The sequence below is a fragment of the Pan troglodytes genome, chromosome 6 (assembly GCF_028858775.2).
Source record: "Pan troglodytes isolate AG18354 chromosome 6, NHGRI_mPanTro3-v2.0_pri, whole genome shotgun sequence".
NCBI classification, from domain to species: domain Eukaryota; kingdom Metazoa; phylum Chordata; class Mammalia; order Primates; family Hominidae; genus Pan; species Pan troglodytes.
In genome coordinates, this window is record NC_072404.2 from 112,714,026 (window position 1) to 112,858,204 (window position 144,179).

The window sequence follows — 144,179 nt, forward strand, 5'->3', positions numbered from 1 at the left end:
TATCTCTATAAACATGGAAATATCTACAACGCCATCTGTATAAACATGGAAATATCTACACCGCTATCTGTATAAACATGTAAATATCTACATCGCTATCTGTACAAACCTGGAAATATCTCCACCGCTATCTGCATAAACATGGAAATATCTACAAAGCTATCTGTGTAAACATGCAAATATCTACACAGCTATCTGTATAAACATGGAAATATCTACACCGATATCTGTGTAAAGATGGAAATATCCACACCGCAGTCTGTGCAAAGATGGAAATATCTACACAGCTATCTGTAAAAACATGGAAATAACTACATCGCTATCTGTATAAACATGTAAATATCTCCACCGCTATCTGTATATACTTGGAAATATATACAATGCTATCTGTGTAAACATGCAAATATCTGCACAGCTATCTGTGTAAAGATGGAAATATGTACACCGCTCTCTGTGTAAAGATGGAAATATCTACAACGCAATCTGTGCAAAGATGGAAATATCTACAACGCTATCTCTGTAAACATGGAAATATCTGCACCGCTATCGGTATAAATGTGGCAATACCCACACCGCTATCTGTATAAACATGGAAAACCTACACCGCTATTTGTATAAACATGGAAATATGAACACCGTTATCTGTATAAACATAGAAATTTCAACATCGCTATCTGTATAAACATGGAAATATCTACATCGCTATCTGTATAAAAATGGAAATATCTACACCGCCATTTGTAAAAACATGGAAATATCTATACAGTCATCTGTATAAACATGGAAATATCTTCACCTCCATGAGTATAAAGATGGAAATATCTACAATGCCATCTGTATACACATGGAAATATCTACAGAGCCGTCAGTATAAACATGGAAATATCTATACCGCCATCTCTATAAACCTAAAAATACCTACACAGCTATCTGTATAAAAATGGAAATATCTACACAGCTATCTGTATAAACATGGAAATATCTACACCGCTATCTGTATAAACATGGAATTATATACATTGCTATCTGCATAAACAAGGAAATATCTCCACTGCTATCTGTATAAACATGGAAATATCTACAATGCTATCTGTGTAAACATGCAAATATCTACACAGCTATCTGTAAACATGGAAATGTCTACACCCCTATCTGTGTAAAGATGGAAATATCTACACCCCAATCTGTGCAAAGATGGAAATATGTACACCGCTATCTGTGTAAGCATGGAAATATGTAAACCGCTGTCTGTATGAACATGGAAAATCTACACCGCTATCTGTATAAACAGGGAAATATCTACACGGCCATCTGCATAAACTTGGAAATATCTACACCGCTATCTGTATAAATATGGAAATATCTACATCACAACCTCTATAAACATGGAAATATCTACACCACTATCTGTATAAACATGGAAATATCTACACCGCTATGTCTATAAACATGGAAATATCTATACCGCAATCTGTATAAACATGGAAATATCTACACCGCTATCTGTAAACATGGAAATATCTACATCGCTATCTGTATAAACATGGAAATATCTCCACCACTCTCTGTATAATCATGGAAATATCTATACCGCTATCTTTATAAACATGGAAATATCTCCACTGCCATCTGTATAAACATGGAAAAATCTACACAGCCGTCTCTATATATATGGAAATATCTACACCGCCACCTGTAAACATGGAAATATCTCCACCGCTATCTGTATAAACATGGAAATATCTACACCGCTATCTGTATAAACATGGAAATATCTACACCGCTATCTGTATAAAGATGGAAATATCAACACCGTTATCTGTGTAAACATGGAAATATCTACATTGCCATTTGCATAAAAATCTAAATATATACATAGCCATCTCTATAAACATGGAAATACCTACACCGCCATCAGTATGAACATGGAAATATAAACACCGCCATATGTATAATCATGGAAATATCTACACTGCTATCTGTATTAAAATGGAAATATGGACACGGCCATCTGTAAAAACATGGAAAGAACTACACAGTCATCTGTATACACATGGAAATATCTACAGAGACATCAGTATACACATGGAAATATCTACACCGCCATCTCTATAAACATGGAAATACCTACACAGTCATCTGTATACACATGGAAATATCTACAGAGACATCAGTATACACATGGAAATATCTACACCGCCATCTCTATAAACATGGAAATACCTGCAGAGCTATGAGTATAAACATGTAAATGTCTACACCGCTATCTCTATAAACATGGAGATATCTACACCGCTATATGTATAAACATGGAAATATCTACATTGCTATCTGAATAAACATGGAAATATCTCCACGGCTATCTGTATAAACATGGAAATACCTACAACGCTATCTGTGTAAACATGCAAATATATACAAAGGTATCTGTAAACATGGAAATATCTACACCGCTATCTGTGTAAAGATTCGACTATCTACACCGCAATCTGTGCAAAGATGGAAATATCTACACCGCTATCTGTGTAAACATGGAAATATCTGCACCGCTATCTGTATAAACATGGAAAATCTACACTGCTATCTGTATAAACATGGAAATATCTACACGGCCATCTGCATAAACATGGAAATATCTACACCGCTATCTGTATTAATATGGAAATAACTACATAGCTATCTCTATAAACATGGAAATATCTACACCACTGTCTGTATAAACATAGAAATATCTACACCGCTCTCTGTATAAACATGGAAATATCCACACCGCCATCTGTATAAACATGGAAATATCTACAATGCTATCTGTGTAAACTTGCAACTAACTACACAGCTGTGTGTGTAAAGATGGAAATATCTAAACCGCTATCTGTGTTAAGATAGAAATACCTACACGGCAATCTGTGCAAAGATGGAAATATCTACACCGCTATCTCTGTTAACATGGAATTATCTACACCGCTATCGTATAAACACGGAAATATCTACACCGCCATCTGTATAAACAATGAGATATCTACAACGCTATCTGTGTAAACATGCAAATATCTACACAGCTATCAGTAAACATGGAAATGGCTACACCGCTATCTGTGTAAAGATGGAAATATCTACACTGCAATCTGTGCAAAGATGGAAATATCTACACCGCTATCTGTGTAAACATGGAAATATCTACTCCGCTGTCTGTATAAACATGGAAAATCTACACCGCTATCTGTATAAACAGGGAAATATCTACACAGCCATCTGCATAAACTTGGAAATATCTACACCGCTATCTGTATAAATATGGAAATATCTACATTGCTATCTCTATAAACATAGAAATATCTACACCACTATCTGTATAAACATGGAAATATCTACACCGCTATGTCTATAAACATGGAAATATCTACACAGTCATCTGTATAAACATAAAAATATCTCCACAGCTATCAGTATGAACATGGAAATATCTCCACCGATATCTGTATAAACATGGAAATATCAACAGCACTATCTGTATAAACACAGAAATATCTACAGCGCTATCTGTATAAATATGGAAATATCTACATCGCTATCTCTATAAACATGGAAATATTTCCAGCGCTATCTGTATATATATGGAAATATCTACATCGCTATCTCTATAAACATGGAAATATTTCCACCGCTATCTGTATAAACATGGAAATATCTACACCGTTATCTGTATAAGCCTGGAAATAACTACACCGCTATCTCAACAAACATGGAAATATCTACACCGCCGTCTGCATAAACATCTAAATATCTACAAAGCCATCTGTATAAACACGGAAATACCTACACCGCCCTCTGAATAAACATGGAAATATCCACACCACTATCTGTATAAACATGGAAATATCTACACCGCAATCTCTATAAACACAGAAATATCTACACCGCCATCTGTATAAACATGGAAATATCTACAGTGCCATCTGTATACACATGGAAATATCTACAGAGCCATCTGTATAACCATGGAAATATCTACTCCGCTATCTGTATAAACATGGAAATATCTACATCGCTATCTGTATTAACATGGAAATATCTCCACCGCTATCTGTATAAACATGGAAATATCTACACTGCCATCTGTATAAACATGGAAATATTTACACAGCCATCTCTTTATACATGGGAATATCTACACCGCAATCTGTATAAACATGGAAATATCTATATCGGTATCGGTATAAACATGGAAATATCTACAACGCTATCTGCATGAACATGGAAAGATCTACACCGCCATCTGTATATACATGGAAATATCTACACCACCATCTGTATAAACATGGAAATATCTACACTGCTATCTGTATAAATAAGGAAATATCTACAACTCTGTCTCTATAAACATGGAAATATCTACAACACTATCTGTTTAAACATGGAAATATCTACACCACTATGGAAATATCTACACCGCCATCTGTATAAACATGGAAATATCTACACAGTCATCTGTATAAACATGGAAATAGCTATACCATCATCTGTATAAACATGGAAATAACTTCACCGCCATCTGTGTAAACATGGAAATATCTACACAGCCATCTCTATAAACATGGAAATATCTACACCACCATCTGTATAAACATGGAAATATCTACACCGCCATCTGTATAAATATGGAAATACCTTCACAGATATCTTTAAAAACATGGAAATATCTACACAGCCATCTGTATAAACATGGAAATATCTACACCGCTATGTCTATAAACATGGAAATATCTACAAGGTCATCTGTATAAACATAAAAATATCTCCACAGCTATCTGTATAAACATGGAAATATCTCCACCACTATCTGTATAAACATGGAAATATCAACAGCACTATCTGTATAAACACGGAAATATCTACAGCGCTATCCCTATAAATATGGAAATATCTACATCGCTATCTCTATAAACATGGAAATATTTCCACCGCTATCTGTATAAATATGGAAATATCTACACCGTTTTCTGTATAAACCTGGAAATATCTACACCGCTATCTCAACAAACATGGAAATAACTACACCGCCGTCTGCATAAACATCTAAATATCTACAAAGCCATCTGTATAACCATGGAAATACCTACACCGCCCTCTGAATAAACATGGAAATATCAACATTGCCATCAGTATAGTCATGGAAATATCTACACCGCTATCTGTATAAACATGGAACTCCCTACACCGCTATCTGTATAAACATGGAAATATCTACACTGCCATCTGTATAAACATGGAAATATCTGCACAGCCATCTCTATATCCATGGAAATATCTACACCGCCATTTGAATAAACATGGAAATATCTCCACCGCTATCTTTATAAACATGGAAATATCCACACCACAATCTGTATAAACATGGAAATATCTACACCGCAATCTCTATAAACACAGAAATATCTACACCGCCATTTGTATAAACATGGAAATATCTACAGTGCCATGTGCATACACGTGGAAATATCTACAGAGCCATCTGTATAACCATGGAAATATCTACTCCGCTATCTGTATAAACATGGAAATATGTACATCGCTATCTGTATTAACATGGAAATATCTCCACCGCTATCTGTATAAACATGGAAATATCTACACTGCCATCTGTATAAACATGGAAACATCTACACAGCCATCCTTTATACATGGAAATATCTACACCGCAATCTGTATAAACATGGAAAAATCTACAGCGCTATCTGTAAAAACATGGAAATATCTCCACCGCTATCTGTATAAACATGGAAATATCTACACCGCTATCTGTATAAACATGGAATTATCTACAGCGCTATCTCTATAAACATGGAAATATCTACACGGTCATCTGCATAAACATCTAAATATCTACACGGCCATCTGTATAAACATGGAAATACCTACAACGGTATGTATATAAACATGGAAATATCAACACCGCCTTCTGTATAATCATGGAAATATCCACACCGCTATCTGTATAAAAATGGAAATATCTACACCGCCATCTGTAAAAACATGGAAACATCTACATAGTCATCTCTAGAAACATGGAAATATCTACACCTCCATCAGTGTAAACATGGAAATCTCTACAATGCCACCTGTATAAATATGGAAATATCTACAGAGCCATCAGTATAAACATGGAAATATCTACACCGCCATCTCTGTAAACATGGAAATAATTACACAGCTATCTTTATAAAGCTGGAAATATCTACACTGCTATCAGTATAAACATGGAAATATCTACACAGCTATCTGTATAAACATGGAAATATCTACATCGCTATCTGCATAAATATGGAAATATCTCCACCGCTATCTGTATAAAATTGGAAATATCTGCAACGCTATCTGTGAAAACATGAAAATATCTACACAGCTATCTGTAAACATTGAAATATCTACACCGCCATCTGTTTAAACATAGAAATATCAACACTGCCGTCTGCATCAACATGCAATTATATACAACACTATCTGTATTAACTTGGAAATATCTACACCGCCATCTCTATAAACGTGGAAATATCTCCACTGCTAGCTGAATAAACAAGGAAATATCTACACCGCTATCTGTGTAAAGTTGGAAATATCTACACTGCTATCTTTGTAAACATGGAAATATCTACCCCGCTATCTGTATAAACATGGAAATATCTCCACCGCTATCTGTATAAACATGGAAATATCCACACTGCCATCTGTATAAACATGGAAACATCTACACAGCCATCTCTTTATACATGGAAATATCTACACCGCAATCTGTATAAACATGGAAAAATCTACAGCGCTATCTGTAAAAACATGGAAATATCTCCACCGCTATCTGTATAAACATGGAAATATCTACACCGCTATCTGTAAAATCATGGAAATATCAACACCGCTATCTGTATAAACATGGAATTATCTACAGCGCTATCTCTATAAACATGGAAATATCTACACGGTCATCTGCATAAACATCTAAATATCTACACGGCCATCTGTATAAACATGGAAATACCTACAACGCTATGTATATAAACATGGAAATATCAACACCGCCTTCTGTATAATCATGGAAATATCCACACCGCTATCTGTATAAAAATGGAAATATCTACACCGCCATCTGTAAAAACATGGAAACATCTACCTAGTCATCTCTAGAAACATGGAAGTATCTACACCTCCATCAGTGTAAACATGGAAATCTCTACAATGCCACCTGTATAAACATGGAAATATCTACAGAGCCATCAGTATAAACATGGAAATATCTACACCGCCATCTCTGTAAACATGGAAATAATTACACAGCTATCTTTATAAAGCTGGAAATATCTACACTGCTATCAGCATAAACATGGAAATATCTACACAGCTATCTGTATAAACATGGAAATATCTACATCGCTATCTGCATAAATATGGAAATATCTCCAACGCAATCTGTATAAAATTGGAAATATCTGCAACGCTATCTGTGAAAACATGAAAATATCTACACAGCTATCTCTAAACATGGAAATATCTTCACCGCCATCTGTTTAAACATAGAAATATCAACACTGCCGTCTGCATCAACATGCAATTATATACAACACTATCTGTATTAACTTGGAAATATCTACACCGCCATCTGTATAAACGTGGAAATATCTACACTGCTACCTGAATAAACAAGGAAATATCTACACCGCTATCTGTGTAAAGTTGGAAATATCTACACCGCTATCTTTGTAAACATGGAAATATCTACCCCGCTATGTGTATAAACATGGAAATATCGACACCGCTATCTGTATAAACATGGAAATATCTACAATGCTATCTGTGTAAACATGGAAATATCTACACCTCTATATGTATAAAGATGAAAATAACTACCCCGCTATCTGTATAAACATGGAAATATCTTCACCGCTATCTGTATAAATATGGAAGTATATTCACAGTCCTCTGTATAAACATGGAAATATCTACACCGCCATCTTTATAAACATGGAATTACCTTCACCACTAACCCTGTAAACATGGAAATATCAACACCGTTCTCTGTATAAACATGGAAATATCTACACCGCTATCTGTATAAACATGGAAATAACTGCACCGCTATCATTATAAACATGGAAATAAATACACCGCTACCTCTATAAACATGGAAATATCTACACCACCATCTCTATAAACATGGAAATATCTACACCGCCATCTGCATAGACATGGAAATATATAAACTGCCATGTGTGTAAACATGGAAATATCTACACAGGTATCTCTATAAACATGGAAATATCTACAAAGCCATCTGTATAAACATGGAAATATCTACACCGCTTTCTGAATAAACATGGAAATATCTACTCCGCCATCTGCATAAACATAGAAATATCTACACCCCCATCTGTATAAGCATGGAAATATCTACACCGCCATCTATAAAAAGATGGAAACATCTACACCGCCATCTGTATAAACATGGAAATATCTCCACCGCTATCTGTATAAACATGGAAATATCTCTACCGCTACCTGTATAAACATGGAAATTTCTACAACGCTCTCTGTATAAACATGGAAATATCTACACCGCTAACTTTATTAACATGGAAATATCTACACCGCTATCTGTATAAACATGGAAATATCTGTATCTGTATCGGTATAAACATGGAAATATCTCCACAGCTATCTGTATAAACATGGAAATATCTACACAGCCATCTGTATAAACATGGAAATATCTACACTGCTATCTGAATATACATGGAAATATCTACAATGACACCTGAATAAACATGGAAATATCTACACTGCCATCTGTTTAAACAGGGAAATATCTACACTGCCATCTCTATGAACATGGAAATATCTACACCGCCATCTGTATGAACATGGAAATATCTACACCGCCATCTCTATAAACATGGAAATAACTACACCGCCATCTGTATGAAGTTGGAAATATCTACTACGCCGTCTGTATAAACATGGAATTCTCTACACCGCTATCTTTGTAAACATGGAAATATCTACACAGCCGTCTGTAGAAACATGCAAATATCTACACCGTTATCTGTATAAATATGGAAATATCTACACCGCTTTCTCTAGAAACATGGAAATATCTACTCCGCTATCTGTATAAACATGGAAATATCTACTCTGCTATCCCTGTAAATATTGAAATATCTACACTGCCTTCTGTATAAACATGGAAATATCTTCACAGTCATCTGTATAAATATGTAAATATCTACACCACCATCTGTATAAACATGGAAATATGTACATTGCTATCTGTATAAACATGGAAATATATACACAGCCATCTGTATAAATGCAGCAATATCTACACCGCTATCTATATAAACATGGAAATATCTACACCGCTATCTATATAAACATGGAAATTTCCACACCGCCATCTCTATAAACAAGGAAATATCTACACTGCCATCTGTATAAACATGGAAATATGTACACAGCCATCTGTATAAACATAGCTATATCTACACTGCTATCTGTATAAGCATAGAAATACCTACACCGCTACCTGTAAACATGGAAATATCTACACCACTATCCCTGTAAACATGGAAATATCTACACCGTTGTCTCTATAAACATGGAAATACCTACACCGATAACTTTATAAACATGGAAATACCTACACCGCTATCACTATAAACATGAAAATAACTACACCGCTATCTCTATAAACATGGAAATATCTACACCGCCATCTCTATTAACATGGAAAGGCATACACGGCCATCTGCATAAACATGTAAATATTTACACTGCCATGTGAATAAACATGGAAATATCTACACTTCTATCTGTATAAACATGGAAATATCGACACCGCTATCTGTATAAACATGGAAATATCTACAATGCTATCTCTGTAAACATGTAAATATCTACACCGTTATATGTATAAAGATGGAAATATCTACCCCGCTATCTGTATAAAAATGGAAATATCTCCACAGCTATCTGTATAAACATGGAAATAGATTCACAGTCATCTGTATAAAAATGGAAATATCTACACCACCTTCTGTCTAAACATGGAAATATCTACAGTGCCATCTGTAAAAACATCAAATATATTCACAGCCATCTGTATTAACGTAGAAATATTTACACCGCTATCTCTATAGACATGGAAATAACTACAATGCTATCTGTATAAACATGGAAATATCTACAACACTATCCCTGTAAACATGGAAATATCAACACCGTTATCTGTATAAAAATGGAAATATTTACACCGCTATCTTTATAAACATGGAAATATCTTCACTGCTATCTCTATAAACATAGAAATACCTACACCGCTATCTCTATAAACATGGAAATATCTACACCGCCATCTCTATAAACATGGAAATATCTACACCATCATCTGCATAAACGTGGAAATATATACACCGCCATGTGCATAAACATGGAAATATCTACACAGCTATCTCTATAAACATGGAAATATCTACACAGCCATCTGTATAAACATGGAAATATCTACAACACCATCTGAATAAACATGGAAATATCTACACCGCCATCTGCATAAGCATGGAAATATCTACACTGCCATCTATATAAAGATGGAAATATCTACAGCACTATCTCTATAAACATTGAAATATCTACATGGCTATCTGTATAAACATGTATATACCTCCACCGCTATCTGTATAAACATGGAAATATCTACACCGCTGTCTGTATAGATCTGGAAATAAATACACCACTATCTCTATAAACATGGAAATATCTACACCACCATATGCATAAACATCTAAATAACTACACCGCCATCTGTATAAACATGGAAATACCTACACCACCATCTGTATAAACACGGAAATATCAACACCGCCATCTGTATAATCATGGAAATATCCATACCGCTATCTTTATAAAAATGGAGATATCTACAACGCCATCTGTAAAAACATGGAAATACCTACTAAGTCATCTGTATAAACATGGAAATATCTACACCTCCACCACTATAAACATGGAAATATCTACACCATCATCTCTATAAACATGGAAATAACTACACAGCTATCTGTAAACATGGAAATGTGTACACCGCTATCTGTGTAAAGATGGAAATATCTACACCGCAATCAGCATAAACATCTAAATATCTACACCGCCATCTGTATAAACATGGAATTACCTACACCGCCAACTGTAGAAACATGGAAATATCAACACCGCCATCTGTATAATCATGGAAATATCCACACAGCTACCTGAATAAAAATGGAAATATCTACACCGCCATTTGTAAAAACATGGAAATATCTACATAGTCATCTCTAGAAACATGGAAATATCTACACCTCCATCAGTACAAACATGGAAATACCTACAATGCCATCTGTATAAACATGGAAATATCTACAGAGCCATCAGTATAAACATGGAAATATGTACACCACCATCTCTGTAAACATGGAAATAATTACACAGCTATCTTTATAAACATGGGAATATCTACACCGCTATCAGTATATACCTGGAAATTTCTACACAGCTATCTGTATAAACATGGAAATATCTACATCCCTATCTGTATAAACATGGAAATATCTCCACCGCTATCTGTATAAACATGGAAATATCTACATCGCTATCTGTATAAACATGGAAATATCTACACCGCTATCTGTATAAACATGGAAATAACTACACTACCATCTGTATAAACATGGAAATATCTACACAGCCATCTCTATATACACGGAAATATCTACACCGCCATCTGTATAAACATGGAAATATCTCCATCGCTATCTATATAAACACGGAAATATCTCCACGGCTATCTGTATAAACATGGAAATACTTACAGCACTATCTGTATAAATATGGAAATATCTAGATCATTATCTCTATAAACATGGAAATATCTACACCGCTATCTGTATAAAGATGGAAATATGTATACCAGTATCTCTAGAAACATGGAAATATCTTCACCGCCATCTGTATAATGATGGAAATATCTACACCGCTATCTGTATAAACATGGAAATATCTACATCGCTATCTGTATAAACATGGAAATATCTACAATGCTATTTGTGTAAACATGCAAAAATCTACACAGCTATCTGTGTAAAGATGGAAATATCTACACCGCTATCTGTGTAAAGATGGAAATAACTACCCCGCAATGTGTGCAAAGATGCAAATATCTACACCGCTATCTCTGTAAACATGGAAATATCTACAGCGCTATCTGTATACACATGTAAATATCTATACCGCCATCTCTATAAACAAGGAAATAACTGTACTGCCATCTGTATAAACATGGAAATATCTACACCGCCATCTGTATAAACATGGAAATATCTCCACCGCTATCTGTATAAACATGGAAATATCTGCACCGGTATCTGTAAAAACATGGAAATAACAACACCGCTATCTGTATAAACATGGAAATATGTACAGCGCTATCTGTATAAACATGGAAATATCTACACTGCTATCTGTGTAAACATGGAAATATCTACATTGCTATCTGCATAAACATGGAAATATCTACACCGCCATCTGCATAAACATGGAAATATCTACACCGCTATCTGTATAAACATGGAAATATCTACACCGCTATCTCTATAAACATGGAAATATCTACAATGCAATCTGTATAAACATGGAAATATCTACACCACTATCTGTATAAACATGCAAATATCTATATCGCTATCTGTATAAACATGGAAATACCTACACCGCTATCTGTATAAACGTGGAAATATCTACATCGGTATCTGTGTAAACATGCAAATATCTACACAGCTATCTGCGTAAACATGGAAATATCTACACCGATATCTGTGTAAAGATGGGAATATCTACACCGCAATCTGTGCGAAGATGGAAATATCTACACCGCTATCTGTACAAATATGGAAATATCTACATCGCAGTCTCTATAAACATGGAAATATCTACACAACCATCAGTATAAACATGGAAATATCTACACCGCCATCTCTATAAACATGGAAATATCTACAACGCCATCTGTAGAAACATGGAAATATCAACACCGCTATCTGTATAAACTTGGAAATATCTACATCGCTATCTGTATAAACATAGAAATATCTTCACCGCTATCTGTATAAACATGGATATATCTACAATGCTATCTATGTAAACATAGAAATATCTACACCGATATGTGTAAGTTGGAAATATCTACACCGCAATCTGTGCAAAGATGGAAATACCTACACCGCTATCTGTATAATTATGGAAATATCTACATCACTATCTCTATAAACATGGAAATATCTACACCACTATCTGTATAAACACGGAAATATCTACACCACTATCTCTAGAAACTTGGAAATATCTACACCGCCATCTATATAAACTTGGAAATAACTACATCGCCAACTGTATAAACATGGAAATATCTTCACCGCTATCTGTATAAACATGGAAATATGTACATCACTATCTGTATAAACATGGAAATATCTACACCGCTATCTGTATAAACATGGAAATATCTACACTACCTTCTGTATAAACATGGAAATATCTACACAGCCATCTCTATATACATGGAAATATCTACACCGCCAACTGCATAAACATGGAAATATCTACACCGCTATCTGTACAAACATGGAAATATCTACATCGCTATCTGTATAAACATGGAAATATCTGCACCGATATCTGTATAACCAGGGAAATATCTACACTGCCACCTGTACAAACATGGAAATATCTACAAAGCCATCTCTATATACATGGAAATATCTACACTGCCATCTGTATAAACATGGGAATATCTCCACCGCTATCTGTATAAACATGGAAATATCTCCACAGATATCTGTATAAACATGGAACTATCCCCACCGCTATCTGTATAAACATGGAAATATCTACATCACTATCTCTATAAACGTGGAAATATCTACACCACTATCTGTATAAACAGGGAAATATCTACACCGCCATTTGCATAAACATCTAAATATCTACACCGCCATCTGTATAAACATGGAAATATCTACAGTGCCATCTGTATACACCTGGAAATATCAACAGAGCCATCTGTATAACCATGGAAATATCTACTCCGCTATCTGTATAAACATGGAAATATCTACATCGCTATCTGTATTAACATGGAAATATCTGCACCGCTATCTGTATAAACATGGAAATATGTACATTGCTATCTGTATAAACATGGAAATATCTCCAGCGCTATCTGTATAAACATGGAAATATATAAAATGCTACCTGTGTAAACATGCAAATATCTACAAAGCTATCTGTGTAAAGATGGAAATATCTACACCGCAATCGGTGCAAATATGGAAATAATTACACCGCTATGTCTATGAACATGGAAATATCTACACCGCTATCTGTATAAACATGGAAATATCTACACTGCCATCTATATAAACATGGAAATATCTACACAGTCATCTCTATATACATGGAAATATCTACACCGCCATCTGTATGAACATGGAAATATCTCCACCGCTATCTGTATAAACATGGAAATATCTCCACCGCTATCTGTATAAACATGGAAATATCTACACCGCTATGTGTAAAAACATGGAAATAACAACACCGCTATCTGTATAAACATGGAAATATCTACAGCGCTATCTGTATAAACATGGAAATATCTACACCGCTATCTGTATAAACATTGAAATATCTACACGGACATCTGCATAAACATGGAAATATCTACACCGCTATCTGTATAAATATGGAAATATCTACATCGCAATCTCTGTAAACCTGGAAATATCTACACCACTATCTGTATAAACATGGAAATATCTACACCGCTATCTCTATAAACATGGAAATATCTACAACGCAATCTGTATAAACATGGAAATATCTACACCAGTATCTGTATAAACATGCAAATTCTACATCGCTATCTGTATAAACATAGAAATATCTCCACCGCTATCTGTATAAACATGGAAATATCTACACAGCTATCTGTGTAAACATGCAAATATCTACACAGCTACCTACGTAAACATAGAAATATCTACACCGATATGTGTGTTAAGTTGGAAATATCTACAGCACAATCTGTACAAAGATGGAAATATCTAGACCGCTATCTGTACAATTATGGAAATATCTACATCACTATCTCTATAAACATGGAAATATCTACCCCACTATCTGTATAAACATGGAAATATCTACATCACTATCTCTAGAAACATGGAAATATCTACACCGCCATCTATATAAACTTGGAAATATCTACATCACCATCTGTAGAAACATGGAAATATCTACATCGCTCTCTGTATAAACATGGAAATATCTCCACCGCTATCTGTATAAATATGGAAGTATATTCACAGTCCTCTGTATAAACATGGAAATATCTACACCACCATCTGTATAAACATGGAAATATCTACACTGCCTTCTTTATAGACATGGAAATATGGACACAGCCCTCTGTATAAACGTGGCACTATCTACACCGCTGTCTGTATAAACATGGAAATATCTTCACCACTAACCCTGTAAACATGGAAATATCAACACCGTTCTCTGTATAAACATGGAAATATCTACACCGCTATCTGTATAAACATGGAAATAACTGCACCGCTATCATTATAAACATGGAAATACCTACACCGCTACCTCTATAAACATGGAAATATCTACACCACCATCTCTATAAACACGGAAATATCTACACCGCCATCTGCATAAACATGGAAATATATAAACCGCCATGGGTGTAAACATGGAAATATCTACACAGGTATCTCTATAAACATGGAAATATCTACAAAGCCATCTGTATAAACATGGAAATATCTATACCGCTTTCTGAATAAACATGGAAATATCTACTCCGCCATCTGCATAAACATAGAAATATCTACACCCCCATCTGTATAAGCATGGAAATATCTACACCGCCATCTATAAAAAGATGCAAATATCTACACCGCCATCTGTATAAACATGGAAATATCTCCACCGCTATCTGTATAAACATGGAAATATCTCTACCGCTACCTGTATAAACATGGAAATTTCTACAACGCTCTCTGTATAAACATGGAAATATCTACACCGCTAACTTTATTAACATGGAAATATCTACACTGCTATCTGTATAAACATGGAAATAACTGTATCTGTATCGGTATAAACATGGAAATATCTCCACAGCTATCTGTATAAACATGGAAATATCTACACAGCCATCTGTATAAACATGGAAATATCTACACTGCTATCTGAATATACATGGAAATATCTACAATGACACCTGAATAAACATGGAAATATCTACACTGAAATCTGTTTAAACAGGGAAATATCTACACTGCCATCTCTATGAACATGGAAATATCTACACCGCCATCTGTATGAACATGGAAATATCTACACCGCCATCTCTATAAACATGGAAATAACTACACCGCCATCTGTATGAAGTTGGAAATATCTACTACGCCGTCTGTATAAACATGGAATTCTCTACACCGCTATCTTTGTAAACATGGAAATATCTACACAGCCGTCTGTAGAAACATGCAAATATCTACACCGTTATCTGTATAAATATGGAAATATCTACACCGCTTTCTCTAGAAACATGGAAATATCTACTCCGCTATCTGTATAAACATGGAAATATCTACTCTGTTATCCCTGTAAATATTGAAATATCTACACTGCCTTCTGTATAAACATGGAAATATCTTCACAGTCATCTGTATAAATATGTAAATATCTACACCACCATCTGTATAAACATGGAAATATGTACATTGCTATCTGTATAAACATGGAAATATATACACAGCCATCTGTATAAATGCAGCAATATCTACACCGCTATCTATATAAACATGGAAATATCTACACCGCTATCTATATAAACATGGAAATTTCCACACCGCCATCTCTATAAACAAGGAAATATCTACACTGCCATCTGTATAAACATGGAAATATGTACACAGCCATCTGTATAAACATAGCTATATCTACACTGCTATCTGTATAAGCATAGAAATACCTACACCGCTACCTGTAAACATGGAAATATCTACACCACTATCCCTGTAAACATGGAAATATCTACACCGTTGTCTGTATAAACATGGAAATACCTACACCGATAACTTTATAAACATGGAAATACCTACACCGCTATCACTATAAACATGAAAATAACTACACCGCTATCTCTATAAACATGGAAATATCTACACCGCCATCTCTATTAACATGGAAAGGCATACACGGCCATCTGCATAAACATGTAAATATCTACACTGCCATGTGAATAAACATGGAAATATCTACACTTCTATCTGTATAAACATGGAAATATCGACACCGCTATCTGTATAAACATGGAAATATCTACAATGCTATCTCTGTAAACATGTAAATATCTACACCGTTATATGTATAAAGATGGAAATATCTACCCCGCTATCTGTATAAAAATGGAAATATCTCCACAGCTATCTGTATAGACATGGAAATAGATTCACAGTCATCTGTATAAAAATGGAAATATCTACACCACCTTCTGTCTAAACATGGAAATATCTACAGTGCCATCTGTATAAACATCAAATATATTCACAGCCATCTGTATTAACGTAGCAATATTTACACCGCTATCTCTATAGACATGGAAATACCTACAATGCTATCTGTATAAACATGGAAATATCTACAACACTATCCCTGTAAACATGGAAATATCAACACCGTTATCTGTATAAAAATGGAAATATTTACACCGCTATCTTTATAAACATGGAAATATCTTCACTGCTATCTCTATAAACATAGAAATACCTAAACCGCTATCTCTATAAACATGGAAATATCTACACCGCCATCTCTATAAACATGGAAATATCTACACCATCATCTGCATAAACGTGGAAATATGTACACCGCCATGTGCATAAACATGGAAATATCTACACAGCTATCTCTATAAACATGGAAATATCTACACAGCCATCTGTATAAACATGGAAATATCTACACCACCATCTGAATAAACATGGAAATAACTACACCGCCATCTGCATAAACATGGAAATATCTACACTGCCATCTATATAAAGATGGAAATATCTACAGCGCTATCTGTATAAACATTGAAATATCTACATGGCTATCTGTATAAACATGTATATACCTCCACCGCTATCTGTATAAACATGGAAATATCTACACCGCTGTCTGTATAGACCTGGAAATAAATACACCACTATCTCTATAAACATGGAAATATCTACACCACCATATGCATAAACATCTAAGTATCTACACCGCCATCAGTATAAACATGGAAATACCTACACCGCCATCTGTATAAACACGGAAATATCGACACCGCCATCTGTATAATCATGGAAATATCCATACCGCTATCTTTATAAAAATGGAGATATCTACAACGCCATCTGTAAAAACATGGAAATACCTACAAAGTCATCTGTATAAACATGGAAATATCTACACCTCCACCACTATAAACATGGAAATATCTACACCATCATCTCTATAAACATGGAAATAACTACACAGCTATCTGTAAACATGGAAATGTGTACACCGCTATCTGTGTAAAGATGGAAATATCTACACCGCAATCAGCATAAACATCTAAATATCTACACCGCCATCTGTATAAACATGGAATTACCTACACCGCCAACTGTAGAAACATGGAAATATCAACACCGCCATCTGTATAATCATGGAAATATCCACACAGCTACCTGAATAAAAATGGAAATATCTACACCGCCATCTGTAAAAACATGGAAATATCTACATAGTCATCTCTAGAAACATGGAAATATCTACACCTCCATCAGTATAAACATGGAAATACCTACAATGCCATCTGTATAAACATGGAAATATCTACAGAGCCATCAGTATAAACATGGAAATATGTACACCACCATCTCTGTAAACATGGAAATAATTACACAGCTATCTTTATAAACATGGAAATATCTACACCGCTATCAGTATATACCTGGAAATTTCTACACAGCTATCTGTATAAACATGGAAATATCTACATCCCTATCTGTATAAACATGGAAATATCTCCACCGCTATCTGTATAAACATGGAAATATCTACATCGCTATCTGTATAAACATGGAAATATCTACACCGTTATCTGTATAAATATGGAAATATCTACACTACCATCTGTATAAACATGGAAATATCTACACAGCCATCTCTATATACACGGAAATATCTACACCGCCATCTGTATAAACATGGAAATATCTCCATCGCTATCTGTATAAACACGGAAATATCTCCACGGCTATCTGTATAAACATGGAAATATCTACAGCACTATCTGTATAAATATGGAAATATCTAGATCATTATCTCTATAAACATGGAAATATCTACACCGCTATCTGTATAAAGATGGAAATATGTATACCACTATCTCTAGAAACATGGAAATATCTTCACCGCCATCTGTATAATGATGGAAATATCTACACCGCTATCTGTATAAACATGGAAATATCTACATCGCTATCTGTATAAACATGGAAATATGTACAATGCTATCTGTGTAAACATGCAAATATCTACACAGCTATCTGTGTAAAGATGGAAATAACTACCCCGCAATGTGTGCAAAGATGCAAATATCTACACCGCTATCTCTGTAAACATGGAAATATCTACAGCGCTATCTGTATACACATGTAAATATCTATACCGCCATCTCTATAAACAAGGAAATAACTGTACTGCCATCTGTATAAACATGGAAATATCTACACCGCCATCTGTATAAACATGGAAATATCTCCACCGCTATCTGTATAAACATGGAAATATCTACACCGGTATCTGTAAAAACATGGAAATAACAACACCGCTATCTGTATAAACATGGAAATATGTACAGCGCTATCTGTATAAACATGGAAATATCTACACTGCTATCTGTGTAAACATGGAAATATCTACATTGCTATCTGCATAAACATGGAAATATCTACACCGCCATCTGCATAAACATGGAAATATCTACACCGCTATCTGTATAAACATGGAAATATCTACACCGCTATCTCTATAAACATGGAAATATCTACAATGCAATCTGTATAAACATGGAAATATCTACACCACTATCTGTATAAACATGCAAATATCTATATCGCTATCTGTATAAACATGGAAATACCTACACCGCTATCTGTATAAACGTGGAAATATCTACATCGGTATCTGTGTAAACATGCAAATATCTACACAGCTATCTGCGTAAACATGGAAATATCTACACCGATATCTGTGTAAAGATGGGAATATCTACACCGCAATCTGTGCGAAGATGGAAATATCTACACCGCTATCTGTACAAATATGGAAATATCTACATCGCAGTCTCTATAAACATGGAAATATCTACACAACCATCAGTATAAACATGGAAATATCTACACCGCCATCTCTATAAACATGGAAATATCTACAACGCCATCTGTAGAAACATGGAAATATCAACACCGCTATCTGTATAAACTTGGAAATATCTACATCGCTATCTGTATAAACATAGAAATATCTTCACCGCTATCTGTATAAACATGGATATATCTACAATGCTATCTATGTAAACATAGAAATATCTACACCGATATGTGTAAGTTGGAAATATCTACACCGCAATCTGTGCAAAGATGGAAATACCTACACCGCTATCTGTATAATTATGGAAATATCTACATCACTATCTCTATAAACATGGAAATATCTACACCACTATCTGTATAAACACGGAAATATCTACACCACTATCTCTAGAAACTTGGAAATATCTACACCGCCATCTATATAAACTTGGAAATAACTACATCGCCAACTGTATAAACATGGAAATATCTTCACCGCTATCTGTATAAACATGGAAATATGTACATCACTATCTGTATAAACATGGAAATATCTACACCGCTATCTGTATAAACATGGAAATATCTACACTACCTTCTGTATAAACATGGAAATATCTACACAGCCATCTCTATATACATGGAAATATCTACACCGCCAACTGCATAAACATGGAAATATCTACACCGCTATCTGTACAAACATGGAAATATCTACATCGCTATCTGTATAAACATGGAAATATCTGCACCGATATCTGTATAACCAGGGAAATATCTACACTGCCACCTGTACAAACATGGAAATATCTACAAAGCCATCTCTATATACATGGAAATATCTACACTGCCATCTGTATAAACATGGGAATATCTCCACCGCTATCTGTATAAACATGGAAATATCTCCACAGATATCTGTATAAACATGGAACTATCCCCACCGCTATCTGTATAAACATGGAAATATCTACATCACTATCTCTATAAACGTGGAAATATCTACACCACTATCTGTATAAACAGGGAAATATCTACACCGCCATTTGCATAAACATCTAAATATCTACACCGCCATCTGTATAAACATGGAAATATCTACAGTGCCATCTGTATACACCTGGAAATATCAACAGAGCCATCTGTATAACCATGGAAATATCTACTCCGCTATCTGTATAAACATGGAAATATCTACATCGCTATCTGTATTAACATGGAAATATCTGCACCGCTATCTGTATAAACATGGAAATATGTACATTGCTATCTGTATAAACATGGAAATATCTCCAGCGCTATCTGTATAAACATGGAAATATATAAAATGCTACCTGTGTAAACATGCAAATATCTACAAAGCTATCTGTGTAAAGATGGAAATATCTACACCGCAATCGGTGCAAATATGGAAATAATTACACCGCTATGTCTATGAACATGGAAATATCTACACCGCTATCTGTATAAACATGGAAATATCTACACTGCCATCTATATAAACATGGAAATATCTACACAGTCATCTCTATATACATGGAAATATCTACACCGCCATCTGTATGAACATGGAAATATCTCCACCGCTATCTGTATAAACATGGAAATATCTCCACCGCTATCTGTATAAACATGGAAATATCTACACCGCTATGTGTAAAAACATGGAAATAACAACACCGCTATCTGTATAAACATGGAAATATCTACAGCGCTATCTGTATAAACATGGAAATATCTACACCGCTATCTGTATAAACATTGAAATATCTACACTTACATCTGCATAAACATGGAAATATCTACACCGCTATCTGTATAAATATGGAAATATCTACATCGCAATCTCTGTAAACCTGGAAATATCTACACCACTATCTGTATAAACATGGAAATATCTACACCGCTATCTCTATAAACATGGAAATATCTACAACGCAATCTGTATAAACATGGAAATATCTACACCAGTATCTGTATAAACATGCAAATTCTACATCGCTATCTGTATAAACATAGAAATATCTCCACCGCTATCTGTATAAACATGGAAATATCTACACAGCTATCTGTGTAAACATGCAAATATCTACACAGCTACCTACGTAAACATAGAAATATCTACACCGATATGTGTGTTAAGTTGGAAATATCTACAGCACAATCTGTACAAAGATGGAAATATCTAGACCGCTATCTGTACAATTATGGAAATATCTACATCACTATCTCTATAAACATGGAAATATCTACCCCACTATCTGTATAAACATGGAAATATCTACATCACTATCTCTAGAAACATGGAAATATCTACACCGCCATCTATATAAACTTGGAAATATCTACATCACCATCTGTAGAAACATGGAAATATCTACATCGCTCTCTGTATAAACATGGAAATATCTCCACCGCTATCTGTATAAATATGGAAGTATATTCACAGTCCTCTGTATAAACATGGAAATATCTACACCACCATCTGTATAAACATGGAAATATCTACACTGCCTTCTTTATAGACATGGAAATATGGACACAGCCCTCTGTATAAACGTGGCACTATCTACACCGCTGTCTGTATAAACATGGAAATATCTTCACCACTAACCCTGTAAACATGGAAATATCAACACCGTTCTCTGTATAAACATGGAAATATCTACACCGCTATCTGTATAAACATGGAAATAACTGCACCGCTATCATTATAAACATGGAAATACCTACACCGCTACCTCTATAAACATGGAAATATCTACACCACCATCTCTATAAACACGGAAATATCTACACCGCCATCTGCATAAACATGGAAATATATAAACCGCCATGGGTGTAAACATGGAAATATCTACACAGGTATCTCTATAAACATGGAAATATCTACAAAGCCATCTGTATAAACATGGAAATATCTATACCGCTTTCTGAATAAACATGGAAATATCTACTCCGCCATCTGCATAAACATAGAAATATCTACACCCCCATCTGTATAAGCATGGAAATATCTACACCGCCATCTATAAAAAGATGCAAATATCTACACCGCCATCTGTATAAACATGGAAATATCTCCACCGCTATCTGTATAAACATGGAAATATCTCTACCGCTACCTGTATAAACATGGAAATTTCTACAACGCTCTCTGTATAAACATGGAAATATCTACACCGCTAACTTTATTAACATGGAAATATCTACACTGCTATCTGTATAAACATGGAAATAACTGTATCTGTATCGGTATAAACATGGAAATATCTCCACAGCTATCTGTATAAACATGGAAATATCTACACAGCCATCTGTATAAACATGGAAATATCTACACTGCTATCTGAATATACATGGAAATATCTACAATGACACCTGAATAAACATGGAAATATCTACACTGAAATCTGTTTAAACAGGGAAATATCTACACTGCCATCTCTATGAACATGGAAATATCTACACCGCCATCTGTATGAACATGGAAATATCTACACCGCCATCTCTATAAACATGGAAATAACTACACCGCCATCTGTATGAAGTTGGAAATATCTACTACGCCGTCTGTATAAACATGGAATTCTCTACACCGCTATCTTTGTAAACATGGAAATATCTACACAGCCGTCTGTAGAAACATGCAAATATCTACACCGTTATCTGTATAAATATGGAAATATCTACACCGCTTTCTCTAGAAACATGGAAATATCTACTCCGCTATCTGTATAAACATGGAAATATCTACTCTGTTATCCCTGTAAATATTGAAATATCTACACTGCCTTCTGTATAAACATGGAAATATCTTCACAGTCATCTGTATAAATATGTAAATATCTACACCACCATCTGTATAAACATGGAAATATGTACATTGCTATCTGTATAAACATGGAAATATATACACAGCCATCTGTATAAATGCAGCAATATCTACACCGCTATCTATATAAACATGGAAATATCTACACCGCTATCTATATAAACATGGAAATTTCCACACCGCCATCTCTATAAACAAGGAAATATCTACACTGCCATCTGTATAAACATGGAAATATGTACACAGCCATCTGTATAAACATAGCTATATCTACACTGCTATCTGTATAAGCATAGAAATACCTACACCGCTACCTGTAAACATGGAAATATCTACACCACTATCCCTGTAAACATGGAAATATCTACACCGTTGTCTGTATAAACATGGAAATACCTACACCGATAACTTTATAAACATGGAAATACCTACACCGCTATCACTATAAACATGAAAATAACTACACCGCTATCTCTATAAACATGGAAATATCTACACCGCCATCTCTATTAACATGGAAAGGCATACACGGCCATCTGCATAAACATGTAAATATCTACACTGCCATGTGAATAAACATGGAAATATCTACACTTCTATCTGTATAAACATGGAAATATCGACACCGCTATCTGTATAAACATGGAAATATCTACAATGCTATCTCTGTAAACATGTAAATATCTACACCGTTATATGTATAAAGATGGAAATATCTACCCCGCTATCTGTATAAAAATGGAAATATCTCCACAGCTATCTGTATAGACATGGAAATAGATTCACAGTCATCTGTATAAAAATGGAAATATCTACACCACCTTCTGTCTAAACATGGAAATATCTACAGTGCCATCTGTATAAACATCAAATATATTCACAGCCATCTGTATTAACGTAGCAATATTTACACCGCTATCTCTATAGACATGGAAATACCTACAATGCTATCTGTATAAACATGGAAATATCTACAACACTATCCCTGTAAACATGGAAATATCAACACCGTTATCTGTATAAAAATGGAAATATTTACACCGCTATCTTTATAAACATGGAAATATCTTCACTGCTATCTCTATAAACATAGAAATACCTAAACCGCTATCTCTATAAACATGGAAATATCTACACCGCCATCTCTATAAACATGGAAATATCTACACCATCATCTGCATAAACGTGGAAATATGTACACCGCCATGTGCATAAACATGGAAATATCTACACAGCTATCTCTATAAACATGGAAATATCTACACAGCCATCTGTATAAACATGGAAATATCTACACCACCATCTGAATAAACATGGAAATAACTACACCGCCATCTGCATAAACATGGAAATATCTACACTGCCATCTATATAAAGATGGAAATATCTACAGCGCTATCTGTATAAACATTGAAATATCTACATGGCTATCTGTATAAACATGTATATACCTCCACCGCTATCTGTATAAACATGGAAATATCTACACCGCTGTCTGTATCGACCTGGAAATAAATACACCACTATCTCTATAAACATGGAAATATCTACACCACCATATGCATAAACATCTAAGTATCTACACCGCCATCAGTATAAACATGGAAATACCTACACCGCCATCTGTATAAACACGGAAATATCGACACCGCCATCTGTATAATCATGGAAATATCCATACCGCTATCTTTATAAAAATGGAGATATCTACAACGCCATCTGTAAAAACATGGAAATACCTACAAAGTCATCTGTATAAACATGGAAATATCTACACCTCCACCACTATAAACATGGAAATATCTACACCATCATCTCTATAAACATGGAAATAACTACACAGCTATCTGTAAACATGGAAATGTGTACACCGCTATCTGTGTAAAGATGGAAATATCTACACCGCAATCAGCATAAACATCTAAATATCTACACCGCCATCTGTATAAACATGGAATTACCTACACCGCCAACTGTAGAAACATGGAAATATCAACACCGCCATCTGTATAATCATGGAAATATCCACACAGCTACCTGAATAAAAATGGAAATATCTACACCGCCATCTGTAAAAACATGGAAATATCTACATAGTCATCTCTAGAAACATGGAAATATCTACACCTCCATCAGTATAAACATGGAAATACCTACAATGCCATCTGTATAAACATGGAAATATCTACAGAGCCATCAGTATAAACATGGAAATATGTACACCACCATCTCTGTAAACATGGAAATAATTACACAGCTATCTTTATAAACATGGAAATATCTACACCGCTATCAGTATATACCTGGAAATTTCTACACAGCTATCTGTATAAACATGGAAATATCTACATCCCTATCTGTATAAACATGGAAATACCTCCACCGCTATCTGTATAAACATGGAAATATCTACATCGCTATCTGTATAAACATGGAAATATCTACACCGTTATCTGTATAAATATGGAAATATCTACACTACCATCTGTATAAACATGGAAATATCTACACAGCCATCTCTATATACACGGAAATATCTACACCGCCATCTGTATAAACATGGAAATATCTCCATCGCTATCTGTATAAACACGGAAATATCTCCACGGCTATCTGTATAAACATGGAAATATCTACAGCACTATCTGTATAAATATGGAAATATCTAGATCATTATCTCTATAAACATGGAAATATCTACACCGCTATCTGTATAAAGATGGAAATATGTATACCACTATCTCTAGAAACATGGAAATATCTTCACCGCCATCTGTATAATGATGGAAATATCTACACCGCTATCTGTATAAACATGGAAATATCTACATCGCTATCTGTATAAACATGGAAATATGTACAATGCTATCTGTGTAAACATGCAAATATCTACACAGCTATCTGTGTAAAGATGGAAATATCTACACTGCTATCTGTGTAAAGATGGAAATAACTACCCCGCAATGTGTGCAAAGATGCAAATATCTACACCGCTATCTCTGTAAACATGGAAATATCTACAGCGCTATCTGTATACACATGTAAATATCTATACCGCCATCTCTATAAACAAGGAAATAACTGTACTGCCATCTGTATAAACATGGAAATATCTACACCGCCATCTGTATAAACATGGAAATATCTACACCGATATCTGTATAAATATGGAAATATCCACACCGCTATCTTTATAAACATGGAAGTATCTACAGCGCTATCTGTATAAACATGGAAAATCTACACCGCTATCTGTATATACATGGTAATATCTACACGGCCATCGGCATAAACATGGCAATATCTACACCGCTATCTGTATAAATATGGAAATATCTACATCGCTATCTCTATAAACATGGAAATATCCACACCACTCTCTGTATAAACATGGAAATATCTACACCGCAATCTCTATAAACACAGAAATATCTACACCGCCATCTTTATAAAAATGGAAATATCTACACCGTTATCTGTATAAACATGGAAATATCTACATCGCTATGTGTATAAACATGGAAATATCTCCTCCGCTATCTGTATAAACATGGAAATATATACAAAGCTATCTGTGTAAACATGCAAATATCTACACAGCTATCTGTGTAAAGATGGAAATATCTACACAGTAATCTTGGCAAAGATGGAAATATCTACACCGATATCTCTGTAAACATGGAAATATCTACACCGCTATCTGTAAAAACATGGAAATATCTAAACCGCCATCTGTATAAACTTGGAAATAACTACACCGCCATCTGTATAAACATGGAAATATCTACACCGTCATCTGAATAAACATGGAAATATCTAAACCGCTATCTGTACAAATATGGAAATATCTACACCGCTATCTGTATAAACCTGGAAATATCTACACCGCAATCTTTATAAACATGGAATTACCTACCCCGCTATCTGTATAAAAATGGAAAAATCTACACTGCGATCTGTATAAACATGGAAATATCTAAACAGCCATCTCTATATACATGGAAATATCTACACCGCCATCTGTTTAAACATGGAAATATCTCCACCGCTCTCTGCATAAACATGGAAATATCTCCACTGCTATCTGTATAAATATGGAAATATCTACACCGCTATTTGTAGAAACATAGAAATATCAACACCGTTGTCTGCATAAACATGGAAATATCTACTGCGCTATCTGTATAAACATGGAAATATCCACACCACTATCTGAATAAACCTGGATATATCTACACGGCCTTCTGCATAAACATGGAAATATCTACACTGCTATCGGTACAAATATGGAAATATCTACATCGCAGTCTCTATAAACATGGAAATATCTACACAACCATCAGTATAAACATGAAAATATCTACACCGCCATCTCTATAAACATGGAAATATCTACAACGCCATCTGTAGAAACATGGAAATATCAACACCGCTATCTGTATAAACTTGGAAATATCTACATCGCTATCTGTATAAACATAGAAATATCTTCACCGCTATCTGTATAAACATGGATATATCTACAATGCTATCTATGTAAACATAGAAATATCTACACCGATATGTGTAAGTTGGAAATATCTACACCGCAATCTGTGCAAAGATGGAAATACCTACACCGCTATCTGTATAATTATGGAAATATCTACATCACTATCTCTATAAACATGGAAATATCTACACCACTATCTGTATAAACACGGAAATATCTACACCACTATCTCTAGAAACTTGGAAATATCTACACCGCCATCTATATAAACTGGGAAATAACTACATCGCCAACTGTATAAACATGGAAATATCTTCACCGCTATCTGTATAAACATGGAAATATGTACATCACTATCTGTATAAACATGGAAATATCTACACCGCTATCTGTATAAACATGGAAATATCTACACTACCTTCTGTATAAACATGGAAATATCTACACAGCCATCTCTATATACATGGAAATATCTACACAGCCAACTGCATAAACATGGAAAATCTACACCGCTATCTGTACAAACATGGAAATATCTACATCGCTATCTGTATAAACATGGAAATATCTGCACCGATATCTTTATAACCAGGGAAATATCTACACTGCCACCTGTACAAACATGGAAATATCTACAAAGCCATCTCTATATACATGGAAATATCTACACTGCCATCTGTATAAACATGGGAATATCTCCACCGCTATCTGTATAAACATGGAAATATCTCCACAGATATCTGTATAAACATGGAACTATCCCCACCGCTATCTGTATAAACATGGAAATATCTACATCACTATCTCTATAAACGTGGAAATATCTACACCACTATCTGTATAAACAGGGAAATATCTACACCGCCATTTACATAAACATCTAAATATCTACACCGCCATCTGTATAAACATGGAAATATCTACAGTGCCATCTGTATACACCTGGAAATATCTACAGAGCCATCTGTATAACCATGGAAATATCTACTCCGCTATCTGTATAAACATGGAAATATCTACATCGCTATCTGTATTAACATGGAAATATCTGCACCGCTATCTGTATAAACATGGAAATATGTACATTGCTATCTGTATAAACATGGAAATATCTCCAGCGCTATCTGTATAAACATGGAAATATATAAAATGCTACCTGTGTAAACATGCAAATATCTACAAAGCTATCTGTGTAAAGATGGAAATATCTACACCGCAATCGGTGCAAATATGGAAATAATTACACCGCTATGTCTGTAAACATGGAAATATCTACACCGCTATCTGTATAAACATGGAAATATCTACACTGCCATCTATATAAACATGGAAATATCTACACAGTCATCTCTATATACATGGAAATATCTACACCGCCATCTGTATGAACATGGAAATATCTCCACCGCTATCTGTATAAACATGGAAATATCTCCACCGCTATCTGTATAAACATGGAAATATCTACACCGCTATGTGTAAAAACATGGAAATAACAACACCGCTATCTGTATAAACATGGAAATATCTACAGCGCTATCTGTATAAACATGGAAATATCTACACCGCTATCTGTATAAACATTGAAATATCTACACGGACATCTGCATAAACATGGAAATATCTACACCGCTATCTGTATAAATATGGAAATATCTACATCGCAATCTCTGTAAACCTGGAAATATCTACACCACTATCTCTATAAACATGGAAATATCTACACCGCTATCTCTATAAACATGGAAATATCTACAACGCAATCTGTATAAACATGGAAATATCTACACCACTATCGGTATAAACATGCAAATTCTACATCGCTATCTGTATAAACATAGAAATATCTCCACCGCTATCTGTATAAACATGGAAATATCTACACAGCTATCTGTGTAAACATGCAAATATCTACACAGCTACCTACGTAAACATAGAAATATCTACACCGATATGTGTGTTAAGTTGGAAATATCTACAGCACAATCTGTACAAAGATGGAAATATCTAGACCGCTATCTGTACAATTATGGAAATATCTACATCACTATCTCTATAAACATGGAAATATCTACCCCACTATCTGTATAAACATGGAAATATCTACATCACTATCTCTAGAAACATGGAAATATCTACACCGCCATCTATATAAACTTGGAAATAACTACATCACCATCTGTAGAAACATGGAAATATCTACATCGCTCTCTGTATAAACATGGAAATATCTCCACCGCTATCTGTATAAATATGGAAATATATTCACAGTCCTCTGTATAAACATGGAAATATCTACACCACCATCTGTATAAACATGGAAATATCTACACTGCCTTCTTTATAGACATGGAAATATGTACACAGCCCTCTGTATAAACGTGGCACTATCTACACCGCTGTCTGTATAAACATGGAAATATCTTCACCACTAACCCTGTAAACATGGAAATATCAACACCGTTCTCTGTATAAACATGGAAATATCTACACCGCTATCTGTATAAACATGGAAATAACTGCACCGCTATCATTATAAACATGGAAATACCTACACCGCTACCTCTATGAACATGGAAATATCTACACCACCATCTCTATAAACACGGAAATATCTACACCGCCATCTGCATAAACATGGAAATTTATAAACCGCCATGTGTGTAAACATGGAAATATCTACACAGGTATCTCTATAAACATGGAAATATCTACAAAGCCATCTGTATAAACATGGAAATATCGACACCGCTTTCTGAATAAACATGGAAATATCTACTCCGCCATCTGCATAAACATAGAAATATCTACACCCCCATCTGTATAAGCATGGAAATATCTACACCGCCATCTATAAAAAGATGCAAATATCTACACCGCCATCTGTATAAACATGGAAATATCTCCACCGCTATCTGTATAAACATGGAAACATCTCTACCGCTACCTGTATAAACATGGAAATTTCTACAACGCTCTCTGTATAAACATGGAAATATCTACACCGCTAACTTTATTAACATGGAAATATCTACACTGCTATCTGTATAAACATGGAAATATCTGTATCTGTATCGGTATAAACATGGAAATATCTCCACAGCTATCTGTATAAACATGGAAATATCTACACAGCCATCTGTATAAACATGGAAATATCTACACTGCTATCTGAATATACATGGAAATATCTACAATGACACCTGAATAAACATGGAAATATCTACACTGAAATCTGTTTAAACAGGGAAATATCTACACTGCCATCTCTATGAACATGGAAATATCTACACCGCCATCTGTATGAACATGGAAATATCTACACCGCCATCTCTATAAACATGGAAATAACTACACCGCCATCTGTATGAAGTTGGAAATATCTACTACGCCGTCTGTATAAACATGGAATTCTCTACACCGCTATCTTTGTAAACATGGAAATATCTACACAGCCGTCTGTAGAAACATGCAAATATCTACACCGTTATCTGTATAAATATGGAAATATCTACACCGCTTTCTCTAGAAACATGGAAATATCTACTCCGCTATCTGTATAAACATGGAAATATCTACTCTGCTATCCCTGTAAATATTGAAATATCTACACTGCCTTCTGTATAAACATGGAAATATCTTCACAGTCATCTGTATAAATATGTAAATATCTACACCACCATCTGTATAAACTTGGAAATATGTACATTGCTATCTGTATAAACATGGAAATATATACACAGCCATCTGTATAAATGCAGCAATATCTACACCGCTATCTATATAAACATGGAAATATCTACACCGCTATCTATATAAACATGGAAATTTCCACACCGCCATCTCTATAAACAAGGAAATATCTACACTGCCATCTGTATAAACATGGAAATATGTACACAGCCATCTGTATAAACATAGCTATATCTACACTGCTATCTGTATAAGCATAGAAATACCTACACCGCTACCTGTAAACATGGAAATATCTACACCACTATCCCTGTAAACATGGAAATATCTACACCGTTGTCTGTATAAACATGGAAATACCTACACCGATAACTTTATAAACATGGAAATACCTACACCGCTATCACTATAAACATGAAAATAACTACACCGCTATCTCTATAAACATGGAAATATCTACACCGCCATCTCTATTAACATGGAAAGGCATACACGGCCATCTGCATAAACATGTAAATATCTACACTGCCATGTGAATAAACATGGAAATATCTACACTTCTATCTGTATAAACATGGAAATATCGACACCGCTATCTGTATAAACATGGAAATATCTACAATGCTATCTCTGTAAACATGTAAATATCTACACCGTTATATGTATAAAGATGGAAATATCTACCCCGCTATCTGTATAAAAATGGAAATATCTCCACAGCTATCTGTATAGACATGGAAATAGATTCACAGTCATCTGTATAAAAATGGAAATATCTACACCACCTTCTGTCTAAACATGGAAATATCTACAGTGCCATCTGTATAAACATCAAATATATTCACAGCCATCTGTATTAACGTAGCAATATTTACACCGCTATCTCTATAGACATGGAAATACCTACAATGCTATCTGTATAAACATGGAAATATCTACAACACTATCCCTGTAAACATGGAAATATCAACACCGTTATCTGTATAAAAATGGAAATATTTACACCGCTATCTTTATAAACATGGAAATATCTTCACTGCTATCTCTATAAACATAGAAATACCTAAACCGCTATCTCTATAAACATGGAAATATCTACACCGCCATCTCTATAAACATGGAAATATCTACACCATCATCTGCATAAACGTGGAAATATGTACACCGCCATGTGCATAAACATGGAAATATCTACACAGCTATCTCTATAAACATGGAAATATCTACACAGCCATCTGTATAAACATGGAAATATCTACACCACCATCTGAATAAACATGGAAATAACTACACCGCCATCTGCATAAACATGGAAATATCTACACTGCCATCTATATAAAGATGGAAATATCTACAGCGCTATCTGTATAAACATTGAAATATCTACATGGCTATCTGTATAAACATGTATATACCTCCACCGCTATCTGTATAAACATGGAAATATCTACACCGCTGTCTGTATCGACCTGGAAATAAATACACCACTATCTCTATAAACATGGAAATATCTACACCACCATATGCATAAACATCTAAGTATCTACACCGCCATCAGTATAAACATGGAAATACCTACACCGCCATCTGTATAAACACGGAAATATCGACACCGCCATCTGTATAATCATGGAAATATCCATACCGCTATCTTTATAAAAATGGAGATATCTACAACGCCATCTGTAAAAACATGGAAATACCTACAAAGTCATCTGTATAAACATGGAAATATCTACACCTCCACCACTATAAACATGGAAATATCTACACCATCATCTCTATAAACATGGAAATAACTACACAGCTATCTGTAAACATGGAAATGTGTACACCGCTATCTGTGTAAAGATGGAAATATCTACACCGCAATCAGCATAAACATCTAAATATCTACACCGCCATCTGTATAAACATGGAATTACCTACACCGCCAACTGTAGAAACATGGAAATATCAACACCGCCATCTGTATAATCATGGAAATATCCACACAGCTACCTGAATAAAAATGGAAATATCTACACCGCCATCTGTAAAAACATGGAAATATCTACATAGTCATCTCTAGAAACATGGAAATATCTACACCTCCATCAGTATAAACATGGAAATACCTACAATGCCATCTGTATAAACATGGAAATATCTACAGAGCCATCAGTATAAACATGGAAATATGTACACCACCATCTCTGTAAACATGGAAATAATTACACAGCTATCTTTATAAACATGGAAATATCTACACCGCTATCAGTATATACCTGGAAATTTCTACACAGCTATCTGTATAAACATGGAAATATCTACATCCCTATCTGTATAAACATGGAAATATCTCCACCGCTATCTGTATAAACATGGAAATATCTACATCGCTATCTGTATAAACATGGAAATATCTACACCGTTATCTGTATAAATATGGAAATATCTACACTACCATCTGTATAAACATGGAAATATCTACACAGCCATCTCTATATACACGGAAATATCTACACCGCCATCTGTATAAACATGGAAATATCTCCATCGCTATCTGTATAAACACGGAAATATCTCCACGGCTATCTGTATAAACATGGAAATATCTACAGCACTATCTGTATAAATATGGAAATATCTAGATCATTATCTCTATAAACATGGAAATATCTACACCGCTATCTGTATAAAGATGGAAATATGTATACCACTATCTCTAGAAACATGGAAATATCTTCACCGCCATCTGTATAATGATGGAAATATCTACACCGCTATCTGTATAAACATGGAAATATCTACATCGCTATCTGTATAAACATGGAAATATGTACAATGCTATCTGTGTAAACATGCAAATATCTACACAGCTATCTGTGTAAAGATGGAAATAACTACCCCGCAATGTGTGCAAAGATGCAAATATCTACACCGCTATCTCTGTAAACATGGAAATATCTACAGCGCTATCTGTATACACATGTAAATATCTATACCGCCATCTCTATAAACAAGGAAATAACTGTACTGCCATCTGTATAAACATGGAAATATCTACACCGCCATCTGTATAAACATGGAAATATCTACACCGATATCTGTATAAATATGGAAATATCTACACCGCTATCTTTATAAACATGGAAGTATCTACAGCGCTATCTGTATAAACATGGAAAATCTACACCGCTATCTGTATATACATGGTAATATCTACACGGCCATCTGCATAAACATGGCAATATCTACACCGCTATCTGTATAAATATGGAAATATCTACATCGCTATCTCTATAAACATGGAAATATCCACACCACTCTCTGTATAAACATGGAAATATCTACACCGCAATCTCTATAAACACAGAAATATCTACACCGCCATCTTTATAAAAATGGAAATATCTACACCGTTATCTGTATAAACATGGAAATATCTACATCGCTATGTGTATAAACATGGAAATATCTCCTCCGCTATCTGTATAAACATGGAAATATATACAAAGCTATCTGTGTAAACATGCAAATATCTACACAGCTATCTGTGTAAAGATGGAAATATCTACACAGTAATCTTGGCAAAGATGGAAATATCTACACCGATATCTCTGTAAACATGGAAATATCTACACAGCCATCTGTATAAACATGGAAATATCTACACTGCTATCTGAATATACATGGAAATATCTACAATGACACCTGAATAAACATGGAAATATCTACACTGAAATCTGTTTAAACAGGGAAATATCTACACTGCCATCTCTATGAACATGGAAATATCTACACCGCCATCTGTATGAACATGGAAATATCTACACCGCCATCTCTATAAACATGGAAATAACTACACCGCCATCTGTATGAAGTTGGAAATATCTACTACGCCGTCTGTATAAACATGGAATTCTCTACACCGCTATCTTTGTAAACATGGAAATATCTACACAGCCGTCTGTAGAAACATGCAAATATCTACACCGTTATCTGTATAAATATGGAAATATCTACACCGCTTTCTCTAGAAACATGGAAATATCTACTCCGCTATCTGTATAAACATGGAAATATCTACTCTGCTATCCCTGTAAATATTGAAATATCTACACTGCCTTCTGTATAAACATGGAAATATCTTCACAGTCATCTGTATAAATATGTAAATATCTACACCACCATCTGTATAAACTTGGAAATATGTACATTGCTATCTGTATAAACATGGAAATATATACACAGCCATCTGTATAAATGCAGCAATATCTACACCGCTATCTATATAAACATGGAAATATCTACACCGCTATCTATATAAACATGGAAATTTCCACACCGCCATCTCTATAAACAAGGAAATATCTACACTGCCATCTGTATAAACATGGAAATATGTACACAGCCATCTGTATAAACATAGCTATATCTACACTGCTATCTGTATAAGCATAGAAATACCTACACCGCTACCTGTAAACATGGAAATATCTACACCACTATCCCTGTAAACATGGAAATATCTACACCGTTGTCTGTATAAACATGGAAATACCTACACCGATAACTTTATAAACATGGAAATACCTACACCGCTATCACTATAAACATGAAAATAACTACACCGCTATCTCTATAAACATGGAAATATCTACACCGCCATCTCTATTAACATGGAAAGGCATACACGGCCATCTGCATAAACATGTAAATATCTACACTGCCATGTGAATAAACATGGAAATATCTACACTTCTATCTGTATAAACATGGAAATATCGACACCGCTATCTGTATAAACATGGAAATATCTACAATGCTATCTCTGTAAACATGTAAATATCTACACCGTTATATGTATAAAGATGGAAATATCTACCCCGCTATCTGTATAAAAATGGAAATATCTCCACAGCTATCTGTATAAACATGGAAATAGATTCACAGTCATCTGTATAAAAATGGAAATATCTACACCACCTTCTGTCTAAACATGGAAATATCTACAGTGCCATCTGTATAAACATCAAATATATTCACAGCCATCTGTATTAACGTAGCAATATTTACACCGCTATCTCTATAGACATGGAAATACCTACAATGCTATCTGTATAAACATGGAAATATCTACAACACTATCCCTGTAAACATGGAAATATCAACACCGTTATCTGTATAAAAATGGAAATATTTACACCGCTATCTTTATAAACATGGAAATATCTTCACTGCTATCTCTATAAACATAGAAATACCTAAACCGCTATCTCTATAAACACGGAAATATCTACACCGCCATCTCTATAAACATGGAAATATCTACACCATCATCTGCATAAACGTGGAAATATGTACACCGCCATGTGCATAAACATGGAAATATCTACACAGCTATCTCTATAAACATGGAAATATCTACACAGCCATCTGTATAAACATGGAAATATCTACACCACCATCTGAATAAACATGGAAATAACTACACCGCCATCTGCATAAACATGGAAATATCTACACTGCCATCTATATAAAGATGGAAATATCTACAGCGCTATCTGTATAAACATTGAAATATCTACATGGCTATCTGTATAAACATGTATATACCTCCACCGCTATCTGTATAAACATGGAAATATCTACACCGCTGTCTGTATAGACCTGGAAATAAATACACCACTATCTCTATAAACATGGAAATATCTACACCACCATATGCATAAACATCTAAGTATCTACACCGCCATCAGTATAAACATGGAAATACATACACCGCCATCTGTATAAACACGGAAATATCGACACCGCCATCTGTATAATCATGGAAATATCCATACCGCTATCTTTATAAAAATGGAGATATCTACAACGCCATCTGTAAAAACATGGAAATACCTACAAAGTCATCTGTATAAACATGGAAATATCTACACCTCCACCACTATAAACATGGAAATATCTACACCATCATCTCTATAAACATGGAAATAACTACACAGCTATCTGTAAACATGGAAATGTGTACACCGCTATCTGTGTAAAGATGGAAATATCTACACCGCAATCAGCATAAACATCTAAATATCTACACCGCCATCTGTATAAACATGGAATTACCTACACCGCCAACTGTAGAAACATGGAAATATCAACACCGCCATCTGTATAATCATGGAAATATCCACACAGCTACCTGAATAAAAATGGAAATATCTACACCGCCATCTGTAAAAACATGGAAATATCTACATAGTCATCTCTAGAAACATGGAAATATCTACACCTCCATCAGTATAAACATGGAAATACCTACAATGCCATCTGTATAAACATGGAAATATCTACAGAGCCATCAGTATAAACATGGAAATATGTACACCACCATCTCTGTAAACATGGAAATAATTACACAGCTATCTTTATAAACATGGAAATATCTACACCGCTATCAGTATATACCTGGAAATTTCTACACAGCTATCTGTATAAACATGGAAATATCTACATCCCTATCTGTATAAACATGGAAATACCTCCACCGCTATCTGTATAAACATGGAAATATCTACATCGCTATCTGTATAAACATGGAAATATCTACACCGTTATCTGTATAAATATGGAAATATCTACACTACCATCTGTATAAACATGGAAATATCTACACAGCCATCTCTATATACACGGAAATATCTACACCACCATCTGTATAAACATGGAAATATCTCCATCGCTATCTGTATAAACACGGAAATATCTCCACGGCTATCTGTATAAACATGGAAATATCTACAGCACTATCTGTATAAATATGGAAATATCTAGATCATTATCTCTATAAACATGGAAATATCTACACCGCTATCTGTATAAAGATGGAAATATGTATACCACTATCTCTAGAAACATGGAAATATCTTCACCGCCATCTGTATAATGATGGAAATATCTACACCGCTATCTGTATAAACATGGAAATATCTACATCGCTATCTGTATAAACATGGAAATATGTACAATGCTATCTGTGTAAACATGCAAATATCTACACAGCTATCTGTGTAAAGATGGAAATATCTACACTGCTATCTGTGTAAAGATGGAAATAACTACCCCGCAATGTGTGCAAAGATGCAAATATCTACACCGCTATCTCTGTAAACATGGAAATATCTACAGCGCTATCTGTATACACATGTAAATATCTATACCGCCATCTCTATAAACAAGGAAATAACTGTACTGCCATCTGTATAAACATGGAAATATCTACACCGCCATCTGTATAAACATGGAAATATCTACACCGATATCTGTATAAATATGGAAATATCCACACCGCTATCTTTATAAACATGGAAGTATCTACAGCGCTATCTGTATAAACATGGAAAATCTACACCGCTATCTGTATATACATGGTAATATCTACACGGCCATCGGCATAAACATGGCAATATCTACACCGCTATCTGTATAAATATGGAAATATCTACATCGCTATCTCTATAAACATGGAAATATCCACACCACTCTCTGTATAAACATGGAAATATCTACACCGCAATCTCTATAAACACAGAAATATCTACACCGCCATCTTTATAAAAATGGAAATATCTACACCGTTATCTGTATAAACATGGAAATATCTACATCGCTATGTGTATAAACATGGAAATATCTCCTCCGCTATCTGTATAAACATGGAAATATATACAAAGCTATCTGTGTAAACATGCAAATATCTACACAGCTATCTGTGTAAAGATGGAAATATCTACACAGTAATCTTGGCAAAGATGGAAATATCTACACCGATATCTCTGTAAACATGGAAATATCTACACCGCTATCTGTAAAAACATGGAAATATCTAAACCGCCATCTGTATAAACTTGGAAATAACTACACCGCCATCTGTATAAACATGGAAATATCTACACCGTCATCTGAATAAACATGGAAATATCTAAACCGCTATCTGTACAAATATGGAAATATCTACACCGCTATCTGTATAAACCTGGAAATATCTACACCGCAATCTTTATAAACATGGAATTACCTACCCCGCTATCTGTATAAAAATGGAAAAATCTACACTGCGATCTGTATAAACATGGAAATATCTAAACAGCCATCTCTATATACATGGAAATATCTACACCGCCATCTGTTTAAACATGGAAATATCTCCACCGCTCTCTGCATAAACATGGAAATATCTCCACTGCTATCTGTATAAATATGGAAATATCTACACCGCTATTTGTAGAAACATAGAAATATCAACACCGTTGTCTGCATAAACATGGAAATATCTACTGCGCTATCTGTATAAACATGGAAATATCCACACCACTATCTGAATAAACCTGGATATATCTACACGGCCTTCTGCATAAACATGGAAATATCTACACTGCTATCGGTACAAATATGGAAATATCTACATCGCAATCTCTATTAAGATGGAAATATCGACACCACTATCAGTATAAACATGGAAATATATACACCGCTATGTCTATAAACATGGAAATATCTACGCCATCTGTATAAACATGGAAATATCAACACCGCTATCTGTATAAACATGGAAATATCTACATCGCTATCTGTATAAACATAGAAATATCTCCACCACTATCTGTATAAACATGGAAATATTTACACCGCTATCTGTGTAAACATGCAAATATCTACATAGCTATCTATGTAAACAAGGAAATATCTACACCGATATGTGTGTAAAGGTGGAAATATCTACACCGCAATCTGTGCAAAGATGGAAATATCTACACCGCTATCTGTATAAATATGGAAATATCTACATCACTATCTCTATAAACATGGAAATATCTACACCACTATCTGTATAAACATGGAAATATCTACACCACTATCTGTATAAACATGGAAATATCTACACCGCCATTTGCATAAACATCTAAATATCTACAGCGCCATCTGTATAAACATGGAAATAAATGCACCGCCATCTGTATAAACATGGAAATATCAACACCGCCATTTGTATAATGATGGAATTAGCCACACCGCTATCTGTATAAAAATGGAAATATCTACAGTGCCATCTGTAAAAACATGGAAATATCTACACAGTCATCTGTATAAACATGGAAATACCTACACATCCATCAGTGTATTCATTTAAATATATACAATGCCTTCTGTATACACACGGAAATATCTACAGAGCCATCAGTATAAACATTGAAATATCTCCACCGCCATCTCTATAAACATGGAAATACCTACACAGCTATCTGTATAAACATGGAAATATCTGCACCGCTATCTGTATAAACATGGAAATATCTACACCGCTATCTGTATAAACATGGAAATATCTACATTGCTATCTGCATAAACATGGAAATATCTCCACTGCTATCTGTGTAAACATGGAAATATCTACAACGATATCTGTGTAAACAGGCAAATATATACACACCTATCTGTAAACATGGAAATGTCTACACGGCTATCTGTGTAAAGATGGAAATATATTCACCGCAATCTCCATAAAGATCTAAATATCGACACTGCCATTTGTATAAACATGGAAATACCTACACCGCCATCTGTAGAAACATGGAAATATCAACACCACCATCTGTATAATCATGGAAATATCCACACCGCTATCTGAGTAAAAATGGAAATATCTACACCGCCATCTGTAAAAACATGGAAATATCTACAAAGTCATCTGCATAAACATGGAAATATCTACACGTCCATCAGTATAAACATGGAAATGTCTACAATGCCATCTGTGTACACATGGAAATATCAACAGAGCTACCTGTATAAACATGGAAATAACTACTCCGCTATCTGTATAAACATGGAAATATCTACAACGCTATCTGTATTAACATGGAAATATCTACACGTCCATCAGTATAAACATGGAAATGTCTACAATGCCATCTGTGTACACATGGAAATATCAACAGAGCTACCTGTATAAACATGGAAATAACTACTCCGCTATCTGTATAAACATGGAAATATCTACATCTCTATCTGTATTAACATGGAAATATCTCCACCGCTATCTGTATAATCATGGAAATATCTACAATGCTATCTGTGTAAACATGCAAATGTCTACACAGCTATCTGTGTAAAGTTGGAAATATCTACACTGCAATCGGTGCAAAGATGGAAATATCTTCACCGCTATCTCTGTAAACATGGACATATCTACACCGCTATCTGTATAAGCATGGAAATATCTACACCGCCATCTGTATAAACATGGAAATAACTACACCGCCATCTGTATAAACATGGAAATATCTGCACCGTCATCTATATAAACATGGAAATATCTACACTGCTATCTGTACAAATATGGAAATATCTACACCGCAATCTGTATAAACATTGAAAATCTACACCACTATCTGTAGAAACATGGAAATATCTACACGGCCATCTGCATAAACATGGAAATATCTACACCGATATCTGTATAAATATGGAAATATCTACATCGCTATCTCTATAAACATGGAAATATTCACACCACTATCTGTATAAACATGGAAATAACTACACCGCTATCTCTTTAAACGTAGAAATATCTACACCGCCATCTGCATAAACACGGAAACATCTACACCGCTATCTGTATAAACATGGAAATATGTACATCGCTATCTGTATAAACATGGAAATATCTACACCGCTATCTGTATAAACATGAAAATATCTACACGGCCGTCTGCATAAACATGAAAATATCTACACTGCTATCGGTACAAATATGGAAATATCTACATCGAAATCTCTATAAACATGGAAATATCTACACCAATATCAGAATAATCATGGAAATATATACACCGCTGTCTCTATAAACATGGAAATATCTACAACGCCATCTGTATAAACATGGAAATATCAACACCGCTATCTGTATAAACATGGAAATATCTACATCGCTATCTGTATAAACATAGAAATATCTCCACCGCTATCTGTATAAACATGGAATTATCTACACCGCTATCTGTGTAAACATGCAAATATCTACATAGCTATCTATGTAAACAAGGAAATATCTACACCGATATGTGTGTAAAGATGGAAATATCTACACCGCAATCTGTGCAAAGATGGAAATATCTACACCGCTATCTGTATAAATATGGAAATATCTACATCACTATCTATATAAACATGGAAATATCTACACCACAATCTATATAAACATGGAAATATCTACACCACTATCTCTAGAATCATGGAAATATCTACACCACCATCTGTATAAACTTGGAAGTAACTACATCGCCGTCTGTATAAAGATGGAAATATCTTCACCGCTATCTGTATAAACATGGAAATATCTACATCGCTATCTTTATAAACATGGAAATATCTACACTGCTATCTGTATAAACATGGAAATATCTACACTACCATCTGTATAAACATGGAAATATCTACACAGCCATCTCTATATACATGGAAATATCTACACCACTATCTGTATAAACATGGAAATATCTACATTGCTATCTGCATAAACATGGAAATATCTACAACTTTATCTACGTAAACATGCAAATGTCTACACAGCTATCTGTAAACATGGAAATGTTTACACGGCTATCTGTGTAAAGATGGAAATATGTACACCGCAATCTGCATAAAGATCTAAATATCGATACTGCCATTTGTATAAACAGGGAAATACCTACACCGCCATCTGTAGAAAGATGGAAATATCAACACCACCATCTGTATAATCATGGAAATATCCACACCGCTATCTGAATAAAAATGGAAATATCTACACCGCCATCTGTAAAAATATGGAAATATCTACAAAGTCATCTGCATAAACATGGAAATACCTACACCTCCATCAGTATAAACATGGAAATGTCTACAATGCCATCTGTGTTAACATGGAAATATCTACAGAGCCATCTGTAAAACATGGAAATAACTACTCCGCTATCTGTATAAACATGGAAATATCTACCTCGCTATCTGTATTAACATGGAAATATCTCCACCGCTATCTGTATAAACGTAAATATCTACAATGCTATCTGTGTAAACATGGAAATATCTACACAGCAATCTGTGTAAAGTTGGATATATCTGCACTGCAATCGGTGCAAAGATGGAAATATCTACACAGCTATCTCTGTAAACATGGAAATAACTACACCGCTATCTGTATAAGCATGGAAATATCTACACCGCCATCTGTATAAACATGGAAATAACTATACCGCCATCAGTATAAACATGGAAATATCTGCAACGCCATCTGTATAAACATGGAAATATCTACACTGCTATCTGTACAAATATGGAAATATCTACACCGCTGTCTGTATAAACATGGAAAATCTACACCACTATCTGTAGAAACAGGGAAATATCTACACGGCCATCTGCATAAACATGGAAATATCTACACCGATATCTGTATAAATATGGAAATATCTACATCGCTGTCACTATAAACATGGAAATATCCACACCACTATCTGTATAAACATGGAAATAACTACACCGCTATCTCTTTAAACATAGAAATATCTACACCGCCATCTGTATTAACATGGAAATATCTACACCGCTATCTGTATAAACATGGAAATATATACATCGCTATCTGTATAAACATGGAAATATCTCCAGCGCTATCTGTATAAACATGGAAATAAACAAAATTCTACCTGTGTAAACATGCAAATATCTACAAAGCTATCGGTGTAAAGATGGAAATATCTACACCGCAATCGGTGCAAATATGGAAATATTTACACCGCTATCTCTGTAAACATGGAAATATCTACAACGCTATCTGTATAAACATGGAAATATCTACACCGCCATCTTTATAAACTTGGAAATATCTACACCGCTATCTGTACAAATATGGAAATATCTACAACGCTATCTGTATAAATATGGAAATATCTACACCGCTATCTGTATAAACATGGAACTACCTACAACGCTATCTGTATAAACATGGAAATATCTACACTGCCATCTGTATAAACATGGAAATACCTTCACAGACATCTTTATATACATGGAAATATCTACACCGCCATCTGTATAAACATGGAAATATCTCCACCGCTATCTGTATAAACATGGAAATATCTACACCGGTATCTGTAAAAACATGGAAATAACAACACCGCTATCTGTATAAACATGGAAATATCTACAGCGCTATCTGTATAAACATGGAAATATCTACACCGCTATCTGTGTAAACATGGAAATATCTACACTGCTATCTGCATAAACATGGAAATATCTACACCGCCATCTGTATATACATGGAAATATCTATGCCACCCTCTGTATAAGCATGGAAATATCTACACCGCTATCTGTATAAATAAGGAAATATCTACACTGCTGTCTCTATAAACATGGAAATATCTACACCACTATCTGTATGAACATGGAATTATCTACACCGCTATCTCTATAAACCTGGAAATATCTACACTGCCATCTGTATAAACATGGAAATATCGACACAGTCATCTGTATAAACATGGAAATATCTACACCATCATCTGTATAAACATGGAAATAACTTCACTGCCATCTGTATAAACATGGAAATATCTACACAGCCATCCCTATAAACATGGAAATATCTACACCGCTATCAGTATAAACATGGAAATATCTACTAAGCTATCTCTATAAACATGGAAATATCTACACAGCCATCTGTATGAACATGGAAATATCTTCACAGTCATCTGTATAAACATGGAAATATCTACACCACCATAGGTATAAACATGGAAACATCTACACTGCCATCTGTATAAAGATGGAAATATCTGCCTAGAAATCGGTATAAAAGTGGAAATATCTACACCATTATCTGTATAAACATGGAAATACCTACAACGCTATCTGCATAAACATGGAAATATCCACACCACTATCCCTGTAAACATGGAAATATCAACACGGTTATCTGTATACACATCGAAATATCTACACCGCTATCTGTATAAACATGGAAATATCTACACCGCTATCTCTATAAACATGGAAATAGCTACACCGCTATCTGTATAAACGTGGAAATATCTACACCGCCATCTCTATTAACATGGAAATGTCTACACCGCTATCTATGTAAACATGGAAATATCTATACCTCTATCTGTATAAATATGGCAATATCGACTCCGCTATCTGTATAAACATGGAAATATCTACTATGCTATTTGTGTAAACATGGAAATATCTACACCGCTATCTGAATAAACATGGAAATATCCACACAGCCATCTGAATAAACTTGGAAATATCTACACAGCTATTTGTATTAACATGGAAATATCTAAAGCGACATCTCTACAAACATGGAAATATCTACACCGCCATCTGTATAAACATGGACATATCTACACTCCCATCTGTATAAAGATGGAATTATTTACACCGTCATCTGTATAAACATGGAAATATCTACACCGCTATCTTATAAATATGGAAATATCTACACCGCTCTCGCTATTAACATGGAAATATCTACAAAGCCGTCTGTACAAACATGGAATTCACTACACCGCCATCTGTATAAACATGGAAATATCTTCACTGCCATCTGTATAAACATGGAAATATCTACACCACCATCTGTATCAACATGCAAATATCTACACCGCAATCTGTATAAATATGGACATATCTACACCGCTATCTCTAGAAACATCATAATATATACACCGCTATCTGTATAAACATGGAAATATCTACACTGCTATCTCTATAAACATTGAAATACCTACACCGCCATCTGTATAAACATGGAAATATCTTCACAATCATCAGTATAAACATGGAAATATCAACACCAACATCTGTATAAATATGGAAATATCTACACTGCCATCTGTGTAAAGATGGAAATATAGACACCGCTATATGTGTAAACTTGGAGATATCTACACTGCTATCTGAATAAACATGGAAATATCTACAATGCTATCTGTGTAAACATGGAAATATCTACACCGCCAGCTGGATGAACATGGAAATATCTACACCGCTATCTCTGTAAACATGGAAATATCTACACTGCCATCTGTATATACTTCGAGATATCTACACCGCTATCTGTATAAACACGGAAATATCTCCACTGCTCTCTGTATAAACATGGAAATATCTTCACAGTCGTCTTTATAAACATGGAAATATCTACACCACCATCGGTATAAACATGGAAATATCTACACTGCCTTCTGTATAAACATGGAAATATGTACAAAGCAATCTGTATAAACGTAGCAATATCTACACCACTATCTGTATAAACATGGAAATACCTACACCACTATCCCTGTAAACATGGAAATATCAACACCTTTATCTGTATAAACATGGAAATATCTACAATGATATCTGTATAAATATGGAAATAACTACACCGCTATATCTATAAACATGGAAAAACATACACTGCTATATCTATCAACATGGAAATATCTACACTGCCATCTCTATAAACATGGAAATCTCTACAATGCTATCTGAATAAGAATGGAAATATCTACACCGCTATCTGTATGAACATGGAAATATCTACACTGCTATCTGTATGAACATGGTAATATCTACCTCACTATCTGTATAAACATGGAAATATCTACACCGCTGTCTGTATAAACATGGAAATAACTCCACCGCTACCTGTATAAACATCGAAATATCTACACCGCTATCGGTATAATCATCGAAATATCTCCACCGCTATCTGTATAAACATTGAAATATTTACAATGCTATATGAAAATATGAAAACAACTATCTGTGTAAAGATGGAAATATATACACCACTATCTGTGTAAAGATAGAAATATCTTCACCGCAATCTGTGCAAAGATGGAAATATCTACACAGTTATCTCTGAAAACATGGAAATATCAACACTGCTATCTGTATAATATGGAAATATCTACACCGCCATCTGTGTAAACATGGAAATAACTACATCGCCATCTGTATAAACATGGAAATATCTACACTGCTATCTGTATAAACATGGAAATATCTGCACTGCTATCTGTATAAAAATGGAAATATCTACACCGCTATCTGTGTAAACATGGAAATATATACACCGCTATCTGTATAAACATGGAAATATCTACACCGCTATGTGTATAAACGTGGAAATATCTACACTGCCATCTGTGTAAACATGGAAATAGCTACACTGCAATCTCTGTATACATGGAAATATCTATACGGCCATCTGTATAAACATGGAATGATCTCCAGAGCTATCTCTATAAACATGGAAATATCTACACCACTATCTGTATAAACATGGAAATAACAACACCAATATCTGTATAAACATGGAAATATCTACAGCGCTATCTTTATAAACATTGAAATATCTACATCGCTATCTGTATAAACATGGAAATATCTCCACCGCTATCTGTAGAAACATGGAAATATCTACACCGCTATCTGTATAAACCTGGAAATAAGTACAAAGCTATCTCTATAAACATGGAAATATCTACACTGCCATCTGCATAAACATCTAAATATCTACACCGCCATCTGTAAACATGGAAATAACTACACCGCCATCTCTATGACCATGGAAATAGCAACGACGCCATCTATATAATTATGGAAATATCCACACCGATATCTGTATAAAAATGGAAATATCTACACCGCCATCTGTAAAAACATGGAAATATCTAGACAGTCATCTGTATAAACTTGGAAATATCTTCACCTCCATCATTATAAACATGGAAATACCTACACCGCCATCTCTATAAACATGGAATTACCTACACAGCTCTCTGTATAAACCTGGAAATATCTACACCGCTATCCCTATAAACATGGAAATATCTATACCGCTATCTGTATAAACATGGAAATATCTACATCGCTATCTGCATAAACATGGAAATATCTCCACCGCTATCTGTATAAACATGGAAATATCTACAACGCAATCTGTGTAAACATGCAAATATCTACACAGCTATCTGTAAACATGGAAATATCTACACCGCAATGTGAGCAAAGATGGAAATATCTACACCGCTATCTGTGTAAACATGGAAATATCTATGCCGCTATCTGTATGAATATGGAAATAGCTACAACACCATCTGTATAAACATGGAAATAACTACACCGCCATCTGTATAAACATGGAAATATCTACACCACAATCTGTATAAACATGGAAATAACTCCACCGCTATCTGTACAAATATGGAAATATCTACACTGCTATCTGTATAAACATGAAAATATCTACACCGCAATCTGTATAAACATGGAAATACCTACACTGCTATCTGTATAAACATGGAAATATCTACAACGCCATCAGTATAAACATGGGAATATCTACACCGCCATCTGTATGAACATGGAAATATCTGCACTGCTATCTGTATAAAAATGGAAATATCTACACGGCTATCTGTATAAACATGGAAATATCTACACCGCTATCTGTATAAACATGGAAATATCTACTCCGCTATCTGTTTAAACATTGAAATATCTACACTGCCATCTGTATAAATATGGAAATAAATAAACAGCCATCTCTATATACATGGAAATATCTATACCGTCATCTGTATAAACATGGAAATATCTCCACCGCTATCTGTATAAACATGGAAATATCAACCCCGCTATCTGTATAAACATGGAAATATCTACAGCGCTATCTGTATAAACATTCAAATATCTACATCGCTATCTATATAAACATGGAAATATCTCCACGGCTATCTGTATAAACATGGAGGTACCTACACCGCTATCTCTATAGAGCTGGAAATAGCTACATCACTATCACTATAAACATGGAAATATCTACAGCGCCATCTGAATAAACATCTAAATATCTACACCGCCATCTGTATAAACATGGAAATACCTACACCACCATCTGTATAAACATGGAAATATCAACACCGCCATCTGTATAATCATGGATATATCCATACCGCTATGTTTATAATAATGGAAATATCTACACCGCCATGTGTAAAAACATGGAAATACCTAAAAAGTCATCTGTATAAACATGGAAATATCTACACCTCCCTCACTATAAACATGGAAATATCTGCACCACCGTCTCTATAAACATGGAAATACCTACACAGCTATCTGTATAAACATGGAAATAACTACACCGCTATCTGTATAAACATGGAAATATCTACACCGCTATCTGTATAAACATGGAAATATCTACACCGCCATCATTATAAACATGGAAATATCTCCACTGCTATCTGTATAAACATGGAAATATCAACACCGCCATCAGTATAATCATGGAAATATAAAAACCGCTATCTGTATAAAAATGAAAATATCTACACAGCCATCTGTAAAAACATGGAAATATCTGCACAGTCATCTTTATAAATATGGAAATATCTACACCTCCATCACTATAAATATTCAAATATCTACAATGCCATCTGTATACACCTGGAAATAACTATAGAGCCATGAGTATAAACATGGAAATATCTACACCGCCATTTCTATAAACATGGAAATACTTACACAGCTATCTGTATAAACATGGAAATATCTACACTGCTATCTGTATAAACATGGAAATATCTACACCGCTATCTGTATAAACATGGAAATATCTACAACGCAATCTGTGTAAACATGCAAATATCTACACAGCTATCTGTAAACATGGAAATATCTACACCGCAATGTAAGCAAAGATGGAAATATCTACACCGCTATCTGTGTAAACATGGCAATATCTACACCGCTATCGGTATAAATACGGAAAATCTACACCGCCATCTGTATAAACATGGAAATATCTACACGGCCATTTCCATAAACATGGAAATATCTACACCGCTATTTGTATAAATATGGAAATATCTACATTGCTATCTCTATAAACATGAAAATATCTACACCACTATCTGTGTAAACATGGAAATATCTACACCGCCATCTCTATAAACATAGAAATATCTACACCGCCATCTGAATAAACATGGAAATAACAACACCGCTATCTATATAAACATGGAAATATCTACATCGCTATCTTTATAAACATGGAAATATCTCCACCGCTATCTGTATAAACATGGAAATATCTTCAATGCTATCTGTGTAAACATGCAAATATCTACACAGCTATCTGTCCAAACATGGAAATATCTACACCGCAATCGGTGCAAAGATGGAAATATCTACACCACTATCTCTGTAAGCATGGAAATATCTACGCCGCTATCTGTATGAATATGGAAATACCTACACCATCATCTGTATAAACATGGAAATAACTACACGGCCATCTGTATACACATGGAAATATCTACACCGCCATCTGTATAAACATGGAAATAACTGCACCGCTATCTTTACAAATCTGGAAATATCTACACCGCTTTCTGTATAAACATGAAAATATCTACACCGCAATCTGTATAAACATGGAAATACCTACACCGCTATCTGAATAAACATGGAAATATCTACACCGCTATCTGTGAAAAGATGGAAATATCTACACCGCTGTCTGTATAAACATGGAAATACCTACACCGCTATCTGCATAAAGATGAAAATACCTACACCGCTATCTGTACAAATATGGAAATATCTACACCGCTATCTGTACAAACATGGAAATATCTACACTGCTTTCTGTATAAACATGGAAAAAAACAACACTGCTATCTGTATAAACATGGAAATAACTACACTGCCATCTGTATAAACATGGAAATATCTACACAGCCATCTCTATATACATGGAAATATCTACACCGCTATCTGTATAAACATGGTAATATCTACACCGCTATCTGTATAAACATGGAAAATCTACACCGCTATCTGTATAAACATGGAAATATCTACACTGCCATTTGTATAAACATGGAAATATCTACACAGCCATCTCTATATACATGGAAATATCTATAACGCCATCTGTATAAACATGGAAATATCTCCATCACTATCTGTGTAAACATGGAAATATCCACACTACCATCTGTATAAACATGGAAATATCCACACCACTATCTGTATAAACATGGAAATATCTACATCACTATCTGTATAAACATGGAAATATCTCCACCGCTATCTGTATAAACATGGAAATATCTACAATGCTACCTGTGTAAACATGCAAATCTCTAAACAGCTATCAGTGTAAACATGGAAATATCTATACCGATATCTGTGTAAAGATGGAAATATCTACACCGCAATCTGTGCAAAGATGGAAATATCTACACCGCTATCTGTATAAATATGGAAAAATCTACATCGCTATCTCTATAAACATGGAAATATCTTCACCGCGATCTGTATAAACGTGGAAATATCTTCACCGCTATCTTTATAAACATGGAAATATCTACACCGCCATCTGTATAAACATGGAAATATCTACACCGCTATCTGTATAAACATGGAAATATCTACATCGCTATCTGTATAAACATGAAAATATCTCCACCGCTATCTGTATAAACATGAAAATATCTACAATGCTATCTGTGTAAACATGCAAATATGTACACAGCTATCTGTGTAAATATGGAAATATCTACACAGCTATCTTTGTAAAGATGGAAATATCGACACCGCAATCTGTGCAAATGGAAGTATCTACACCGCTATTTGTGTAAACATGGAAATATCTAAACCGCTATCTGTACAACCGTGGAAACGTCTACACCGCCATATGTATAAACATGGAAATAACTACAATGCCATCTGTATAAACATGGAAATATCTACACCGCCATCTGTATAAACATGGCAATATGTGCACTGCTATCTGTATAAACATGGAACTATCTACACTGCCATCCGTATAAACATGGAAATAAATACACAGCCATCTCTATATACATGGAAATATCTATACCGCCATCTGTATAAACATGGAAATATCTCCACCGCTATCTGTATAAACATGGAAATATCAACACCGCTATCTCTATAAAGTTGGAAATATCTACAGTGCTATCTGTATAAACATTAAAATATCTACATCGCTATCTGTATAAACATGGAAATATCTCCACCGCTATCTGTATAAACATGGCAGTATCTACACCGCTATCTGTATAGATCTGGAAATAAATACATCACTATCTCTATAAACATGGAAATATCTACACCGCCATCTACATAAACATCTAAATATATACACCGCCATCTGTATAAACATGGAAATACCTACACCGCCATCTGTATAAACACGGAAATATCAACACCGCCATCTGTATAATCATGAAAATATCCATACCGCTATCTTTATAAAAATGGAACTATCTACACCGCCATCTGTGAAAACATGGAAATACATACAAATTCATCTGTGTAAACATGGAAATATCTACACCTCCATCACTATAAACATGGAAATATCTACACCACCATCTCTATAAACATGGAAATACCTACACACCTATCTGTATAAACATGGAAATATCTACACCGCTATCTGTATCAACATGGAAATATCTACACCGCTATCTGCATAAACACGGAAATATCCACATCGCTATCTGCAAAAACCTGGAAATATCTCCACTGATATCTGTATAAACAAGTAAATATATACAACGCAATCTGTGTAAACATGCAAATATCTACGCAGCTATCTGTAAACATGGAAATATCTACACCGCTGTGTAAACATGGAAATATCTACATCTCCATCAGTATAAACATGGAAATATCTACACCGCTATCTGTATAAACATGGAAATATCTACATCGCTATCTGTATAGACATGGAAATATCTCCACCGCTATCTGTATAAACAGGGAAATATCTACAATGCTATCTGTGTAAACATGCAAATATCTACACAGTATCTGTGTAAAGATGGAAATATCTACACCGCTATCTGTATAAAGATGGAAATATCTACACCGCAATCTGTGCAAAGATGGAAATATCTACACCGCTATCTGTATAAATATGGAAATATCTACATCGCTATCTCCATAAAGATGGAAATATCTTCACCGCTGTCTGTATAAATATGGAAATATATACATCGCTATCTCCATAAACATGGAAATATCTACACCGCTATCTGTAAAAACGTGGAAATATCTTCACCGCTATCTGTATAAACTTGGAAATATCTACACCGCCATCTGTATAAACATGGAAATATCTACACCGCTATCTGTATAAACATGGAAATATCTACATCGCTATGTGCAAAAACATGAAAATATCTCCACCGCTATCTGTATAAACATGGAAATATCTACAATGCTATCTGTGTAAACATGCAAATATCTACACCGCAATCTGTGTAAAGATGGAAATATCTACACCGCTATCTCTGTAAACATGGAAATATCTACACCGCTATCTGTATAACCATGGAGAGTTCTACACCGCCATATGTATAAACATGGTAATAACTACAACGCCATCTGTATAAACATGGAAATATCTACACCGCCATCTGTATAAACATGGCAATATGTGCACTGCTATCTGTATAAAAATGGAAATATCTACACCGCTATTTGTATAAACATGGAAATAACTCCACCGCTATCTGCATAACCATGGAAATATCTTCACCGCTATGTGTATGAACATGGAAATAACTCCACCGCTATCGGTAAAAACATGGAAATATCTACATCGCTATCTGTAAAAACATGGAAATATCAACACCGCTATCTATATTAAGATGGAAATATCTACAGTGCTATGTGTATAAACATGGAAATATCTACATCGCTATCTGTATAAACATGGAGATATCTCCACCGCTATCTGTATAAACATGTAAATATCTACACCGCGATCTGTATAAACCTGGAAATAACTACACCGCTATCTCTATGAACATGGAAATATCTACACCGCCATCTGCATAAACATCTAAATATCTACACCGCCGTCTGTGTAAACATGGAAATAACTACACCGCCATCTGTATAAACATGGAAATATCAACACCGCCATCTGTATAATCCTGGAATTATCCACACCAGTATCTGTATAAACATGGAAATATTTACACCGGCATCTATAAAAACCTGGAAATATCTACACAGTCATCTGTATGAACATGGAAATATCTACACATCCATCAGTATAAACATGAAAATATCTAAAATGCCATCTGTATAAACATGGAAATATCTACAGAGCCATCAGTAAAAACATGGAAATATCTACACCGCCATCTGTATAAGCATGGAGATAATTACACAGCTATCTGTATAAACATGGAAATATCTTCAGAGCTATCTGTATCAACATGGAAATATCTATATCGCTATCTACATAAACATGGAAAAATCTCCACCACTATCTGTATAAACATGGAAATATCTACAATGCTATCTGTGTAAACATGCAAGTATCTACACAGCTATCTGTGTAAAGATGGAAATATCTACACCGCTATCTGTGTAAAGATGGAAATATCTAAACCGCAATCTGTGCAAAGATGGAAATATCTACACCGCAATCTCTGTAATCATGGAATTATCTACACCGTTATCTGTATTAACATGTAAATATCTACACTGCCATGTGTATAAACATGGAAATAACTACACCGCCATCTGTATAACCATGGAAATATCTACACCATCATCTGCATAAACATGGGAATATCTACACCAATATCTGTATAAATATGAAAATATTTACGCCGCAATCTTTATAAACATGGAAATATCTACACCGCTATCTGTATAAACATGGAAATATGTACACCGCTATCTGTATAAACATGGAAATATCTACACTGCCATATGTATAAACATGGAAATATCTACGCAGCCATCTCTATATACATGGAAATATGTACGCCGCCATCTGTTTAAACATGGAAATATATCCACTGATATCTGTATAAACCTGGAAATATCAACACCGCTATCTGAATAAACATGGAAATATCTACACTGCTATCTGTATAAACATGGAAATATCAACACCGCTATCTTCATAAATATGGAAATATTTACAGTGTTATCTGTATAAACATGGAAATATCTACATCGCAATCTTTATAAACATGGAAGTATCTCCACCGCTATCTGTGCAAACATGGAAATATCTACACCGCTATCTGTGCAAACATGGAAATACCTACACAGCTATCTGTATAAACATGGAAATATCTACACCGCTATCTGTATAAACATGGAACTACCTACACCGCTATCTGTATAAACATGGAAATATCTACACTGCCGTCTGTATAAACATGGAAATATCTACACAGCCATCTGTATATACATGGAAATATCTCCACCGCTATCTGTATAAAAATGGAAATATATCCACCGCTATCTGTATAAACATGGAAATATCTCCACCGCTATCTGTAAAAACATGGAAGTATCAACACCGCTATCTGTGTAAACAGGGAAATATCTACACCTACATCAGTATAAACATGGAAATATCTGCAATGCCATCTGTATAAACATGGAAATACCGACAGAGCCATCAGTATAAACACGGAAATATGTACACCGCCATCACTGAAAACATGGAAATAATTACACAGCTATCTGTTTAAACATGGAAATATCTATACCACTATCTGTATATACATGCAAGTATCTACACAGCTATCTGCATAAACATGGAAACATCTACATCGCTATCAGCATAAACATGGAAATATCTCCACGGCCATCTGTACAGAATTGGAAATATCTTCAAGGCTCTCTGTGTAAACATGCAAATATCTACAACGCTATCTGTGTAAACATGCAAATATCTACACAGCTATCTGTGTAAACCTGGGAATATCTACACCAATATCTGTGTAAAGATGGAAATATCTACACCGCAATTTGGACAAAGATGGAAATATCTACACCGCTATATGTATAAATATGGAAATATCTTCATCACTATCTCTATAAACATGGAAATATCTACATCACTATCTGTATAAACATGGAAATATCTACACCACTATCTCTAGAAACATGGAAATATCTACACCACCGTCTGTATAAACATGGAAATATGTACACGCCTCTCTATATAAACATGGAAATATCTACATCGCTATCTGTATAAACATGGAAATATCTCCACGGCTATCTGTATAAACATGGAGATATCTACATCGCAATCTGTATAAACATGGAAATATCTACACCTCTATCTGTATAAACATGGAAATATCTACACTATCATCAGTATGAACATGGAAATATCTACACATCCATCTCCATATACATGGAAATACCTACACCGCCATCTATATAAAATCGGAAATATCTCCACCGCTATCTATATAAACACGGAAATATCTCCACCGCTATCTGTATAAACATGGAAATATCTACACTGCTATCTGTATAAGCATGGAAATATCTAAATCACTATCTCTATAAACATGGAAATAGCTACACCGCTATCTGTATAAACATGGAAATAGGTACACCATTATATCTAGAAACATGGAAATATCGACACCGCCATCTGTATAAAAATGGAAATATGTACACCGCTATCTGCATAAACATGGAAATATCTACATCGCTATCTGCATAAACACGGAAATATCTCCACCGCTATCTGTATAAATACGGAAATATCTACAATGCTATCTGTGTAAACATGCAAATATATACACAGCTATCTGTGTAAAGATGGAAATATCTACACCGCTATCTCTGTAAACATGGAAATATCTACACCGCTATCTGCATACACATGTAAATATCTATACCGCCATCTGTATAAACAAGGAAATAACTACACCACCATCTGTATAAACATGGAAATATCTGCACCGCCATCTGTATAAACATGGAAATATCTACACCGATATCTGTATAAATATGGAAATATCTACACAGCTATCTTTATAAATATGAAAGTATCTACACCGATATCTATATAAACATGGAAAATCTACACCGCTATCTGTATAAACATGGAAATGTCTACACGGCCATCTGCATAAACATGGAAATATCTGCACCGCTGTCTGTATAAATATGGAAATATCTACATCGCTATCTCTATAAACATGGAAATATCCACACCACTATCAGTATAAACATGGAAATATCTACACCGCAATCTCTATAAACATAGAAATATCTACACTGCCATCTGTATAAACATTGAAATATCTACACCGCTATCTGTATAAACATGGAAATATCTATATCGCTATGTGTATAAACATGGAAATATCTCCACCGATATCTGTATAAACATGGAAATATATACAACGCTATTTGTGTAAAGATGGGTATATCTACACCGCGATCGTTGCAAAGATGGAAATATCTACACCGCTATCTCTGTAAACATCAAAATATCTACACCGCTATCTGTATAAACTAGGAAATAACTACACCGCCATCTGTATAAACATGGAAATTTCTACACCGCCATCTGTATAAACACGGAAATACCTACACCGCTATCTGTATAAACATGGAAATACCTACACCGCCATCTGTATAACCATGGAAATATCTACACTGCCATCTGTATCAATACGGAAAAATCTAGAAAGCCATCTCTACATACATGGAAATATCTACACCGTCATCTGTATGAACATGGAAATGTCTCCACCGCTATGTGTATAAACATGGAAATATCTCCACCGCTACCTGTATAAACATGGAAATATCTACACCGCTATTTGTTGAAACATGGAAATATCAACAACGCTATCTGTTTAAACATGGAAATATCTACAGCAATATCTGTATAAACATGGAAATATCTACACCGCAATCTCTATAAACATAGAAATATCTACAACGCCATCTGTATAAACATGGAAATCTCTACACCGCTATCTGTATATACATGGAAATATCTATATCGCTATGTGTATAAACATGGAAATATCTCCACCAGTATCTGTATAAACATGGAAATATCTACACCGCAATCAGAAAAATCATGAAAATATCAACACCGCTATCTGTATAAACAGGGAAATATCTACAGCGCTATCTCTATAAACATGGAAATAACTACACCGCCATCTGTATACACATGGAAATATCTACAAAGCCATCTGTATAAACATGGAAATATCTACACCGCCATCTCTATAAACATGAAAATATCTACACCGCCATCTCCATAAACTTGGAACTATCTGCAACGACATCTGCATAAACATGGAAATATCTAAACTTCCATCTGTATAAACATGGAAATATCTACACAGACATCTCTATAAACATGGAAATATCTACACCGCTATCTGTATAAACATGGAAGCATCCACACCGCTATCGGTATAAACATGGAAATAACTACATCTCCATCTGTAAAAACATGGAAATATCTACACAGTCATCTGAGTAAATATGGAAATATCTACTCTGCTATCTCTATAAACATGGAAATACCTACACCGCTATCGTTATTCACATGGAAATATCTCCACCGATATCTGTTTAAACATGGAAATATCTGCACCGCTATCCATATAAACTTGGAAATATCTGCACCACTATCTGAATATACATGGAAATATCTCCACCGCCATCTGTATAAACATGGAAATATCTACACCGCTCTCTGTATAAACTTGGAACTAACTACATCACTTTCTGTATAAACATGGAAATACCTACACAGTCAACTGTATAAACATGGAAATATCTACACCACCTTCTGTATAACCATGGAAATATCTACACCGCCATCTGTATAAACATGGAAATATCTACACAGCCATCTCTATAAACATGGAAACATCTACATGGCTATCTGTATAAACATGGAAATATCTAGACGGCCATCTGTAAAAACTTCAAAATATCTACACAGTCATCTGTATAAACATGGAAATATCTACACCTCCATCTATATAAACTTGGAAATATCTACATCGCTATCTGTATAAACATGTAAATATCTACACCGACATCTGTATCAACATGGAAATATCTCCACCGCTCTCTGTATAAACATGGAAATATCAACACCGCTATCTGTATAAACAAGGAAATATCTACAACACTATCAGTATAAACATGGAAATATCTACACAGCTATCTGTATAAACATGGAAATAACTACTCCGCTGTCTGTATAAACATGGAAATATCTACATCGCTATCTGTATAAACATGGAAATATTTCCACTGCTATCTGTATAAACATGGAAATATCTACACTGCTATCTGTGTAAACATGAAAATATCTACACAGCTATCTGTGTAAAGATGGAAATATCTACAACGCAATCGTTGCAAAGATGGAAATATCTACACCGCTATCTCTGTAAACATGGAAATATCTACACCGCTATCTGTCTAATCATGGAAATATCTACACTGCCATCTGTATAAACATGGAAATATCTACACCGCCTTCTGTATAAACATGGAAATATCTAAACCGCTATCTGTACAAATATGGAAATATCTACAACGCTATCTGTATAAACATGGAAATATCTACACCGCTATCTGTATAAACATGGAACTAACTACTCCACTATCTGTATAAATATGGAAATATCTACAAAGCCATCTGTATATACATAGAAATATCCAGACCGCCATCTGTATAAACATGGAAATGTCTCCACCGCTATGTGTATAAACAAGGAAATATCTCCACCGCTATCTGTATAAACATGGAAATATCTACACCGCTATGTGAAGAAACATGGACATATCAACACCGCTATCTGTATAAACATGGAAATATCTACAGGGCTATCTTTATAAACATGGAAATATCTACACCGCTATCTGTATAAACATGGAAATATCTACACGGCAATCTGCATGAACATGGAAATATCTTCACCGTTATCTCTATAAACATGGAAATATCTACAACGCCATCTGTATAAACATGGAAATATCTACACCTCTATCTGTATAAACATGGAAATATCTACACCACTATCTGTATAAACATGGAAATATCTCCACCGCTATCTGTATAAACATGGAAATATCTACAAAGCTATCTGTGTAAACATGCAAATATCTACACAGCTATCTGTGTAAACATGCAAATATCTACACTGATATGTGTGTAAAGATGGAAATATCTACACCGCTATCTGTATAAACATGGAAATATCTCCACAGCTATCTCTATAAAGATGGAATTATCTCCACCGTTATCTGTATAAATATGGAAATATCTACATCACTATCTCTATAAACATGGAAACATCTACTCCGCTATCGGTATAAACATGGAAATATCTACACCACTATCTCTAGAAACATGGACATATCTACACAGGTCTCTGTATAAAAATGGAAATATCTACACCGTTATCTGTGTAAACGTGGAAATATTTACATCGCTATCTGTATAAACAGGGAAATATCTCCACCGCTCTGTGCATAAACACGGAAATATCCACAATGTTATCTGTGTAAACATGCAAATATCTACACAGCTATCTGTGTAAAGATGGAAATATCTACACCGCTATCTGTGTAAAGTTGGAAATATCTACACCGCAATCTGTGCAAAGATGGAAATATCTACACCGCAATCTCTGTACACATGGAAATGTCTACACCGCTATCTGTATAAACATGTAAATACCTATACTGCCATCTGTATAAACATGGAAATAACTACACCGCCTTCTGTATAAACATGGAAACATCTACACCGCCATATGTATAAACATGGAAATATCTAAACAGATATCTGTATAAATATGGAAATGTCTACACCGCTATCTTTATAAACATGGAAGTATCTACACCGCTATCTGTATAAACATGGAAATATCTACACCGCTATCGATATAAACATGGAAGTATCTACAATGCCATATGTATAAACATGGAAATATCTACACAGCCATCACTATATACTTGGAAATATCTACACCACTATCTGTATAAACATGGAAATATCTCCACCGCTATCTGTATAAACATGGAAATATCAACACCGCTATCAGTATAAACAAGGAAATATCTAAACCACTATCTGTGTAAAGATGGAAATATGTACACAGCAATCTGTGCAAAGATGGAAATATCAACACCGCTATCTGTATAAACATGGAAATATATACACCGCCATCTCTATAAACATGGAAATATCTACACCACCATCTGTATAAACATGGCAATATCTACACCGCTATCTGTATAAAAATGGAAATGTCTACATCTCCATCTCTATAAACTTGGACATATCTACACCGCTATCTGTATAAACATGGAAATATCTACACCGCCATCTGTATAAACCTGGAAATATCTCCAACGCTATCTGTATAAACATGGAAATATCTCCACCGCTATCTGTATAAACATGGAAATATCTACACCGCTATCTGTATAAACATGGAAATATCAACACCGCTATCTGTATAAACATGGAAATACGTAGAGCGCTATCTGTATAAACATGGAAATATCTACATCACTATCTGTATAAACATGGAAATATCTCCACCGCTCTCTGTATAAACATCAAAATATCAACACCGCTATCTGTATAAACATGGAAATATCAACACCGCTATCTGTATAAACATGGAAAAATCTACAATGCTAACTCTCTAAGCATGGAAATATCTACACAGCTATCTTTGTAAACATGGAAATATCTACACCGCTATCTGTGTAAAGATGGAAACATCTACACCGCAATGAGTGCAAAGATGGAAATATCTACAGCGCTGTTTCTGTAAACATGGAAATATCTACACCGCCATCTGTGTTAACCTGGAAATATCTAAAGAGCCATCTGTATAAACATGGAAATATCTACACCGCTATCTCTATAAACATGGAAAGAGCTACACCGCTGTCTCTATAAACATGGAAATATCTACACCGCCATCTCTATAAACATGAAAATATCTACACCGCCATCTATATAAATGTGGAAAAATCTCCACAGTCATCTGTATAAACATGGAAATATCTACACTGCTTTCTGTGTAAATATGGAAATATCTACACCGCTATCTCTATAAACATGGAAATATCTACACCGCCATCTATATAAATGTGGAAAAATCTCCACAGTCATCTGTATAAACATGGAAATATCTACACTGCTTTCTGTGTAAATATGGAAATATCTACCGCTATCTCTATAAGCATGGAAATATTGAAATCGCCATCTGCATAAACATGGAAATATCTACACAGTCATCTGTATAAACAAGGAAATATCTACACAACCATCTCTATAAACATGGAAATATCTACACTGCCATCTGTATACACATGGAAATATCTTAACATCCATCTGTATAAACATGGAAATATCTGCACCGATATCTCTATAAACATGGAAATACCTGCACGGCTCTCTCTATAAACATGGAAATATCTACACCGCCATCTGTATAAACATGAAAATATCTACACCGCTATCTCCATAAAGATGGAAATATCTACTCCGCCATCTGTATAAACTTGGAAATAACAACAACGCTATATGTATAAATATGGAAATAACTACACCTCTATCTCTATACACATGGAAATATCTACACTGCTATCTGTATAAACATGGAAATATCTACACCGCCATCTGTATTAACATGGAAATATCTACACAGTCCTCTGTATAAACACGAAAAAATATCTATGCTGCCATCTGTATACACATGGAAGTATCTACACAGCCATCTGTATAAACATGGAAATATCTACACCGCTATCTCTATAAACATGGAAATACCTGCACCGCTATCTGTATAAACATGGAAATATCTCTACCGCTATCTGTATAAACATGCAAATATGTACACCGCTATCTGTATAAACTTGGAAATATCTACATCGCTATCTGTATAAACATGGAAGTATCTACACCGCTATCTCTATGAAGATAGAAATATCTACACCGCTATCTCTATAAACATGGAATTATCTAAACAGCTATCTCTATAAACATAGATGTATCTACACAGCAATCTGTAAAACATGGAAATATCTACACCGCCATCTGCATAAACATAGAAATATCTACACCGCCATCTGTATAAACCTGGAAATATCTACACCACCATCTGTATAAACATAGATGTATCTACACTACCATCTGTAGAAAGATGGAAATATCTACACCGCTATCTGTATAAACATGGAAATATCTACACCGCTATCTGTATAAATATGGAAATTTCTACAGCGCTATCTGTATAAACACGGAAATATCTACACGGCTATCTCTATAATCATGCAAATACCTACACAGCCATCTGTATAAACATGGAAATACCTGTACAGTCATCTGTATAAAGATGGAAATATCTACACCACCATCTGTATAAACATGGAAATATCTATAATGCGATCTGTATAAACATGGAAATATGTACACATCCGTCTCTGTAAATATAGAAATATCAACACTGCCATCTGTATAAACATGGAAATAGGAACACCGTTAAATGTATAAACTTGGAAATATCTACATCGCCATCTGTAAAAACCTGGAAATATCTACACAGTCATCTGTATAAACATGGAAATACCTACACCTCCATCTGTATAAACATGGAAATACCTACACTGTCTTCTGCATACACATGGAAATATCTACAGAGCCATGTGCATAAACATGGAAATATCTACACCGCTATCTCTATAAACATGGAAATAACTACACCGCTACCTCCATAAACATGGAAATATCTACACCGCTATCTGTAGAAACATGGAAATATCTGCACCGCTATCTGTGTAACATTGGAAATAGCTACAACGGTATCTGTGTAAACATGGAAATATCTACAATGGTATCTGTATAAACATGGAAATATGTCCACCACTATCTATATAAACATGGAAATATCTACACCGCTATCTGTGTAAACATGGAAATATCCACCCCGCTGTCTGTATTTACATGGAAATATCTACACCGCCATCTGTATATACATGTAAATATCTACATCGCCATTTGTATAAACTTGGAAATATCCACACCGCTATCTTTATAAATAAGAAATAACTACACCACTATCTCTATAAACATGGAAATATCTACACCGCTATCTGTATAAATATGGAAATACCTACACTGCCATCTCTATAGACATGGAAATATCTACACCGCCATCTGTATAAACATGGAAATACCTACAACGCTATCTGTATAAATATGGAAATGTCTAAATCACTATCTCTATAAACATGGAAATATCTACACTGCTATCTGTATAAACATGGAAATATCTATACAGTCATCTGTATAAACATGGAAATATCTACATCACCATCTCTAAAAACATGGAAATACCTACACTGCCATCTGTATACACATGGAAATATCTACAAAGCCATCTGTATAAACATGGAAATATCTACACCGCTGTCTCTATAAACATGGAAATATCTACACCGCCATCTCTATAAACATGAAAATATCTACACCGCCATCTCCATAAACTTGGAACTATCTGCAACGACATCTGCATAAACATGGAAATATCTAAACTTCCATCTGTATAAACATGGAAATATCTACAAAGCCATCTCTATAAACATGGAAATATCTACACCGCTATCTGTATAAACATGGAAGCATCCACACCGCTATCGGTATAAACATGGAAATAACTACATCTCCATCTGTAAAAACATGGAAATATCTACACAGTCATCTGAGTAAATATGGAAATATCTACTCTGCTATCTCTATAAACATGGAAATACCTACACCGCTATCGTTATTCACATGGAAATATCTCCACCGCTATCTGTTTAAACATGGAAATATCTGCACCGCTATCCATATAAACTTGGAAATATCTGCACCACTATCTGAATATACATGGAAATATCTCCACCGCCATCTGTATAAACATGGAAATATCTACACCGCTCTCTGTATAAACTTGGAACTAACTACATCACTTTCTCTATGAACATGGAAATACCTACACAGTCATCTGTATAAACATGGAAATATCTATGCCACCTTCTGTATAACCATGGAAATATCTACACCGCCATCAGTATAAACATGGAAATATCTACACAGCCATCCCTATAAACATGGAAACATCTACATGGCTATCTGTATAAACATGGAAATATCTAGACGGCCATCTGTAAAAACTTCAAAATATCTACACAGTCATCTGCATAAACATGGAAATATCTACACCTCCATCTGTAAAAACTTGGAAATATCTACATCGCTATCTGTTTAAACATGGAAATATCTACACCGCCATCTGTATCAACATGGAAATATCTCCACCGCTATCTGTATAAACATGGAAACATCTCCACCGCTCTCTGTATAAACATGGAAATATCAACACCGCTATCTGTGTAAACAAGGAAATATCTACAATGCTATAAGTATAAACATGGAAATATCTACACAGCTATCTGTATAAGCATGGAAATATCTACATCGCTATCTGCATAAACATGGAAATATTTCCACCGCTATCTGTATAAAATTGGAAATATCTACAACGCTATCTGTGTAAACATGCAAATATCTACACAGCTATCTGTAAACATGGAAATATCTACACCGCTATATGTGTAAAGATGGAAATATCTACAACGCTATCTCTATAAACATGGAAATATCTACATTGCTATCTGCATAAACATGGAAATATCTCCACCGCTATCTGTATAAACATGGAAAATCTCCACCGCTATCTGTATAAATATGGAAATATCTCCACGGCCATGTTCATAAATATGGAAATATTTACACCGCTCTCTTTATAAATATGGAAATATCTACATCGCAATCTCTATAAACATGGAAATATCTACACCAGTATCTGTATAAACATGGAAATATCTACACCGCAATCTCTATAAACATGGAAATATCTACAACGCCATCTGTATAAACATGGAAATATCTACACCGCTATCTGTATAAACATGGAAATATACACATCGCTATCTGTATAAACATGGAAATATCTCCACCGCTATCTGTAGAAACATGGAATTATCTACAACGCTATCTGTGTAAACATGCAAATATATACACAGCTATCTGGGTAAACATGGAAATATCTACACCGATATCTGTGTAAAGATGTTATTATCTACATTGCAATCCGGGCAAAGATGGAAATATCTACATCGCTATATGTATAAATATGGAAATATCTACATCACTATCTCTATAAACATGGAAATAAATACACACCTATCTGTATAAACTTGGAAATATCTACACCACTATCTCTAGAAACATAGAAATATCTACACCGCCGTCTGTATAAACGTGGAAATATGTACACCACTATCAGTATAAACATGGAAATATCTACATCGCTATCTGTATGAACATGGAAATATCTCCACCGCTATCTGTATAAACATGGAAATATCTACATCACTATCTGTACAAACATGGAAATGCCTTCAAAGCTATCTGTATAAACATGGAAATACCTACACTACCATCTGTATAAACATGGAAATATCTACACAGCCATCTCTATATACCTGGCAATATCTACACCGCCATCTGTATAAACATGGAAATATATCCACCGTTATCTGTATAAACACGGAAATATCTCCACCGCTATCTATATAATCATGGAAATATCTACACCGCTATCTGTATAAATATGGAAATATCTACATCACTATGTCCATAAACATGGAAATATCTACACCGATATCTGTATAAACATGGAAATATCTACACCACTATCTCTAGAAACATGGAAATATCTACACCGCCATCAGTATAAACTTGGAAATATCTACATCACTATCTGTATAAACATGGAAATATCTCCACCGCTATCTGTATAAACTTGGAAATATCTACAATGCTATCTGTGTAAACATGCAAATATGTGCACAGCTTTCTCTGTAAAGATGGAAATATCTACATGGCAATCTGTGTAAAGATGGTAATATCTACATCGCTATCTCTGTAAACATGGAAATATCTACACCGCTATCTGTATATACATGTAAATAACTACACTGCGATCTGTATAAACATGGAAATAACTACATCGCCATCTTTATAAACCTCGAAATATCTACACCGCTATCTGTATAAATATGGAAATATCTCCACTTCTATCTGTATAATCATGGAAATGTCTCCATCACTATCTGTATAAACATGGAAATAGCTACACCGCTATCTGTATAAACATCGAAATATCAACACCGTTATCTGTATAAACATGGAAATGTCTACAGCGCTATCTGTATAAACATGCAAATATCTACATCGCTATCTGTACAAACCTGGAAATATCTACATCGCTATCTGTAAAAACATGGAAATATCTCCAGCGCTATCTTTATAAACATGGAAATATCTGCACCGCTATCTGTATAAACATGCAAATATCAACACTGCTATCTGTATAAACATGGAAATATCTACGGCGCTATCTCTATAAAAATGGAAATATCTACACCGCCATCTGTAAAAACATGGAAATATCTACACAATCATCTGTAGAAAGAAGGAAATATCTACACCTCCATTAGTATAAACCTGGAAATATCAACAATGCCATCTCTATGAACATAGAAATATCTACAGAGCCATCAGTATAAACATGGAAATATCTACACCGCCATCTCTATAAAGATGGAAACAATTACACTGCTATCTGTGGAAACATGGAAATTTCTACACCGCTATATGTATAAACATGGAAAATCTACACCGCTATCTGTATAAACATGGAAATATCTTCACGGCCATCTGCATAAACATGCAAATATCTAGACTGCTATCTGTATAAATATGGAAAAATCTATATCGATATCTCTAAAAACATGGAAATATCTACACCAGTATCTGTATAAACATGGAAATATCTGCACCGCTATCTCTATAAACATGGAAATATCTACAACGCCATCTGTATAAACATGGAAATATCTACATCGCTATCTGTATAAACCTGGAAATATCTCCACCGCTATCTGTATAAACATGGAAATATCTACAACGCTATCTGTGTAAACATGCAAATATATACACAGATATCTGTGTAAACATGGAAGTATCTACACCGATATCTGTGTAAAGATGGAAATATCTACACCGCAGTCTGTGCAAGGACGGAAATATCTACACCGCTCTCTGTATAAATATGGAAATATCAACATCACTATCTCTACAAACATGGAAATTTCTACACCACTATCTGTATAAACATGTAAATATCTACAAAGCTATCTCTAGAAACATGGAAATATCTACACCGCAATCTGTATAAACTTGGAAATATATACACGGCTATTTGTATAAACATGGAAATATCTACATCACTCTCTGTATAAACATGGAAATATCTCCACCGCAATCTGTATAAACTTGGAAATATATACAATGCTATCTGTGTCAACATGCAAATATCTGCACAGCTATCTGTGTAAAGATGGAAATATCTACACCGCTATCTGTGTAGAGATGGAAATATCTACACTGCAATCTGTGCAAAGATGGAAATATCTACACCGCTATCTCTGTAAACATGGAAATATCTACACCGTTATCAGTATAAAAATGTAAATATCTACACTGCGATCTGTATAAACATGGAAATAACTACACCGCCATCTGTATAAACATGGAAATATCTACACGGCCATCTGTGTTAACATGGAAATATCTACACCGCTATTTGTCTAAATATGGAAATACCTACACCGCTATCTGTATAAACATGGAAAATCTACACCGCTATCTGTATAAAAATGGAAATATCTACACTGTTATCTTTATAAACATGGAAATATCAACACCGCTATCGGTATAAACATGGAAATATCTACATCGCTATCTGTATAAACATGGAAATATCTACATCGCTATCAGTATAAACATGGAAATACCTCCACAGCTATCTGTATACACATGGGAGTATCAACAATGCTATCTGTGTAAACATGCAAATATCTACACAGCTATCTGTGTAAAGATGGAAATATCTACACCGCAATTGGTGCAAAGATGGAAATATCTACACTGCTATCACTGAAAACATGGAAATATCTACACCGCTATCTGTATAAACATGGAAATATCTACATCGCTATCTGTATAAACATGGAAATACCTACACTGCCATCTGTATAAACATGGAAATATCTACACAGCCATCTCTATATACCTGGAAATATCTACACCCCCATCTATATAAACATGGAAATATCTCCACCACTATCTGTATAAACATGGAAATATCTCCATCGCTATCTGTATAAACATGGAAATATCTACACCGCTATCTGTATAAACCTGGAAATATCAACATCGCTATCTGTATAAAATGGAAATAACTACAGCGCTATCTGTATAAACATGGAAATAACTCCCCCGCAATCTGTATAAACATCGAAATATCAACTCCGCCATCTGTATAATCATGGAAATATCCACACCGCTATCTGTATAAAAATGGAAATATCTACAGCGCCATCTGTAAAAACTAGGAAAAATCTACAGTCATCTGTATAAACATGGAAATATGTACACCTCCATCAGTATAGACATGGAAATATCTACACCTCCGTCAGAATAAACATGGAAATATCTACAATGCCATCTGTATATACATGGAAATATCTACAGAGCCATCAGTATAAACATGGAAATATCTACACCGCCATCTCTATAAACATGGAAATACCTACACAGCTATCTGTATAAACATGGAAATATCTACACCGCTATCTGTATAAACATGGAAATATCTACATCGCTATCTGAATAAACATGGAAATATTTACAACGCAATCTGTGTAAAAATGCAAATACCTACACAGCTATCTGTAAACATGGAAATATCTACACCGCTATCTGTGTGAAGATGGAAATATCTACACCGCAATCTGTGCAAAGATGGAAACATCTACAACGCTATCTGTGTAAACATGGAAATATCTACACCACTATCTGTAAAAACATGGAAATATCTCCACCACTATCTTTATAAACTCGGAAATAACTACACCGCTATCTGTATAAACCTGGAAATAACTACATCGCTATCTCGATAAATGTGGAAATATCTACACCGCTATCTGCATAAACATCTAAATATCTACACCGCCATCTGTATAAACATGGAAATACGTACACCGCTAACTGTATAAACATGGAAATATAAACACCGCCATCTGGAAAATCATTTAAATATCCACACCGCTATCTCTATAAAAATGGAAATATCTACTCCGCCATCTGTAAAAACATGGAAATATCTACACAGTCATCTGTAGAAACAAGGAATTATTTACACCTCCATCAGTATAAACCTGGAAATAACTACAATGCCATCTGTATAAATATGGAAATATCTACAGAGCCATCAGTATAAACATGGAAATATCTACACCGCCATCTTTATAAACATGGAAAGAATTACATCGCTATCTGTATAAACATGGAAATATCTACACCGCTATCTATATTAACCTGGAAATATCTACACTGCTATCTGTGGAAACATGGAAATATCTACACCGCTATCTGTATAAACATGGAGAATATACACCGCTATCTGTATAAACATGGAAATATCTTCGCGGCCATCTGCATAAACATGCAAATATCTAGACCGCTGTCTCTATAAATATGGAAATATCTATATCGCTATCTTTATAAACATGGAAATATCTACACCACTATCTGTATAAACATGGAAATATCTGCACCGCTATCTCTATAAACATTTAAATATCTACAACGCCATCTGTATAAACATGGAAAATCTACATCGCTATCTGTATAAACCTGGAAATATCTCCACCGCTATCTCTATGAACATGGAAATATCTACAACGCTATCTTTGTAAACATGCAAATCTCTACAGTGCTATCTGTGTAAACATGGAAATATCTGCACCGTTATCTGAGTAAAGATGGAAATATCTACACCACTATCTCTAGAAACTTGAAAATACCTACACTGCCATGTGTATAAACATGGAAATATCTACACAGCTATCTCTATATACATGGAAATATCTACACCGCCATCTGTATAAACATGGAAGTATCTCCACCACTATCTGTATAAGCATGGAAATAACTACAACGCTATCTGTATAAACATGGAAATATATACAATGATATCTGTGTAAACATGCAAATATCTACACAGCTATCTGTGTAAAGATGGAAATATCTACACTGCTATCGGTGCAAAGTAGGAAATATCTACACCGCCAACTCTGTAAACATGTAGATATCTACACTGCTATCTCTATAAACATGGAAATATCTACACCGCCATCTGCATAAACATGGAAATATCTACACCACCATCTGTATAAACATGGAAGTATCTACACCGCCATCTGTATAAACATGGAAATATCTAAACCTCTATCTGTACAAATATGGAAATATCTACAACGCTATCTGTATAAACATGAAAATATCTACACCGCTATGTGTATAAACATGGAACTACCTACACCACTATCTGTATGAACATGGAAATATCTACAAAGCCATCTCTATATACATGGAAATATCTAGACCGCCATCTGTATAAACATGGAAATGACTCCACCGCTATGTGTATAAACATGGAAATAACTACACCGCTATTTGTAGAAACATGGAAATATCAACACCGCTATCTGTGTAAACATGGAAATATCTACAGCGCTATCTTTATAAATATGGAAATGTCTACACCGGTATCTGTATAAACATGGAAATACCTACACGGCAATCTGCATAAACATGGAAATATGTTCACCGCTATCTCTATAAACATGGAAATATCTACAACGCCATCTGTATAAACATGGAAATATCTACACCTCTATCTGTATAAACATGGAAATATCTACATCGCTCTCTGTATAAACATGGAAATATCTCCACCGCAATCTGTATAAACTTGGAAATATATACAATGCTATCTGTGTCAACATGCAAATATCTGCACAGCTATCTGTGTAAAGATGGAAATATCTACACCGCTATCTGTGTAGAGATGGAAATATCTACACTGCAATCTGTGCAAAGATGGAAATATCTACACCGCTATCTCTGTAAACATGGAAATATCTACACCGTTATCAGTATAAAAATGTAAATATCTACACTGCGATCTGTATAAACATGGAAATAACTACACCGCCATCTGTATAAACATGGAAATATCTACACGGCCATCTGTGTTAACATGGAAATATCTACACCGCTATTTGTCTAAATATGGAAATACCTACACCGCTATCTGTATAAACATGGAAAATCTACACCGCTATCTGTATAAAAATGGAAATATCTACACTGTTATCTTTATAAACATGGAAATATCAACACCGCTATCGGTATAAACATGGAAATATCTACATCGCTATCTGTATAAACATGGAAATATCTACATCGCTATCAGTATAAACATGGAAATACCTCCACAGCTATCTGTATACACATGGGAGTATCAACAATGCTATCTGTGTAAACATGCAAATATCTACACAGCTATCTGCGTAAAGATGGAAATATCTACACCGCAATTGGTGCAAAGATGGAAATATCTACACTGCTATCACTGAAAACATGGAAATATCTACACCGCTATCTGTATAAACATGGAAATATCTACATCGCTATCTGTATAAACATGGAAATACCTACACTGCCATCTGTATAAACATGGAAATATCTACACAGCCATCTCTATATACCTGGAAATATCTACACCCCCATCTATATAAACATGGAAATATCTCCACCACTATCTGTATAAACATGGAAATATCTCCATCGCTATCTGTATAAACATGGAAATATCTACACCGCTATCTGTATAAACCTGGAAATATCAACATCGCTATCTGTATAAAATGGAAATAACTACAGCGCTATCTGTATAAACATGGAAATAACTCCCCCGCAATCTGTATAAACATCGAAATATCAACTCCGCCATCTGTATAATCATGGAAATATCCACACCGCTATCTGTATAAAAATGGAAATATCTACAGCGCCATCTGTAAAAACTAGGAAAAATCTACAGTCATCTGTATAAACATGGAAATATGTACACCTCCATCAGTATAGACATGGAAATATCTACACCTCCGTCAGAATAAACATGGAAATATCTACAATGCCATCTGTATATACATGGAAATATCTACAGAGCCATCAGTATAAACATGGAAATATCTACACCGCCATCTCTATAAACATGGAAATACCTACACAGCTATCTGTATAAACATGGAAATATCTACACCGCTATCTGTATAAACATGGAAATATCTACATCGCTATCTGAATAAACATGGAAATATTTACAACGCAATCTGTGTAAACATGCAAATACCTACACAGCTATCTGTAAACATGGAAATATCTACACCGCTATCTGTGTGAAGATGGAAATATCTACACCGCAATCTGTGCAAAGATGGAAACATCTACAACGCTATCTGTGTAAACATGGAAATATCTACACCACTATCTGTAAAAACATGGAAATATCTCCACCACTATCTTTATAAACTCGGAAATAACTACACCGCTATCTGTATAAACCTGGAAATAACTACATCGCTATCTCGATAAATGTGGAAATATCTACACCGCTATCTGCATAAACATCTAAATATCTACACCGCCATCTGTATAAACATGGAAATACGTACACCGCTAACTGTATAAACATGGAAATATAAACACCGCCATCTGGAAAATCATTTAAATATCCACACCGCTATCTCTATAAAAATGGAAATATCTACTCTGCCATCTGTAAAAACATGGAAATATCTACACAGTCATCTGTAGAAACAAGGAATTATTTACACCTCCATCAGTATAAACCTGGAAATAACTACAATGCCATCTGTATAAATATGGAAATATCTACAGAGCCATCAGTATAAACATGGAAATATCTACACCGCCATCTTTATAAACATGGAAAGAATTACATCGCTATCTGTATAAACATGGAAATATCTACACCGCTATCTATATTAACCTGGAAATATCTACACTGCTATCTGTGGAAACATGGAAATATCTACACCGCTATCTGTATAAACATGGAGAATATACACCGCTATCTGTATAAACATGGAAATATCTTCGTGGCCATCTGCATAAACATGCAAATATCTAGACCGCTGTCTCTACAAATATGGAAATATCTATATCGCTATCTTTATAAACATGGAAATATCTACACCACTATCTGTATAAACATGGAAATATCTGCACCGCTATCTCTATAAACATTTAAATATCTACAACGCCATCTGTATAAACATGGAAAATCTACATCGCTATCTGTATAAACCTGGAAATATCTCCACCGCTATCTCTATGAACATGGAAATATCTACAACGCTATCTTTGTAAACATGCAAATCTCTACAGTGCTATCTGTGTAAACATGGAAATATCTGCACCGTTATCTGAGTAAAGATGGAAATATCTACACCACTATCTCTAGAAACTTGAAAATACCTACACTGCCATGTGTATAAACATGGAAATATCTACACAGCTATCTCTATATACATGGAAATATCTACACCGCCATCTGTATAAACATGGAAGTATCTCCACCACTATCTGTATAAGCATGGAAATAACTACAACGCTATCTGTATAAACATGGAAATATATACAATGATATCTGTGTAAACATGCAAATATCTACACAGCTATCTGTGTAAAGATGGAAATATCTACACTGCTATCGGTGCAAAGTAGGAAATATCTACACCGCCAACTCTGTAAACATGTAGATATCTACACTGCTATCTCTATAAACATGGAAATATCTACACCGCCATCTGCATAAACATGGAAATATCTACACCACCATCTGTATAAACATGGAAGTATCTACACCGCCATCTGTATAAACATGGAAATATCTAAACCTCTATCTGTACAAATATGGAAATATCTACAACGCTATCTGTATAAACATGAAAATATCTACACCGCTATGTGTATAAACATGGAACTACCTACACCACTATCTGTATGAACATGGAAATATCTACAAAGCCATCTCTATATACATGGAAATATCTAGACCGCCATCTGTATAAACATGGAAATGACTCCACCGCTATGTGTATAAACATGGAAATAACTACACCGCTATTTGTAGAAACATGGAAATATCAACACCGCTATCTGTGTAAACATGGAAATATCTACAGCGCTATCTTTATAAATATGGAAATGTCTACACCGGTATCTGTATAAACATGGAAATACCTACACGGCAATCTGCATAAACATGGAAATATGTTCACCGCTATCTCTATAAACATGGAAATATCTACAACGCCATCTGTATAAACATGGAAATATCTACACCTCTATCTGTATAAACATGGAAATATCTACATCGCTCTCTGTATAAACATGGAAATATCTCCACCGCAATCTGTATAAACTTGGAAATATATACAATGCTATCTGTGTCAACATGCAAATATCTGCACAGCTATCTGTGTAAAGATGGAAATATCTACACCGCTATCTGTGTAGAGATGGAAATATCTACACTGCAATCTGTGCAAAGATGGAAATATCTACACCGCTATCTCTGTAAACATGGAAATATCTACACCGTTATCAGTATAAAAATGTAAATATCTACACTGCGATCTGTATAAACATGGAAATAACTACACCGCCATCTGTATAAACATGGAAATATCTACACGGCCATCTGTGTTAACATGGAAATATCTACACCGCTATTTGTCTAAATATGGAAATACCTACACCGCTATCTGTATAAACATGGAAAATCTACACCGCTATCTGTATAAAAATGGAAATATCTACACTGTTATCTTTATAAACATGGAAATATCAACACCGCTATCGGTATAAACATGGAAATATCTACATCGCTATCTGTATAAACATGGAAATATCTACATCGCTATCAGTATAAACATGGAAATACCTCCACAGCTATCTGTATACACATGGGAGTATCAACAATGCTATCTGTGTAAACATGCAAATATCTACACAGCTATCTGTGTAAAGATGGAAATATCTACACCGCAATTGGTGCAAAGATGGAAATATCTACACTGCTATCACTGAAAACATGGAAATATCTACACCGCTATCTGTATAAACATGGAAATATCTACATCGCTATCTGTATAAACATGGAAATACCTACACTGCCATCTGTATAAACATGGAAATATCTACACAGCCATCTCTATATACCTGGAAATATCTACACCCCCATCTATATAAACATGGAAATATCTCCACCACCATCTGTATAAACATGGAAATATCTCCATCGCTATCTGTATAAACATGGAAATATCTACACCGCTATCTGTATAAACCTGGAAATATCAACATCGCTATCTGTATAAAATGGAAATAACTACAGCGCTATCTGTATAAACATGGAAATAACTCCCCCGCAATCTGTATAAACATCGAAATATCAACTCCGCCATCTGTGTAATCATGGAAATATCCACACCGCTATCTGTATAAAAATGGAAATATCTACAGCGCCATCTGTAAAAACATGGAAATATCTACACCTCCATCAGTATAAACATGGAAATGTCTACAATGCCATCTGTGTACACATGGAAATATCTACAGAGCCATCTGTATAAACATGGAAATAACTACTCCGCTGTATGTATAAACATGGAAATATCCACATCGCTATCTGTATAAACATGGAAATATCTCCACCGCTATCTGTATCAACATGGAATTATCTACAATGCTATCTGTGCAAACATGCAAATATCTACACAGCTATCTGTGTAAAGTTGGAAATACCTACAGTGCAATCGGTGCAAAGATGGAAATATCTACACCGCTATCTCTGTAAACATGGAAATATCTACACCGGTATCTGTATAAGCATGGAAATATCTCCACCCCTATCTGTATAAACATGCAAATATCTACACCGGTATGTGTATAAACCTGGAAATAACTACACCGCTATCTCCATAAACATGGAAATATCTACACCGCCATCTGCATAAACGTCTAAATATCTACACCGCCATCTGTGTAAACATGGAAATAACTACACCGCCATCTGCATAAACATGGAAATATCAACACTGCCAACTGTATAATCCTGGAAATATCCACACCGCTATCTGTATAAACATGGAAATATCTACACCACCATCTGTAAAAACCTGCAAATATCTACACAGTCATCTGTATAAACATGAAAATATCTACACCTCCATCAGTATAAACATTGAAATATCTACAATGCCATCTGTAAAATCATGGAAATATCTACAGAGCCATCAGTATAAACCTGGAAATATATACACCGCCATCTCTATAAGCATGGAAATAATTACACAGATATCTGTATAAACGTGGAAATATCTAAACCGCTATCTGTATAAACATGGAAATATCTTCACAGCTATCTGTATAAACATGTAAATATCTATATCGCTATCTACATAAACATGGAACTATCTCCACCACTATCTGTATAAACATGGAAATATCCATAACGCTATCTGTGTAAACATGCAAATACCTTCACAGCAATCTGTGTAAACATGGAAATATCTACACCGACATCTGTGTTAAAATGGAAATATCTAAACCGCAATCTCTGCAAAGATGGAAATATCTACACCGCTATCTGCATAAACATGGAAATCTCTACATCACCATCTATATAAACAAGGAAATATCTATACCACTATCTGTATAAACATGGAAATATCTACACCACTATCTCTAGAAACTTGGAAATATCTACACCGGTATCTGTATAAACATGGAAAAATCTTCACCGCTATCTGCATAAACATGGAAATATCTTCACCGCTATCTGTATTAACATGGAAATATCTACAGCGCTATCTTTATAAACATGGAAATAGCTGCACAGCTATCTCTATAAACTTGGAAATATCTACACTGCTATCTGTATAAACATGGAAATATCTACAATGCTATCTCTATAAACATGGAAATATCTACATTGCTATCTGCATAAACATGGAAATATCTCCACCGCTATCTGTATAAACATGGAAATATCTACAACGATATGTGTGTAAACATGCAAATATCTACAAAGCTATCTATACACATGGAAATGTCTACACCGCTCTCTGTAAAGATGGAAATATCTACACCGCAATCTGCATAAACATCTAAATATCTACACCGCCATCTGTATAAACATTGAATTACCTACACCGCCAACTGTAGAAACATGGAAATATCAACACCGCCATCTGTATACTCATGCAAATATCCACACCGGTACCTGAATAAAATGGAAATATCTACACCGCCATCTGAAAAAATATGGAAACATCTTCACAGTCATCTGCATAAACCTGGAAATATCTGCACCTCCATCAGTATAAACATGGAAAAATCTACAATGCCATCTGTATACACATGGAAATATCTACAGAGCACTCTGTATAAACATGGAAATATCTACAGAGCACTCTGTATAAACATGGAAATATGTACTCCGCTATCTGTATAAACATGGAAATATCTACATCGCTATCTGTATTAACATGGAAATATCTCCACCGGTATCTGTATAAACATGGAAATATCTACAATGCTATCCCTGTAAACATGCAAATATGTACACAGCTATCTGTGCAAAATGGAAATATCTACACTGCAATCGGTTCAAAGATGGAAATATCTACACCGCTATCTCTGTAAACATGGAAACCACCGCTATCTACATAAACATGGAAATATCTACACCGCTATCTGTATAAACCTGGAAATAACTACACCGCTATCTCTATAAACATGGAAATATCTACACCGCTATCTGCATAAACATCTAAATATCTACACTCCCATCTGTATAAACATGGAAATACCTACACCGCCATCTGTATAAACATGGAAATATCAACACCGCAATCTGTATAAACGTGGAACTACCTACACAGCTATCTCTATATATATGGAAATAACTACACTGCCATCACTATAAACACGGAAATATCTACACAGACATCTCTATATACATGGAAATAGCTACAGAGACATCTGTATAAACATGGAAATATCTCTACCGCTATCTGTATAAACATGGAAATATCTCCACCGCTATCTGTATAAACATGGAAGTATCAACACCGCTATTTGTAAAAACAGGGAAGTATCAACACCGCTGTCTGTATAAACAGGAAAGTATCTACAGCACTATCTCTATAAACATGGAAATATCTACACCGCCATCTGCATAAATAACTAATATCTACACCGCCATCTGTATAAACATGGAAATACCTACACCGCCATCTGTATAAACATGGAAATACCAACACCGCCTTCTGTATAATCATGGAAACATCCACACCGCTATCTGTATAAAAATGGAAATATCGAAACCGCCATCAGTAAAAACATGGAAATATCTACAATGTCGTGTGTAGAAACTGGGAAATATCTACACCTCCATCAGTATAAACATGGAAATATCTACAATGCCATCTGTATAAACATGGAAATATCTACAGAGCCATCAGTATAAACACGGATATATCTACAACGCCATCTCTGTAAACATGGAAATAATTACACAGTTATCTATTTAAACATGGAAATATCTACACCGCTATCTGTATAAACATGGAAATATCTACACAGCTATCTGCATAAACATGGAAATATCTACATCGCTATCAGCATAAACATGGAAATAACTCCACGGCTGTCTGTATAAAATTGGAAATATCTACAACGCTATCTGTGTAAACATGCAAATATCTACACAGCTATCTGTAAACATGGAAATAACTACACCGTTATCTGTGTAAAGATGGAAATATCTACACCGCAATCTGTGCAAAGATGGAAATATCTACACCGCTATCTGTGTAAACATGGAAACAACTACACCGCTATCTGTAAAAACATGGAAAATCTACACCGCTATCTGTATAAACATGGAAGTATATACACGGATATCTGCATAAACATGGAAATATCTAAACCGCCATCTGTATAGATATGGAAATATCTACATCGCAATCTCTATAAACATGGAAATATTTACACCACTATCTGTATAAACATGGAAATATATACTCCGCTCTCTCTATAAACATGGAAATATCTACAATGCCATCTGTATAAACATGGAAATATCTACACCGCTATCTGTATAAGTATGGAAATATCTACATCGCTATCTGTGTAAACATGGAAATATCTCCACTGCTATCTGCATAAACATGGAAATATCTAAACCGCCATCTGTATAGATATGGAAATATCTACATCGCAATCTCTATAAACATGGAAATATCTACACCACTATCTGTATAAACATGGAAATATATACTCCGCTCTCTCTATAAACATGGAAATATCTACAATGCCATCTGTATAAACATGGAAATATCTACACCGCTATCTGTATAAGTATGGAAATATCTACATGGCTATCTGTGTAAACATGGAAATATCTCCACTGCTATCTGCATAAACATGGAAATATCTACACAGTCATCTGCATAAACATCTAAATACCTACAGCGCCATCTGTATAAACATGGAAATACCTGCACCGCCATCTTTATAAACATGGAAATATCTACACCGCTATCTGTATAAACATGGAAATATCAACAAAGCTATCTGTGTAAACATGCAAATATCTACAGAGCTATCTGTGTAAACATGGAAATATCTACAGCGATATCTGTGTAAAGATGGAAATATCTACACCGCAATCTGTGCAAAGTTGGAAATAACTACACTGCTATATGTATAAATATGGAAATATCTACATCACTATCTCTATAAACATGGAAATATCTACCCGACTATCTGTATAAACATGGAAATATCTACACCACTATTTCTAGAAACACGGAAATATCTACACTGCCATCTGTATAAATATGGAAATATCTACACCGGTATCGGTCCAAATATGGAAATATCTACATCGCAATATCTATAAAGGTGGAAATATCTACACGACTATCAGTATAAACGTGGAAATATCTTCACGACTATCAGTATAAACATGGAAATATCTACACCGCTATCTCTATATACATGGAAATATCTCCACCGCCTTCTGTATAATAATGGAAATATGTACACTGCTATCTGTATAAACATGGAAATATCTCCACTGCTATCTGTGTAAACATGAAAATATCTCAAATACTATCTGTGTAAACATGCAAATATCTACACAGTTATCTCTGTAGAGATGGAAATATCTACACCGCTATCTGTGTAAAGATGGAAATATCTACCCCGCAATGTGTGCAAAGATGCAAATATCTACACCGCTATCTCAGTAAACATGGAAATATCTTCACCGCTATCAGTATACACGTGTAAATATCTATATCGCCATCTGTATAAACAAGGAAATAACTACACCGCCATCTGTATAAACATGGAAATATCTACACCACCATGTGTATAAACATGGAAATATCTACACCGATATCTGTATTAATATGGAAATATCTACACCGCTATCTTCATAAACATGGAAGTATCTACAGCGCTATCTGCATAAACACGGAATATCTACACCGCCATCTGTATAAACATTGAAATATCTACACGGACATCTGCATAAACATGGAAATATCTACACCGCTACCTGTATAAATATGGAAATATCTACATCGCCATCTGTGTAAACATGGAAATATCTACACCACTATCTGTATAAAAATGGAAATATCTACACCGCTATCTCTATAAACATGGAAATATCTACAACACAATCTGTATAAACATGGAAATATCTACACCACTATCTGTATAAACATGCAAATATCTACATCGCTATCTGTATGAACATGGAAATATCTACACCATTATCTGTATAAACGTGGAAATATCTTCATCGCTATCTGTGTAAACATGCAAATATCTACACAGCTATCTGTGTAAACATGGAAATATTTACACAGATATCTGTGTAAAGATGGGAATATCAACACCGCAATCTGTGCGAAGATGGAAATATCTACACCGCTATCTGTGCAAATATGGAAATATCTACATCGCAATCTCTATAAACATGCAAATATCTACACCACTATCAGCATAAACATGGAAATATCTACAACGCCATCTGTATAAACATGGAAATATCAACACCGCTACCTGTATAAACATGGAAATATCAACACCGCTATCTCTATAAACATAGAAATATCTCCACCGCTATCTCTATAAACATGGAAATATCTCCACCGCTATCTGTGTAAACATGTAAATATCTACACAGCTATCTATGTAAACATAGAAATATCTACACAGATATGTGTGTTAAGTTAGAAATATCTACACCGCAATCTGTGCAAAGATGGAAATATCTACACCGCTATGTGTATAATTATGGAAATAACCACATCACTATCCCTATAAACATGGAAATATCTACACCACTATCTGTATAAACATGGAAATTTCTACATCACTATCTATAGAAACATGGAAATATCTACACCGCCATCTATAAAAACTTGGAAATAACTACATCACCATCTGTAAATACATTGAAATACCTTCACTGCGATCTGTATAAACATGGAAATATCTACATCGCTCTCTGTATAAACATGGAAAAATCTACACTGCTATCTGTATAAACATGGAAATATCTACACTACCATCTGTATAAACATGGAAATATCTACACAGCCATCTCTATATACATGGAAATATCTACACCGCCATCTGTAGAAACATGGAAATATCTACACCACTATCTGTATAAACATGGAAATATCTACATCGCTATCTGTATAAACATGGAAATATCTCCACCGCTATCTGTATGAACATGGAAATATCTACATCGCAATCTATATAAACATGGAAATATCTGCACCGCTATCTGTATAAACAGGGAAATATCTACACTACCATTTGTACAAACATGGAAATATCTATAAAGCCATCTCTATATACATGGAAATATCTACACCGCCATCTGTATAAACATGGAAATACCTCCACCGCTATCTGTATAAACATGGAAATATCTCCACAGCTATCTGTATAAACATGGAAATATCCCCACCGCTATCTGTATAAATATAGAAATATCTACATCACTATCTCTATAAACATGGAAATATCTACACCACTATCTGTATAAACATGGAAATATCTACACCGCCATCTGCATAAACATCTAAATAACCACACCGCCATCTGTATAAACATGGAAATAACTACACCGCCATCTGTATAAACATGGAAATATCAACACCGCCACCTGTATAATGATGGAATTAGCCACACCGCTATCTGTATAAAAATGGAAATTTCTACACCGCCATGTGTAAAAACATGGAAATATCTACACAGTCATCAGTATAAACATGGAAATACCTACACCTCCATCGGTATAAACATTTAAATATCTACAATGCCATCTGTATAAACATGGAAATACCTACAACTCCATCGGTATAAACATTTAAATATCTACAATGCCATCTGTATAAACACGGAAATATCTACAGAGCCATCAGTATAAACATTGAAATATCTCCACCGCCATCTCTATAAACATGGAAATACCTACACAGCTATCTGTATGAACATGGAAATATCTGCACTGCTATCTGTATAAACATGGAAATATCTACACCGCTATCTGCATAAACATGGAAATATCTACATTGCTATCTGCAAAAACATGGAAATATCTCCACCGCTCTCTGTGTAAACATGGAAATATCTACAACGCTATCTGTGTAAACATGCAAATATCTACACAGCTATCTGTAAACATGGAAATGTCTACACGGCTATCTGTGTAAAGATGGAAATATCTACACCACAATCTGCATAAAGAACTAAATATCTACACTACCATTTGCATAAACATGGAAATACCTACACCGCCATCTGTAGAAACATGGAAATATCAACACCACCATCTGTATAATGGAAATATCCACACCGCTATCTGAATAAAAATGGAAATATCTACACCGCCATCTGTAAAAACATGGAAATATCTACGCAGTCATCTGTATAAACATGGAAATATCTACACCTCCATCAGTATAAACATGGAAATGTCTACAATGCATTCTGTGTACACATGGAAATATCTACAGAGCCATCTGTATAAACATGGAAATAACTACTCCGCTATGTGTATAAACATGGAAATATCTTCATCGCTATCTGTATTAACATGAAAATATGTCCACTGCTATCTCTTTAAACATGGAAATATCTACAAAGCTAACTGTGTAAGCTTGGAAATATCTACAGAGCTATCTGTGTAAAGTTGGAAATATCTACACTGCAATCGGTGCAAAGATGGAAATATCTCCACCGCCATCTCTATAAACATGGAAATACCTACACAGCTATCTGTATGAACATGGAAATATCTGCACCGCTATCTGTATAAACATGGAAATAACTACACCGCCATCTGTATAAACATGGAAATATCTGCAACGCCATCTGTATGAACATGGAAATATCTACACTGCAATCTGTACAAATATGGAAATATCTACACCGCTATGTGTATAAGCATGGAAAATCTACACCACTATCTGTAGAAACATGGAAATAACTACACGGCCATCTGCATAAACATGGAAATATCTACACCGATATCTGTATAAATATGGAAATATCTACATCGCTATCTCTATAAACATGGAAATATCCACACCACCATCTGTATAAACATGGAAATAACTACAACGCTATCTCTTTAAACTTGGAAATATCTACCCCGCCATCTATATAAACATGGAAATATCTACACCGCTATATGTATAAACATGGAAATATGTACATCGTTATCTGTATAAACATGGAAATACCTCCAGCGCTATCTGTATAAACATGGAAATATATAAAATGCTACTTGTGTAAACATGCAACTATCTACCAACTATCTGTGTAAAGTTGGAAATATCTACTCCGCAATCGGTGGAAATATGGAAATATTTACACCGCTATCTCTGTAAACATGGAAATATCTGCACCGCTATCTGTATAATCATGGAAATATCAACACCGCTATCTGTATAAACATGGAAATATCTACACCGCCATCTATATAAACTTGGAAATATCTACACCGCTATCTGTACAAATATGGAAATATCTACAACGCTATCTGTATAAACATGGAAATATGTACACCGCCATATGTATAAACATGGAACTACCTACACCGCTATCTGTATAAACATGGAAATATCTACACTGCCATCTGTATAAACATGGAAATATCTACACAGCCATCTCTATATACATGGTAATATCTACACCTCCATCTGTATAAACATGGAAATATCTCCACTGCTATCTGTATAAACATGGAAATATCTCCACAGCTATCGGTATCAACATGGAAATATATACACCGGTATCTGTAAAAACATGGAAATAACAACACCGCTGTCTGTATAAACATGGAAATATCTATAGTGCTATCTGTATAAACATGGAAATATCTACACCGCTATCTGTATAAACATTGAAATATCTACACGGCCATCTGCATAAACATGGAAATATCTACACCGCTATCTGTATAAATATGGAAATATCTACATCACATTCTCTCTAAACATGGAAATATCTACACCACTATCTGTATAAACAAGGAAATATCTACACCGCTATCTCTATAAACTTGGAAATATCTACAACGCAATCTGTATAAACATGGAAATATCTACACCACTATCTGTATAAACATGGAAATATCTACATAGCTATCTGTATAAACATGGAAATATCTACACCACTATCTGTATAAACGTGGAAATAGCTACATCGCTATCTGTGTAAACATGCAAATATCTACACAGCTATCTGTGTAAACATGGAAATATATACACCGATATCTGTGTAAAGATGGGAATATCTACACCACAATCTGTGTGAAGATGCAAATATCTACACCGCTATCTATACAAATACGTTAATATCTATATCGCAATCTCTATAAACATGGAAATATCTACACCACTATCAGTATAAACATGGAAATATCTACTCCGCTATCTCTATAAACATGGAAATATCTACAACGCCATCTGTATAAACATGGAAATATCAACACTTCTATCTGTGTAAACAGGGAAATATTTACATCCCTATCTGTATAAACATAGAAATATCTCCACGCTATCTGTATAAACATGGAAATATCTACACCACTGTTTGTATAAACATGGAAATATCTACATCGCTATCTGTATAAACATGGATATATCTCCACCGCTATCTGTATGAACATGGACATATCTACATCGCTATCTGAATAAACATGGAAATATCTGCACCGCTATCTATATAAACATGGAAATATCTACACTACAATCTGTACAAACGAGGAAATATCTACAAAGCCATCTCAATATACATGGAAATATCTACACCGCCATCTCTATAAACATGGAAATATCTCCACAGCTATCTGTATAAACATGGAAATATCCCCAACGCTATCTGTATAAATATGGAAATATCTACTTCACTATCTCTATAAACATGGAAATATCTACAGCACTATCTGTATAAACATGGAAATATCTACACCGCCATCTGCATATACATCTAAATATCTACACCGCCATCTGTATAAACATGGAAATAACTTCACCGCCATCTGCATAAACATGGAAATGTTAACACCGCCATCTTTATAATGATGGAATTAACCACACCGCTATCTGTATATAAATGGAAATATCTAAACCGCCATCTGTAAAAACATGGAAATAACTACACAGTCATATGTATAAACATAGAAATACCTACACCTCCATCAGTATAAACATTTAAATGTCTACAATGCCATCTGTATACACACGGAATTATCTACAGAGCCATCAGTATAAACATTGAAATATCTCCACCGCCATCTCTATAAACATGGAAATATCTACACAGCTCTCTGTATAAACATGGAAATATCTGCAATGCTATCTCTATAAACATGGAAATATCTACATTGCTGTCTGCATAAACATGGAAATATCTCCATCGCTATCTGTGTAAACATCGAAATATCTAAAAAGCTATCTGTGGAAACATGCAAATATCTACACAGCTATCTGTAAACATGGAAATGTCTTCACGTCTATCTGTGTAAAGATGGAAATGTCTACACCACAATCTGCATAAACATCTAAATATCTACATTGCCATTTGTATAAACATGGAAATACCTACACCGCCATCTGTAGAAACATGGAAATATCAACACCAGCATCTGTATAATCATGGAAATATCCACACCGCTATCTGAATAAAAATGGAAGTATCTACACCGCCATCTGTAAAAACATGGAAATATCTACACATTCATCGGTATAAACATGGAACTATCTACACCTCCATCAGTATAAACATGGAAATGTCTACAATGCCATCTGTGTACACATGGAAATATCTACAGAGCCATCTGTATAAATATGGAAATAACTTCTCCGCTATCTTTATAAACAAGGAAATATCTACATCGCTATCTGTATTAACATGGAAATATCTCCACCGCTATCTGTATAAACATGGAAATATCTACAATGCTATCTGTGGAAACATGCAAATATCTACACAGCTATCTGTGTAATGTTGGAAATATCTACACTGCAATCGTTGCAAAATGGAAATATCTACACCGCTATCTATGTAAACATGGAAATATCTACACCGCTATCTCTATAAACATGTAAATATCTACACCGCCATCTGTATAAACATGGAACTACCTACACCTCTATCTGTATAAACATGGAAATATCTACACTGCCATCTGTATAAACATGGAAATATCTACACAGCCATCTCTATATACATGGAAATATCTACACCACTATCTGTATAAACATGGAAATATCTCCACCGCTATCTCTATAAACATGGAAATATCTCCACCGCTATCTGTATAAACATGGAAATATCTACACCGCTATCTGTAAAAACATGGAAATAACAACACCGCTATCTGTATAAACATGGAAATATCTACAGCGCTATCTGTATAAACATTGAAATATCTACACGGTGATCTGCAGAAACATGGAAATATCTACACCGCTATCTGTATAAATATGGAAATATCTACATCGCAGTCTCTATAAACATGTAAATACCTACACCACTATCTGTATAAACATGGAAATATCTACACCGCTATCTCTATAAACATGGAAATATATACAACGCAATCTGTAGAAACATGGAAATATCTACACCACTATCTGTATTAACATGGAAATATATACATCGCTATCTGTAAAAACATGGAAATATCTACACCACTATCTGTATAAACGTGGAAATATCTACATCGCTATCTGTGTAAACATGCAAATATATACACAGCTATCTGTGTAAACATGGAAATATCTACACCGATATGTGTATAAAGATGGAAATATCTACAACGCAATCTGTGCAAAGATGGAAATATCTACACCGCTATCTGTATAAATATGGAAATATCTACATCACTATCACTGTAAAAATGGAAATATCTACACCACTATCTGTATAAACATGCAAATATCTACATCGCTATCTATATAAACATGGAAATATCTACACCACGATCTGTATAAACGTGGAAATATCTACATCGCTATCTGTGTAAACATGCAAATATCTACATAGCTATCTGTGTAAATATGGAAATACCTACAGCGATATCTGTGTAAAGATCGGAATATCTACACCGCAATCTGTGCGAAGATGGAAATATCTACACCGCTATCTGTATAAATATGGATATATCTACATCACTATCTCTATAAACATGGAAATATCTCCACCACTATCTGTATAAACATGGAAATATCTACATCGCTATCTGTATAAACATGGAAATATCTACATCGCTATCTGTATAAACATAGAAATATCTCCACCGCTATCTGTATAAACATGGAAATATCTACACCGCTATCTGTGTAAACATGAAAATATCTACACAGCTATCTATGTAAACATGGAAATATATACACCTATATGTATGTAATGATGGAAATATGTACACCGCAATCTGTGCAAAGATGGAAATGTCTACACCGCTATCTGTATAAATATGGAAATATCTACATCACTATCTCTATAAACATCGAAATATCTCCACCACTATCTGTATAAACATGGAAATATCTGCATCACTATCTCTATAAACATCGAAATACCTCCACCACTATCTGTATAAACATGGAAATATCTACACCACTATCTATAGAAACATGGAAATATCTACACCGCCATCTGTATAAACTTGGAAATATGTACATCGCCATCTGTATAAACATGGAAATATCTTCACCGCTATCTGTATAAACATGGAAATAACTACATCGCAATCTGTATAAACATAAAAATATCTACACCGCTATCTGTGTAAACATGGAAATATCTACACTACCATCTGTATAAACATGGAAATATCTACACAGCCATCTCTATATACATGGAAATATCTACACCGCCATCTGTATAAACATGGAAATATCTACACCGCTATCTGTATAAACATGGAAATATCTACATTGCTATCTGTATAAACATGGAAATATCTCCACCGCTATCTGTGTAAACATGGAAATATCTACACCGCTATCTGTATAAACCTGGAAATAGCCAGTCCGCTATCTCTATAAAGATGGAAATACCTGCACCGCCATCTGTATAATCTTGCAAATATCAACACCGCCATCTGTATAATGATGGAAATATCCAAACCGCTATCTGCATAAAAACGGAAATATCAACACCGCCATCTGTTAAAACTTGGAAATATCTGCACAGTCACTGTATAATCATGGAAATATCTACATCTCCATCAGTAGAAACATTTAAATAACCACAATCTCATCTGTATACACACGGAAATATCTACAGAGCCATCAGTATAAACATGGAAATATTTCCACCGCCATCTCTATAAACATGGAAATACCTAAACAGCTATCTGTATAAACATGGAAATATCCACACCGCTATCTGAATAAAAATGGAAATATCTACACAGCCATCTGTAAAAACATGGAAATAGCTACACAGTCATCTGTATAAAAATGGAAATATCTACACCTCCATCAGTATTTACATGGAAATATCTATAATGCCACCTGTATACACATGGAAATATCTACAGAGCCATCTGTATAAACATGGAAATGTCTACTCTGCTATCTGTATAAACACGGAAATATTTACATCGCTATCTGTATTAACATGGAAATATCTCCACCGCTATCTGAATAAACATGGAAATATCTACAATGATATCTGTGTAAACATGCAAATATCTACACAGCTATCTGTGTAAAGATGGAAATATCTACACTTCAATTGGTGAAAGATGGAAATATCTACACCGCTATCTCTGTAAACAGGGAAATACCTACAACGCTATCTGTATAAGCATGGAAATATCTACTACGCCGTCTGTATAAAAATGGAATTCTCTACACTGCTATCTGTGTATACATGGAAATATCTACATAGCCATCTCTATAAACATGGAAATATCTACACAGCCATCTGTATAAACATGGAAATATCTACACCGCCATCTGTATAAACATGGAAATATCTTCAGAGATATCTCTATAAACATGGAAATATCTACACAGCCATCTGTATGAACATGGAAATATCTACACCGTTATCTGAATAAACATGGAAATATCTACACTGCCATCTTCATAAACATAAAAATATCTACATCCCCATCTGTAAAAGCATGGAAATATCTACACCGCCATCTATATATAGATGGAAATATGTACACCGCCATCTGAATAAATTTGGAAATATCTACAGAGCTATCTCTATGAACATGGAAATATCTACACAGCCATCTGTATAAACATGGAAATATCTACACTGATATCTGAATGAACATGGAAATATCTACAACGCCATCTCAATAAACTTGGAAATATCTACACTGACATCTGTTTAAAAAGGGAAATACCTACACAGCCATCTCTATGAACATGGAAATATCTACATCACCATCTGTATTAACATGGAAATATCTACACCGCCATCTCTATAAACATGGAAATAACTACACCGCCCTCTGTATGAAGTTGGAAATAACCACTACGCTGTTTGTATAAACCTGGAATTCTCTACACCGCTATCTTTGTAAACATGGAAATATCTACACATCCGTGTTTATAAACATGGAAATATCTTCAATGCCATCTGTATAAACATGGAAATATCTACACCGCCATCTGTATAAACATGGAAATATCTACACTGCCATCTTTATAAACATGGAAATATCTACACTGCCATCGGTATAAACATGGAAATATCTACACCGCCATGTGTATCCACATGCAAATATCTACACCGCTATCTATATAAACATGGAAATACCTACATCGCTATCTGTAGAAACATGGAAATATCTACACCACTCTCCGTGTAAACATGGACATATCAACACCGCTATCTGTATAAACATGGAAATATCTACACCGCTATCTCTATAAACATGGAAATATCTACACGGCTATCTGTATAAACATGGAAATATCTACACCGCCATCTCTATAAACATGGAAATATCTACACCGCCATCTGCATAAACATGGAAATATATACCCCGCCAAGTGTATAAACATGGAAATATCTACACATCTATTACTATAAACATGGAAATATCTACAAAGCCATCTGCATAAATATCGAAATATCTACAACGCTATCTGAATAAACATGGAAATATGTACAATTGACATCTGAATAAACATAGAAATATGTAAACTGCCATCTCTATAAACATGGAAATATCTGCACCGCCATCGGTATAAACATGGAAATATCTACACTGCCATCTGTATAAAGATGGAATTACCTACACTGCCATATGTATAAACATGGAAATATCTACACCGCTATCTGTACAAATATGGAAATATCTACACAGCTATCTGTAAACATGGAAATATCTACACCGCTATCTGTGCAAAGATGGAAATATCTACACTGCTATCTGTGTAAACATGGAAATATCTACACCGCTATCTGTATAAACGTGGAAAATCTACACCGGTATCTGTAAATATGGAAATATCTACATGGCCATCTGCATAAACATGGAAAGATCGACAACGCTATCTGTATAAATATGGAAATATCTACATCGCTATCTGTATAAACATGGAAATATCTACATCGCTGTCTGTATAAACATGGAAACATCTACACCACTGTCTGTATAAACTTGGAAATATCTACACCGCTATCTCTATAAACATGGAAATGTCTACACAACCATCTGTATAAACATGGAAATATCTACACCGCTATCTGTATAAACATGGAAATATCTACATCGCTCTCAGTATAAACATGGAAATATCTCCACCGCTATCTATATAAACATGGAAATATCTACAATGCTATCTGTGTAAATATGGAAATATCTACACAGCTATGTGTGTAAACATGGAAATATCCACACCGATATCTGTGTAAACGTGGAAATATCTACACCGCAGTCTGTACAAAGATGGAAATATCTACACAGCTATCTGTATAATTATGGAAATATCTACAACTCTATCTCTATAAACATTGAAATACCAACACGACTATCTGTATAAAATGTAAATATCTACACCGATATCTCTAGAAACATGGAAATATCTACACCGCCATCTGAATAACAAGGAAATATCCACACCAGTATCTGTATAAACATGGAAATATCTACCTTGCTATCTGTATAAAAATGGAAATATCTCCACCGCTATCTGAATAAACTTGGAAATATATACAATGCTATCTGTGTAAACATTCAAATATCTGCACAGGTATCTGTGTAAAGATGGAAATATCTACACGACTGTCTGTGTAAAGATGGAAATATCTACATCGCAATCTGTGCAAAGATGGAAATATCTACACCGCTATCTCTGTAAACATGGAAATATCTACACCGCTATCTGTATAAACATGAAAATATCTACACCGCGATCTGTATAAACATGGAAATAAATACACTGCCATCTGTATAAACATGAAAATATCTACACCACCATCTGTATAAACCTGGAAATATCTACACCGCTATCTGTATAAATATGTTAATATTTCCACTTCTATCTGTATAAACATGGAAATATTTCCATCGCTATCTGTATAAACATGGAAATAGCTACACCGCTATCTGTATAAACATTGAAATATCAATACCGTTATCTGCATAAACATGGAAATGTCTACAGCGCTATCTGTATAAACATGGAAATATTTACATCACTATCTGTACAAACATGGAAATAACTTTAAAGCTATCTGCATAAACATGGAAATACCTACACCGCTATCTGTATTAGCCTGGCAATAACTTCACTGCTATCTGTATAAACATGGAAATATCTACACCTCCATCTGCATAAACATCTAAATATCAACAACGCCATCTGTATAAACATGGAAATACGTAAACCGCCATCTGTATAAAAATGGAAATATCAACACCGCCATCTGTATAATCATGGAAATATCCACAACGCTATCTGTATAAAAATCGAAATATCTACCCCGCCATCTGTAAAAACATGGAAATAACCACAGAGTCATCTGTATAAACATGGAAATATCTACAACTCCAACAGTATAAACATGGAAATATCTACAATGCCATCTGTATACACATGGAAATATCTGCAGAGCAATCAGTATAAACATGGAAATATCTACACCGCCATCTCCATAAACATGGAAATACCTACACAGCTATCTGTAAAAACGTGAATATATCTAAACCGCTATCTGTATAAACATGGAAATATCTACACTGCTATCTTTATAACCATGGAAAAATCTACATCGCTATCAGCATAAACATGCAAATATCTCAAATGCTATCAGTATAAACATGGAAATATCTACAACGCTATCTGAGTAAATATGCAAATATCCACACAGCTATCTGTAAACCTGGAAATATATACACCGCTATCTGTGTAAAGATGGAAATATCTACACCGCAATCTGTGCAAAGATGGAAATATCTACACCGCTATCTGTGTAAACATGGAAATATCTACACCGCTATCTGTAAACATGGAAATATCTACACCGCTATCTCTATGAACATGGAAATATCTACATCGCTCTCTGTATAAACATGGAAATATCTCCACCGCTATCTATATAAACATGGAAATATCTACAATGCTATCTGTGTAAACATGGAAATATCTACACAGCTATGTGTGTAAACATGGAAATATCTACACCGATATCTGTGTAAAGTTGGAAATATCTACACTGACATCTGTGCAAAGACGGAAATATCTACACCGCAATCTGTATAAATATGGAAATATGTATATCGCTTTCTCTATAAACATGGAAATATCTACACCGGTATCTGTATAAACATGGAAGTACCTTCACCGCTATCTCTAGAAACATGGAAATATCTTCACCGCTATCTGTATAAGCATGGAAATAACTACACCGCTATCTGTATAAACATGGAAATATCTACATCGCTATCTGCATAAACATGGAAATATCTCCACCGCTATCTGTAAAAACATGGAAATAATTACACAGCTATCTGTATAAACATGGAAATATCTAAACCGCTATCTGTATAAACATGGAAATATCTACACAGCTATCTGTATAAACATGGAAATATCTACATCGCTATCTGCATAAACATGGAAATATCTACACTGCCATCTGTATAGACATGGAAATATCTACTCACCCATGAGTATAAACATGGAAATATCTACACAGCTATCTCTATAAACATGGAAATACCTACACCGCAATCTCTATAAACATGGAAATATCTAAAATGCCATCTCTAATAAACTTGGAAATTTCTACACGGCCATGTCTATAAACATGAAAATATCTACACCGCCATCTCCACAAAGATGGAACTATCTACACTGCCATCTGTATAAACATGGAAATAGCTACACCGCTCTCAGTATACACACGGAAATATCTACACTGCCATCTGTATACAGCTGGAAATATCTACACCGCGAGCTGTATTAACATGGAAATATCTAAACCGCTATCTGTATAAACATGGAAATTACAAAACTGCTCTCTGTATAAACATGGAAATATCTACACCGCTACCTGTATAACCGTGAGAATATTTACACAGTCATCTGTATAAACATGGCAGTATCTACACCTCCATTACTATAAACATGGAAATACCTACACTGTTATCTGTATAAACATGGAAATATCTCCACCACTATCTGTATAAACATGGAAATATCTACACCGCAATCTGTATAAACCTGGAAATAACTACACCGCTATCTCTATAAACATAGAAATTTCTACACTGCCATCTGCATAAACATCTAAATATCTACACCGCCATCTGTATAAACATGGAAATACACCTCCATCTGTATAAACATGGAAATATCAACACAGCCATCTGTATAATCATGGAAATATCCACACAGCTATCTGTATAAAGATGGAAATATCTACACCGCCATCTGTAAAAACATGGAAATATCTACACAGACATCTGTAAAAACATGGAAATATCTACACCTCCATCACTATAAACATGGAAATATCTACACCGCCATCCCTATACACATGGAAATAACTACACAGCTCTCTGTATAAACATGGAAATATCTACACCGCTATCGCTATAAACATGGATATATCTACACCGCTATCTGTATAAACATGGAAATATCTACACCGCCATCTCTATAAGCATGGAAATAATTACACAGCTATCTGTATAAACATGGAAATATCTAAACCGCTATCTGTATACACATGGAAATATCTACACAGCTATCTGTATAAACATGGAAATATCTACATCGCTATCTGCATAAACATGGAAATAACTCCACCGCTATCTGTATAAACACAGAAATATCTATAACGCTATCTGTGTAAACATGAAAATATCTACACAGATATCTGTGTAAACATGGAAATATCTACACCAATATCTGTGTTAAAATGGAAATATCTACACCGCAATCTGTGCAAAGATGGAAATACCTACACCGCTATCTTTATAAAGATGGAAATATCTACATCACCATCTCTATAAACATGGAAATATCTACACCACTGTCTGTATAAACATGGAAATATCTGCACCACTATCTCTAGAAACATGGAAATATCTACACCGCTATCTCTATAAGCATGGAAATATCTACACCACTATCTGTATAAACATGGAAATATCTACATCACTATCTGTATAAACATGGAAATATCTCCATCGCTATCTGTATAAACATGGAAATATCTACACCGCTATCTGTATAAACATGGAAATATCTACACTGCCATCTGTATAAACATGGAAATATCTACACAGCCATCTCTATATACATGGAAATATCTACACCGCCATCTGTATAAACATGGAAATATCTCCACCTCTATCTGTATAAACATGGAAATATCTACACTGCCATCTGCATTCAGATGGAAATATCTACACCGCAAGCTGTATTAACATGGAAACATCTACACCACTATCTGTATAAACATTTAAGTACCAACACCACTATCTGTAGAAACATGGAAATATCTACACCGCTATCTGTATAAACATGGAAATAACTGCACCGCTGTCTCTATAAAAATGGAAATATCTACACCGCCATCTCTATAAACCTGGAAATATCTACACTGCCATCTGTATAGACATGTAAATATCTACTCAGCCATTAGAATAAACATGGAAATATCTACACAGCTATCTCTATAAACAAGGAAATACCTACACCGCATTCTCTATAAAATGGAAATATCTAAACCGCCATCTCTATAAACACGGAAATATCTACACTGCCATCTCTATAAACATGAAAATATCTACACCGCCATCTCCATAAACATGGAACTATCTACACTGCCATCTGTATAAACATGGAAATACCTACAGCGGTCTCTGTATACACACGGAAATATCTTCACTGCCATCTGCATACAGCTGGAAATATCTACACCGCGATCTGTATTAACATGGAAATATCTACACCGCTATCTGTATAAACATGGAAATATCTACACCGCTACCTGTATAACCATGGAAATATCTACACCGCTACCTGTATAACCATGAAAATATCTACACAGTCATCTGTATAAACATGGAAATATCTACACATCCATCAGTATAAACATGGAAATATCTACACCGCTATCTGTATAAACATGGAAATATCTACATCGCTATCTGTATAAACATGGAAATATCTCTACTGCTATCTGTATAAACATGGAAATATCTACAATGCTATCTGTGTAAACATGCAAATATCTACACAGCTATCTATGTAAAGATGGAAATATCTACACCGCTATCTGTGTAAAGATGGAAATATCTACAACGCAATCTGTGCAAAGTTGGAAATAACTACACCGCTATCTCTGTAAACATGGAAATATCTACACCGCTATCTGTATAAACATGGAAATATCTACACCGCCATCTGTATAAACATGGAAATAACTATACCACCATCTGTATAAAGATGGAAATATCTACACCGCCATCTGTATAAACATGGAAATATCCACACCGCTATCTGTACAAATATGAAAATATCTACACCGCTATCTGTATAAACAAGGAAATATCTACACCGCTATCTGTATAAACATGGAAAATCTATACCGCTATCTGTATAAACATGGAAATATCTGCACTGCCATTTCTATAAACATGGAAATATCTACACAGCCATCTCTATATACATGGAAATATCTATACCACCATTTGTATTAACATGGAAAGATCTCCACCGCTATCTGTGTAAACATGTAAATATCTCCACCGCTATCTGTATAAACATGGAAATATCTACACTGCCGTCTGCATTCAGATGGAAATAGCTACACTGCGAGCTGTATTAACATGGAAATATGTACACCGCTATCTGTATAAACATGGAAGTACCAACACCACTATCTGTAGAAACATGGAAATTTCTACACCGCTATCTGTATAAACATGGAAATAACTGCACCGCTATCTCTATAAACATGGAAATATCTGCACCGCAATCTCTATAAAGCTGGAAATATCTACACCGCCATCTCTATAAACGTGGAAATATCTACACCACCATCTCGATAAACATGGAAATATCTACACTGCCATCTGTATAGACATGGAAATATCTACTCAGCCATGAGTATAAACATGGAAATATCTACACAGCCGTCTCTATATACATGGAAATATCTACACCGCCATCTGTATAAACATGGAAATATCTCCACCGCTCTCTGTATAAACATGGATATATCTACACTGCCGTCTGCATTCAGATGGAAATATCTACACCGCAAGCTGTATTAACATGGAAATATCAACACCGCTATCTGTATAAACATTTAAGTACCAACACCACTATCTGTAGAAACATGGAAATATCTACACCGCTATCTGTATAAACATGGAAATAACTGCACCGCTATCTCTATAAAAATGGAAATATCTACACCGCCATCTCTATAAACATGGAAATATCTACACTGCTATCTGTATAGACATGTAAATATCTACTCAGCCATTAGAATAAACATGGAAATATCTACACAGCTGTCTCTATAAACATGGAAATATCTACACTGCCATCTGTATTAACTTGGAAACATCTACACAGTCATCTGTATAAACCTAGAAATATCTACACTGTCATCTATATAAACATGGAATTATCTACAGAGAACTCTGAATAAACATGGAAATATCGGCACAGCCATCTGTATAAACATGGAAATATCTACACCGCTATCTGTATAAACATGGAAATATCTACATCGCTATCTGTATAAACATGGAAATATCTCTACTGCTATCTGTATAAACATGGAAATATCTACAATGCTATCTGTGTAAACATGCAAATATCTACACTGCTATCTATGTAAAGATGGAAATATCTACACCGCTATCTGTGTAAAGATGGAAATATCTACAACGCAATCTGTGCAAAGTTGGAAATAACTACACCGCTATCTCTGTAAACATGGAAATATCTACACCGCTATCTGTATAAACATGGAAATATCTACACCGCCATCTGTATAAACATGGAAATAACTATACCACCATCTGTATAAAGATGGAAATATCTACACCGCCATCTGTATAAACATAGAAATATCCACACCGCTATCTGTACAAATATGGAAATATCTACACCGCTATCTGTATAAACAAGGAAATATCTACACCGCTATCTGTATAAACATGGAAAACCTATACCGCTATGTGTATAAACATGGAAATATCTGCACTGCCATTTCTATAAACATGGAAATATCTACACAGCCATCTCTATATACATGGAAATATCTATACCACCATTTGTATTAACATGGAAAGATCTCCACCGCTATCTGTGTAAACATGTAAATATCTCCACCGCTATCTGTATAAACATGGAAATATCTACATTGCCGTCTGCATTCAGATGGAAATAGCTACACTGCGAGCTGTATTAACATGGAAATATGTACACCGCTATCTGTATAAACATGGAAGTACCAACACCACTATCTGTAGAAACATGGAAATTTCTACACCGCTATCTGTATAAACATGGAAATAACTGCACCGCTATCTCTATAAACATGGAAATATCTGCACCGCAATCTCTATAAAGCTGGAAATATCTACACCACCATCTCTATAAACGTGGAAATATCTACACCACCATCTCCATAAACATGGAAATATCTACACTGCCATCTGTATAGACATGGAAATATCTACTCAGCCATGAGTATAAACATGGAAATATCTACACAGCTATCTCTATAAAAATGGAAATACCTACACCGCAATCTCTATAAACATGGAAATATCTAAACAGCCTTCTCTAAAAACATGGAAATATCTACACCGCCATCTCTATAAACATGAAAATATCTTCACCGCCATCTCCATAAACATGGAACTATCTACACTGCCATCGGTATAAACATGGAAATACCTACACCGCTCTCTGTATACACACGGAAATATCTACACTGCCATCAGTATACAGCTGGAAATATCTACTACGCGAGCTGTATTAACATGCAAATATCCTCACCGCTATCTGTATAAACATGGAAATACCAACACCGCTCTCTGTATAAACATGGAAATATGTACACCGCTACCTGTATAACCATGAAAATATCTACACAGTCATCTGTATAAACATGGAAATAACTACACTTCCATAAGTATAAACATGGAAATATCTACACCGCTATCTGTATAAAAATGGAAATATCTACACCGCTAACTGTATAATCATGGAAATATCTACACCGCTACCAGTATAACCATGAAAATATCTACACAGTCATCTGTATAAACATGGAAATATCTACACCTCCATCAGCATAAGCATGGAAATATCTACACCGCTATCTATATAAACATGGAAATTTCTACATCGCTATCGGTATAAACATGGAAATATCTCCACCGCTATCTGTATAAACATGTAAATATTTACAATGCTATCTGTGTAAACATGCAAATATCTACACAGCTATCTGTGTAAAGATGGAAATATCTACACCGCTATCTGTGTAAAGATGGAAATATCTACACCGCAATCTGTGCAAAGATGGAAATATCTACACTGCTATCGCTGTAAACATGGAAATATCTACACCGCTATCTGTATAAACATGGAAATATCTACACCGCCATCTGTACAAACATGGAAATATCTACACCACCATCTGTATAAAGATGGAAATATCTACATCGCTATCTGTATAAACATGGAAGTATGTACACCGCTATCTGTACAAATATGGAAATATCTACAATACTATATGTGTAAAAATGCAAATATCTACACCGCTATCTGTATATACATGGAAATATCTACACCGCTATCTGTATAAACATGGAAATATCAACACCGATATCTGTATTAACATGGAAAAATCTACAGCGCTATCGGTATAAACACTGAAATATCTACATTGCTTTCTGTATAAACATGGAGACATCTCCACAGCTATCTGTATAAACATGGAAATATCTATACCGCTATCTGTATAAACATGGAAATATGTACACCGCCATCTGTATAAACATGGAAATATCTACACCACCATCTTTATAAAGTTGGAAATGTCTATATCGCCATCTGTATAAACATGGAAATATCTACACCGCTATCTGTATAAATATGGAAATATCTACAATGCTATATGTGTAAACATGCAAATATCTACACAGCTATCTGTATAAACATGGAAATATCTACACTGCCATTTGTATAAAGATGGAAATATCTACAGAGCCATCTCTATATACATGGAAATATCTATACCGCCATCTGTATAAACATGGAAATATCCCACCGCTATCTGTGTAAACATGGAAATATCTACACCGTTATCTGTATAAACATGGAAATATCTACAATGCTATCTGTGTAAAAATGCAAATCTCTACACACCTATCTGTGTAAACATGGAAATATCTACACCGCTATCTGTGTAAAGATGGAAATATGTACACCGTAATCTGGGCAAGATGGAAATATCTACACCGCTATCTCTGTAAACATGGAAATAACTACAACGCCATCTGCATAAACATGGAAATATCTACACCGCCATCTGTATAAACATGGAAATATCTACACTGCCATCTGCATTCAGATGGAAATATCTGCACCGCGAGCTGTATTAACATGGAAATATCTACACCGCTATCTGTATAAACATGTAAGTACCAACACCACTATTTGTAGAAACATGGAAATATCTACACCGCTATCTGTATAAACATGGAAATATCTACACCCCTATCTCTATAAAGATGGAAATATCTGCACCGCAATCTCTATAAACCTGGAAATATCTACACCGCCATCTCTATAAACGTGGAAATATCTACACCACCATCTCTATAAACATGGATATACCTACACTGCCATCTGTATAGACATGGAATTATCTACTCAGCCATGAGTATAAACATGGAAATATCTACACAGCTATCTCTATAAACATGGAAATACCTACACCACAATCTCTATAAACATGGTAATATCTAAACAGCCATCTCTATAAACATAGAAATATCTACACCGCCATCTCTAGAAACATGAAACTATCTACACCGCCATCTCCATAAACATGGAACTATCTACACTGCCATCTGTATAAACATGGAAATCCCTCACCGCTCTCTCTATACACACGGAAATATCTACATTGCTATCTGTATACAGCTGGAAATATCTACACCGCGTGCTGTAATAACATGGAAATATCTACTCCGCTATCTGTATAAACATGGGAATACCAACACCGCTCTCTGTATAAACATGGAAATATCTACACCGCTACCTGTATAACCATGAAAATATCTACACAGTCATCTGTATAAACATGGAAATATCTACACCTTCATAAGTATAAACATGGAAATATCTACACCGCTATCTGTATAAACATGGAAATATCTACAATGCTATCTGTATAAACATGGAAATATCTCCACCGCTATCTGTATAAACATGGAAATATCTACAATGCTATCTGTGTAAACATGCAAATATCTACACAGCTATCTGTGTAAAGATGGAAATATCTACACCGCTATCTGTGCAAAGATGGAAATATCTACACCGCTATCTCTGTAAACATGGAAATATCTACACCGCTATCTGTATAAACATGGAAATATCTACCCCGCCATCTGTATAAACATGGAAATATCTACATAGCTATCTGAATAAACATGGAAATATCTACATCGCTATCTGTATAAAATAGAAATAACCCCACTGCTATCTGTATAAACATGGAAATATCTACAATGCTATATGTGTAAACATGCAAATATGTACACAGCTTTCTTTGTAAAGATGGAAATATCTACACGGCTATCTGTGTAAAGATGGAAATATCTGCACTGCTATATGTATAAAAATGGAAATATCTTCACCGCTATCTATATAAACATGGAAATATCTACACCGCTATCTGTATAAACCTGGAAATAAATACACCGCTATCTCTATAAACACAGAAATACGTACACCGCCATCTGCATAAACATCTAAATACCTACACCGCCATCTGTATAAACATGGAAATACCTACACCGCCATCTGTATAAACATGGTAATATCAACACCGCCATCTGTATAATCATGGAATTATCCACACAGCTATGTGTATAAAAATGGAAGTATCTACACCGCCGTCTGTAAAGACATGGAAATATCTACACAGTCATCTGTAAAAACATGGAAATACCTACACCTCCATCACTATAAACATGGAAATATTTACACCGCCATCTTTATATACATGGAAATACCTACACAGCTCTCTGTATAATCATGGAAATAACTACACCGCTATCTCTATAAACATGGAAATATCTACACCGCTATATGTATAAACATGGAAATATATACACCGCCATCTCTATAAGCATCGAAATAATTACACAGCTATCTGTATAAACATGGAAATATCTACACAGCTATCTGTATAAACATGGAAATATCCACATCGCTATCTGCATAAACGTGGAAATAAATCCACCGCTATCTGTATAAACACGGAAATATCTATAACGCTATCTGTGTAAACATGCAAATCTCTACACAGCTATCTGTGTAAACATGGAAATATCTACACCTCCATCTACATAAACATCTAAATATCTACACTGTCATCTGTATAAACACGGAAATATCAACACCGCCATCTGTATAATCATGGAAATATCCATACCGCTATCTTTATAAAATTGGAACTATCTACTCCGCCATCTGTAAAAACATGGAAATACCTACAAAGTCATCTGTATAAACATGGAAATATCTACACTGGTATCTGTATAAACATGGAAATATCCACATCGCTATCTGCAAAAACCTGGAAATATCTCCACCGATATCTGTATAAATATGTAAATATCTACAACGCAATCTGTGTAAACATGCAAATATCTTCGCAGCTATCTGTAAACATGGAAATATCTACACCGCAATCTGTGTAAACATGGAAATATCTACACCGCCATCTGTATAAACATGGAAATATCTACACCGCTATCTGTATAAACATGGAAATATCTACACCGCTATCTGTATAAACATGGAACTACCTACACCGCTATCTGTATAATCATGGAAATATCTACACTGCCATCTGTATAAACATGGAAATATCTACACAGCCATCTGTATATACATGGAAATAACTACACCGCCATCTGTATAAACATGGAAGTATCTTCACCACTATCTGTATAAACATGGAAATATATCCATCGCTATCTGTATAAACATGGAAATATCTCCACCGCTATCTGTAAATACATGGAAGTATCACCACCGCTATCTGTGTAAACAGGGAAATATCTCCAGCGCTATCTCTGTAAACATGGAAATATCTACACCGCTGTCTGTATACACATGTAAATATCTATACCGCCATCTGTATAAACAAGGAAATAACTACAGCACCATCTGTATAAACAAGGAAACATCTACACCGCCATCTGTATAAACATGGAAATATCTACACTGATAAATGTATGAATATGGAAATATCTACACCGCTATCTTTATAAACATGGAAGTATCTACACCGATATCTGTATAAACATGGAAAATCTACACCGCTCTCTGTATTAACATGGAAATATCTACACTGCCATCTGCGTAAACATGGAAACATCTACACCGCTGTCTGTATAAATATGGAAATATCTACATCGCTATCTCTATAAACATGGAAATATCCACAACACCATCTGTATAAACATGTAAATAACTACACCGCCATCTGTATAAACATGGAAATATCTACACCGCCATCTGTATAAACATGGAAATATCTACCCCGCTATCTGTACAAATATGGAAATATCTACACCGCTATTTGTATAAACATGGAAATATCTACACCGCTATCTTTATAAACATGGAAATATCTACATCGCTATCTGTATAAACATGGAAATATGCCCATCGCTATCTTTTTAAATATGGAAATATCTACACCGCTATCTGTATAAACCTGGAAATAGCAACACCGCTATCTGTATAAACGTGGAAATACCTACAGCGCTATCTGTATAAACATGGAAATATCTCCACCGCTATCTGCATAAACATGGAAATAACAACTCCGCCATCTGTATAATCATGGAAATATCCACACCGTTATCTATATAAAACTGGAAATATCTACAGTGCCATTTGTAAAAACAAGGAAAAATCTACACAGTCATCTGTATAAACATGGAAATATCTACACCTCCATCAGTATAAACATGGAAATATCTACACCTCCATCAGTATAAACATGGAAATATCTGCAATGCCATCTGTATATACACGGAAATATCTACAGAGCCATCAGTATAAACCTGGAAATATCTACAACGACATCTCTATAAACATGGAAATACCTACACAGCTATCTGTATAAACATGGAATTATCTACACCGCTCTCTGTATAAACATGGAAATATCTACATCGCTATCTGCATAAATATGGAAATATTTACAACGCTATCTGTGTAAACATGCAAATATCTACACAGCTATCTGTAAACATGGAAATATCTACTCCTCAATATGTGTAAAGATGGAAATATCTACACCGCAATCTGTGCAAAGATGGAAATATCTACACCGCTATCTGTGTAAACATGGAAATATCTACACCACTATCTGCATAAACATGGAAATATCTACACTGCTATGTCTATATACATGGAAATATTTACATCGTCATCTGTATAAACATGGATATATCTACAACGCTATCTGTATAAACATGGAAATATCTCCACAGCTATCTGTATAAACATAGAAATATCTACACCGCTATCTGTATAAACATGGAAATATCTACACTGCCATCTGTATAAACATGGAAATATCTATGAAGCCATCTGTATATACATGGAAATATCTACACCGCAATCGGTATAAACATGGGAATATCTCCACCGCTCTCTGTATAAACATGGAACTATCTCCACAGCTATTTGTATAAACTTGGAAATATCTACACCTCTATGTGTAAAAACATGGAAATATCACAACCGCTATCTGTATAAACATGGAAATATCTACAGCGCTATCTGTATAAACATGGAAATATCTACATCGCTATCTGTAAAACATGGAAATATCTCCGCTGCTGTCTTTATAAACATGGAAATATCTACACCGCTATCTGTATAATTCTGGAAATAATTACACAGATATGTCTTTAAAAACATGGAAATATCTACACCGCCATCTGCATAAACATCTAAATATCCACACCGCCATCTGTACAAACATGGAAATACATACACCGCCATATGTATAAACATGGAAATATCAACCGCCATCTGTATAATCGTGGAAATATGCACACCACTATCTGTATAAAAATGGAAATATCTACACCGCTGTCTGTATAAAAATGGAAATATCTACACCGCCATCTGTAAAAACATGGAAATATCTACACAGTCATCTGTAGAAACAAGGAAATATCTACACCTCCATCAGTATATACCTGGAAATATATACAATGCCATCTGTATAAACATGGAAATATCTACAGAGCCATCAGTGTAAACATGGAATTATCTACACTGCCATCTCTACAAACATGGAAACCATTACACAGCTATCTATATAAACTTGGAAATATCGACACCGCTATCTGTATAAACATGGAAATATCTACACCGCTATCTGTGTAAACATGGAAATATCTACACCGCTATCTGTATAAACATGGAAAATCTACACCGCTATCTGTATAAACATGGAAATATCTTCACGGCCATCTGCATACACATGCAAATATCTAGACCGATATCTGTATAAATTTGGAATTATCTATATCGCTATCTCTATAAGCATGGAAATATCTACACCACTCTCTAAATAAACATGGAAATATCTACACCGCTATCTCTATAAACATGGAAATATCTACAACGCCATCTGTATAAACATGGAAATATCTACACCGCTATCTGTATAAACATGTAAATATCTACATCGCTATCTGTACAAACCTGGAAATATCTCCACCGCTATCTGCATAAACATGGAAATATCTACAAAGCTATCTGTGTAAACATGCAAATATCTACACAGCTATCTGTATAAACATGGAAATATCTACACCGATATCTGTGTAAAGATGGAAATATCTACACCGCAGTCTGTGCAAAGATGGAAATATCTACACAGCTATCTGTAAAAACTTGGAAATAACTACATCGCTATCTGTATAAACATGTAAATATCTCCACCGCCATCTGTATATACTTGGAAATATATACAATGCTATCTGTGTAAACATGCAAATATCTGCACAGCTATCTGTGTAATGATGGAAATATGTACACCGCTATCTGTGTAAAGATGGAAATATCTACAACGCAATCTGTGCAAAGATGGAAATATCTACAACGCTATCTCTGTAAACATGGAAATATCTACACCGCTATCAGTATAAATGTGGCAATACCCACACCGCTATCTGTATAAACATGGAAAACCTACACCACTATTTGTATAAACATGGAAATATGAACACCATTATCTGTGTAAACATAGAAATTTCAACATCGCTATCTGTATAAACATGGAAATATCTACATCGCTATCTGTATAAAAATGGAAATATCTACACCGCCATTTGTAAAAACATGGAAATATCTATACAGTCATCTGTATAAACATGGAAATATCTTCACCTCCATGAGTATAAAGATGGAAATATCTACAATGCCATCTGTATACACATGGAAATATCTACAGAGCCATCAGTATAAACATGGAAATATCTATACCGCCATCTCTATAAACCTAAAAATACCTACACAGCTATCTGTATAAAAATGGAAATATCTACACAGCTATCTTTATAAACATGGAAATATCTACACCGCTATCTGTATAAACATGGAATTATATACATTGCTATCTGCATAAACAAGGAAATATCTCCACTGCTATCTGTATGAACATGGAAATATCTACAATGCTATCTGTGTAAACATGCAAATATCTACACAGCTATCTGTAAACACGGAAATGTCTACACCCCTATCTGTGTAAAGATGGAAATATCTACACCCCAATCTGTGCAAAGATGGAAATATGTACACCGCTATCTGTGTAAGCATGGAAATATGTAAACCGCTGTCTGTATGAACATGGAAAATCTACACCGCTATCTGTATAAACAGGGAAATATCTACACGACCATCTGCATAAACTTGGAAATATCTACACCGTTATCTGTATAAATATGGAAATATCTACATCACAATCTCTATAAACATGGAAATATCTACACCACTATCTGTATAAACATGGAAATATCTACACCGCTATGTCTATAAACATGGAAATATCTATACCGCAATCTGTATAAACATGGAAATATCTACACCGCTATCTGTAAACATGGAAATATCTACATCGCTATCTGTATAAACATGGAAATATCTCCACCACTCTCTGTATAAACATGGAAATATCTACACCGCTATCTGTATAAACATGGAAATATCTCCACTGCCATCTGTATAAACATGGAAAAATCTACACAGCCGTCTCTCTATATATGGAAATATCTACACCGCCACCTGTAAACATGGAAATATCTCCACCGCTATCTGTATAAACATGGAAATATCTACACCGCTATCTGTATAAACATGGAAATATCTACACCGCCATTTGCATAAACATCTAAATATATACATAGCCATCTCTATAAACATGGAAATACCTACACCGCCATCAGTATGAACATGGAAATATAAACACCGCCATATGTATAATCATGGAAATATCTACACCGCTATCTGTATTAAAATGGAAATATGGACACGGCCATCTGTAAAAACATGGAAAGAACTACACAGTCATCTGTATGCACATGGAAATATCTACAGAGACATCAGTATACACATGGAAATATCTACACCGCCATCTCTATAAACATGGAAATACCTGCAGAGCTATGTGTATAAACATGTAAATGTCTACACCGCTATCTCTATAAACATGGAGATATCTACACCGCTATATGTATAAACATGGAAATATCTACATTGCTATCTGAATAAACATGGAAATATCTCCACGGCTATCTGTATAAACATGGAAATACCTACAACGCTATCTGTGTAAACATGCAAATATATACAAAGGTATCTGTAAACATGGAAATATCTACACCGCTATCTGAGTAAAGATTCAACTATCTACACCGCAATCTGTGCAAAGATGGAAATATCTACACCGCTATCTGTGTAAACATGGAAATATCTGCACCGCTATCTGTATAAACATGGAAAATCTACACTGCTATCTGTATAAACATGGAAATATCTACACGGCCATCTGCATAAACATGGAAATATCTACACCGCTATCTGTATTAATATGGAAATATCTACATAGCTACCTCTATAAACATGGAAATATCTACACCACTGTCTGTATAAACATAGAAATATCTACACCGCTCTCTGTATAAACATGGAAATATCCACACCGCCATCTGTATAAACATGGAAATATCTACACCGCTATCTGTGTAAACATGCAAATATCTACACAGCTATCTGTGTAAACATGGAAATATCTACACTGATATCTGTGCAAAGATGGAAATATCTACACCGCAGTCTGTGCAAATATGGGAATATCTACACCGCTATCTGTATAAATATGGAAATATCTACAATGCTATCTGTGTAAACTTGCAACTAACTACACAGCTGTGTGTGTAAAGATGGAAATATCTACACCGCTATCTGTGTTAAGATAGAAATATCTACACCGCAATCTGTGCAAAGATGGAAATATCTACACTGCTATCTCTGTAAACATGGAATTATCTACACCGCTATCGTATAAACACGGAAATATCTACACCGCCATCTGTATAAACAAGGAGATATCTACAACGCTATCTGTGTAAACATGCAAATATCTACACAGCTATAAGTAAACATGGAAATGGCTACACCGCTATCTGTGTAAAGATGGAAATATCTACACCGCAATCTGTGCAAAGATGGAAATATCTACACCGCTATCTGTGTAAACATGGAAATATCTACTCCGCTGTCTGTATAAACATGGAAAATCTACACCGCTATCTGTATAAACAGGGAAATATCTACACAGCCATCTGCATAAACTTGGAAATATCTACACCACTATCTGTATAAATATGGAAATATCTACATAGCTATCTCTATAAACATAGAAATATCTACACCACTATCTGTATAAACATGGAAATATCTACACCGCTATGTCTATAAACATGGAAATATCTACACAGTCATCTGTATAAACATAAAAATATCTCCACAGCTATCAGTATGAACATGGAAATATCTCCACCGATATCTGTATAAACATGGAAATATCAACAGCAGTATCTGTATAAACACAGAAGTATCTACAGCGCTATCTGTATAAATATGGAAATATCTACATCGCTATCTCTATAAACATGGAAATATTTCCACCGCTATCTGTATAAACATGGAAATATCTACACCATTATCTGTATAAGCCTGGAAATAACTACACCGCTATCTCAACAAACATGGAAATATCTACACCGCCGTCTGCATAAACATCTAAATATCTACAAAGCCATCTGTATAAACATGGAAATACCTACACCGCCCTCTGAATAAACATGGAAATATCCACACCACTATCTGTATAAACATGGAAATATCTACACCGCAATCTCTATAAACACAGAAATATCTACACCGCCATCTGTATAAACATGGAAATATCTACAGTGCCATCTGTATACACATGGAAATATCTACAGAGCCATCTGTATAACCATGGAAATATCTACTCCGCTATCTGTATAAACATGGAAATATCTACATCGCTATCTGTATTAACATGGAAATATCTCCACCGCTATCTGTATAAACATGGAAATATCTACACTGCCATCTGTATAAACATGGAAATATTTACACAGCCATCTCTTTATACTTGGGAATATCTACACCGCAATCTGTATAAACATGGAAATATCTATATCGGTATCGGTATAAACATGGAAATATCTACAACGCTATCTGCATGAACATGGAAAGATCTACACCGCCATCTGTATATACATGGAAATATCTACACCGCCATCTGTATAAACATGGAAATATCTACACTGCTATCTGTATAAACAAGGAAATATCTACAACTCTGTCTCTATAAACATGGAAATATCTACAACACTATCTGTTTAAACATGGAAATATCTACACCACTATGGAAATATCTACACCACCAACTGTATAAACATGGAAATATCTACACAGTCATCTGTATAAACATGGAAATAGCTATACCATCATCTGTATAAACATGGAAATAACTTCACTGCCATCTGTGTAAGCATGGAAATATCTACACCGCTATCTGTACAAATATGGATATATCTACATCGCTATCTCCATAAACATGGAAATATATTCACCGCTATCTGTATAAAGATGGAAATATCTACATCACTATCTCCATAAACATGGAAATATCTTCACCGCTATCTGTATATACATGGAAATATCTTCACCGCTATCTTTATAAACATGTAAACATCTACACCGCCATCTTTATAAACATGGAAATATCTACACCGCTATCTGTATAAACATGGAAATATCTACATCGCTATCTAAATAAACATGGAAATATCTCAACCGCTATCTGTAGAAACATAGAAATATCTACAGTGATATCTCTGTAAACATGCAAATATGTACACAGCTATCTGTTTAAAGATGGAAATATCTACACCGCTATCTGTGCAAAGATGGAAATATCTACACCGCTATCTCTGTAAACATGGAAATATCTACACCGCTATCTGTATAAACATGGAAACATCTACACCGCCATCTGTATAAACATGGAAATATCTACAACGCCATCAGTATAAACATGGAAATATCTACACCACCGTCTGTATGAACATGGAAATATCTGCACTGCTATCTGTATAAAAATGGAAATATCTACACGGCTATCTGTATAAACATGGAAATATCTACACCGCTATCTGTATAAACATGGAAATATCTACTCCGCTATCTGTATAAACATTGAAATATCTACACTGCCATCTGTATAAATATGGAAATAAATAAACAGCCATCTCTATATACATGGAAATATCTATACCGTCATCTGTATAAACATGGAAATATCTCCACCGCTATCTGTATAAACATGGAAATATCAACCCCGCTATCTGTATAAACATGGAAATATCTACAGCGCTATCTGCATAAACATTGAAATATCTACATCGCTATCTATATAAACATGGAAATATCTCCACGGCTATCTGTATAAACATGGAGGTATCTACACCGCTATCTCTATAGACCTGGAAATAGCTACATCACTATCACTATAAACATGGAAATATCTACACCGCCATCTGAATAAACATCTAAATATCTACACCGCCATCTGTATATACACGGAAATACCTACACCGCCATCTGTATAAACACGGAAATATCAACACCGCCATCTGTATAATCATGGAAATATCCATACCGCTATGTTTATAATAATGGAAATATCTACACCGCCATGTGTAAAAACACGGAAATACCTACAAAGTCATCTGTATAAACATGGAAATATCTACACCTCCCTCACTATAAGCATGGAAATATCTACACCACCATCTCTATAAACATGGAAATACCTACACAGCTATCTGTATAAACATGGAAATAACTACACCGCTATCTGTATAAACATGGAAATATCTACCCCGCTATCTGTATAAACAAGGAAATATCTACACCGCCATCATTATAAACATGGAAATATCTCCACTGCTATCTGTATAAACATGGAAATATCAACACCGCCATCAGTATAATCATGGAAATATAAACACCGCTATCTGTATAAAAATGAAAATATCTACACTGCCATCTGTAAACACATGGAAATATCTACACAGTCATCTGTATAAACATGGAAATATCTACACCTCCATCACTATAAACATTTAAATATCTACAATGCCATCTGTATACACCTGGAAATATCTATAGAGCCATCAGTATAAACATGGAAATATCTACACCGCCATTTCTATAAACATGGAAATACTTACACAGCTATCTGTATAAGCATGGAAATATCTACACTGCTATCTGTATAAACATGGAAATATCTACACCGCTATCTGTATAAAATTGGAAATATTTACATCGCTATGTGCATAAACATGGAATTATCTCCACGACTATGTGAATAAACATGGAAATGTCTACAATGCTATCTGGGTAAACATGCAAATATCTACACAGCTATCTGTAAACATGGAAATAACTACGCCGCTATCTGTGTAAAGGTGGAAATATCTACACCGCAATCTGTGCAAGCATGGAAATATCTACACTTCAATATGTGTAAACATGGATACATCTACACCGCTATCTGTATAAACATGTAAAATCTACACCGCTATCTGCATAAACATGGAAATATCTACATGGCCATGTGCATAAACATGGAAATATCTACACCGCTATCTGTATAAATATTGAAATATCTACATCGCTATCTCTATAAACATGGAAATATCTAAACCACTATCAGTATATACATGGAAATATCTACACCGCTATGTCTATAAACATGGAAATATTTACACCGCCATCTGTATATACGCGGAAATATCTACACCGCTATCTGTATAAACATGGAAATATCTACACCGCTATCTGTATAAACATGGAAATGTCTACACTACCATCCGTATAAACATGGAAATATCTACACAGCCATCTCTATATACATGGAAATATCTACAGCGCCATCTGTATAAACATGGAAATATCTCCACCGCTATCTGTATAAACATGGAAATATCTCCACCGCTATGTGTTGAAAGATGGAAATATCTACATCGCTATCTGTAAAAACATGGAACTATCAACACTGCCATCTGTATAATCATGGAAATATCCACACCACTATCTGTATAAACATGGAAATATCTCCACCGCTATCTGTATAAACATGGAAATATCTACACAGCTATCTTTAAAAACATGGAAATATCAACACCGCTATCAGTATAAAGATGGGAATATCTACAGCGCTTTCTGTAGAAACATGAAAATATCTACATCGCTATCTGTATAAACATGGAAATATCTCCACCGCTATCTGTATAAACATGCAAATATCTACACCGCTATCTTTATAAACCAGGGCATAACTACAACGCTATCTCTATAAACATGGAAATATCTACACCGCCATCTGCATAAACATCTAAATATCTACACCGCCATCTGTGTAAACATGGAAATACCTACACCGACATCTGTATAAACATGGAAATATCAACACCGCCACCTGTATAATCTTGGAAATATCCACACCGCTGTCTGTATAAACATGGAAATATCTACACCGCCATCTGTAAAAACATGGAAATATCTACACTACCATCTGTATAAACATGGAAATATCTACAAAGCCATCTCTATATACATGGAAATATCTACACCGACATCTGTATAAACATGGAAATATCTCCACCGCTATCTGTATAAACATGGAAATGTCAACACTGCCGTCTGCATACAGATGGAAATATCTACACCGCGAGCTGTATTAACATGGAAATATCTACAATGCTATCTGTATAAACATGGAAGTACCAACACCACTATCTGTAGAAACATGGAAATATTTTCAACGCTATCTGTATAAACATGGAAATAACTGCAATGCTATCTCTATAAACATGGAAATATCTACACCACAATCTCTATAAACATGGAAATATCTACACCACCATCTCTATAAACATGGAAATATCTACACTGCCTTCTGTATAGACATGCAAACATCTACTCAGCCATGAGTGTAAACATGGAAATATCTATACAGCTATCTCTATAAAAATAGAAATACCTACACCGCAATCTCTATAAACATGGAAATATCTAAACAGCCATCTCTATAAACATGGAAATATCTACACCGCCATCTCTATGAACATGAAATTATCTACACCGCCATCTCCATAAACATGGAACTCTCTACACTGCGATCTGTATAAACATGGAAATATCTACACCGCTCTCTGTTCAAACATGGAAATATCTACACTGCCTTCGGTATAAACATGGAAATATCTACATCGCAAGCTGTATAAACATGCAAATATCTACACAGCTGTCTATGTAAACATGGAAATATTTACACCGATATGTGTGTAAAGTTGGAAATATCTACACCGCAATCTCTGCAAAGATGGAAATACCTACACCGCTATCTGTATAAATATGGAAATATCTACATCACTATCTCTATAAACATGGAAATATCTACACCACTATCTGTATAAACATGGAAATATCTACACCACTATCTCTAGAAACATGGAAATATCAACACCGCCATCTGTATAAACTTGGAAATATCTACACCGATATCTGTATAAATATGGAAATATCTGCATGGCTAACTCTTTATACATGGAAATATCCACACCACTATCTGTATAAACATGGAAATATCTACACCGATATCTCTATAAACATAGAAATATCTACACCGCCATCTGTATAAACATGGAAATATCTACACTGCCATCTGAATAAACATGGAAATATCTACACCGCTATCTGTATAAACATGGAAATATCTACATTGCTATCTGTATAAACATGGAAATATCTACAATGATAACTGTGTAGACATGCAAATATCTACACAGCTATCTGTGTAAAGACGGAAATATCTACACCGCTATCTGTGTAAAGATGGAAATATATACAACGCAATCTGTATAAACTTGGAAATAGCTACAACGCCATCTGTATAAACATGAAAATAACTACACTGCCATCTGTATAAACATGGAAATATATACTCCGCCATCTGTACAAGCATGGAAATATCTAAACCGCTATCAGTGTAAATATGGAAATATCTACACCACTGTCTGCATAAACATGGAAATATCTATACCGCTATCTGTATGAACATGGAAATATCTACACAGCCATCTGTATAAACATGAAAATATCTACAAAGCCATCTCTATAAACATGGAAATATCTACACCGCCATCTGTAGAAACATGGAAACCTCTCCACCGCTATCTGTATAAACATGGAAATATCTACACCGACATCTGTATAAACATGGAAATATCTACACCGACATCTGTATAAACATGGAAATATCTGCATCGCTATCTGTATAAACGTGGAAATATCACCACCGCAATCTGTATAAACATGGAAATATCTACACCGCAATCTGTATAAACCTGGAAATAACTACACCGCATTCTGTTTAAACATAGAAATATCTACACCGCCATTTGCATAAACATCTAGATATCTACAGTGCCATATGTATAAACATGGAAATACCAACACCGCCATCTGTATAAACATGGAAATATTAACACCGCCATCTGTATAATCATGGAAATATCCACACCGTTATCTGTATAAAAATGGAAATATCTACACCGCCAAGTGTAAAAACATGGAAATATCAACCCAGTCGTCTGTATAAACATGGAAATATCTACACCTTCATCAGTATAAACATGGAAAAACCTACAATGACATTTGTATACTCATGGAAATATCTACAGAGCCATCAGTATAAACATGGAAATATCTAGACTGCTATCTGTATAAACATGGAAATATCTACCCCGCTATCTGAATAAACATTTAAATATCTACATCGCTGTCTGCATAAACATGGAAATATCTCCACCGCTATCTGTATGAACATGGATATGTTTATAATGCTATCTGTGTAACCATGCAAATATCTACACAGGTATCTGTAAACATGGAAATATCTACACTGCTATCTTTGTAAAGATTGAAATATCTACACCGCAATCTGTGCAAAGATGGAAATATCTACACCGCTATCTGTGTAAACATGGAAATATCTACACCGCTATCTGTATAAACATGGAAAATCAACACCGCTATCTGTATAAACATGGAAATATCTGCACCGCCATCTGTATAAACATGGAAATATCTACAACGCTATCTGTACAAATATTGAAATATCTACAGCGCAATCTGTATAATCATGGAAAATCTACACCGCTATCTGTATAAACATGGAAATATCTACACAGCCATCTGTATAAACATGGAAACATCTACACCGCTGTCTGTATAAATATGGAAAAATCTATATCGCTATCTCTATAAACAAGGAAATATCCACACCAGTATCTGTATAAACATGGAAATATCTACACCGCTATCTCTGTAAACATAGAAATATCTACATCGCCATCTGTATAAACATGGAAATATCTACACCGCTATCTGTATAAATATGGAAGTATCTACATCGCTATCTGTATAAACATGGATATATCTCCACCGTAATCTGTAAAAACATTGAAATATCTACAATGCTATCTGTGTAAACATGCAAATATCTACCCAGCTATCTGTGTAAAGATGGAAATATCTACACCGCAATCGTTGCAAAGATGGAAATATCTACACCGATACCTCTGTAAACATGGAAATATCTACACCGCTATCTGTAAAACATGGAAAACCTACACCGCTATCTGTGTAAACATGGAAATAACTACACGGCCATCTGCATAAACATGGAAATATCTACACCGCTATATGTACAAATAAGGAAATATCTACATCACAATCTCTATAAACATGGAAATATCTACAATACCATCTGTATAAGCATGGAAATATCTACACCGCAATCTGTATAAACATGGAAATATATACATCGCTATCTGTATAAACATGGAAATATATCCACCGCTATCTGTATAAACATGGAAATATCTACAACGCTATCAGTGTAAACATGCAAATATTTACACAGCTATCTCTGTAAACATGGAAATATCTACAGCGATATGTGTGTAAAGTTGGAAATATCTACACCGCAATCTGTGCAAAAATGGAAATATCTACACAGCCATCTGTATAAATATGGAAATATCTACATCACTATCTCTATAAACATGGAAATATCTACACCACTATTTGTATAAACATGGAAATATCTACACCACTATCTCTAGAAACATGGAAATATCTACACTGCCATCTGTATAAACATGGAAATATCTACACCGCTATCTGCATAAACATGGAAATATCTACATCACTGTCTGTATAAACATGGAAATATCTCCACCACTATCTGTATAAACATGGAAATATCTACAATGCTATTTGCTTAAACATGCAAATATCTACACAGCTATCTGTGTAAAGATGGAAATATTTACACCGCTATCTGTGAAAAGATGGAAATATCTACACCGCAATCTGTGCAATGATGGAAATAACCACACCACGATCTCTGTAAACATGGACATATCTACACCGCTATCTGTATAAACATGTAAATATCTACACCGCCATCTGTATAAACATGGAAATAACTACACCGCCATCTGTATAAACATGGAAATATCAACACCGTCATCTGCATAAACATGGAAATATCTACACCGCTACCTGTATAAACATGGAAATATCTACACCCCTATCGGTATAAACATGGAAATATCTACACTGCTATCTGTAAAAACATGGAAATAACTACATTGCCATCTGTATAAACATGGAAATGTCTACACAGCCATCTCTATATACATGGAAATATCTACAGCGCCATGTGTACAAACATGGAAATATCTCCACCGCAATCTGTATAAACATGGAAATACCTCCACACATATCTGTATAAACATGGAAATATCTACACCCCTATCTGTATAAACATGGAAATATCTACACTGCTATCTATATAAACATGGAAACATCAACATCGGTATCTGTATAAACATGGAAATATCTACAGCGCTCTCTTTATAAACATGGAAATATCTCCACCGCTATCTGTATAAACATGGAAATATCTACAACGCTATCTCTATAAACATGGAAATATCTTCACCGCCATTTGTAAAAACATGGAAATATCTACACAGTCATCTGTATAAACATGGAAATATCTACACCTCCATCAGTACAAACATGGAAATATCTACAATGACATCTGTATACACATGGAGATATCTACAGAGCCATCAGTATAAACATGGAAATATCTCCACCGCCATCTCTATAAACATGGAAATACCTACACAGCTATCTGTATAAACATGGAAATATCTACACCGCTATCTGTATAAACATGGAAATATCTACATTGCTATCTGCATAAACATGGAAATATCTCCACCGATATCTGTATAAACATGGAAATATCTACATCGCTATCTGTGTAAACATGCAAATATCTACACAGCTATCTGTAAACACGGAAATGCCTACACTGCTATCTGTGTAAAGATGGAAATATCTACACCGCAATGTGCATAAACTTCTAAATAACTACACTGCCATCTGCATAAACATGGAAATAACTACACTGCCATCTCTAGAAACATGGAAATATCTACACCGCCATCTTTAAAAACATGGAAATATCTACACAGACATCTGTATAAACCTGGAAATATCTACACCTCCATCAGTATAAACATGCAAATATCTACAAAGCCATCTGTATACACATGGAAATATCTACAGAGCCATCTGTCTAAACATGGAAATATCTACACCGCTATCTGTATAAACATGGCAATACCTACATCGCTATCTGTATAAACATGTAAATATCTCCACCGCTATCTGTATAAACATGGAAATATCTACAATGATATCTGTGTAAACATGGAAATATCTACACAGCTATGTGTGTAAAGATGGAAATATCTACACGGCAATCGGTGCAAAGATGGAAATATCTACACCGCTATCTCTGTAAACATGGAAATATGTACACCGCTATCTGTATAAACTTGGAAATATCTACACCACCATCTGTATAAACATGTAAATAACTACACCGCCATCTGTATAAACATGGAAATATCTACACCGCCATCTGTATAAACATGGAAATATCTACCCCGCTATCTGTACAAATATGGAAATATCTACACAGCTATTTGTATAAACATGGAAATATCTACACCGCTATCTTTATAAACATGGAAATATCTACATCGCTATCTGTATAAACATGGAAATATGCCCATCGCTATCTTTTTAAATATGGAAATATCTACACCGCTATCTGTATAAACCTGGAAATAGCAACACCTCTATCTCTATAAACGTGGAAATACCTACAGCGCTATCTGTATAAACATGGAAATATCTCCACCGCTATCTGCATAAACATGGAAATAACAACTCCGCCATCTGTATAATCATGGAAATATCCACACCGTTATCTATATAAAACTGGAAATATCTACAGTGCCATTTGTAAAAACAAGGAAATATCTACACAGTCATCTGTATAAACATGGAAATATCTACACCTCCATCAGTATAAACATGGAAATATCTACACCTCCATCAGTATAAACATGGAAATATCTGCAATGCCATCTGTATATACACGGAAATATCTACAGAGCCATCAGTATAAACCTGGAAATATCTACAACGACATCTCTATAAACATGGAAATACCTACACAGCTATCTGTATAAACATGGAATTATCTACACCGCTCTCTGTATAAACATGGAAATATCTACATCGCTATCTGCATAAATATGGAAATATTTACAACGCTATCTGTGTAAACATGCAAATATCTACACAGCTATCTGTAAACATGGAAATATCTACTCCTCAATATGTGTAAAGATGGAAATATCTACACCGCAATCTGTGCAAAGATGGAAATATCTACACCGCTATCTGTGTAAACATGGAAATATCTACACCACTATCTGCATAAACATGGAAATATCTACACTGCTATGTCTATATACATGGAAATATTTACATCGTCATCTGTATAAACATGGATATATCTACAACGCTATCTGTATAAACATGGAAATATCTCCACAGCTATCTGTATAAACATAGAAATATCTACACCGCTATCTGTATAAACATGGAAATATCTACACTGCCATCTGTATAAACATGGAAATATCTATGAAGCCATCTGTATATACATGGAAATATCTACACCGCAATCGGTATAAACATGGGAATATCTCCACCGCTCTCTGTATAAACATGGAACTATCTCCACAGCTATTTGTATAAACTTGGAAATATCTACACCTCTATGTGTAAAAACATGGAAATATCACAACCGCTATCTGTATAAACATGGAAATATCTACAGCGCTATCTGTATAAACATGGAAATATCTACATCGCTATCTGTAAAACATGGAAATATCTCCGCTGCTGTCTTTATAAACATGGAAATATCTACACCGCTATCTGTATAATTCTGGAAATAATTACACAGATATGTCTTTAAAAACATGGAAATATCTACACCGCCATCTGCATAAACATCTAAATATCCACACCGCCATCTGTACAAACATGGAAATACATACACCGCCATATGTATAAAAATGGAAATATCAACACCGCCATCTGTATAATCGTGGAAATATGCACACCACTATCTGTATAAAAATGGAAATATCTACACCGCTGTCTGTATAAAAATGGAAATATCTACACCGCCATCTGTAAAAACATGGAAATATCTACACAGTCATCTGTAGAAACAAGGAAATATCTACACCTCCATCAGTATATACCTGGAAATACCTACAATGCCATCTCTATAAACATGGAAATATCTACAGAGCCATCAGTGTAAACATGGAATTATCTACACTGCCATCTCTACAAACATGGAAACCATTACACATCTATCTATATAAACTTGGAAATATCGACACCGCTATCTGTATAAACATGGAAATATCTACACCGCTATCTGTGTAAACATGGAAATATCTACACCGCTATCTGTATAAACATGGAAAATCTACACCGCTATCTGTATAAACATGGAAATATCTTCGCGGCCATCTGCATACACATGCAAATATCTAGACCGATATCTGTATAAATATGGAAATATCTATATCGCTATCTCTATAAGCATGGAAATATCTACACCACTATCTAAATAAACATGGAAATATCTACACCGCTATCTCTATAAACATGGAAATATCTACAACGCCATCTGTATAAACATGGAAATATCTACACCGCTATCTGTATAAACATGTAAATATCTACATCGCTATCTGTACAAACCTGGAAATATCTCCACCGCTATCTGCATAAACATGGAAATATCTACAAAGCTATCTGTGTAAACATGCAAATATCTACACAGCTATCTGTATAAACATGGAAATATCTACACCGATATCTGTGTAAAGATGGAAATATCTACACCGCAGTCTGTGCAAAGATGGAAATATCTACACAGCTATCTGTAAAAACATGGAAATAACTACATCGCTATCTGTATAAACATGTAAATATCTCCACCGCTATCTGTATATACTTGGAAATATATACAATGCTATCTGTGTAAACATGCAAATATCTGCACAGCTATCTGTGTAAAGATGGAAATATGTACACCGCTATCTGTGTAAAGATGGAAATATCTACAACGCAATCTGTGCAAAGATGGAAATATCTACAACGCTATCTCTGTAAACATGGAAATATCTACACCGCTATCGGTATAAATGTGGCAATACCCACACCGCTATCTGTATAAACATGGAAAACCTACACCGCTATTTGTATAAACATGGAAATATGAACACCGTTATCTGTATAAACATAGAAATTTCAACATCGCTATCTGTATAAACATGGAAATATCTACATCGCTATCTGTATAAAAATGGAAATATCTACACCGCCATTTGTAAAAACATGGAAATATCTATACAGTCATCTGTATAAACATGGAAATATCTTCACCTCCATGAGTATAAAGATGGAAATATCTACAATGCCATCTGTATACACATGGAAATATCTACAGAGCCGTCAGTATAAACATGGAAATATCTATACCGCCATCTCTATAAACCTAAAAATACCTACACAGCTATCTGTATAAAAATGGAAATATCTACACAGCTATCTGTATAAACATGGAAATATCTACACCGCTATCTGTATAAACATGGAATTATATACATTGCTATCTGCATAAACAAGGAAATATCTCCACTGCTATCTGTATAAACATGGAAATAGCTACAATGCTATCTGTGTAAACATGCAAATATCTACACAGGTATCTGTAAACATGGAAATGTCTACACCCCTATCTGTGTAAAGATGGAAATATCTACACCCCAATCTGTGCAAAGATGGAAATATGTACACCGCTATCTGTGTAAGCATGGAAATATGTAAACCGCTGTCTGTATGAACATGGAAAATCTACACCGCTATCTGTATAAACAGGGAAATATCTACACGGCCATCTGCATAAACTTGGAAATATCTACACCGCTATCTGTATAAATATGGAAATATCTACATCACAATCTCTATAAACATGGAAATATCTACACCACTATCTGTATAAACATGGAAATATCGACACCGCTATGTCTATAAACATGGAAATATCTATACCGCAATCTGTATAAACATGGAAATATGTACACCGCTATCTGTAAACATGGAAATATCTACATCGCTATCTGTATAAACATGGAAATATCTCCACCACTCTCTGTATAAACATCGAAATATCTACACCGCTATCTGTATAAACATGGAAATATCTCCACTGCCATCTGTATAAACATGGAAAAATCTACACAGCCGTCTCTATATATATGGAAATATCTACACCGCCACCTGTAAACATGGAAATATCTCCACCGCTATCTGTATAAACATGGAAATATCTACACCGCTATCTGTATAAACATGGAAATATCTACACCGCTATCTGTATAAAGATGGAAATATCAACACCGTTATCTGTGTAAACATGGAAATATCTACAACGCCATTTGCATAAACATCTAAATATATACATAGCCATCTCTATAAACATGGAAATACCTACACCGCCATCAGTATGAACATGGAAATATAAACACCGCCATATGTATAATCATGGAAATATCTACACCGCTATCTGTATTAAAATGGAAATATGGACACGGCCATCTGTAAAAACATGGAAAGAACTACACAGTCATCTGTATACACATGGAAATATCTACAGAGACATCAGTATACACATGGAAATATCTACACCGCCATCTCTATAAACATGGAAATACCTGCAGAGCTATGTGTATAAACATGTAAATGTCTACACCGCTATCTCTATAAACATGGAGATATCTACACCGCTATATGTATAAACATGGAAATATCTACATTGCTATCTGAATAAACATGGAAATATCTCCACGGCTATCTGTATAAACATGGAAATACCTACAACGCTATCTGTGTAAACATGCAAATATATACAAAGGTATCTGTAAACATGGAAATATCTACACCGCTATCTGAGTAAAGATTCAACTATCTACACCGCAATCTGTGCAAAGATGGAAATATCTACACCGCTATCTGTGTAAACATGGAAATATCTGCACCGCTATCTGTATAAACATGGAAAATCTACACTGCTATCTGTATAAACATGGAAATATCTACACGGCCATCTGCATAAACATGGAAATATCTACACCGCTATCTGTATTAATATGGAAATATCTACATAGCTACCTCTATAAACATGGAAATATCTACACCACTGTCTGTATAAACATAGAAATATCTACACCGCTCTCTGTATAAACATGGAAATATCCACACCGCCATCTGTATAAACATGGAAATATCTACACCGCTATCTGTGTAAACATGCAAATATCTACACAGCTATCTGTGTAAACATGGAAATATCTACACTGATATCTGTGCAAAGATGGAAATATCTACACCGCAGTCTGTGCAAATATGGGAATATCTACACCGCTATCTGTATAAATATGGAAATATCTACAATGCTATCTGTGTAAACTTGCAACTAACTACACAGCTGTGTGTGTAAAGATGGAAATATCTACACCGCTATCTGTGTTAAGATAGAAATATCTACACCGCAATCTGTGCAAAGATGGAAATATCTACACCGCTATCTCTGTAAACATGGAATTATCTACACCGCTATCGTATAAACACGGAAATATCTACACCGCTATCTGTATAAACAAGGAGATATCTACAACGCTATCTGTGTGAACATGCAAATATCTACACAGCTATCAGTAAACATGGAAATGGCTACACCGCTATCTGTGTAAAGATGGAAATATCTACACCGCAATCTGTGCAAAGATGGAAATATCTACACCGCTATCTGTGTAAACATGGAAATATCTACTCCGCTGTCTGTATAAACATGGAAAATCTACACCGCTATCTGTATAAACAGGGAAATATCTACACAGCCATCTGCATAAACTTGGAAATATCTACACCGCTATCTGTATAAATATGGAAATATCTACATTGCTATCTCTATAAACATAGAAATATCTACACCACTATCTGTATAAACATGGAAATATCTACACCGCTATGTCTATAAACATGGAAATATCTACACAGTCATCTGTATAAACATAAAAATATCTCCACAGCTATCAGTATGAACATGGAAATATCTCCACCGATATCTTTATAAACATGGAAATATCAACAGCACTATCTGTATAAACACAGAAATATCTACAGCGCTATGTGTATAAATATGGAAATATCTACATCGCTATCTCTATAAACATGGAAATATTTCCACCGCTATCTGTATAAACATGGAAATATCTACACCATTATCTGTATAAGCCTGGAAATAACTACACCGCTATCTCAACAAACATGGAAATATCTACACCGCCGACTGCATAAACATCTAAATATCTACAAAGCCATCTGTATAAACATGGAAATACCTACACCGCCGTCTGAATAAACATGGAAATATCCACACCACTATCTGTATAAACATGGAAATATCTACACCGCAATCTCTATAAACACAGAAATATCTACACCGCCATCTGTATAAACATGGAAATATCTACAGTGCCATCTGTATACACATGGAAATATCTACAGAGCCATCTGTATAACCATGGAAATATCTACTCCGCTATCTGTATAAACATGGAAATATCTACATCGCTATCTGTATTAACATGGAAATATCTCCACCGCTATCTGTATAAACATGGAAATATCTACACTGCCATCTGTATAAACATGGAAATATTTACACAGCCATCTCTTTATACCTGGGAATATCTACACCGCAATCTGTATAAACATGGAAATATCTATATCGGTATCGGTATAAACATGGAAATATCTACAACGCTATCTGCATGAACATGGAAAGATCTACACCGCCATCTGTATATACATGGAAATATCTACACCGCCATCTGTATAAACATGGAAATATCTACACTGCTATCTGTATAAATAAGGAAATATCTACAACTCTGTCTCTATAAACATGGAAATATCTACAACACTATCTGTTTAAACATGGAAATATCTACACCACTATGGAAATATCTACACCGCCATCTGTATAAACATGGAAATATCTACACAGTCATCTGTATAAACATGGAAATAGCTATACCATCATCTGTATAAACATGGAAATAACTTCACTGCCATCTGTGTAAGCACGGAAATATCTACACCGCTATCTGTATAAATATGGAAATATCTACATCGCTATCTCCATAAACATGGAAATATATTCACCGCTATCTGTATAAAGATGGAAATATCTACATCACTATCTCCATAAACTTGGAAATATCTTCACCGCTATCTGTATATACATGGAAATATCTTCACCGCTATCTTTATAAACATGTAAACATCTACACCGCCATCTTTATAAACATGGAAATATCTACACCGCTATCTGTATAAACATGGAAATATCTACATCGCTATCTAAATAAACATGGAAATATCTCAACCGCTATCTGTAGAAACATGGAAATATCTACAGTGATATCTCTGAAAACATGCAAATATGTACACAGCTATCTGTTTAAAGATGGAAATATCTACACCGCTATCTGTGCAAAGATGGAAATATCTACACCGCTATCTCTGTAAACATGGAAATATCTACACCGCTATCTGTATAAACATGGAAACATCTACACCGCCATCTGTATAAACATGGAAATATCTACAACGCCATCAGTATAAACATGGAAATATCTACACCGCCATCTGTATGAACATGGAAATATCTGCACTGCTATCTGTATAAAAATGGAAATATCTACACGGCTATCTGTATAAACATGGAAATATCTACACCGCTATCTGTATAAACATGGAAATATCTACTCCGCTATCTGTATAAACATTGAAATATCTACACTGCCATCTGTATAAATATGGAAATAAATAAACAGCCATCTCTATATACATGGAAATATCTATACCGTCATCTGTATAAACATGGAAATATCTCCACCGCTATCTGTATAAACATGGAAATATCAACCCCGCTATCTGTATAAACATGGAAATATCTACAGCGCTATCTGTATAAACATTGAAATATCTACATCGCTATCTATATAAACATGGAAATATCTCCACGGCTATCTGTATAAACATGGAGGTATCTACACCGCTATCTCTATAGACCTGGAAATAGCTACATCACTATCACTATAAACATGGAAATATCTACACCGCCATCTGTATAAACATGGAAATACCTACACCGCCATCTGCATAAACATGGAAATATCAACACCGCCATCTGTATAATCATGGATATATCCATACCGCTATGTTTATAATAATGGAAATATCTACACCGCCATGTGTAAAAACATGGAAATACCTAAAAAGTCATCTGTATAAACATGGAAATATCTACACCTCCCTCACTATAAACATGGAAATATCTGCACCACCGTCTCTATAAACATGGAAATACCTACACAGCTATCTGTATAAACATGGAAATAACTACACCGCTATCTGTATAAACATGGAAATATCTACACCGCTATCTGTATAAACATGGAAATATCTACACCGCCATCATTATAAACATGGAAATATCTCCACTGCTATCTGTATAAACATGGAAATATCAACACCGCCATCAGTATAATCATGGAAATATAAACACCGCTATCTGTATAAAAATGAATGTATCTACACTGCCATCTGTAAAAACATGGAAATACCTGCACAGTCATCTTTATAAATATGGAAATATCTACACCTCCATCACTATAATTATTCAAATATCTACAATGCCATCTGTATACACCTGGAAATAACTATAGAGCCATGAGTATAAACATGGAAATATCTACACCGCCATTTCTATAAACATGGAAATACTTACACAGCTATCTGTATAAACATGGAAATATCTACACTGCTATCTGTATAAACATGGAAATATCTACACCGCTATCTGTATAAACATAGAAATATCTACAACGCAATCTGTGTAAACATGCAAATATCTACACAGCTATCTGTAAACAGGGAAATATCTACACCGCAATGTAAGCAAAGATGGAAATATCTACACCGCTATCTGTGTAAACATGGCAATATCTACACCGCTATCGGTATAAATACGGAAAATCTACACCGCCATCTGTATAAACATGGAAATATGTACACGGCCATTTCCATAAACATGGAAATATCTACACCGCTATTTGTATAAATATGGAAATATCTACATTGCTATCTCTATAAACATGAAAATATCTACACCACTATCTGTGTAAACATGGAAATATCTACACCGCCATCTCTATAAACATAGAAATATCTACACCGCCATCTGAATAAACATGGAAATAACTACACCGCTATCTATATAAACATGGAAATATCTACATCGCTATCTTTATAAACATGGAAATATCTCCACCGCTATCAGTATAAACATGGAAATATCTTCAATGCTATCTGTGTAAACATGCAAATATCTACACAGCTATCTGTGCAAACATGGAAATATCTACACCGCAATCGGTGCAAAGATGGAAATATCTACACCACTATCTCTGTAAGCATGGAAATATCTACGCCGCTATCTGTATGAATATGGAAATACCTACACCATCATCTGTATAAACATGGAAATAACTACAGCGCCATCTGTATACACATGGAAATATCTACACCGCCATCTGTATAAACATGGAAATAACTCCACCGCTATCTGTACAAATCTGGAAATATCTACACCGCTATCTGTATAAACATGAAAATATCTACACCGCAATCTGTATAAACATGGAAATACCTACACCGCTGTCTGAATAAACATGGAAATATCTACACCGCTATCTGTGTAAAGATGCAAATATCTACACCGCTGTCTGTATAAACATGGAAATACCTACACCGCTATCTGCATAAACATGAAAATATCTACACCGCTATCTGTAGAAATATGGAAATATCTACACCGCTATCTGTACAAACATGGAAATATCTACACTGCTTTCTGTATAAACATGGAAAAAAACAACACCGCTATCTGTATAAACATGGAAATAACTACACAGCCATCTGTATAAACATGGAAATATCTACACAGCCATCTCTATATACATGGAAATATCTACACCGCTATCTGTATAAACATGGAAATATCTACATCGCTATCTGTATGAACATGGAAATACCTCCACCGCTATCTGAATAAACATGGAAACATCTACAATGCTATCTGTGTAAACGTGCAAATATCTACACCGATATCTGTGTAAAGATGGAAATATCTACACCGCAATCTGTGCAAAGATGGAAATATCTACACCGCTGTCTGTATAAATATGGAAATATCTACATTGCTATCTCCATAAACATGGAAATATATTCCCCGCTATCTGTATATATATGGAAATATCTACATCGCTATCTCCATAAAGACGGAAATATCTTCACCGCTACCTGTATATACATGGAAATATCTTCACCGCTATCTTTATAAACATGTAAACATCTACACCACCATCTTTATAAACATGGAAATATCTACACCGCTATCTGTATAAACATGGAAATATCTACATCGCTATCTGAATAAACATGGAAATATCTCCACCGCTATCTGTATAAACATGGAAATATCTACAATGATATCTCTGTAAACATGCAAAGATGTACACAGCTATCTGTTTAAAAATGGAAATACCTACACCGCTATCTGTGCAAAGATGGAAATATCTACACCGCTATCTCTGTAAACATGGAAATATCTACACCGCTATCTGTATAAACATGGAAACATCTACACCGCCATCTGTATAAACATGGAAATATCTACAACGCCATCAGTATAAACATGGAAATATCTACACCGCCATCTGTATGAACATGGAAATATCTACAACGCCATCAGTATAAACATGGAAATATCTACACCGCTATCTGTGTAAACATGGAAATATCTACACCGCTATCTGTATAAACATGGAAATATCTACACCGCTATCTGTATAAACATGGAAATATCTACACTGCCATCTGTATAAATATGGAAATAAATAAACAACCATCTCTATATACATGGAAATATCTATACCGTCATCTGTATAAACATGGAAATATCTCCACCGCTATCTGTATAAACATGGAAATATCAACCCCGCTATCTGTATAAACATGGAAATATCTACAGCGCTATCTGTATAAATATTGAAATGTCTATATCGCTATCTATATAAACATGGAAATATCTCCACCGCTATCTGTATAAACATGGAGGTATCTACAGCGCTATGTCTATAGACCTGCAAATAACTACACCACTATCTCTATAAACATGGAAATATCTTCACCGCCATCTGAATAAACATCTAAATATCTACACCTCCATCTGCATATACATGGAAATACCTACACCGCCATCTGTATAAACACGGAAATATCAACACCGCCATCTGTATAATCATGGAAATATCCATACGGCTATGTTTATAATAATGGAAATATCTACACCGCCATGTGTAAAAACACGGAAATACCTACAAAGTCATCTGTATAAACATGGAAATATCTACACCTCCCTCACTATAAGCATGGAAATATCTACACCACCATCTCTATAAACATGGAAATACCTACACAGCTATCTGTTTAAACATGGAAATAACTGCACCGCTATCTGTATAAACATGGAAATATCTACACCGCTATCTGTATAAACAAGGAAATATCTACACCGCCATCATTATAAACATGGAAATATCTCCACTGCTATCTGTATAAACATGGAAATATCAACACCGCCATCAGTATAATCATGGAAATATAAACACCGCTATCTGTATAAAAATGAAAATATCTACACTGCCATCTGTAAAAACATGGAAATATCTACACAGTCATCTGTATAAACATGGAAATATCTACACCTCCATCACTATAAACATTTAAATATCTACAATGCCATCTGTATACACCTGGAAATATCTATAGAGCCATCAGTATAAACATGGAAATATCTACACCGCCATTTCTATAAACATGGAAATACTTACACAGCTATCTGTATAAGCATGGAAATATCTACACTGCTATCTGTATAAACATGGAAATATCTACACCGCTATCTGTATAAAATTGGAAATATTTACATCGCTATGTGCATAAACATGGAATTATCTCCATGACTATGTGAATAAACATGGAAATGTCTACAACGCTATCTGTGTAAACATGCAAATATCTACACAGCTATCTGTAAACATGGAAATAACTACGCCGCTATCTGTGTAAAGGTGGAAATATCTACACCGCAATCTGTGCAAGCATGGAAATATCTACACTTCAATATGTGTAAACATGGATACATCTACACCGCTATCTGTATAAACATGTAAAATCTACACCGCTATCTGCATAAACATGGAAATATCTACATGGCCATGTGCATAAACATGGAAATATCTACACCGCTATCTGTATAAATATTGAAATATCTACATCGCTATCGCTATAAACATGGAAATATCTAAACCACTATCAGTATATACATGGAAATATCTACACCGCTATGTCTATAAACATGGAAATATCTACACCGCCATCTGTATATACGTGGAAATATCTACACCGCTATCTGTATAAACATGGAAATATCTACACCGCTATCTGTATAAACATGGAAATGTCTACACTACCATCCGTATAAACATGGAAATATCTACACAGCCATCTCTATATACATGGAAATATCTACAGCGCCATCTGTATAAACATGGAAATATCTCCACCGCTATCTGTATAAACATGGAAATATCTCCACCGCTATGTGTTGAAAGATGGAAATATCTACATCGCTATCTGTAAAAACATGGAACTATCAACACTGCCATCTGTATAATCATGGAAATATCCACACCACTATCTGTATAAACATGGAAATATCTCCACCGCTATCTGTATAAACATGGAAATATCTACACAGCTATCTTTAAAAACATGGAAATATCAACACCGCTATCAGTATAAAGATGGGAATATCTACAGCGCTTTCTGTAGAAACATGAAAATATCTACATCGCTATCTGTATAAACATGGAAATATCTCCACCGCTATCTGTATAAACATGCAAATATCTACACCGCTATCTTTATAAACCAGGAAATAACTACAACGCTATCACTATAAACATGGAAATATCTACACCGCCATCTGCATAAACATCTAAATATCTACACCGCCATCTGTGTAAACATGGAAATACCTACACCGACATCTGTATAAACATGGAAATATCAACACCGCCACCTGTATAATCTTGGAAATGTCCACACCGCTGTCTGTATAAACATGGAAATATCTACACCGCCATCTGTAAAAACATGGAAATATCTACACTACCATCTGTATAAACATGGAAATATCTACAAAGCCATCTCTATATACATGGAAATATCTACACCGACATCTGTATAAACATGGAAATATCTCCACCGCTATGTGTATAAACATGGAAATGTCAACACTGCCGTCTGCATACAGATGGAAATATCTACACCGCGAGCTGTATTAACATGGAAATATCTACAATGCTATCTGTATAAACATGGAAGTACCAACACCACTATCTGTAGAAACATGGAAATATTTTCAACGCTATCTGTATAAACATGGAAATAACTGCAATGCTATCTCTATAAACATGGAAATATCTACACCACAATCTCTATAAACATGGAAATATCTACACCACCATCTCTATAAACATGGAAATATCTACACTGCCTTCTGTATAGACATGCAAACATCTACTCAGCCATGAGTGTAAACATGGAAATATCTATACAGCTATCTCTATAAAAATAGAAATACCTACACCGCAATCTCTATAAACATGGAAATATCTAAACAGCCATCTCTATAAACATGGAAATATCTACACCGCCATCTCTATGAACATGAAATTATCTACACCGCCATCTCCATAAACATGGAACTCTCTACACTGCGATCTGTATAAACATGGAAATATCTACACCGCTCTCTGTTCAAACATGGAAATATCTACACTGCCTTCGGTATAAACATGGAAATATCTACATCGCGAGCTGTATAAACATGCAAATATCTACACAGCTGTCTATGTAAACATGGAAATATTTACACCGATATGTGTGTAAAGTTGGAAATATCTACACCGCAATCTCTGCAAAGATGGAAATATCTACACCGCTATCTGTATAAATATGGAAATATCTACATCACTATCTCTATAAACATGGAAATATCTACACCACTATCTGTATAAACATGGAAATATCTACACCACTATCTCTAGAAACATGGAAATATCAACACCGCCATCTGTATAAACTTGGAAATATCTACACCGATATCTGTATAAATATGGAAATATCTGCATGGCTAACTCTTTATACATGGAAATATCCACACCACTATCTGTATAAACATGGAAATATCTACACCGATATCTCTATAAACATAGAAATATCTACACCGCCATCTGTATAAACATGGAAATATCTACACTGCCATCTGAATAAACATGGAAATATCTACACCGCTATCTGTATAAACATGGAAATATCTACATTGCTATCTGTATAAACATGGAAATATCTACAATGATAACTGTGTAGACATGCAAATATCTACACAGCTATCTGTGTAAAGACGGAAATATCTACACCGCTATCTGTGTAAAGATGGAAATATATACAACGCAATCTGTATAAACTTGGAAATAGCTACAACGCCATCTGTATAAACATGAAAATAACTACACTGCCATCTGTATAAACATGGAAATATATACTCCGCCATCTGTACAAGCATGGAAATATCTAAACCGCTATCAGTGTAAATATGGAAATATCTACACCACTGTCTGCATAAACATGGAAATATCTATACCGCTATCTGTATAAACATGGAAATATCTACACAGCCATCTGTATAAACATGAAAATATCTACAAAGCCATCTCTATAAACATGGAAATATCTACACCGCCATCTGTATAAACATGGAAACCTCTCCACCGCTATCTGTATAAACATGGAAATATCTACACCGACATCTGTATAAACATGGAAATATCTACACCGACATCTGTATAAACATGGAAATATCTGCATCGCTATCTGTATAAACGTGGAAATATCACCACCGCAATCTGTATAAACATGGAAATATCTACACCGCAATCTGTAAAAACCTGGAAATAACTACACCGCAATCTCTTTAAACATAGAAATACCTACACCGCCATTTGCATAAACATCTAGATATCTACAGTGCCATATGTATAAACATGGAAATACCAACACCGCCATCTGTATAAACATGGAAATATTAACACCGCCATCTGTATAATCATGGAAATATCCACACCGTTATCTGTATAAAAATGGAAATATCTACACCGCCAAGTGTAAAAACATGGAAATATCAACCCAGTCGTCTGTATAAACATGGAAATATCTACACCTTCATCAGTATAAACATGGAAAAACCTACAATGACATTTGTATACTCATGGAAATATCTACAGAGCCATCAGTATAAACATGGAAATATCTAGACTGCTATCTGTATAAACATGGAAATATCTACCCCGCTATCTGAATAAACATTTAAATATCTACATCGCTGTCTGCATAAACATGGAAATATCTCCACCGCTATCTGTATGAACATGGATATGTTTATAATGCTATCTGTGTAACCATGCAAATATCTACACAGGTATCTGTAAACATGGAAATATCTACACTGCTATCTTTGTAAAGATTGAAATATCTACACCGCAATCTGTGCAAAGATGGAAATATCTACACCGCTATCTGTGTAAACATCGAAATATCTACACCGCTATCTGTATAAACATGGAAAATCAACACCGCTATCTGTATAAACATGGAAATATCTGCACGCCATCTGTATAAACATGGAAATATCTACAACGCTATCTGTACAAATATTGAAATATCTACAGCGCAATCTGTATAATCATGGAAAATCTACACCGCTATCTGTATAAACATGGAAATATCTACACAGCCATCTGTATAAACATGGAAACATCTACACCGCTGTCTGTATAAATATGGAAATATCTATATCGCTATCTCTATAAACAAGGAAATATCCACACCAGTATCTGTATAAACATGGAAATATCTACACCGCTATCTCTATAAACATAGAAATATCTACATCGCCATCTGTATAAACATGGAAATATCTACACCGCTATCTGTATAAATATGGAAGTATCTACATCGCTATCTGTATAAACATGGATATATCTCCACCGTAATCTGTAAAAACATTGAAATATCTACAATGCTATCTGTGTAAACATGCAAATATCTACCCAGCTATCTGTGTAAAGATGGAAATATCTACACCGCAATCGTTGCAAAGATGGAAATATCTACACCGATACCTCTGTAAACATGGAAATATCTACACCGCTATCTGTAAAACATGGAAAACCTACACCGCTATCTGTGTAAACATGGAAATAACTACACGGCCATCTGCATAAACATGGAAATATCTACACCGCTATATGTACAAATAAGGAAATATCTACATCACAATCTCTATAAACATGGAAATATCTACAATACCATCTGTATAAGCATGGAAATATCTACACCGCAATCTGTATAAACTTGGAAATATATACATCGCTATCTGTATAAACATGGAAATATATCCACCGCTATCTGTATAAACATGGAAATATCTACAACGCTATCAGTGTAAACATGCAAATATTTACACAGCTATCTCTGTAAACATGGAAATATCTACAGCGATATGTGTGTAAAGATGGAAATATCTACACCGCAATCTGTGCAAAAATGGAAATATCTACACAGCCATCTGTATAAATATGGAAATATCTACATCACTATCTCTATAAACATGGAAATATCTACACCACTATTTGTATAAACATGGAAATATCTACACCACTATCTCTAGAAACATGGAAATATCTACACTGCCATCTGTATAAACATGGAAATATCTACACCGCTATCTGCATAAACATGGAAATATCTACATCACTGTCTGTATAAACATGGAAATATCTCCACCACTATCTGTATAAACATGGAAATATCTACAATGCTATTTGTTTAAACATGCAAATATCTACACAGCTATCTGTGTAAAGATGGAAATATTTACACCGCTATCTGTGAAAAGATGGAAATATCTACACCGCAATCTGTGCAATGATGGAAATAACCACACCACGATCTCTGTAAACATGGAAATATCTACACCGCTATCTGTATAAACATGTAAATATCTACACCGCCATCTGTATAAACATGGAAATAACTACACCGCCATCTGTATAAACATGGAAATATCAACACCGTCATCTGCATAAACATGGAAATATCTACACCGCTACCTGTATAAACATGGAAATATCTACACCCCTATCGGTATAAACATGGAAATATCTACACTGCTATCTGTAAAAACATGGAAATAACTACATTGCCATCTGTATAAACATGGAAATGTCTACACAGCCATCTCTATATACATGGAAATATCTACAGCGCCATGTGTACAAACATGGAAATATCTCCACCGCAATCTGTATAAACATGGAAATACCTCCACACATATCTGTATAAACATGGAAATATCTACACCCCTATCTGTATAAACATGGAAATATCTACACTGCTATCTATATAAACATGGAAACATCAACATCGGTATCTGTATAAACATGGAAATATCTACAGCGCTCTCTTTATAAACATGGAAATATCTCCACCGCTATCTGTATAAACATGGAAATATCTACAACGCTATCTCTATAAACATGGAAATATCTTCACCGCCATTTGTAAAAACATGGAAATATCTACACAGTCATCTGTATAAACATGGAAATATCTACACCTCCATCAGTACAAACATGGAAATATCTACAATGACATCTGTATACACATGGAGATATCTACAGAGCCATCAGTATAAACATGGAAATATCTCCACCGCCATCTCTATAAACATGGAAATACCTACACAGCTATCTGTATAAACATGGAAATATCTACACCGCTATCTGTATAAACATGGAAATATCTACATTGCTATCTGCATAAACATGGAAATATCTCCACCGATATCTGTATAAACATGGAAATATCTACATCGCTATCTGTGTAAACATGCAAATATCTACACAGCTATCTGTAAACACGGAAATGCCTACACTGCTATCTGTGTAAAGATGGAAATATCTACACCGCAATGTGCATAAACTTCTAAATAACTACACTGCCATCTGCATAAACATGGAAATAACTACACTGCCATCTCTAGAAACATGGAAATATCTACACCGCCATCTTTAAAAACATGGAAATACCTACACAGACATCTGTATAAACCTGGAAATATCTACACCTCCATCAGTATAAACATGCAAATATCTACAAAGCCATCTGTATACACATGGAAATATCTACAGAGCCATCTGTCTAAACATGGAAATATCTACACCGCTATCTGTATAAACATGGCAATACCTACATCGCTATCTGTATAAACATGTAAATATCTCCACCGCTATCTGTATAAACATGGAAATATCTACAATGATATCTGTGTAAACATGGAAATATCTACACAGCTATGTGTGTAAAGATGGAAATATCTACACGGCAATCGGTGCAAAGATGGAAATATCTACACCGCTATCTCTGTAAACATGGAAATATGTACACCGCTATCTGTATAAACTTGGAAATATCTACACCACCATCTGTATAAACATGTAAATAACTACACCGCCATCTGTATAAACATGGAAATATCTACACCGCCATCTGTATAAACATGGAAATATCTACCCCGCTATCTGTACAAATATGGAAATATCTACACCGCTATTTGTATAAACATGGAAATATCTACACCGCTATCTTTATAAACATGGAAATATCTACATCGCTATCTGTATAAACATGGAAATATGCCCATCGCTATCTTTTTAAATATGGAAATATCTACACCGCTATCTGTATAAACCTGGAAATAGCAACACCGCTATCTGTATAAACGTGGAAATACCTACAGCGCTATCTGTATAAACATGGAAATATCTCCACCGCTATCTGCATAAACATGGAAATAACAACTCCGCCATCTGTATAATCATGGAAATATCCACACCGTTATCTATATAAAACTGGAAATATCTACAGTGCCATTTGTAAAAACAAGGAAAAATCTACACAGTCATCTGTATAAACATGGAAATATCTACACCTCCATCAGTATAAACATGGAAATATCTACACCTCCATCAGTATAAACATGGAAATATCTGCAATGCCATCTGTATATACACGGAAATATCTACAGAGCCATCAGTATAAACCTGGAAATATCTACAACGACATCTCTATAAACATGGAAATACCTACACAGCTATCTGTATAAACATGGAATTATCTACACCGCTCTCTGTATAAACATGGAAATATCTACATCGCTATCTGCATAAATATGGAAATATTTACAACGCTATCTGTGTAAACATGCAAATATCTACACAGCTATCTGTAAACATGGAAATATCTACTCCTCAATATGTGTAAAGATGGAAATATCTACACCGCAATCTGTGCAAAGATGGAAATATCTACACCGCTATCTGTGTAAACATGGAAATATCTACACCACTATCTGCATAAACATGGAAATATCTACACTGCTATGTCTATATACATGGAAATATTTACATCGTCATCTGTATAAACATGGATATATCTACAACGCTATCTGTATAAACATGGAAATATCTCCACAGCTATCTGTATAAACATAGAAATATCTACACCGCTATCTGTATAAACATGGAAATATCTACACTGCCATCTGTATAAACATGGAAATATCTATGAAGCCATCTGTATATACATGGAAATATCTACACCGCAATCGGTATAAACATGGGAATATCTCCACCGCTCTCTGTATAAACATGGAACTATCTCCACAGCTATTTGTATAAACTTGGAAATATCTACACCTCTATGTGTAAAAACATGGAAATATCACAACCGCTATCTGTATAAACATGGAAATATCTACAGCGCTATCTGTATAAACATGGAAATATCTACATCGCTATCTGTAAAACATGGAAATATCTCCGCTGCTGTCTTTATAAACATGGAAATATCTACACCGCTATCTGTATAATTCTGGAAATAATTACACAGATATGTCTTTAAAAACATGGAAATATCTACACCGCCATCTGCATAAACATCTAAATATCCACACCGCCATCTGTACAAACATGGAAATACATACACCGCCATATGTATAAACATGGAAATATCAACCGCCATCTGTATAATCGTGGAAATATGCACACCACTATCTGTATAAAAATGGAAATATCTACACCGCTGTCTGTATAAAAATGGAAATATCTACACCGCCATCTGTAAAAACATGGAAATATCTACACAGTCATCTGTAGAAACAAGGAAATATCTACACCTCCATCAGTATATACCTGGAAATATATACAATGCCATCTGTATAAACATGGAAATATCTACAGAGCCATCAGTGTAAACATGGAATTATCTACACTGCCATCTCTACAAACATGGAAACCATTACACAGCTATCTATATAAACTTGGAAATATCGACACCGCTATCTGTATAAACATGGAAATATCTACACCGCTATCTGTGTAAACATGGAAATATCTACACCGCTATCTGTATAAACATGGAAAATCTACACCGCTATCTGTATAAACATGGAAATATCTTCACGGCCATCTGCATACACATGCAAATATCTAGACCGATATCTGTATAAATTTGGAATTATCTATATCGCTATCTCTATAAGCATGGAAATATCTACACCACTATCTAAATAAACATGGAAATATCTACACCGCTATCTCTATAAACATGGAAATATCTACAACGCCATCTGTATAAACATGGAAATATCTACACCGCTATCTGTATAAACATGTAAATATCTACATCGCTATCTGTACAAACCTGGAAATATCTCCACCGCTATCTGCATAAACATGGAAATATCTACAAAGCTATCTGTGTAAACATGCAAATATCTACACAGCTATCTGTATAAACATGGAAATATCTACACCGATATCTGTGTAAAGATGGAAATATCTACACCGCAGTCTGTGCAAAGATGGAAATATCTACACAGCTATCTGTAAAAACATGGAAATAACTACATCGCTATCTGTATAAACATGTAAATATCTCCACCGCCATCTGTATATACTTGGAAATATATACAATGCTATCTGTGTAAACATGCAAATATCTGCACAGCTATCTGTGTAATGATGGAAATATGTACACCGCTATCTGTGTAAAGATGGAAATATCTACAACGCAATCTGTGCAAAGATGGAAATATCTACAACGCTATCTCTGTAAACATGGAAATATCTACACCGCTATCAGTATAAATGTGGCAATACCCACACCGCTATCTGTATAAACATGGAAAACCTACACCACTATTTGTATAAACATGGAAATATGAACACCATTATCTGTGTAAACATAGAAATTTCAACATCGCTATCTGTATAAACATGGAAATATCTACATCGCTATCTGTATAAAAATGGAAATATCTACACCGCCATTTGTAAAAACATGGAAATATCTATACAGTCATCTGTATAAACATGGAAATATCTTCACCTCCATGAGTATAAAGATGGAAATATCTACAATGCCATCTGTATACACATGGAAATATCTACAGAGCCATCAGTATAAACATGGAAATATCTATACCGCCATCTCTATAAACCTAAAAATACCTACACAGCTATCTGTATAAAAATGGAAATATCTACACAGCTATCTTTATAAACATGGAAATATCTACACCGCTATCTGTATAAACATGGAATTATATACATTGCTATCTGCATAAACAAGGAAATATCTCCACTGCTATCTGTATGAACATGGAAATATCTACAATGCTATCTGTGTAAACATGCAAATATCTACACAGCTATCTGTAAACACGGAAATGTCTACACCCCTATCTGTGTAAAGATGGAAATATCTACACCCCAATCTGTGCAAAGATGGAAATATGTACACCGCTATCTGTGTAAGCATGGAAATATGTAAACCGCTGTCTGTATGAACATGGAAAATCTACACCGCTATCTGTATAAACAGGGAAATATCTACACGACCATCTGCATAAACTTGGAAATATCTACACCGTTATCTGTATAAATATGGAAATATCTACATCACAATCTCTATAAACATGGAAATATCTACACCACTATCTGTATAAACATGGAAATATCTACACCGCTATGTCTATAAACATGGAAATATCTATACCGCAATCTGTATAAACATGGAAATATCTACACCGCTATCTGTAAACATGGAAATATCTACATCGCTATCTGTATAAACATGGAAATATCTCCACCACTCTCTGTATAAACATGGAAATATCTACACCGCTATCTGTATAAACATGGAAATATCTCCACTGCCATCTGTATAAACATGGAAAAATCTACACAGCCGTCTCTCTATATATGGAAATATCTACACCGCCACCTGTAAACATGGAAATATCTCCACCGCTATCTGTATAAACATGGAAATATCTACACCGCTATCTGTATAAACATGGAAATATCTACACCGCCATTTGCATAAACATCTAAATATATACATAGCCATCTCTATAAACATGGAAATACCTACACCGCCATCAGTATGAACATGGAAATATAAACACCGCCATATGTATAATCATGGAAATATCTACACCGCTATCTGTATTAAAATGGAAATATGGACACGGCCATCTGTAAAAACATGGAAAGAACTACACAGTCATCTGTATGCACATGGA